At 47.6% G+C, this 105,356-nt stretch overlaps 1 long non-coding RNA gene across 1 annotated transcript; it reads right to left on the reverse strand.

The window, feature by feature from the left end:
- Window positions 1-3,861: 3,861 nt before the first annotated feature.
- Window positions 3,862-84,315, reverse strand: SMCO4 (single-pass membrane protein with coiled-coil domains 4). The gene is made up of 6 exons (XR_011383460.1): window positions 84,226-84,315; window positions 75,406-75,479; window positions 67,751-67,886; window positions 67,426-67,679; window positions 26,237-26,312; window positions 3,862-4,644 (listed from the first exon to the last, which is right to left on the reverse strand). It is a non-coding gene; the product is annotated as a single-pass membrane protein with coiled-coil domains 4 (long non-coding RNA).
- Between the last annotated feature and the right edge of the window lie 21,041 nt (window positions 84,316-105,356).

Genomic DNA, 105,356 nt, shown 5'->3' on the forward strand with positions numbered 1-105,356 from the left:
AGGGAAGAGGAAAGGACAATCCTCTCTTTCCTCTTCCTAACAAGCCAAGGCAGGTGTTGCCATCTTCAATTTACAGCTAAGTCTTGCCACAGGTTTCCTTATCACCTCATGATGGATGCAGGATGGAAGGATGCATGCATGCTGCTGTGTCTTTGCCCAAGAAGGATTAGCTGGTGGCCTTAGAACCAACTAAACTGAACTTGGGCTTTACAGGGTTAGACTCACAACCAGACAGTGGCAACCAGTGCAACTACAGAGCACTGGGGGCAGACCACAAAGAGATATGCAGACCTCTCTGTAGCTTCTACCTTCAGACCTCCCAGCTGCAGGGCTACAGGTTTTCTGAGCTCTAAACAAATGTATTCATTCCCGTAGGGATTTTGTTAACTCTGTATTCAGTCTCTGGGCAAATGCTGCACTGTGAGTGGCAGACGGGTTCTGTTATTCCCTCTCAGCCTCATACCCCTGAGGATGGAAAGGACGGGTCACCAAGATTTAGGTTAGCCAGAGAATGGGAACACACTCATACATACCTTGGTATTGTGATTTTCAAAATATATCAAATGACAACTTTGAAGCTACTGGCAATGGTTTCTATTCCTATTTCCAACCCAACTCTTCTTTTGGAATGTGCCCTCATGAAACCTAAGACTTGACAGTGAGGACTCCTAAGAGTCCTGGATCCTGTTGCAGGAACCTCAGCAGGACTTTCTGTGAAACTCCTAAGAAATCATTCAGCTTTGCCTTGAAGTCATTAAATAACCAGCAGTAATTTGGAAGTTGGTGTCTCAAAATATTACCAAGAACACCTACATGAGAATCCTGTCTGCCCTGAGAATTGTTAAAATTCCACCCAGCAAGTCCACAGTAAATTGGCATCTCGTCCCTGCCAGGAGGTGGCTCACATCAAAGTTGTGTTAACTTTAAAAGTCCATTTACAGCCTAACTTCACCAAGCCTGCCTAGTAATTGCCTTCTGAAAATCTAGTTCAATTTCACTGGGCCTCCTGACGGACAACAAAGAGGAAAACACTGGTGAAAATAAGACCCCAAAGCACCTAACAGATCTATTACACAGTGTGTGGTGGTGTCACTCTGGCAAGCAAAGCCTTGGGGAGCAGGCCTTCATTGTGTTCTGTGATGCTCTGAACACAGACAAGCAAGGAAAGGAATGGCCATTGATGAGACATCTGCAATGCACTAAGGTAGGCACAGCATTATGCCCTTTCCATATTTCAATTTCTCCTAGATGATAAAATTAACCTTGTGAGATGTGGGGCGACTGCATCTCCTGTTACGGGACCTCACTGAGGTCATCCTGCTAGAACCAGGCTGAGTTAGGACTCATATACCTCTTTGCTTCCCATAGCTCATGCTCTTCTCACACCATACTCAACTCTCCCCAGCAACAACACCAAAATGTTTGATGCAAGAAGTCCATGGAACAGATGTTTCTCCTCAATGGTTACTGGGCAAGGCTCCTCTTCCACCAAGAAATAGATCAGTGATTGAGCAGTGTGTTAGATGCCCCATGGGGGGAGCAGCAAGCAAAATGCCCAGCCTGCTCGTCTCAATGAAGCATCTACAGTTGTTCAACACGCTTGGGCCATAAAGCTCTCTTGAGGCCAGGAAAGTGTTGTTTTTGAAAATATTACTTATTGAAAAGCAACAGATTTTAGTGATGAAGAGCACAGACTACGGAGCCTGACTGAGGTTAAGCCCCATCTCCTGTTCTGCCCCACAATAACCCACTGCATGGGTGCGGGGAAGGGGGGGCTGTGCAGATGGACATCAGTGGGCACAACAGGCACACTGTGTGTTCCATTTTGCGGTAAGTTTGAAATTTCCTGTAACAAAACATTTACAGCAAACAAGTCTTGAGCTTCTCAACTTATCTGTGTGTGGCATGGACAGGTCTCCTGGCCTGTCTCAGCTTCCTCATTTGTAAACCTGACTCCTCACTGACACTGAGCTGCTACTGTTACTCACAGAGTGATCATGTCTGGCCCTAGACTCCGCTCTATGAACACATGATTTCAATTTAATCCTCCCAAGCAACCCATGAGGCAAGATAGCATTATTTTCACATGAAGCTGTGGACGCAAAGATATCCTGCAGCAAAAATCTGCATAAAAACCCAGGTTTACTCCAAAGTTGTTCGACTAGATTGCTTGCCTCCCTCAAGGGGACTTCAGCAGGTTTTATAGACAAGGAAACTGAGGCTCACTGGGGCTAAATAATCTACATGCCAGGCAATTACACAGCAGGCAGACCAGGTACTATCAGAGTGGACAAGACAAGCTTTCCTCACAGCAACCACCCTAGGAAGAGGGGGCCCCAGCAGGCACTGTGAGGAGTGAGGATGGCCACAGATCTCCTCCCCCTGCCACACCTTCATTATGGGCTAAGCTAGGCCAAAATGTAATATTTCAGGCTCTTGCCTTTTACTTAGATAGGAATGCTAAGCACAGGCTCAGACACAGCATGCAGCACGGTAAAGTTTAGAGTTTATTTAGACAGTGGGAGGAATACACAGAACATAAGGTAACAGGAAACCCCATACTAGTCGTTTCCAAGGATCCAGAGGAAAGGAGCAGGAGCAAGTCACAGGACCACAGGACCAAGCAGGCAAGAGGACATGCAGGCAGGAGAGCCGCAAGAGGACAGGGTGGGCCAGCGTTCCCCAGGCCTCTCATTCACTTCCAAAAGGGGAGTGGTTACATAGTCTGACAGGTTGGTGGATACAGGTCATGTGGCCTCCAGCTCATGGGCCTAATCTATCTCCCTGCCCAGACCCATATCACCCTGACCAAGCAGATCTTGAGCCTTTCCCAGATTACTGAGGCTCAGAACCAAGTAAAGAAGAAGAACTAGAAACCCAAAAGGAATTTTATGCTAGCTGCCTTTGCATTTGGTATCTTAGTGAATCTCTTCCAAGGGCTACCAGCACTTGAGCAAGCATTAGGGAGGCACAGTATCTCCCTCTGGGACTGATGTAGGCAGGCATACAGGTTAAGACTGATTAGGTTTGTGAGCTGGAAGGCCACGCCTTCACCACACCTGTGTGTGACCTCATGCCCCTACCTGGCCACACCTGAGCACCCACCGGCCAATCAGGTTAATTAACCACTCCCTTTTGGAAGTGGATTAAAAGCCTGAGACTTGGTGTGCCCGTTATTAATAAGCACATGATGATATCGTATGGCACCCCAAATTCTGGTTTCAGGACCAGCACTCACAGAGCAGGAGCCCTCAACAGAGCTGGGTCAAACCCTGCCTTGTCCCAAGAGGCCCGCGTCTCCAGGAACAGCCTGTGCCACCGAGAAGAGAAAAGCGCTTCTCTCCAATCTCTTGTAATCAGCAATGACTGGCGAACAGACACCCTCAGAGCAGTTACTACAACTCTACTTCCAAAAAGAAAGCAGGAACCAGGACCGCAAGAACAAGGCAGTTAGAGTAAAATGAACCAACCCTTTTAGCTTGGCCAATTGGAATGGAAAACTCAGCTGGAATGCCACCAATTTGCATCCTTTCAGCTAAGAACAAAACCAAGCCTGACCTTTAGCTCCAGGCCCACTGGGCACTGCTGTTTGCAAACAGTATTTAAGTAGGAAAGGCTAACTGGAGTAAACAGCACTCCTGCCCCCATTCTAATTAGAACTCTCATTTTTGCTAAAACAACTCACTTAAAGCACCCTCTCTGCCCTCTTCAGATCTCCTCCAGTGAAAAAGCACCATTTTCCTGGGAGTGCTGAACAAGGGGGTGCAAGAAGTAAATGCAGAGACTCAGGGAGAGCGAAGTGGGGCACCTGGGATCCCACTAACGGCACACACCTCCTGGCAAAACAAAATCAACATCCAGTTTAAGGCTATTATCTCCTTTATTCAAAAAATAAATATTTCACTTTGAGTCAACATATTTCAAATCACATTGAGCACGAGGAGAAATACAGTCCCTTTGGAAATTGTGAACACGTGTAGGAAAGAGTCATGTTCCAGACAATGGGGGTGAGGTGAGTACTGATTCCAGCTGCTTTGTGACCCGGAGACACCTATCTCACCAGGTGGAGCTACTAACTGATTTCAGGAGAGAAAAGAAACACATACACACTCACACACGCACGCACGCATACACAGCTTTGAAGTCTGAAAGGCACATGAAGTGGACCATAAGGTATATGGCACATTCACTGATAAAAACGTTCCCTATTCCCTCCCAAGAAAAGTGGAGAACTTTAATCAAGTCAAAGACTAGAGAAGACAGGGTACTCCTGCTTACAGCCCAGCATCATGGACAGCTCCGAGGAAGAAAGCCATTTTTCGACCGCTTTCCCCTCCAGCGCCTCCTCTCCCTGCCCATGGTGTCCACAGCCGGCGGCGCACTCACTCGGCGACAGTGGGGCGTGTAGCCACGTACACGAACACCACGATCAGGAGCACGACCACAGCCAGCGTGGGCAGCACCACCGTGGTGATCTGCTGCCGGGCCTCCTGCATGGCCTGCTTCCGCTCCTTCTTGTCCTTGGACGTCTCCTTCTTGGGCTTCCCCTTGAGCTGCCGCATCTTTCCCGGGCGGTACTGGGAGAGTGGGTCCAGAGGGGGCTCCGAGGAAGGGCCACAGTCCTCTTGTCAAGGCAGGAATCTCCTGTAGGGAGAACAACTGTGATCAAGAAGGAACAAAGGAAAAAGCAAGCATCAAGGCAAACAGAGAACTCGAGGTCCCCCAGGGCTCTGAGCTGCCCTGAGTCACTTATCCATCAATGAACATTTAGTGGTAGAAGGACTGGTGAGCATGGCATACTACGGCCGGGTCACGGCATGTGGGCAAGGCCCTGGGTGCCATACAAATGTTACCATGATGTATGCATGCCATGATGTGAAGGCACTGGGCTGCACCAACCACTCAGCTTCCATCTGGAGGATGGGGAAGCGCCTGCCCTTCTCCATTCCAAGGCTCTACACCTCCATGCTTTCCTAATCTCCAATATGGAACCTGTTACGGGTATAGCAAGGCTTGTCTTCCCACAACTCATGCAGCTGTTCTAACTCCAATGTCTTAGTGTTATTAGTTGATTAAGGGTGGAGATTTGATCTAATGATGGCATCTGAGAGGCAGGGCAGGTCTCTGGATCACTGGGGCCACACCCTCACGAGAGGTTTGATTATTTGAGTTCAGTTCGGCGCAGGTTCTCCTTCTTGGCTCATGATGTGAACATGCCTCTGCACCTGCCAAAACCAGCCTCCACCAGACGCTGTGTTACAGTCGAATTAGAGTTGAATTGCTCTTGCCACCCCAAAAACGCTCCAAGAGACCTTCTCTCATGTAATTAACAAAGGGTAAAGTTTATTGATGTTCCGACATGTCGGGGCCCCCGTCCCAGTACAGGCGAGCGGCCTCGAATAGTCTTGGGTTGGGGTTTTTATACACATTGAAACAAAGAAAATCAATCATTGCATAGAGCAGACAGTGGTACAAGTTAAGCGATTTTACAATCAGTTGATTTATGAACACAGGGAGTATCAAAAAGCCTCCTATTGCCAAAAGGGAGGGCCATACAAGATTGCAGGAACTGCCTTGATGATACCTAGGAATGCAGCCGAATGGCGATAAGGGACACCTGGTGGAGTCAGGGGTCCAGGAGGCAGAGATATATGGTGACTTCTTCTATCTCACTTAGGTGAAACTGAGGTTACGCTCACATTGGGGTAATTTACTGACTAATGGCTATGCAGAGCAAATCTAACAAGGTCAGGAAAGTTCACCAGAGGAGGTTGGGGGGGAAGCGGCTTTTAACTTTTTAACCCTTCAGCTGGACTTCAGGGCCACCTGTCCTGGAAACTTCCAACAGTAAGCAGAAACTTTCTCTTTCCCGAAGAAGTGCCTCTTGGGTATTTCAGTTAAGGTAACAAAAAGCAAACGGAGGGGGCCGGTGTGGTGGTGCAGTGGGTTAAAACCACCGCCTGCAGTGCCAACATCCCATACGGGTGCCAGTTCTATCCCGGCTGCTCCTCTTCCAATCCTGCTCTCTGCTATGACCTGGGATAGCAGAAGATGGCCCAAGTCCTTGGCTCCCTGCACCCACACGGGAAACCTGGAAGAAGTTCCTGGCAGCAATCTGGGGAGTGAACCAGCAGATGGAAGACCTTTCTCTCTCTCTGTCTCTACCTCTCTGTGGCTCTTTAAACTAAATAAAATAAATCTTTAAATAAATTAAAAAAAAAGCAGACTGATAATTCCAGCCACACAAGTTCCTTTCCTGCCAAAGCTTGGGGCCAGACCACAGGTCAGGCCAGGCCAGGCTTGCCAGCTACAGTGGGCCCGGAGGCCAACTTCCGTGCCTCTTCACGGTTGCCTTGACCCGTTTCCAAAACATCCTGAGCACCTACTATGTAGGTGCACTTACTGTGTGCCGGACACAGCTCAAGGAGCCAGGGATGCTGAAGAGGGACTGGATTCTGTCCTCCTAGGGCCCCGCTATGGCCCTTGGAGGTGCTCACAGGCCAAGCAGTATTGTCAGCAGCCCGAGAATGAATGACAACTCCTGGATAACCAGAGAGCATTTTCTCTACAGAAGTCTGCTGCTTTGTTTAAAGCAAAACAGACTCTGGCCTGTTTAACTTGAGGAGTTTACTCAAATACCTTTGTCTTCTCACATACTCCCCAGAACAGCCAGAGAACCAGGCTCTGAAAGTGGGCAGTATAAGGGATGCTGGGTTGCCATATCCTGAGTCTGGCCCCTGCCACTGGTGTGAGGATGCCACAGCCTGTGTCGCTGTAGCCGGCCCTGGACCAGGGCGCCAGGGTCAGAGGTGCTGACTCTGCAAAGAGGTAGCCGCTTACACTGTCTCCAGGATGAACTCTCCACTGCTCAGCTTGTATGGAAAAATAATTCCGATTTATTGCATCTTAAGTTTTATTCATTTTTTGATTAACGTGTAAATAACTGTACATATTTATGGAGTACAGCATGGTATTTCAAGACATTTATACAGAGTGTAGTGGATCAAATCACAGTAATTAGCATTTCATCTCATCATTACTTTATGATTGGAACCTTCAGGCTCCTGTCTTCCAGTTCTTCATAAAATACATAATAGATTATAGTGAACTACAGTCACCCCACTGGGCCGTCAAACACGACTATCGCACTGTGTTCTGGTACCCATCCCCCAACCTCACTCCATCCTCCTCATCCTTCCCACCTTCCCAATCCCGAGTAATCAGTATCAGACATTCAGGGCAGGTTTGGTTTTTTTTTTGGCTTCCATATGAGAGACAGAAAATTCAATATTTTGTTTTTCTTATGTCACTTAGTACAATGTTCTCCAGTTCCCTCCATTTTGCTGCAAATGTCAGAATGCCATCCTTTTTATGGCTGAATAATATTCCACTGTGTATAAATACATTTTCTTTATCCTTTCATCCATCGATGAACACTTAGTGACTTCTCATCTTGGTCACTGGGAACAGTGCAACAATGAACATGCGATTGCAGGTATCTCTCTTGATAGCTGACTTCACTTTGGAAAGATGAATATCTAGGAGTTGGTTTTTCTACACTGCTAGCTCCCAGGTGCATTTTTAATAAACATTCTAGTGAAATACAGTATACATACCACGAAATGCATATAAGTGCACAGATCAGTGAGTGTTTTGTCCTCTGATCATACTCATAAACAGTTTTTACATGAGAAGAGTATGCTGTCACGTACATGGCATGATTCAGTGAAGCAATATTTATAATTATATGCCAAACGATCTGACATCCACACAATTTTTATATTCTCACTACATATTAACTACTGCAAGAGAAAAATGTGTGATATTTGTCTTTTGGGGTCTGGCTTATTTCACTTAGCATACTGATACCCAGTTGCACCCATTCTGTTGCAAACGTCAGGATTTCATTCATTCTTCTGGCTGAGTAAGGTTCCATCATGACTTGCCAAGAGAAGGCTCAATATGCCTATAGTCTCCCTTTGCGGCTTCTATGCTAGATAGAGCACCTTCTAAACACAGTGAAGGAGGAGGAACTGGACACAGGGTAGGATCGTCTATTCCAACATCCTGGGAGACCAGCATGGAGTGAGGGACCCTCAGGAACAGGAAGGTATTGTGTAGCAGTGCTCCCCTGGAAGGGGGCTTTCATGCCAGATACTGCACCCCCCAGCCCGTCATCCTGACGAGAACCACGACATCTGCACCCAGTGACCACATACGCTGGGTGACGGAATGTGGACTCCGAGTCAGCAAAGGTTGCGCTGATGCCTTCCTGGTTGAGAGGCAGAGACACACAGCTCCCATCAGCTGGCTTATCCCCTAAATGCCTGCAATGGTCCTGGCTGGGACTAAAGCCAAGGCCGGAAATTGGACACTCAATCCAGGTCTCCCACGTGAATGGCAGGAGACATCATGGCTGTCTCTGAGGGTCTGCATCAGTAGGAGGCTGGGATCCAGAGTCTGAGGCAGGTGTCCAACCCAGGCACCCAGATGCGGACACTCACATCTTAACTGTTAGGCCACAGGCCTACCCATAGCTTCCTGATTCTGTAAGGGACACTAATCTCTAACTCCCCTCATCCCATATGGGCCCCAAAACTATTTCTGCATCATCTACAACCATGCAGAGTTGATGACTAATATTTCTTCACTTGGATAACATAAACCCATTAAAAGCAAATATTCAAGTTCAGGGCCACATCTTTTGGGCATATGTACAATACCCATTAAGAAATTAGAAATAGTGATTAAAAAAAACACTCACAGTTACTTTCTTAAGGCCCAACAGGAATAGAAGCCCCTGGCTTTACCAATTCTCCCTTTTAAATTCCAAAGACTCTTCAAACAGACCAGGGTTCAAACCCAGGACAAGCCACCACTTACTGGCTGGATGGCTTCTTTGGCAAGTCACTCAACTCCACCAGGTCTGAGTCATCACCTGAACAATGAGAACAACTTCGGTCCTTAGAATGAGTGTGAGGGTCTGAGACAAATCGGGTGAGGGAGGAGGGGGCTCTGGCCAGCGAGGCGTCCCTCGTGCACGTGGGGGGAGGGGGACTCTGCCTGGGTGCAGCCTTGGACAGAGCTTGCGGTGCTCTCCAAGCTGCAGCCACCACCCAGGAGGGGGAATCCCGGCACCCTGGTGAGGATGAACCAAATCTGCATTACACAGGGCTCAGCATGATACAGGCACTGAATCCAGACCCCTCTGGAACTCACCAGTGAGACAGACCTTAGCATGCCCTCTGGAGACAGGAGGAGACCAACGAGCAGACAGGGAGCTGCCTTGCCAATGGTCACTCAGTCTGTGGACAGTACCCAGTGGCTTCTAGGAGAGCAACGGAGAGCATCTCTTGTCCACAGCTACAACCATAGTCCACCCACTCCCTGATGTGGCCACATCAAATTGTTTAAAAAGAACAACCCATTAGCAGCACTCTGACTCATGGCCATTTCCGCGTGAAGCTAATGGCCTGTCAGTCCCTTTGGCTGTCTCTCACGGAGCCCCAGGGGGCTGGCAGGGACCCCAACCACGACGGCTAACAGTGCTGGGCTGACTTTAGCTGCTGTCTGCCTCCTCTCACGTACATGCAGTTGACATTCAAAGGCACCAGCCTCCACAATGACCAGCTCTTGACATTTCTAAGGTGCACTGAGAAGTTCCCAGAGGCCTGGCAAAAAGCCGAGCTGCTGGAGACGCTGCAGGATTTATAGGACAGATACGCTGGTCTGAATTCAGGGTTCTGCTCACTCTGCAGTGGGGACAGTAGAGAAAGCATCTCTGAGATGACAGCTGAGATGAGGGCCTCTGTGAGCGAAAGGGACTGCCAGGACAGACCCTGGATGAGCACCAGGCCTGAGCCAGGAAGGACCTGGCTTACTGCAGGGGACTGACACAGGAAACCGGGAGGGTGGCAGACAGTGGGGTTTTGTCCCAACTGCAGTGCAGGATGCTGCAGGGCCCAAAGTGGAGAGGTGCAGTGCCTAGAACTGTCCCTGCTGGTCTGTGGGGAGTGAGGCCTGAAGGAGTGGAAACCGGGGGAGGCTCTACAGCAGGACTGGGGCGCACAGGAGGATGACCGGAGTATGCCACAGATGGGGCACAGCCATGGGAAAAGGGGACCTCTGGAGTTCAGCTGCTGGGTGTTCTCCTGTCTCGTGAGAACAGAGAGGATGGGGGCGAGTGGACTGGAGAAAGATCGTCCAGCGTTCTGTTTCACACCCATCTGTGTGTGAAGATGCGCTGAATGAATGGGTCAGCTCAGCCTAGGCTGAAGATCTATATTTGGAAGTCCTGTGCTGTGGGACTAGGTGAGGTCACTACAGCAAGGCAGAGAGAGAGCAAAGGGCCCCACACCGAGCCCTGAGACACCTGAGAACCTCAGGGCCGGTGGAGAAAGAGCAAGCAAAGGACAGCTGTAGGTGTGGCACCACGGGACCAAGAGTCAAGGAGGTCACACTGCCAGCAAGACAAAAGAAGATAGATAAAAGCACTCGCTGTGTCTGGCAAAGTGGGGACTGTGCATACTTCAGCGGTGTGGGAGGGAGAGTCCAGACGAGGGCTCATCTGAGAGGAGCACGCCACGTGTACGTGAGCACGCGGCTTCCTTCACCGAGGTTTCCCATGGAAAAGCACCAGCTGCACAAGCTCCAGCACTCTGCACGTCCTGAGACGCGGCCCACAGGCCAGCATAGGAGACTGGACGGCTCCAAGCCCCGTGGGAGAGTGTGTCTGGCCAAAAGGGCTTTTCTTTCCTTCTTTATGTAACAGCAGACACCATAGGACATCTGAGGGGTCTAACAGAGCGGGGTCAGCCTATCCAACACCGGGGAAGGACAGGGAATCTGCAGAGGTGAGGAGAGCACAGGTGGACAGATTTGCCTGTGGGACGGGCAAAGGCGCAATCTCACCTTCGACAGCACAGAGGGAGGTGAACGCAGGTACAGGAGGCAGTGGGTCTGGACTCCAGCTGGGGAGTGCATAGGCAGGCTGCAGGGAACCCGGCAAGTAGACTTCGGAGAGAAAACCATCCTGATGGTCTACGTCCTATGCCCTCACTGTCCATGAGCGGGCTAGGACCACCTCATCCCATGATCTGGCCTCAGTCACAGGGCCAGGTGCCCTCCTGAGCCAGGCTGTCTCAGGCAGACACCACAGGGCCTTTGAAATGTGCAGCTTGCTTCAAAAAGCAGCTGGACAACTAGCCTCCACTTGAAGAGAAACATGAAGGGACATGCAAGTGGACAGTGAAGCAGGTGTAGGGGCCAGGAAGCCATTCAATGCCAGGAAGCCGGGCAGAAGAGAGGAGACAGGAGTGGAGTGGAGCTCCCCTAGAAGAGAAACTACACCCCGCTCTTACCTTTCTCTCCCAATCCTGAGAAGACCCAGCTCTATAAAAAGGCTCCTGTCCCAAAGTTACTCTGACCCACTTTTGTATCCGGTAAGTACTTCTTTCAACTTGAATGGACTCAGACGCCGAAAAGGGACTAACAGGACTACTCCAGTTTTGCAATGAGGAATCCAAAGCTGCTGCTGTCACAAAACCAGGGAGTAGCCGAGTCAAAGGTCAAGCCCACCTCTGACTCCAAGGATGTGTCACTGCCATGGGGTTGAGGGGAGTGGGGTGTTGGCCCCACCTATCTCTCTGCCCTCCACCCACTTGGGGACCATGCCATCCCTCACCAGGCCTCTTAACTGAAGCACACACGGCTCTGCCTGGCTTCCCAGATGGTTTGGGCAGGATGGACACTGAGGCCTCCAGCTGAGTTCCAGCTCTACAACTTCCACTGCTAACCAGCCACCACAGACTCCAGCTCCAATGCCAGCCAGGAAACAGGAACCTCACAATGCTCAGGTTCCACCTGATTCAGTGAAACCATCTGCTAGGGCCCTGCCCCCACCACTGCGGGCCCATGGCAACCCATCAGCACCAGAACATTCCAACTGGTCCCCACTTTGGGCAGGAGCCCTGGGGGGGAGGGTGGGTAGAATTTTCTAACTCACCCATCCATGGGGGTGCGAGCATCTGAAATGTGGCCATGATCTTAAAATAAGCTATGCCATGCAGTTAAGGACACACATATTTTAAACACTTGGTACTCAAAGAAAGAATATGTAAACTATCCTACTAAAAGTTGTTTTAAAAAAAAGTTGGGGCTAGCATTGTAGTGTAGCGGGTAAAGCCACCTCCTGCAGTGCCGGCATCCCATATGGGCCCTGGCTCGAGTCCCATCTACTCCACTTCCGATCCAGCTCTCTGCTATGGCCTGGGAAAGCAGTTGATGGCCCAGGTCCTTGAGCCCCTGTACCCTCCCGAAAGGGGTCCTGGCTCCTGGCTTCAGATAGGCGCAGAACCGGCCATTGCGGCCAGTTGGGAAGTAAACCAGCGGAGCGAGGACCTCCCTCTCTCTCTGTGTGTGTGTGAGTAACTCTTTTAAATAAATCAATCTTAAAAAAAAAGTTGTTTATATTGATTACATGGATTTTTAATATACTGGGTTAGACAAAACATATTACTAAAACTAATTTCATTTGTTTTCTTTTCACTGTTTTAAAGTGGTTACTAGCACTTGTACCAGATAGCACCACATTCTGCCGCTGGGAAGCTGTCACATCACAGGCTCAACCCACAATGCTGAGGACTCTCTAAGCCTTCACAACCCAGCCCCCTTTGCTCTTCCCAGTCTCATCATATCCCACGTGATCCACTGCTCCCGACGCACCCGAGCCTTTGCAGATGCAGCATCTGTCTTTCCTAGAAAGCCCTTTCCCGAGCACCATCATCCTGTCACAGCCTTCCTCATTCTTAGAGAACCTTCACATGTGGCCTGCAGCAGCCCCTCCAGCAGAGGCAATGGGTCCCTTCCTTGATGCTGTCTTGGGACTTAGTTTACGCCTTTACTGCAACCCAACTGGCTGGCAGGGCCTCTGCCCCCCGCCCCCCCCACACACACACACTGCTGAGGGACAAGTGCTTCCTGTAGGGTTGGCATGACACCTTCCACATGACCAGTGCTCGACAAACATCTGCTGGAAAACAAGCAACTACGGAGCTGGACTAGCTAGCTACCATTCCAGCACTGCTTACTTCATTCTCAGCACAGCGGAATCAGATTCATAATTTTTACCAACATTGTACATGATGAAACTGAGATTCAGGAAAGTATGCTGATTTGACCAAGATCGAGCATAACAGGGGAAACAGCAGAGTCTCATCTCAGTGGAACACTCATAACAGTATTCATTAAATACTTACTCACTGAGAAACTGAATGTGGATTTGAACACGGATCTGATTCAAAGGCTACCCATCCTCTATGGGGGAGGCCTGCCAACCACCCTACAACCAAGAACAGCAGCTACCACTTCCTGAATGCTCACCACCTGGAGGCTACTGCACAAAGCTCTCCACAAACAGGCAAGCCTCAGAGCAGACTTCACCCACATTGTGCAGAGGGGTCTCAGGCTCGGAGCAGGCCCAAAGTGCACTGGCAAGGCTGAGTGCTCAGCTGTTGAGGCACCACTCAGGATACCCGCTTCACATCTCAGAGTGCTGGTTCAAGTCCTGGCTCCCCTTCCAGTCCAGCTTCCTGCTAACATTCACCCTGGGATGGTTCAAGTACTTGCGTCCCTACCACACAAATGGGAGATGAGACTGGGTTCTGAGCTCACAGTTCCAGCCTGGCCCAGCCCTGGCTGTAGCAACTGGGGAATGAAGCAGCGGATGGAAGACCTCTTCCTCCGTCTCTCTGTAATACAGTAAAAATAAACAACAAAAATTTTTAAAGCCACACAAACTATTGTTTAAAAAATAAAATAAAAACAAACACTAGGAGTACAGCTGGGGTAAGTGAGCTCTGTCTGGGTCAGAAGCTGTGACTCTCCCATTCCACATAACTGCTGCCTCCCAAGTGACCAGGGCTTGTGGACCCAGGGACACCGTTCCTGCCCATGGGCTCCAGAAGAGGGAGCCTAGGCCCTCCTCCCTGGCTCGTCTCACTTGGCAGCAAAGTCTGTTTCTTACAGGCAGGCCTGCCCTGATTCCTGGAACGCACAGCTACACTCACACCCAGGCTGGGCAGTTGTCCCAGGTTAAAAGATGTGTTGTATCCCGCTTCAGTTGTCATGGGCCAGGCTGCTCCCAGGGTCCCCAGGAGAAGTGCCCCTCTCTTTGCCCATCCCAACACTGCTCAGGACCAACAGTATGGAGAGAGCCAAGGAGGTTCTAGGTCATTGAGGGGTGCCCACCAAAACAGCCTGACCTGGCCTGAAGTCCCTATTAAGTCGCTATGTGCTGTGTTAATTATATCCCATCACACAGTACTGCTCTCTCCTTTTCTAAAGCTCCCAAACTCTCCTGGTCTTCAGAGAAGACAGTTTAAGGTGCCACCTAAGAAAATGGCTGCACGTTCCTGCTAACTTACAATCAGGAACACAAATGAACGACCACCACCTGAGAAGGCTGGACACAGGGCGATCACTAGCATCTCTTCCTGCGGCTGTGTCTCGGCAGTAATGTGAAGCACTGTCAGGCCCAGACTGCTCCACACTTTAAGCGATGAGCCCGGGAAAGCTGCCCTGGGTTCAGGGAGACATAAATTCTGCACTTGAGGGCAGCAGCTCTGCAGTTCGTCAAGTGTGCTTGCTTCATTTTATGTCCCTGGTATTTAGCCATAATGGGCCTGGGATCACTTCTCTCCAGTCTGCGGCAGAGAGTGGGGGCAGGCTGCCAGGAGAATTGCACAAGACGGGACTCCTGACACCTGCTAAGCACCTGATGATAACATAAGCGCCTTCCCCAGGAACATACACATGAACAAACAGTGACAGCTAAACAGGTGCCGACTCCACCACCCCTGGCTGCTGTCAAGCCAGAGGCCAGGATGCTCCAGACCTGATGGCCTGTGTGTACATATGTGTGCACGTGTATGTTGGAGTGGGATGGGTGGGGAGACATCCCATCTGGAGAGATATAAGTGCATGCACATAGTGCAAAGGGAAGGAGGAAGTGAGTAATTTGGTGGCAGCAGTACTGGCTACTCCTAGATAAAACTCCAAGAACACAAAAGAACCCTGTGGGTGTGCTGCTAGTAATAGACACGTACAACCAGGGTCTCAATCAAGTAAATGAGTAACATTTGTTTGGCACAGCAGGGTATGCAAAGTGCTCTCCTGTGCATATTCATTTCACCCTCACAGTAAGTCCACATGGACATGTCATTGTCCTTACTTAACAACAAGAAAAGGGAGTCCATGGAGGAGATGTCAGGGTTTCAGTCCCATCTGGCTATGCTAGGGTCCTGACCCTGGGGAAATAAATAATGTAGCCTCTCAGACTGCCAATTACTCTACGGTGAGGCAGGGATAAAAATCCCTATCATTCAAATATTTTCTCAGCATGTACTACACAGCAGGGGACATGAGGGTACAGCTTGAACAAAGCAAGGCAAAAACACTGCTTTCACATAATGAAGCTGTCTTCATTCACGGGGAACCTGGGGAAGACACACAGCTTCCAAATGAACAGACTGTGTCAGATGATGCCATGTTTTGCATAGAAAATAAAGGTGGGACATAAAGAAGACCAAGTGTCTGCTAATAATAATAGATAGAATTAAAAAAGGAGAGAATGATCCAACATGGGACGCCAGCCATACGGCAGACTCATAGAACAACAAATGCCCTAAATAGCACTCTGGCCTCAGAATCAGCCCTTAAGGCTTTGGATCTGGCTAAAAAGCCCATGAGAACATTTCAGGCATAGAAAGCCAAGACACTGTGGCAAAAAAATGACCTACATGAAAAATCTCTGTGAATGAGATCCCAGTGGAAATGACGAGCCATCAAAGGAGGAGGTACCTTTCTCTGAAGAGAGAACTTCCACTTTAATTATGGCCTAGTCTAAATAATGTCAGTTTGTGAACTCAAGAGGCTTCCATAGCCTTGGCAGCTCATGACAAGAGCCTCAGGTGATCACTGATGTCATAAATAAAAGTGTCAATTGTTAAATCAACAACAGGAGTCACTGTGCACTTGCTCCCCATATAGGACCTCTGTCCTTAATGTGTTGTACTATAAGAATTAATGGTGGCTGGTGCCATGGCTCACTAGGCTAATCCTCCACCTGCAGCCCAGCACCCCAGATTCTAGTCCTCATTAGGGCGCCGGTTCTATCCTGGTTGCTCCTCTTCCAGTCCAGCTCTCTGCTGTGGCCGGGGAAGGCAGTGGAGGATGGCCCAAGTGTTTGGGCCCTGCACCCACATGGGAGACCAGGAGGAAGCACTTGGCTCCTGGCTTCAAATCAGTGCAGTGCGCCGGCCGTAGCAGCCATTTGGGGGATGAACCAATGGAAGGAAGACCTTTCTGTCTCTCTCTCTCACTGTCTAACTCTGCCTGTCAAAAAAAAAAAAAAAAAAAAAAGAATTAATGGTAAAACTAGTCTTCAAATAGTACTTTATGTTTTGTGTGTCTGTGTGGGTGCAAACTGTTAAAATCTTAGTATAGAGTAGATCTTCTGTATATAAAGATAATTACAAATGAATCTTAATGAAGAATGGGATGGAAGAGGGAGTAGGAAGTAGGAGGGTGGGTTTGGGGGGAAGAACCACTATAATTCAAAAGTTGTACTTATGAAATTTTTACTTATTAAATAAGAGCTTTCTATAAAAAATAAATAACTTAAATGGCAAAAAAAGGAAGGAAGGAAGGAAGGAAGGAAGGAAGGAAGGAAGGAAGGAAGGAAAGAAGGAAGGAAGGAAGGAAGGAAGGAAGGAAGGAAGGAAGGAGGGAAGGAAGGAAGGAAGGAAGGAAGGAAGGAGGGAGGGAGGGAGGGAGGGAGGGAGGGAAGGAAGGAAGGAAGGAAGGAAGGAAGGAAGGAAGGAAGGAAGGAAGGAGGGGGAGGGAGAGAGAGAGAGAGAGAGAGAGAGAGGTGAAGAGGCTGCAAATTCAGAGTAACTGATGGGGAAGCCTGAGGAGAAAGTGACACTGGACCAGAGACTCAGAAGAAGTGGGAAGAGCTTCCAGGCATAGCAGGGCACGTGCAAAGGGCCTCAGGCAGAGCATCCTCGGCAAATCTGAGCAGCAGCATGGGGGCCAACAAGGCTGGGTAGGGCAGAAGGGAGCGCTGACAGGTCAGAGGGTGAGACAGCGGCCATGGAAGGTTGTTTTTGTTTCACAACACCGCTGTGTAGGCGGACAACTGACTGCAAGGAACCAGGGCTAAGGCAAGGAAATCGGCAAAGGCACTGATGAATCATTCAGCTGAGACGTGGCAGCTGGGTCTAGGATGGGGACAGAGGCAGTGAAGAGTCAGACACTAACGCACAGGGAAGGTAGTCACACAACTTTCCCGGCAGATCAGAAACGGAGTGTGAAGAAACAAAGCAGACGACAGACCCTCTGGCCCAAGCAACCGGAAGCCCAGAGTCACCATTTAGGGAGGTGGCGAAGATGTGAGGGGAGGGTATGGGAAGAATAAGGGTTTGTGTCACCCTGAAGTCCTGCTGGACAGGGCTAGCAAAGGCACCAGAGGCAGATGGACATACAAGTCTGTAGTTCAGGGAGGGCTGGGCTAAACACAGCCCTGGCCTGCAGCACTGGCATCCTATATGGGCACCAGTTAAATTCTGGCTGCTCCACTTCTGATCCAGCTCCCTGCTAATGAGCCTAGAAAAGCAGCGGAGGATGGCCCAAGTCCTTGGGCCCCTGAACCCATGTGGGAGACCCAGAAGAAGCTCCTGGCTCCTGGCTTCAGATCAGCTCAGCTCTGGCTGTTGCAGCCATTTGGGGAGTGACCAGCAGATGCAAGCTCGCTCTCTTGTCTCTATTTCTCTCTGTAACCCTGCCTTTCAGATAAATAAATCTTGAAAAACAAAAAAAAGAACCTGCACAAGAGGGGAGAAGTTCCAGGGAGCACAGTTGGCTGGGCTGCCTTTGGGGCAGTCAGCACTGTGCCTAGGAGAAACCAAGCAGAGTCTAGAAGACAAATGGGAGGCTGCGGGGATTCGGGAATGGGATTAGAGAGGGATCCACGAGCTCCTGAAGATTCTCCCCCATGCCCGTCTTCCCTACCCTGATGAATGGGCTGCTCTGAGAACAAAATGGAAGAATGTATGTGAAAGTGCTCAGAAAACCTACAGGCTCTTCTCAGTGCTGTCACTCATTCCTTAAATGGTAATTCTTTACCCACACTGGTGGATGCCCACAGCTTCATCTGCCGTTTGCTTTAAGACAGCAGGTTCTCAACGTGAGCATCACTCATTTATCCTCCTTTAATGACAGCTGTACTGTGTGACAGCTCAAGACGAAGGCGGGGTGGGGAAACACACAAGGTCTACAAGCCAATCAATTCCATGCGTTGCTCTTTCCTAAGGTGGCACTTCTCTAACTTTTCCATCTCAGATGTGAAGAGGTGAATGATCACCTCTCTCTCAGGCCAGGGCTGGGGCACAGCCAGCATAAAAATAAAATTCCATTTGTCTCCTCTGTCACCTTAAAATGTCAAGCGGTCAGATACAGCCCAAGCCTTGCTGTTTACTCAGGATGTACACGCACTGCTGGAAATCCTTCCGTGGCTCGCACTACTGACAATATCCCCACGCCCACCACCTCGTCCCGCGGATGAGGAGCCAGTCCTGAGCTTCCGGAGCTCACCCAGGACCACAGAGGAAGGAAGCCGTGTGACGGAGCCCAGCCCAGGCAGTCTCCTTCCACAGCCCGCTCCTAACCACAAAGCCACATCTGCTTCTCCTCCCACAAGCCTCTATATGTGTTAATATTCTGGACATCTCATTTCCTTCACGTCCTTGGGTAAAATGTGACCCTGAGGAAGATGCCCCGCACTCACCCATGGCTCTGTGCACTGCGGCACACCCCGGAGCTGGAGACACCACCCCCCCAGAACTGCCAGCCTGCCTGCACGCTGCCATGGGCCAGTGTATGCCAACAGCCCCTCCATTCCCGCACACATAACATGGCCCTCCTATTCATCCACGCACGGACTTCATTAACAACCAAACTACTCCAAGCCCCGGCTGTTTACAGTGGCTTTACAATGAAAAATTCATCTCCTAGCTAAATTATAGTAAGTTAATTACAGAGCCTGGCTGAGAGAGGGGAAAAAAAATAAAAGTATCACACAGGAACAATGACAGCACACAGCAAAGACAACGTCCACTCATCTTGGGAGCCAGTCTTCAAAAGGGGCGGGTAGGCTCACTGATTCAACAAATCCTTGCTGAGCACCGAAGTGCTGGGGACTAGCTAGTCATGCCCCAATTCGCTCTCACCAGTTCATTCATTCAGAGCACCTGCCACAAGCTCCACATCCAGGAACCGCTGTGTGTATACAGACTGACCCATCCGCGCCTGCCTGACTCACCAAACGTAAAGCAACCTCGCTGTGCTTGGTACTATCCCAGGAGGAGAGGGCAGAATAGTGAACAAAACAAGGTTCCTGGCTATCTCATTCTGAGGGACACAGATGGCAGACAAACATGTAAAATGTCAAGGGGCCCAGTGCTATGAAGACAGGGCAGTGTGACAGAGGAGGAGACGGGCTGTCAGAGAGGGCATTCCATGGGATGGCCTCTTTGCTTAGAGTGTGCAGGCCTGAAGTAAGGGTGGGAGCAGGCTAAAAGGAGAACCAGCGGAAGAGGGTATCACGGAGGGCAAAGGAGATGAGGCAGGAGAAGCCGGAAAGGTTGCACACAACAGCAAGGTGCCGGGCACCTGCAGAGGGTGCTGTTGTCCCATGAGCAAGAGAAAGAGCAGAGGGGCCAGTGGATCAGCATGAAGGGGACCCTGCAAAGCCCCTGGCGACACTCCCAAACTCCAGCACTGGTGCTGCCTCGCAGGCATGATTCCTGCCCAAACTCAAGCATTCTGCCAAAGACAGGCAGGCAGCTAAGGTGCCATCTCATTTTTATAGTACGTGCGTCAGTGCTCTCTGGAGCATCCTCAGAGTCCATTCTGCAGCAGGGGAAGGTGAAAAAAAAACCCATCAGAAAAATGCACTTCGGCTAAGAAAGCTGCCCTCATCACTAACAACAACGGCAGACATTTGATCTTTAATTTAAATGCCTCTTTTTTGCTGGCCGAATCTGAAGCTGATTCACCACAGTGAACAGTCAGTGAGCAAGTGCTGGGTGAAGTGCCCAGAGACCAGGGCTATTGATCTTGCCACCGGCCATCAGCAGGCTCTCCAGAGTCCTCCGGGTCAGCTGTGGCCTTGGTCCATTCTGACCACCACAGGGCATGTTGACAAGGGCACCCCCAGGCACCTGGGGCAGGGTGGCTCCTGAAGTCATCTTCAGCTCCATTGTCCCCTCATCACAAGCCTGTTTACAGCTTTCCCGGGGCTGACTACTCCCTTTCTGAACTGACCCTCCCCGCCCCCAGTGCTTCACAGACACTACACACACACCAGGCACTCCCCCACTACTGCTGAGCCTCACCTCTCACCAGATGCCTTCCTCCTCCAGCCTCCTGAGTCCTCAGTCTCCAGACAGAACGATGTCACAGAAACCAAGGTCTGGCCTTAGTGCTCTAACTAAACATGTGAGTCCCCACAGCCACCACTACACAGCACCAGGACAGCCTGGCCTTCAGGGCCCTCCGGTGCTGAGCCCAGCCCCCTCTCCTTGCATCTCATCATTTGTCGTCACAGTCCAACATACGAAGTGGGAGAACAAGTGCACCTCAGCCCACCCCCAGGTCTTGTCATGGCCTGCTCTGTGTGTCTCTGAACGTCACAAGCCTGTTCCTCTCACTGATGTTGCCCAGGCCAGAAGTTTAGGTGTCTCCTGGATCCCTGCCCTGTCCATCATCATTCCCTACGTCACTGGTTCCCCAAGTCACACCACTCCCTTACACCTCTCAGACATGCCCCTTCTTCCCCATCTCCACACCACAGGCCTGGGGCCCCATCTTTGACTTCTGCTATAGCCTCCTCACCTGTGTTTCCCTCCTAACCAAGCCCTAAGTAACACAGACGTTTTCAACCCTTCCCATAATCCCTGCCCGTGGAGGCAGGTAAAGGATGCACAGTTTGTCCATCTCACACCTTTTTCCCCTTGCCAGCCCATAACAATGTGGTACCCACAGTCAAGAGTGACCTGAGAAACAAATGTGCAAGACCCATACATCTTCATTAGCAAAGAGTATGGATAACTTACACACTAAACCTCACACCTGCTTCAAAGTCTAGTTATCAGAAACTCTTAAGCCAAAAGACATTCCCAGCATACATATGCATCACTCTGTGCTCCAGGGTGAACATCCAACCAAATCACATTAAACTAGTCACAAGAAAGGCAAGCTACCAGTAATTGAAAATTAAACATGCAAGCTCCCAGCAACCGCAAACTGTTGCAAATTCAAGACCAGGCTGAGGCTGCACTGTCAGGAGTACTGTTTCCAAGACCTGCAGGAACTCCAATTGCTTGAACACCCAAGCACAGTGGGTGCCAGGAGCACCCCACAGCTGAACAGGGGAGGCAGCCAGCCTCCTGGTAGAATAGAGTCATCCTGGGACCCCAGCAGGGTGCTCACAGAACACTAATCACGCTCCAGTAACTATTCATACCCTAACCGTGGAAGGCTGTGGAATTTTAAGTCTCCCATCCGTGAGAACTGATAAAAGGACTGACAGAGGGATCTGAATCAGATCGCTGCCCCTCAGAAGTCTCTAGAGCACAGACCATGCCTGCAGAATCGCAATTTGAAAAGACAAATGTGCTCCAGTAACTCCCTAGCATAAAATCCTGCAGTGACATTCCACTGCCTTTATTATAAAGACCGAACCCCTTGCCTGACCTGGTCACCAAGGCAGGCCCCGCAGGATCTGGCTCCTGCCCATCCTTTGGTGCCCAAGCCCCATCTCCGCCAAGCCCTCCAGGAAGCAGTTCCCTGGGCACACCCTGCCCCTGCTGGCCTCTCAGGCCCTATCTATATGCTATCTGCAGTGTACCTTTGCATTTCTCTCCCAAGCCCTCCTGCACTGCAAACCCTTTTTAGGACCCATTTCAAAGGAGCCCATCTCCATGCTCCCATGACACCTGGTGATACACTTGGCCACAGCGCTCATAACACTTACCAAGAGCACCTTGTCTGGTATTTCCACTGCAATCTTTAACTCACAATGGGGATCCACCAAACTGACACCTCAAAATATCTCAAGTTAAAGCTCATAGAATAGTTGTCTTCATTTGAGACCACAGAACACCAAAAACCCAGCTGGAATTTCAGTGTTTCCATTAATCACTTTGAACAGCGCACCCATGTGGGAGACCAAGAAGAAGCTGCTGGCTGCTGGCTTCGGACTGGCTCAGCTTCAGCCATTGCTGCCCTTTGGGGAATGAACCAGCGGATGGAAGACCTCTCTCTCTCTGCCTCTATTTTCTCTGTAACTGTCTTTCAAATAAACCAAATAAATCTTTAAAAAAAAGAAAGAAAGAAAATGTAAGGCTAAGCAAAGGGAAACAAACAGGCCTTGGGATAGGAGAAATGTGTTTACATACAAAGGAACATTCTATGAATGCACTAACACTTAGCCAGCTTTCTTTCTTCTCTGTGGAATGGTGGTCTTCTCAGGCCTAGTAAAGTTTCCTTTCTGCTTTCCTGAGCTAAAAGAGTGTGGTGCTATTTCTCTGTCCAAGGAGTGGGAGCTTCTTGGGGAGTGACAGAGTCCTACAATTTTAGTTGATTACAGATCTGTGACTAACTCACTAGGGTCCCAGATGAAACAATGGCCTGCCTCCACCTTCTGGGAGCCACATTCTAGAGGTTGATATTCTGTGGTTTGGAAAAGCAGATCCCTCCTGTTTCCATTTCCCAGAACACAATTTCCATTTCAAATACACCTTTGAGAGCCTGAGAGTTGTTTCACTGGATTTGGAACACTCAAGTCATTGCAATCTTCCCAGGGAGTCAAGAACAAAGGGGACAGCATCTCACAAGTTACAAAAAGGTGAGGCTGGCACTGTGGCGTAACAGGTAATGCTGCCGCCTGCAGTGCCGGCATCTCATATGGGAGCCAGTTCAAGTCCCAGCTGCTCCACTTCCAATCCAGCTCTCTGCTATGGCCTGGGAAAGCAGCAGAAGATGGCTCAAGTCCTTGGGCCGCTGCACCTGCGTGAGAGACCTGGAAGAAGCTCTTGGCTCCCAGCTTTGGACTGGCCCAACTCAGGCCATTACAGTCACTTGAGGAGTGAACCAGCGGATGGAAGACCTGTCTGTCTCTCTCTCTGTCTCTGTCTCTCTCTCTACCTCTCTCTTTCTCTCTCTGCCTCTCCTTCTCTCTGTGTAACTCTGACTTTCAAATAAATAAATAAACCTTTAAAAAAAAAAAATAGGTGCTGAGACCAATGCCACTGAATCTCTAAGCCAGGCCAGGAACCAAAACCATGCAACCCTGCCAGGCTTATGGGCTTCACCTAAGTGCAAGAGGAGGTGTCAAACAGGTTTTCAACAAGGTAGTGAAATGATACAGAAAGCATTTTTAAAGACCATTCTGAGACCAAAGCAATGAGTAGAATGGAAGAAAGTCAGGAGCATGACAAGAAGATAAACAGCCTTGGCTGTAACCTGGACAAACAAAATGCTGGCTGGGACTTGGAGGTAGATGTTAAAGGGCAATGGAAGAATTTAAGGACCTGGTGACGTGGAAGAAGAGAAAGGTGAACATTCACAGATGATTCCCCAGTTTCTGGCTAGGAAACACTGAGTTAACAACTGCGCACCTCAATGAGATGGAGGGAGGAGATCTGGAAAGGTGCTAAGGTAGAAAGAGACCTATAGTTAAGATTTGGACACATTAAGCCCGAAGTGCCCGTGCGATACCCAAGTTTGCTAACCACTATCAAAGGCGCAGAAAGCACCACAGAGCATGGAGTAGTATGGAACGATGGACACCTGGGGCTGGCTCACAGGGGGACTCCTCCCCATCCTCCTCTCATGTGCCTGCATGTCACACCACTGAGGAGCTTGTGGAACCAAACTCAGCCACGACATACACAGGCTGCTGCTAATACGAGCCTCAGTGATGCAAATACCAGCTTTGGGTCAAACAAAACAACCACCTTAACAGTAAAGGGTACTGGCATCATGCCACAGTTGGAAGTAAAACGTGAAGCTTGATGCTTTCTTCAACTGCAAGTGTCTCATGGGTTTGCTGACTTCTTGGTATCTGGTCCTGGACCCTGACACATACGTCACTGGGAGCACCACCCTGTTAGAGGATTTCGTATTAGAACCTCCCACAGAAAACCTCTTCCTTCATTTAAAGTGGTATCAGACGCAGAGTAAAGTCAACCAAAACCCCAGAGAGCCGCCTGCCTATTTGAGAAAAGCAACGGCTCACAGACATCACACCCTGCTCCAAGTTAGCATGCCCCCTTCTGGACTAGAACTTGGTTTCTTACCACGATGGGACTACTTTCCAATTTCTCCATCAAAGGACAAATCAAAATGTCACTTGACAGTCTGCTTTCTAATTAAAAGTTGAGTCATTAAAAAAAAATCACATTTATCTAAACAATGCCAAATGGCACCAAAGCAAGATGCTCTGCCACCTTCACTGGCTAGAAGCATGTGTGATTATTTAAAGAAGGAAGGGAAGCCCATTAGCTACAGCTAGATTAAGCTGATCAAGCCCCTGTGACCGTCTTCTGGCCTTCTCATAGAGTGAGACAATGCAGCATTACTGTAAATTCGCTCAATTTCCTGCATTTCAATAAGCCCTAAAAACAAAACTTTCCGGACTGACTGGGGATCAGGAAGGGATGGGAGATGGCTGCTCTTTCATGAAAGCTGCCTTGGGTGATGGGAACGTCAGGGCCAAACCGTGGTTCTCAACAGAGGGTCAAAACTCTCCCATGAAAGGAACTCAAAGGAAAGGCACAGAGCTACTGGGTTTCACGACACCAACAGTTTGTCATGGCTTCCAAAGGGAAGGACCAAGACAGGAAAGACACGTCTCACCGGCGCATGTCCTTGAGCAAGATACCCAGCTTCTCCGAGTTTGCTTCCTGCCTTTGAAAATGAGAAGTCACTCACTATTTGTCCCTGCCTGCTGCCTAGGATGGATGGCAGTGAAGGATCTGGTGACACGCATAAAGCAGCACTCTGTACAAGGAAAAGATGCTACAAGTGAGACAACTGCTGGTTACAGCAAGGTAGGGAGGGCTGGGACCAGGACAACTGATAAAATCAGTTAGGAACTTCTTTGGGTCATTTACTGGAGGCAGAAAACAGCTGAGGAAGAGAACCTGACTCCACCCATTTAAAGCAAAAATGTTTGGTGCACGGAGGTATGCTGAGATGCAACAGTCCATTGCCTGAAACAGCCTGGAGAGCCACATGGATAGAGGCAGGGGTCTGTCACTCAGCACCCAGGAACCATGGTAAGACCCACACCCCATCTTGTGCAACTGCCCTTGTCATGGGGGGTGGGGGGGATAGGCTGAGGAGCCATGCTCCCAAGGCACTGGCTTCCTATTCTGCCTGTCACCTCCCTTCCTTTCCAGCTTCTGTATTACTGCTCTTAACAAGGGCCTAAACCATCCAGGAAAAGCTATTAGCTCCATTTCACCAATAGCTAAAAGAAAACAAAGGGCAACTAGAGAAGATTAGAAATTCCTAATTTCCGAATGCATGCTCACAGAAGAAAATCTATCTGGGAAGGATTTCTAGTCTGGGCCCTACAAGGCTGCAGGGGTGGAGGCACAGAGGGAATCCACAGGGGAGCTGACAGTCCAGGAGGGGAGGCCTATTCATCATTCATTCAACAAATGTCCATGGAGCATCTCCTCTCCTGCATCTCAGACATAATACAGATACTCACAGGAGGAGCTCCCCAGGGAAAACACTCAGCGGAGCAACAGAACCAAGTGTGGGGTGCTACGATGGGGGGAATGGGGTCACCAAGAAGGGACCCCTCACCAGGCAAGGGAGAAGAACCATGCTGCAGTCAGAGGGGCACCAACAAAGTCACTGTCATTCTAAGAAGAAAAAGTTATGAGCATTCAGTAACAGAAGAAATCAGCCCCAGCCGGAATGATTCCCAAAAAGCCTTCCTTTCCAGGGAGGCAGCATTTAATAAAGGTCTTGAGCATGAATAGCAACTTGGCCAGGCAGAGAGCACCGGTAAAATATTACAGACTCAACCAGGCAAATGTGAGGAAAGACAGGGACAATAATTCCTCCCCAACATGTATTTCCCTTATAAAAGAATTTTTACCTTTTCTTCAGCTCCAAGAACCGCTGCTTGGCGAGTTTCAGCAAGCCAATTTCTGGGAAAGGTGCTTGAGTTATTCCTGTTGAGAGAGAAGAAGTGGTATCAGGGGTGCCTGAGGGGGCTACCTCCGCACAGACCCCTTTTGCAGAGCATCCCCACTGAGGAGGCGGTGGTGCCCTCCCCAGCTGACTGGCTGGGGGACAAACACCTGCCACCACGGTCCCGGCCCTGCCTCCACACAAGACACACAGGATGGGTGTGCAAGCCCGAAGTTAGAGGCGCCTTCTGCTCTGGTTCCTGGTAGGCTGGCCAAGCTTTGCTCCTGCATTCCTGAGATTCCTACAGCAAGACTGTGCTAACCTAAGCTGCCATTTGTATTCCCTACAAGCAAAAATCACTGACATAAAAATGAGAGATCCAGGGTTCGACTAGAAAAAGCAGCAAAAGTGGAGGGTGAAAGAACGGAGGCTCCTGAAATAAATCCTTGAGGAAAATAAAAGATGGCAGAAAGCAGCCTAGGTCTCTCTGCACTGCTGTCTCATAATGTCTGAGAGGAGAGCACAGAGTTCCTGTCTGGAACTCCAGACTGGAGACCAAACCAGCTGATGCATAAAATCCCAGCTGCACTCAGTATTAAGATGAAGTTCCACTGAACACCCTCTTGACTTGCATCCTCTTAAAAGCTGCCTCTGTGATCTACTTTACCAGAAACCAGGAAGAAAGAGGAGCAAGCTAGGCAGCAGTACCAATGTAAAGATAGGTGGCAGGCCAATTAATAGCTGCTTTACATAACAGTGATCTGCCATCAAGGAGACCCAACAGGCCAGTCCACTGCTAATGGCTTTGGTTTTCAATATAGAAAGCCAGGGCTTCAGATGGACACAGAAGTCAGCTTTTGGACAGCCCTGGCAACTCTGCCAGCCAAGAGCTGGGTCACTGGGAACATAACTGCCCTAAGGGTTGAAGGACTCCTGTGTCAGAGCCACAGATCCTTGTTGGCTCTAAGCTGGAAAAAGCCCTTCACTCAGCCCAGCTTCCAATGTAACCACTACTGTTGAGGGGATGGCCAAGTAGGGTCAGTAACACAGCAGGCGGAACTGTAAGTTTCCTTTTAGAGATGCCACCTATCTTCATTCAGGCCAGCTCTCCTCCCAAGCAAGCTAGGTAATGGAAGTCAACAGGGTGCCTTCCCTAAGGAGGTTCAACCTCCTTTATGATGTCTCTTCCAGTACCACATGTGAAGAGACAGTTCTGGATCTCATCAATACCTGGCCAGGCCTTAGCCCACCTGGTTGTTATCAAGCTCCTCCTGTCAGTTTCTATTTGCCTCTCAATGGGAAAACTTCCTCATGCTTTAGACAGTTCCTTCTTAAATCCTCTAATAATGACTCTGTCCTTTGTTTTAGACCCTGGGAGTTTAATCTGCTTGTTACATTCGTTTTCTCCCTACTTGAAACAGTGACATGGACATGCACATGAAACCTCGGATGGAAGCAGTCTCTCCAAGTTGGCACCGCATCCCCCACTTGCTGCTGGAACACTGTCTTGACTACCACTCCACCCCTATTCAGCTTGAAGATACCTAGGTGGCCATCATCCCAACCCCCTAACAGAAGTTAGGGTCCATTCTTCTGTGGGAGGGAATATGGTGAATCCAGCGGGTTAGTGGGCAGTCAGGGTAGTCCCAGTGGAGGAGGTTTAGGGTGCAAAATGCTTGCTTTACCTGGAAGTTGTCTTTAGCAAGGTCAAAGTGCCTGCCTGCCCACTCCTTGGAAGCTTCCAATCTTATCATGAGAATAGCACAGGAGTGGGGATTCCTTCTGAAATCCCAGTTTACTGTAAAGCAAATTAGATATTCTACCTTTCTGATGGCTCTTTTTATCATGAGCAAGCCAGACAGGATAAAAGACCACAAATCAGGTCTTTGGATGGGTTGTAACTGAAATGTCGAATTTTTTCTTCCCCAAAATTGTGCTTAAAAATCCCAGTACCACCGTCTCCCTTTGAGTTTTGCCTCTCTCAGAGCCCCCTTCCATGCCACTCAGGCTGGAGGTCTTTGACTCTAATAAATCTTGCTCTTAAATCTTAAAAAAAAGATGGAGTCCAAGACCCAGGCAGAGTGGACTCCTAACATGAGCTTTATCCATTACAAAGCAAGATAAATAAGGTTTTAATGGAAAATATCAAGACGAGAGACTCTGGAAAGTGGCTATCGCAAGCAAGGAATGGCTGAGTAATAGTGCAATGCATGTTGTTACCACAACAAGAACTGCAATATTTCAAGGCCAACTCTTAGTTTGTTGTTCAATCTTTTATCTTCCTTCTTCTTCTTGATTTCTTTGGAATGGTCTTCAACAGCACATATTTCATTTAACCCTGGTTTGGGTGGGTCAACTGCACTAGCCATCTGCATTAGCTTCTCTTCTGGTCTTGCCTGGTTTACCTATGTGGCTCATATGGGCTTGGATGGCTTCAAATGACTTCACTCAGAAGCTCTTGGATTGATGGCTGCCACCAGCTGTTTGTGCTACCTTTATGCTCTAGTTCAGCAAATAAAAACATTTCTCTTTTGAGAGCACCAAAAATTTATGCCCAACCTCTATCCCCTTGTCACATTTTTCTACTAGTTCTTGAGTTGAACAATCATGAACTTGCCTGCTGTGGATCTTCAAGAACCTAACTGCTTCTAGTCCATTCCACCAGGGAGCAATGATTTTGGTCAAGTTCAGAGATTAAGGTCCACAGAAGGGAGAAGGGGGCCATGAGTGCCAAGTTGAAGAGGTCAGACTCTAGTTAAGCAATAGATGAGTCAAAATGACTATTGTCTAGTCCCTGTTCTCTGAGAGACTACTACCATTCAAATACTATAGAAAGTTAAAACTGGGCTCATTCAGCCTCTGGTAGGAGCTTTAACAGGCACATTCTGGAAAGCACCTTAACACATTTTCACTAAGTGGCTTAAAACTGTACACACCCCTTGATGCCATAATTCCACCTCAAGAATTATACAGTGGGGAATGAATCCAAAATAGAATAAAACTTTATGCTCAAGAAATCCATGGTAGTGATATACAGGGAAAAAACAATTGGAAAGAAATGAAGGCAACAAAAGGCAATGATTAAATTATGACAGATTTATAAATGATGCTTTATATAGCCATTAAAATTATTACAGGAATTTTTAATAAAAACAACAATTGCAATAACACTAACCCTTACATGGGCCAGGCACTATTTTAAAGCTTTTAGGTGCTTTATAAAAATATACTCATTCTCTTTAAATCTTACACCACTAGGGAGGTAGGCACTGTAACTCTCATTTTATAGATCAAAAAACAGAGGCACCGGGCCGGCGCCGCGGCTCACTAGGCTAATCCTCCGCCTAGCGGCGCCGGCACACCGGGTTCTAGTCCCGGTCGGGGCGCCGGATTCTGTCCCGGTTGCCCCTCTTCCAGGCCAGCTCTCTGCTGTGGCCAGGGAGTGCAGTGGAGGATGGCCCAGGTGCTTGGGCCCTGCACCCCATGGGAGACCAGGAGAAGCACCTGGCTCCTGGCTCCTGCCATTGGATCAGCGCGGTGTGCCGGCCGCAGCGCGCCGGCCGCGGCGGCCACTGGAGGGTGAACCAACGGCAAAGGAAGACCTTTCTCTCTGTCTCTCTCTCTCACTGTCCACTCTGCCTGTCAAAAAAAACAAACAAACAAACAAACAAACAAACAAAAAAACAGAGGCACCAAGAGTTGAGATATTTGGCCAAGGTCATCCTGCTAGTATGAGCCCACACTCTGGCCCCAAAGTCCATGCTCTTTAACCCTGTGATAGTGTTAAGGTAGTAAGGTAGATATTAGCCTATGTGTGTAAAAGAGATTAAAGAAAAAGGGAAGAAAATGAGACATGTTAAAGAAAATATAACCTTGTTAGACGGGTTCCAGCCCTCTCCTTGGGGGTAGCTCACGGGACTTCCCTGCCCTACACCAGGGGGACTATTCAGTCTCATAGCACTGTGCTGACAAGGTCCAGGGCGTATTTTCAGAAATGCTACATCCAGGCCGGCGCCGCGGCTCACTAGGCTAATCCTCCGCCTAGCGGCGCCGGCACACCGGGTTCTAGTCCCGGTCGGGGCGCCGGATTCTGTCCCGGTTGCCCCTCTTCCAGGCCAGCCCTCTGCTGTGGCCCGGGAGTGCAGTGGAGGATGGCCCAGGTGCTTGGGCCCTGCACCCCATGGGAGACCAGGAAAAGCACCTGGCTCCTGGCTCCTGCCATCGGATCGGTGCGGTGCGCCGGCCGCAGCGCGCCGGCCGCTGCGGCCATTGGAGGGTGAACCAACGGCAAAGGAAGACCTTTCTCTCTGTCTCTCTCTCTCACTGTCCACTCTGCCTGTCAAAAAAAAAAAAAAAAAAAAAAAAAAACAAAAAAAAAAAACAAAAAACAAAAACAAAAACAGAAATGCTACATCCAGAAATCCCCCATCCACAATTTCCCCAGAGAAGGAGGTAGGGAGAAGAAACGAGCGACCCACACTCGTGTTGATAAAACTCCAGTGAGAATGCAGACTATGCTCTCAGCCTTTTCCTGAGATGCCCACCTGGCCTATCAGGTGTAGCCTCTTCATTAAACTTTGCTATCTCACTTACCACTATTCTGCCTCATGTCTGAATTCTTTCTTGCATGAAAACAAGAACCCCTGAGCAGCCCATCTCCAGTAACAGTAGGACGAATAATGGCCCAAATATACCAGGTCTTACCCATGAATCTGTATAAAGGGTCTTTGCAGAGGTCCTTAAGAATATTTAGAGAGATATCCTTGATTACCCAGGTGGGGCCTAAATGCTATCTTGAGTGTCCTGTAAGGAGGAGGTAATTGCACACATGCACATGTGCAGATACACACACCTATGAGAAAGCCATGTGCAGAGACAGATACTGGAAAGTTGGGGCTGCCAGCCCAGGAATCCCTGCAGCCACTAGAAGCTGGGAGGGCAAGGAAGGGATTCTCTCAGAGCCTCCAAAGGGGCACAGCCCTGCCCATATCTTGACTTTGGACATCTAAACATCCAGAGCCATGAAAGAACAAATTTTGTTGCATTAAGCCACCAACTTTGTGGAAATTTGTTACAGCAACCTCCAGAAATGAATATAAGCCCCATGCTGTGCTGCTCTCAATATAGAGAAAATATTCATGTTAAACAGAAAAAGTCAAAATTTATACACAATGACCTTAATTATGCATATAAAAATGTGCAAAGACAACAAACCATTTGCAATCATTATCTCTGAATTGTAGAACTATGGGTAATTTTCAGCATTATGCCTTCTGGCATTTTTCCAAATTTCTATAATTATGTGAATTAAAAGAAAGTTATTTTTTAAAATTAGCAATTCATGATAGTTCTGCAACTCTACCGCAATCACAAAGATGAGAAATCAGAAAATCCAAAACTCCCTGATAATTTTCTTGATGCAATATCAGAGCAACACCTGAAAAATCAGCAACCGGAATTCACACCATTCTCTGGAGGACTTCACTGAACCCCTGGTCTCTCAAAAACCTACTAGTTTCCAGACTCTGGGAGGAACATGAGAAGTTCCCTACCTCTCTCTCCCTGTGTAGGAGTAGGGGAGACTTATATGTATTCCCAGAGCTCATCCAGCCCAGACTGTGGCCACACACCAAAAACAAGATGCATCCACTAGTAAACATGCAAACGTTTGATTTCTCTATAGGTGACTTCACAAGTTGAAACATCCAATTAAACACCAACCTAATCTTACAAAAGTCCTGATTCCAAGACTTTTTTGTTGCAAAACTCTCATCATCTGGCCAGTCCCAAGACCAAAGGCCAATTTTACTGTATCAACATCGTGTCCTTTGATTAAACATATTCTCATAAATAGTGTATTAACATTTCCCCCAGTGTGTGTGCAGTTCTGGACCAAAATAGAAACCAGGATGTGTTTTTTCTGTTTTGCATTTTGCTCTGCATGAGAAGGAAGGGAGGAATCACTGGGTCCCTCCACAACGGGGCCAGATCCGAGTAGAGGAGCAGGAAATGACACTCTTTGGTTTTATACACCTACTCAGTGATGCATAGAGTTAGGGCACATAGGTAATGAGTGCACTTGAAAGGCTGTTCTACAGTCATAGGTTTTCCTTCTTTTTGTTTTAAGGTTTATTTATTTGAAAGACAGAATGACAGAGAAAGAGATCGATCTTCCATCCACTGGTTCGCTCTCCAAATGGCTACAACAGCCAGGTCTGGGCCAGGCCAAAGCCTAGAACTCCATCCAGGTCTCCAACATGGTTGGCAGGGGCCCAAGTACCTGGACCATCTTCTGCTGCCTTCCCATGTACACCAGCGGGAAGCTGGATCAGAAGTAGAGCAGCCAGGACTCAAAACGAAATGCTGGAATTGCAAGCAGTGGCTTAGCCCACTGCAGCATAACACAGGCCCTGTCCCAAGTTTTCCTAAGGACATTTATGCCTTCTTCATTTGGCCACATAACACATACAAGCCAGGCACTAAGAGGAGGTTGTCTTCAACAATACACTCACTGATGATACAACAGAGAAAATGGCCAGCATTCCTATGCTCTTCATTTGTCATCTGGATCGCAGAGAGCTCTCAGGGCACAGTATTGATAGGAAGGCCTAAATGGAGCTGTAAGGCTTTAAAAATGGGCAAAACAAAAAGCAAATGGTTTAGAACTGTAAGCCTTCTAACATATCACTTGTCATTTCAGTGATTACTTGATGAATGCTTGTATCTCTCACTTAACCATCCACTTCAGATAAAGAGTATAATATCTCCCCAAGTCTGTTTTCTTTCTCATTTGCCACTGAATTCCCACATCTAGCAGCATCTAACATTAAGAGGAGCTCATCAAGTATCTAAGGTATAATGCAAGAAGGAACACAGGTAGTCAATTTCCTCATCTGTAAAAACAGAAAAGCCAGGCTCCCTTATTATTTCCCAAGGAAAATTCCAAAGAACCTATTCCTTATAAGAAAAGGAGGTCAGCTTGGGAAATGTCACACTTGTAGCCTCCTCTCCCCCCCCACCCCGAGATTCAACACACACACTAAAATCTGGGAAGCCCTGCGATGAAGAACCTATTTGAGTGTTAGCAAACCTGCTTAACCACAGATGTCATTCCATGCTTAACACTGATATCAAGGAGAACCAATATCCCAAGGAAATCCTAGGAATATTAACTTACATTATTCATTTGTTCAAAACACCATTTATCAAGTCCTTGCAATGACGGTGATGATGATGAGTACAGCTACTCTTAACCAGTGATTACCTATGCCAGGCCTGGTACTTGTTGCTCCCACCACCAAGGTAAAAGTGTGAAACCTGGCTCACAGTCTACAGTCCATGGGAAGAGAGCATCACACACATGGCGTTACTGTGAACTGAAGCCACACACTCACACCAATATACACACACTGTACACACAAGTATACATGTACAAATACATTCCTACACACATGTACAATGTGTTTATATGCATACACGCACAGGTGAAGATGAGTCTTCCTGGAAGAAAAGGAATGGAGCCAAGATACAGGAAGCAAGAGAGATTAGCATGTGCAAACAAATGAGTCCTATCCAGTGGTTTTCTTTTTCTCTTTTCTTATTTTTTTTGATAGAGGAAGAAACAGATCTTCCATTCACTGGTTCATTCCCCAAATGGCTACAACTGCAGGGCTGGGCCAGGCTGATGCCAGAAACCAGAAACACCATCCTGCTCTCCCACATGGGTGGCAAGGACCCAAACACTTGGACCATCTTCCTCTGCTTTCCCACACACATTAGTAGGGAGCTAGATCAGAAGTGGAGCAGCTGGAACTTGCATCAGTGCTCATACAGGATGCTGGCATTGCAGGTGGTGGTTTAACCCACTGTACAACACCAGCCCCTCCAGTGGTTTTCAACGTGTGCCCCAAGACCTTTTCTGGGGATCTTGTGAGGTCCAAGGTATCTTCAACCATGCTGACATCTGCAATGACTATGCAAAAGCCGTGGCGAGTCAGAGTGCTGGTGCCCCAGCACAGAATAAGGCCACGGTTCCTGTGTTCTCATTGTTTTCAATGCCACACAACCACTTTTTTTCTTTTTTTTTTTTTAAAGCCAATTTCACCCAAGAACATCCCTGATGAAGCAGAGAAATGATAAATTTTAGTTAACTATCAGCTCTTGCACATTTAATTTTTGGATATCCTGTGCGACACAATGGAAGCACTCTCAAAGCACTTGTGCTGTAAGCTGTGAGGAAGCAAAGCCCCCTCGTGACTGAGCTGGGCGTGACTGAGCTGTGAGCTGGATGAGCCACTGCTTTTCACAAAACACCATCTGAAAGAATGACTGACAGAAAAAATATAGCTATTTAGATTTGGGTATTTGTAAGTATTTCCTCAAAAATACAGGTTTGTTATTTCAAGGAAAAGGGATGGTAACTATTGCTAAAGATAAAACTTGAAGTTCAAGCAAAAATTAAAATCCTGGAAAATCTGTATCCACCATTGGGAGCTTCAGAGCAAACACTAGAAGACTTTTTGGGTGAGAATGGTAATGACACTAACAATATGGTTTTTATTTTTAAACGGCAATAGTAAATGTAGTATGCTAATATCTGACAGATGATGAGTGCATGGCATTACAAAATGATCTATTAAAAATCCTTTCAAAGTGCAAGACAGACCAATGGACTTTAATGTGAAGAATGAAAAGTTCACTGAGACAGTTTCAGATTCCATGCTGCCAAACCTTTAAAAACTACTGCTGGCCAAGTTCTAATGTAGTTTCAGAGACCATCCACAATTAGCTAAAAAAGTGATTAAACATGTCTGCCTTTTTCAAGAATTCTGTGTAAGGCTGGGCTTTCTTCCTATCGTCAAACCCACACAACATACTGCAACAGAGTGAATGATAAAGCTTTCAGGGGAATCTAGCTGTCTTCCATTAAGGCAGCATTAAGGAGCTCCAGAAAGTAAAACAATGTCACTCCTCTTACTAAACACTGGTGTTTTGTAACTAGTTGCTTTTCATTAAAAATGCTATCTATGTTATGCAACGGGTTGATTAGTTATATTTAAATGAATTTAAAAATATTTTTCAATCTTTTCTATTTCAATTTCTAAGGCAGAAAATAATGCTGGATACAACCCACATAAAGGAGAGCTCTTCAGGGAAATCATATTCATTTCTCTTTTTTTAAAAGATCTATTTACCTGACAGGCAGCGTTTCAGAAAGATCATCTGCTGGTTCACTCCCCAAACGGCTGCAACGGCCAGCGCTGGGCCAGGCCAAAGCCAGGAGGTGCTTCCCATTATCCCACTTGGGCACAGGGCCCCAAGCACTTGGGCCATCCTCCACTGCTGCCCCAGGCACATTAGCAGGGAGCTGGACTGGAAGTAGAGCAGCAGAGACCCGAACTAGCACCCAAGGGGATGCCGGCACCGCAGCAGTGGCTTTAATCCACTACACTACAGCGCTGGCCCCAATCATACTCACTTTTAAGCCTTAAGTAAAGGGGTCTTTAAAGACTGAGGTGTAGTATAATGTGGGGAGGGGAGGTGAAGAGGCAGGAGGGAGAGAACAGCCACGGTCTCCCACACTGTGACAAGGTGCTCAGGGAGTCAGTGAAGGGTGCTGAGTACTGAAATGACAGATCTGCCTTTTAAAAAAAGCAAGGACATCATAGAAGAGCTCTCTGCTTCATGAACCTGTGATTCTAAAAACAAGTAAGTACGAGGGAAAGTCAGATGGCAGGGCACTGGAGGGTCCATTATCACAACCTAAGAGAGAAAATACAAATTTCTATAAAAGAGCAGAAACAGAAAAATATTAAAATTTAATGATGGAAGAAAGGAGCAAAGCAAGATAGACCTGCAACCAAATGGAATGCCACAAAATGAAGGAAATCATCAGTAACAACATACAGGACTTCACACATCCATAAATGCAGAAATCAGGATCCATTTCAGACAAATCTGGAAAATAAAAATAAAAGCGCCACCAAAAAGCAATCAACTGCTGTGGTAAAGAGGGAACATGAGTGCAATCCAGAGAAGACAAACGGAAGTACTTAGAAATAAAAGCAGCAGGGAGGAGAGGGCCTCGGTCCCTGGCTTCAGAGCGTGGCTTCTATCCGATCAGGACGTACTCTGCCACCGGAGGTAGGACTAGAGGGAGCAGGAAACACCCACAGGGTCTGGACAAGCAAATCTCCTGAGCAAGGGTTTCACTTCAAAAAAGTCTGATCTTGCAAGCACGAACAGAGACCATACAGAACAGATTGAGAACGACTATTAAAACGGACTCTCAAGAAGCTTACAAACAATATTTTCTAAGGAAAAAAAAAAAAGTCATGAACAAGGCAGTGGTAACTAACCAGAGAAAGACATCCTAGAGAGAATTCCAAACAGAGCTCAGTAGCTTTCTCCCTGGGCCTCCATCTCCTCTTCTGCAAAACCCAAGGTCCACTTCTTGCTGCACAGCCTGTGGCAGGACTGCTACTGTTACCATGGACACCAACGCACAGGGCAGGTGCTCAATAACGGAAAGCCATGGTTATTATCACTGTAGTTATTTCTTCAAGGCCAAAGTGGAATGTAGAGTTGTCACTGTCCTGGCCTAGGCCAGAAAGCTCCCCAAGGTCAAAGATCAAGGTCTTAACAATCACGTGAACACAGAAAGGACTCTGAACAGCTTTGGCCTAGGGTTACATACTACAGATGCTCAAGGTGGCTTCCTTTGTGCTGAGGAGCACGCACCACAAAGGCACACTGAGGAGACCCAAGGAAAAGGAGATTAAGCAGTCATCTTCCTGGACAGGCAACCCTGCTACGCCAGGTCCTTACACACAGTTCACCTCCTCAATTGATACCACCAGCTGAACAGAGGCTCCTCCACCGTGACCACCCCTGTTTTATGGACCAGAAAGCTGTCTCATGGCTGAACCGCAGTCAGAGCCTCACCTCTTGATGTGGGGTCCAAACTCTTTCCCTAGGTCACCTCGCCCACCCCACAGGGAACGGAGCCCAACAGAGGGAGGCCAGCAGTTCCTCAGCCAGTGAGGGCAGGACAGTGGGAATCTGCTGGATTAAAAACACAAACTGCCCCCACTGGCCCTTTTTGTTTTTAGGCAAAACACTCACTCAGAAGGTTTTGATCTACTCATAAAAATAAACGCTTTCTACAGAGCTCAGATGATTAGAAGTGAATAAATAATTTTTGACAGGTATAGTCAAGTCCATCAAAATTCAAACTCCTCGTATTCTTCACCTCCCATAGCTACCTGATCACCAAGAATTCATTGCCTGGCATGCCAGATGCTGCCCCAGGGCCTAAGGGATGAAAGTCAGCCTATGTGCCCCTGCCCTCGGACAGACATTAAGTGAACAAGGAACTTTTTTTTTTTTAAGATTTATTTATTTGAGAGGCAAAATTACAGAAAGAAAGAGGGAGACACACAGAGAGAGAGAGAGAGAGAGGTCTTCCATCTGTAGGTTCACTCCCCAACTGGCTACAATGGCCAGACCTGGGCCGATCTGATGCCAGGAGCCAGAAGCTTCTAAGTCTCCCACATGGGTACAGGAGCCCAAGCATTTGGGCCATCTTCTGCTGCTTTCCCAGGCTATCACCAGGGAGCTGGATGGAAGTGGAGCAGCCAGGACTCAAACCAGTGCCCATACGGGATGACAGTGCTGTAGGCAGAAGCTTAGCCTATTATGCCACAGCACCAGCCCTGGAACTAATAGCAAGTGTTGTGAGCCTGCAGTACAGGCTACTATGGAAGCAGATCATGAAGGGACTCAACTACTCTGAGGTCATAGGAGTATAAGCAAAGGCCCTGAGGTCTTTAAAACCCTGGAGCATCTAGGATCTGAAAGGCCAGTGGCCCAGGAAAGTATTCAGCACAGAAAGAACTAAGAGGTGGGCAGGAACCAGATTACACAGGACCTTGTGTCTACAAAGGTTTCTCACTCTCCCAAGAGCAGGGGATCTTGGGTAATGCCATAGCAGAGGAACATCATCTGATTAATATGTATGAAAGGTTATCATGGCTATGGGGTGGAGGTCTAGAAGGGATAAGAACAGTTCAGAGACCTGTCAAACAGAAAATTTCCAAGTTTAACCACGACCCACAAGTCAGAAACATTGCTTTGCAACCCAGTGTACTATACATTCACACACACACACACAGCCTGTGAGAGGCAGACCACCAACCTGTGCTCAGCATTCCCTGCAAATCTGGCTCAGCTTTTCAATTTCTGTGTCTCAGTGATAATAATAACAATGGCATCTAATGTGTAAGTTGTGGGGGATAAATAAGTTGACATGTAGAAAGCCTTTAGCAATGTTAGCCTTTCCCGGTAGAACTATTAATATACAAAAATACAAATCTCACACAATAAAACTCAACCTTATTACATGCAATGCACTCTAATGTTTTCCATTCTACTTCTTTTTCTTTTTTGTGACTGCTAGGAAAAACTCCCTAAATTAATTTTCAGAACATAAGATAACATGGGTCACACTCCACAGTTGGGGGTGATGGCCTGCACTTGGCTGATGGCCATGGAGGAGAGCAGTAAAGGGCAGCGGTCAACAGGCCTGAACAACTGCATACAAGGAGAAAGGTGGGGTGGGGGTGGGGGCTGTGTCAAAGACCTCCTCTATCCTTTGGGTTGGCGATACTTATTGCCACGGGGGAGGTGTAGGTTTTAGTCTGTGGGAGGAGAGGAAGGTGGAACTCTTCAGGAAAGACTTGGTGTGGGGAGAAAGATTTGGTGGAGGTGACAAATGGAACCTTCACTCCAACACTCTGCCAAGTAGGGCACTGGACAGAGGCTAATGAAGAATCCATTCATCCAGATGTGCACAAGATGGACAGTCTTTGTGAACTGAGCACAGCACAGGGGGCTAATGGAAGATGCAGGGTTTTGGGGTTCCTGCCAAATGTCATTCCTTTTCTGACCAACACAAAGCACTAATCACATTTAATTAGAGTCTAGTTGCCCATCTGCTTGCTCCACCAACCAAGCTGTTTCAGGGCAGGGACCACCCTGCCTCTCATCAATCTTTCCATCCCCCAGGCCTCCCCAGTACACTGCCCCGCATGCTGCTTGTAGTAGGTGCTCTGCTGAATGATCCCAGGAGTGCTCTGAAGGTTTAGTTCTTGCCACTGCTTCCCCTGCTGCCTTTTCTCATCAACTCTGTGCCTTTTTCAAGAAGCCTCCCTGTTTCCAGTCCCCTGGAAGCCACCCACCCTTGCATGTGTCACCTTTTATTTTATATGTACATGATTTGTTTCCCCAGTAGACAGGAATAACGTGACACATCTTATCTACTCCACTGTCACCATGCACAGAGGAAGACCCCAGTTTGATTTTTATACTGAAGAATTGATTTTGGCCTTAAACATCAAATTCAGATTCCTATTTTCTAGGCTCACCCCCTTTATCTGCAACCATTACTGAGGCTATAATTTTTAAAACTGTGGTTATTTATTTATTTATTTGAAGCAGAGAGACAGAGAGCCCATGCACTGGTTCACTTCTCCAAATATCCCTAACAGTTCTCAGCTAGAACTCAAGCCATGAACTCAATCCAGGTCTCCCCTGTGGGCAGTGGCGATCCAACCACTTAAGCGATCAGCATTACTTCTTGGAGTCTGTGTTAGCAGGAAGCTGGAGTCAGGAGTAGGAGGCAAGGATCAAACCCATATACTCTGATGTGGGACACAGGCATCTTTACCACTGGGCCAAATGGCCACTCCGTTTTTAACAACAGCTACATTTGTTGTCAGACCTACCACATCCCAGACATAGCGAAGGACTTTGAAAACATCATCACCTACAATCCTCAAACCACAGGGTTGAGATAAATCACATTTTACAGATGGCAAGACTGAGTCTCAAGCAGATGAAACAATTTGGTAAGTGGCAACATGAGTACTAAAACTCAAAGCTACTTAACTCCAAAAACCAAAGAAACATGCAATTACTCTGAAATTTTAGCAGCATGATCATTGGCACAGAGACATGAAGAACAGCCTATCTGACCTGGAGGCTACACTCTGCTCCCCAGAACATAATGAAGAACCAACTCAGAAGGAATTTTTTTGGCTTGGAAAGGCCACAATTTATCAAGAGTCATTCATTCATTTCCTACAAATATGTAAGTCAGGTCAAGCAACTCTGCAATTAAAAAAAAATGGAATGCACTAACGGCATCATTTATTTCAGAAAGAATGTGTAATTTACAGTAAGCAAGCCAATGGTGTTGACAATCAAGTCTTTAGTGTCCGGGAGTTAGTAAAAGAATCAGGAAACCTGCAGCGGCCTCTGTATCTCCTGTGCTGCAGCCCCTCGAGCTTCAACGTGCTCATTTCACACGATCATCTCAGCACCTGTGAGGTGGCTGTGGGCACTGCACTGCACACCTGAGGAAAACCCAAGTACGGGACATTCCAGGAGTCACGGAAGGGCATGGTGTCTCTGACCAAGAACTCCGGTTATAAGTGACCAATCAACCAAACACACGGACCCACCAAGGCCAAAGAGGAACTCTGTGAGAAGGAAGAACAGTTGGCACAGGGACTCCCATATAAACACACAAACCCTCCCCTCCCCTCCAGGCAGGAAACCAGGGCCACTGAGGCTCCAGACTCCCACTTCCCCAGCTCCACCACCCTAGAGGAAAGGGCTCTCAAGGCCTCAGGCTCAAACATTCAAACTTGAAATAATGTCCACTCCACCTCATACCTCCTGGGTAGGAGGATGACAGGAGCTACAAGACAGACAGTGGCTCTCTCCAAAGATTTCCCTGCAGCAAGTCCTCCTCTCCCTCCACAGTCCGAGCCTCTTTTTGTATCTTCGATCAGGTTGAGGGCCCCAAAAGCAGTGAGCCATCCTCCACTGACCCTTTTTGATTTCCACATGGAGCAGTCGCGTGCACTCACTTTGGCACGGAGTATCCACGCACTGGCATCTCTGTAGAAACAAAGGCAGGAAGAGGCCCCACTCTAAAATCCCATTTATTACATGGCTATATTGACTGCCTAAGTCTCCTGAGAAACCCAAGTCCTCGTAAAAAATTCTTACTTTTGCTTAATGGCAGTGGGGACCTGAGATAATAGGGGCCCAAGAACCACATGTGGCAAACCAAAGAGTGGATGGGCAGAAGCAGCACCCAGAATAAGAGGGAAGAGGGACCAGGTAGATTAAATCGTGGACACCCAGGACACACCACTGCTAATCCCTGCTCTTCAGCCCCCCCAGTCATGATACTGCTTCTTTCGACAACACGCTGACATCACCTAGGCCTAAATAGTGAAGGAGCAGAAGTAAGCAACCACCAGGACATAATTAGACCGAAGTGGCAGTCAGGAGGCTCAGGGCAAACACAATTAGAGGGGACCGAGGGCAACATACCCATTCACATCCCAGTGTGTGCTAAAACTAGAGCTACTCCGCAGTAACTGGTTCTTTGGCAATGAGAGTAGAGGAGCCTTTCCCACCCCGCGAGGTCTAGCGTATCCTCCCTTGAAGCCTCTCAGAGGTCCCGGGTGTCTTGATCCTCTACTCACTCAGCCAGAATTCACCCGGGACCGGGCGAAGGAAGAAAGGCAGAATCGGAAAGCAAGTCTACAGAGGTGACTGGGGATCACAGTCGCTCAATTTCCTGCAAATACTGGAGGGCTAATAAAAGATGTGGTGGCATCTCAACATGTGCCCACGACGGAGGCACAAAGTCAGTACCAGAATGAGACAAGGCCACCACACAGAAGGCAGAGTTCAGCAAAGGAGTGGGCAGGAACATCACCCCAGGGCTGCCTTAAGATCACCATAATCCGACTGCTCTGTCCTTCTTTAACCTAGCCAAACACTTACAGAGCCCTCCTCACTATCTGCCAGGCACTAATCCAAGTGCTTTACGAATATTGTTTATATTGGTAGAAGTAAGCCCTCATTAGCTTTACTGGCTGCTAATGGTTATGGCAAACTGGAGATAACAGGATCGCACCCTTTTCCCAAAGGTCTAAGCTAAGACTGGATGGCTGACATCAACCCCTGCTTCTCTAGCTCCAGCATTTTGCCTGTCTCCATAAGTTTACTCAATTCTCTCCCTCATGCACCAGAGATAAAGGTTAACACTTACTAAGCTCTTACAGCATGCCACACACTTTATATCTAGCATCCCACTTGATTCTCAGAGACTCGAAAAAGAGAATGCCTCCTTTTGGAAAAAAAAAAAAAAAAAAAGGTTTATTTGTCTGAAAGAGCGACAGAAAGAGGGGGCTCTTGAATCTGCAGATCAGATTCACTTCCTAAATGGCCACAACAGCCAGGGCTAGGCCAGGCTGAAGCCAGAAGCCAAAACTCCATCCAGGTTTCCCATAAGAGTGACAGTGCCCAAGCACAGAGCCACCATTTGCTGCCTTCCCAGGTGGACTGGCAGGGAGCTGGATCAGAAGCAGAGGAGCCGAGGCTTAAACCAGCTCTCCAATAAGGAATGCCAGGACTGTAAGCAGTGGCTTATCTGGCTGCACCACAATGCCAATCTCAATGCCTACTTTTAAACCCTACTTGCAGCAGAGGAAGACAGGCTGAGAGGGGAGGCTAACCTGCCCACAGCACTCAGTGACAAGCCAAGACTCCACTCCCGTGTTAAAACTGCATTAAAATGACTCGCCCAAGAGCAGCTCCTTATGGCATCACCAGAAAAGCCACCTTTGGCAAGAACACCTATGGCTGTCCCTTTAGGTATTTCTTTAGTTCAGGTGAAATTCATGTAACATGTGTAAGCCGTGGACAATTTAGAGCATTTAGACATTCACTATGTCATTCAACCACCTCTGTCAGCTCCCACTCATCACCGTAAAAGAAAACCAGGACCCTAAGCAGCCAATCTCCACTCTCTCTGCCTCCCCACCTCCGGCCCATGTCAAGCATCCATTTGCCTTCTGTCCCCATGAACTGACCGATTCTAGACATTTCATGTAAGTTGTACAGAATCATACAATATGTGGTCTTTTGTCTTTGATTTCTCTCATTCACAATGTGATGTTTTCAAGGTTTACCCAGCTTGTTGCACAGATGTGTATTTCATTCCTTTTTATGGCCAAATAATACTACAATGTATGGATATACCACAATGTATTGACCCATGCAGCCAATGATAAGTTAGCTGGTTGCTTCTTAATCCGGTTATTATGAATAATACTACCATGAAAATTCATGTGCAAGAATTTGCATTCCTGCTTTCAACTTTTTTGAATGTATCCCTATGAGGCAGGTGCTGGCTCCCGTAATTGTTTATAAATTTGCTGAGGAATCATAACCCCTTTAAAATATTTTCAAAATTTGATATTTTATAAAGAAAAGCCAAAAGGAAACAAAAAGCAAAACACAAAATCATAGTAAAATCAAATCAAAATAGTTCAAAAATCTATTTTTCTAGTCTTCCTCCATTAAGTTCAAAACTGGATAAAAGGAATCCAAAAAGCACGCTTCTACCTTTGAAAAGGGCCAGAACATCATGAAGAGAATATTAAGAGAATATCTCTACCAAGTAATTAACAAGGGTTGCTGTATCCCCAGGTTATCTATAACAAAGCCGCACCTACTGCAGGGCTCCACTAGGAACCACGTGGCAGCCAAAGAAAACAGGCATGAGGACAAACTTTGGCCACTAAAGGGCACAGTTTCTGGGATCAGGGAAGACCAGACACCCTACGCTGACCCTTACCTTTGGTAAGACCATTTTTGGATTCTCACATCTTTGGATATAAGTTAGAGATCCTAAAAGTCCCTAGTGTCAAAAAATGTCAATAGTGTTTTAAAAACCATGTTATATCTGAACTATCAGCACTGTTTTAAAAATAGCTTGCTAGAAACCTAGTTGGAGACAAGGAGAAGATGAACAAGCCTGAGAACCAACCCAGCGTGTATACTTGCCTTAGCTCCACATCTGATCTCCCAGCAGTTTTCCTGAGTCTCCCAGTCCCTGATAGTCATAGCTCAGAGGACAGCGACAAGATGGGGTACACAGACTGCACCAAAAGAGGATGTGTCAGCACCTTTATGTTAAGTGAAGAAATGTGTTTTATAAAAATATAGTAAACTAACAACAAATGACAAGACCAACTCTTCTGATACATGCAAGACATTGACACAACAGGGATGGCTGGCAAACCAGGTAACAGGCAGGTGAGTTGGCAGCATTCTCTGGGCAGGTGTTCAATTAGGCAGGAACTGGGTTGAAAATAACTCAATTAATTCATTGTGCACACTTGTCTGAAATAACCAGAAGATAAGCTGACATTAGTGGCAAAGCAGAGATTAACTCTAGTTTTTGCAAAAGTGGGGGCTAACAAAAATGCATGTGCAAAACATAAAATTATACTGTGACTGGCTCTGGTTAGCACTAAAGCTCAAATGACACCTGAAGGCTAGGAAGGAAACAAAGCCAGAAGGTGGCTATGGATCCAAACGGCCTTTCCTCTCTCTGCAGTGGCTCTCCAGTCAGCCTCCGTTTCTTGGGCTGGGGAGCATGAGGAAGACAAACCCAGACAAGATTTAGAAACCAAAAGCAAAGTGATGGGATGACCCTTGGTTGCAATATCCCCAAGGAGTGTGAGGCTCAGCCAGGCTGAGACTTAACTCCAACCCAACAGGTCTGAACATACTAAAAGTAATATATATATATAAAAATATAAAATAAGCGTGATATATTATTTATAATATTATATTTATATATATTTTATATGTATGCAGAGCTAGGGAAAGGTAGAGACACTAAGAATATAGAATCAAGGAAAGAGAAGCAAAGGTTATCAGGTCAATACCCAGCCAAAAATGGAACCTCACAATCTGGCAGCCAGCACTGCATAGCTCAGGCCTGAAAATAAAGCAAAACTTCAGCACATAAATCAGAACTTTCAAACTAGCAGGCACCTAAAGCTTCTGGGCAACTCCCTTATTTCACAGTAAACAACACTGAGGTTCACAGGGCTCGATAATATATCCTGTGCAACTGTTAGACACTGCAAAGTCAGGACTAGAATCCTGATCTCCTGGAAGGCTTCCCACTAATAGTATCGATGGCAAAAAGAATCCTAACCCTCATATGCTCAACAGTTGACCAACAGCTACTGCACTGGGGGCTTACAGGTGCTACCCCGTTTAACCTCTCAACAACCTATAAGGTAGCAGGTACTCTTATTAACCCATTTTACAGATGGGGCACAGACAGGTTAAGGTACTACCCCAAAGTCACAAAGCTTACTGGAAACACAAGCAGCACAGGAACCTAAATTCAGCGAAACTCTGTGCTCTCAATCATTGTACTGATTCATCCCTATCCTGTGTTGCTTCCAAACAAGAAAGAATGCATAAACCAGAAACTTTCCATTATTAGATAATAACCCAAGATACAAAAATCCATCAGTGATGGGCATTATAGTACATGGGTTAAGCCACCACTTGGGATGCCTGCATCCCACATCAGAGTGCCTGAATTTGCGTCCCACTCCACTTCTAACCCAGCTTCCTGTTAATGTGCTCACTGGGAGGCAGCAGATGATGGCACAAGTACTTGGACTGCTGACACCCACGTGGGAGACCTGGAATGAATTCCTGGCTCTTGGCTTCAGCTTTTCCCAACTCAGCTGTTGCAGACATCTGGAGAGTGAACCAGCAGAAGGAAGCTCTCTCTGCTTCTATCATTCTTTCAAATAAATAACAATGCAAGCATTGGTGGTATAGTGGTGAGTATAGCTGCCTTCCAAATAAAATCTTTATAAATAAAAAGAAGTAAATTATTTTAACTTGAGGAAGAAGATCCAAGCCTCTCCAGCCTGGACAACAAAACTGAACAGACTCATACTTGAAAATGAGAGGCTACTGCCAAAACAGAGCCCCTCTGGCATTCTGTCCAGTGTCTTGTACCTCCAATGTTTCACGTGCTTATTTTCATGCAGTTAATTCTGATTGCAGAGTGGTACTTGCCAAGCCCAGTGGGGGATTTCAGAAACTAGTGTAGTATCTACACTGAGCTCCCACTAAAACCATAACTGTGCTATCCACAAAACCACCAATTTAAGCATAGATGGGAGCCAGACTGTTTCAGGAAATGGTTGCTTATCAATGGGAGAAAAAAGAGAGAGAGAGAAAGAAAACACCTGACTTGCCTAAGAATTACCGCTCAGATTCTCAGATTCCACGGTGATAGCCCTATTTCACTGTCTACAGAAGATGCTCTGTTTTCTCTGAATTACGAAACCAGGGCATCTCTTTGCACACACATACCACCTGCTCAGATGCAACATCCACATCCTCTCACCACCACAACCAAACCACAGGCTAGAGCTATGAGTTCAGTTCAAGATCAGCAACCCTCACAGAACTAGAGTTCTAAGAAGGGGCCTCCTGCAGTAGGCCCAGCTCCAGCTGGTTCCCTGGGATCCAACAGGAGTCATTTAATGTCTCTCAATGTTACTCATAAAGCCAAAAGCAGTAAATAACGCTTACCGACTGATTATCAGATGCCAGGCACTGTGCCAAAGGCACTTAATTGAAATTAGCTTATCCTTACAATACCTCTGAGGTAGGTGCCATTATTATATCCAGCTTAAAATGGAGAAAGTGAGGTTTAAAAGAGTTGCCCTGGGCAGGCGTGTGGCGTAGCAGGTAAAGCCGCCACCTACAATGCCTATATCCCACATGAGCACCAGCTCGTGTCCCAGCTACTCTACTTCCAATCCAGCTCCATGTTGGGGCCTGGGAAAAGCAGTGGAAAATGCCCCTAAAGTTTGCGCTCCTGCCACCCACATGGGAAACCTGAAAGAAACTTTTGGTTTCATCCTGGCCCAGTCCTGGCATTGTGGCCATCTGGGAAGTGAACCAACGGGTAGAAGTTCTCTCTCTGACTCTGTCTCTCCCTCTCTCTAACTTTCAAATATAGAAATGACTCTTAAAAAAATAAGTTGCCAAAAGTCACAATCAACGTACCATGTACCCAGAATTGAAACCCAGGTTTCTGAGACTTCAGAGCCTGAACTCTTAATGAACAGAACAGACCTGAAGTTGCAAAGGAGTGAAAACCTTCCCTCTGCCCTCTGAAGATTCAGTAGTTCAGTCTATGAAATAAATTCACAATAGACTAACAGCAGAAAATATGTATTACTTGTACACGGTCAGCTCATGAGAGGAAAGCAAATCTCACATTCCCCATGAGGTCTAGAAGCTCATTCAGCCCCTTCAGGGGGTAACCTAGAGAAGAGCAAATGATTCTTGGGGAAGATGAGTGGATGAAAATGAATAGGTGACAGTCTGTGATAAGGTCTGCCTGGGCATGGTGTGCACCTGCAGTCTCCTCTCCCTCGACATGTGGGTTCAGCTTCCCTGGCTGGTGAGATTCCCAGTGAGGGATTTGTGATGGCTGAGCTCCTTAGGAGACTCTGTCTTCTGACAGATGAGGGCAGTTCAGAGAAAGGTCCTCCCCACAAGGTGCTGTTGCCTGCGTGTCCTCAGTTTGAAGACAAAAGTGACATATTTGGGGGTGGCCTCCTTCAGGGTCTCTCTGCTTTCCTCCTTCATAAAGCAAAGGCAAGACCACCTCTCTCTTTTCCTGGCAGGGAAGGATTCTGCAAACACTCCTTACTCTTGTTCTGCCAGTCCACAGGGTGAACTACAGTAAGTCCTCCCAAGCACTGGGCTGAGGACAGAGAAAGCAGATCACTTTCCTAAGGACCTCACAGCCAGAACCGATTTAGACAACAACCTGTTTGGGACACTCTGACCATGACCCCATGCTCCCATCATGACCTGGGAGACAGACAGACACACACACACACAGCCTTACCACATGTGTTGCGCTATTTTTTATTCTATTTCATTAAAAAAAGTAGTCAATCCACGAAGCTGAAACTTTGTGGATTGTGAATGACAGCTTGAAAAGCCCCTACTCTAGAATGTGCCGTTTTAGTGCTAATTTTAAAAAAAGAATCAAAAAGAAGTTAGGAAGTTCTTCCTTAGATCTAATTTACGTCTCTTGAGCTGTCAAGCTAACTAACTTTGTGTGCCTGGGTACGTTCTCAGGGCAGATGTGCCATGTATCAGATTAGTCAAGGGCCTGGGATGTGGATTCAGCAGACCAGCTCAGATGCTGACGCTCCTGAGCATGTCTTCACCTACAAAGTAAACAGGAGAGGATACCACTCACCCCTCTGGCTTGTAACAGAGCATCTACCTGGTACCTGGTTCCATGTTTCTCAACAGAGGGGCTCAGGCTCAGGGGGAGGAGGTGATGGGGGACATTTGGAATCCCAGCGCCCCCTGGTGGCTGAGCCCATTCTGCATTATAAATGGCAGCAGTTGTTCTGCCTTCTTCCCACCGTGTTGATTCCAAATCTTTCATCTAAGCATCAGTGGTGCTGCACATAGAGGTACAATACATGGGATGCCTAGGGTGTGAGACAGCAAAGACCACATCCCTGCTATTCCAGAGCTTGTTCTGAAGCTGGGCAGGTGCGAGATGAACAGGTACCTGCACCACGTGGCATTAACAGAAGCCTGGGAGCCTGCAGAGACAGTAATTCCAGGTGGGAAGTCCAATCCTTAATCCCATATGTAATTCTACTTGTATAAAAAAGCCACACCTTACAAATTTCCAGATTACAATGCATTAAGATTTGAAACCGACCACGACCACCACACCAAGATTCAACCCCTGAAGGAAAGAATCCTTAGGTGCGGACGACAGCACATCCCCAGGTCCATCTCCCCTGCGAGACTGCCCATGGCCACGCAGCAAATGCCATGCACACAAAAGGAGAATTCCAGAAAGGGAAAACTGTGGGCCGCTTCCCTGGCTCCTCTGCAATGTCCACTTTTCTTGTCTAGATGCAAGCTCATAAAAACTAAAGAGGAAAGGACAGAAACAGAGAGGGAGGGAGGGAGAAAAGGTCTCTCTTTAGGTGGTCAAATATATAAGACTGAATCCACTACAAGTCCCAGCTGCTCCACTTAGATCTCCTGAGAGGGGACAAGCCAGGGGCCTTTAAAGTCACCTCAATTACGTAATCGAAGGCCTGTGTGCTCAAACTGCTGATGTGTCCCACAGGCACACTGAAAATACCTCTGCTTTTAAAATCCTGTTCGGGCCTTTCTTCCTGTTTTACAACCCTGGCCTGGGCATCTCTGAGTGGCCACGTGGTTAACATGGACTTCCTTGCAGCTCTGGTTCCCTGCCAAAGACGCACACACTAGCAACCCCAGGCATAAACTAAAATGAATGGAGAAAGAACAAAGATACCAGCTGAGAGAGCTCTTGGCATCCCACCCTCTCCCTTTTGTTCTAGGCAGTCACTAATGCCCTGGGGGTCATCCAGGCCTTAGACTCCACAGCTGTCAACTGCACTCACCCCAAGTCACACTGGTTGAGAAACAAAGCCCAAAGCTAACAACCCATGGACAGAGCTCTGGGTGGTCTTATACACTGTATCATTTATATCTCATCACAACCTCTTCCAGATATTACTTTTATCATCCTCAGTTGACTGAACAGACTCAGAGAGGTTAAGCAGGCAGCCCAGGCTCACAATGACAGAATGGCTGGGAGAGAAGCTAGGACAACCCAGGCCCTCAGCTCCTTGGAGCGAGGACCCCTAAGTGCACAGCAAGCCCAACAGCATTTGAAGAGGCAGTGTTTTGAGTGTACAGGCTGATCTTCACCAGACGCCTCCACACAGGTTTGTTAGGAAACTTCCAGGGGAGGCTGCGGCAGAGAAGGAAGTGTGCTACCTACACGTGTGAGTCGACAACTGCCTCTGAGAATTCCCATTGTAACATGGGGACGTGCTGGCTCTCTGTGAGCACTGGACGAGAGTACTCATGGGCACAATGCCCGCAGACACGGACATGCCACCAAACCCAAAGGACCTTCAACAGCAGCATTCCTGTCAGGGCTGTGCAAGTAGCTTAGGGAAAAAACTGTACAGAAAGACGGCACAGGGGCTTCAAGTCCCAGCTGCTCCACTTCCGATCCAGCTCCTGCTAATGCGCCTGGGAAAGCAGCAACAAGATGACCTGGCTTTCGGCCATCTGGGGAGTGAACCAGCAGATGGAAGATCTCTGTCTCTCCCCCTCTCTCTGTAACTTTCAAATAAATAAAATAATTCTTAAAAAAAAAAAAAAGGACAAAGCACACATTCCACTACAAACTTGGGTTTACTCCTTAAAAATGTAGAGAAGCATAGACCATTTACAGAGGCCAACAGCTGGTGCACAGAAGAGGTGGTTCGCATAGCGCCGTCACCACCGACAGCACCAGCTGGAGCTCAGCACCACAGTGTGCTCCCCCATGGTCTTGGGCAAACACCACTAAGAGAAAAACAGTGAATTGGAGAAAACCCAAAAGAGTTAAAGTAGAGAGTACTGTAGAGCGGTCTGAGCAGACTGCAACAGCCAACTCCAGTTCCACACGGGAAGCCCTCAGAGCCTGCGCCCAGCACCCACAGCCGACTCCACTGAGAGGACGGTCAAGATCGGCCAGAGTGTGCCACCACACTCCCCATTCCCAGCTGGGGTGCCGCAGTGCAAAGGGATCAATGGTTTTCAGAACAGTTAAGAAAGCAGGTGGACAAACGCCATTCCCTGGCTTGTGAGGAGTCCTGGAGCCTCTGCACGCCAGCTCCCCACAGGATCAGAGCACGGGGGTGTCTCATTACCTGCAGAGACCACACTTTATAAATACACCCTGCCTGGGCTGAGAAGGTCTGCTGACAGAGGGACCTGATCCGGAAATTCAGTGTCCGTGCAGCCCAGCCTTCCTCAGTTCAAAATAGATATCCGTGACCTACTTAGTCTTCGCGTGCCACTCTCAAAAGCAACTAACAAGCGGATGGCGGCCAGGGCCGCTGACTTCAGCGGAACCCACTCAGACCCCAGCCTTCCTGTCAGGTGTAACAGCTACAGTGATGACTCAGAAAGGTGCCAAGGGGAGCCACACTGCAAGCCCAGCCCAAAGCAGCCGATTCAACTCCCTGCTGACAGGCAGAGTCACAGGAGCAGCACTTGCACTTCATCCCCAGCAAGGCGAGGGGGTGGGCAACACTCCTCGCAGCAGTGACTCTGCAAGCCACCCTCATCATCATTCGTTTCCAGAGGGGTGAAACAGGAGGTTCCTGGAAAGTGAACCCTGCACCCCAGCCCCTCTGTCTGCATGTTCTCCAGAGTGTCCTGCACAGTGCAGGTCTACCAAGCATTGAGCACCATGAGAAGGTGAGCCCCTCCCCAGCCCAGCCCACTCATGCTTGGCTACTCAACATTAGACAGCAGGACAGACACTGACACGGAATACACAGACCAGATAGTCAAGACCAGGGAAAGCTCTGCACACTTTCACCCACCACAGAGCCACAAAGTGACCTAAACCACAACTCATTTCACTAGGGACAGGCGACACTCAAGGAAGCTGGCAGGGACAAATGTTGGCAAAACCCCAGCACACTCCGTGCCATGCAGTACAACAGCAGACGAGGAAGCAAGTTGATGGCGAAAACCAAACAACGCAGGGCGGACTTGCCCATCTTCACATCCACATCCATCCTCCTCAGATCTCTGGGGCTGGTCCCAGACACTCTCCCCCCACCGTTATACACTCTAAATTCCCAGCACAGGAACTTACCCAAGAGCGCTTTTTCACCCACATCAGGACATTCAGTCACTGCCACCACCCCGGGAGGCAGGCGGGACAGGCATTTTTATCAGCCACTTAGAAATGAGGAAATTGAGACAAGTGGTTATAAGTAAGGACAAAAGCACAGACCTCCTAACTCCAAGTTCTGTGCTTGTGGTCACCCAAAATCATCCCGCAGGGTGCACCCAGAACTGACACAGCCATGAATCTGAGCTTTAGGGGCAGCACCTTCTGGAGTCAAACAGCGGCCCCCACCCTTCAACCTCAGCAAAGAACAGCAGCACACAACCATCAACCTCCACGTCTGCGGACAGGTGGCCTCTGTCAGCCACATGTCCCTGAGCCAGGCTCATCACCACCTCCCTGACAAACATGCGAAACCCAATCCTTAGAATTACAAAGGAAAGGGCTTTTTACAGCTAAGTGATGGGCAGGAACAGGATGAACGCCCATGGACTCCAACAGCCACAGCCAGAGAGCCCAGGAGCTCAAGGCCTTTCTGAGTGTCAGTTGACCCTGCCTTCAAATCCTGGCTCTGGAGCTTAGCAGCTCTGTGACCGTAAGCAAGTAACTTTGTTCTAAGTTTCAGCTTTTTTCATTTATAGAAAAAGAAGTTAAAAAAAGAATCTCACAGTACATGAACTTAATGCCACAGAACTGAATACTTAAAAATGGTTAAAAAGTTAAATTTTATGTTATGTGTATTTTGCCATTACAAAAATAGGTTAACATTTGCATTTTTTTACAAAAAAAAATGATCTTACAGGCTCACAGTGAGGATTAAGTAAGAATCCTAATGGCACGGTTTTACATTGGCACATATATCCTAATAGACATTTGTTATTAATAGTAACTTAATAGTTTTATTGTACAGAACCGGCACTGTGGTGTAGCAGGTAAAGCTGTTGCCTGCAGTGCCAGGCATTCCATATGGGCACCAGTTTGAGACCTGACTGTTCCACTTCCGATCCAGTTCTCTGCTATGGCCTGGGAAAGTAGCAGAGGATGGTCCGAGTCCTTGGGCCCCTGCACCCTCATGGGAGACCTAGAGGTGGCTCCTGGCTTCAGATTGGCCCAGCTCCACCCATTGCAGCCATTTGAGTGTGAACCAGCGGATGGAACTCTCTCTCTCTGCTTCTCTGTAACTCCGCCTTTCAAATAAATAAATTTTTTTAAAACAGTTGTATTGCAAATACATACTCAATGTAGAAAATCTCACAAAGATAAAATCTCCTATAATATCAAAATCCAGAAATAACACCACTGAAATAAAATTTTTGTGGTATTTTTCCTATACATAGATATTTCCTAACAAATTTGGGATACGATGTACATAAAATTTTGTTGTCATGAGCCATTACTTTTTTGCCTTACTTGTAATTTCAAAAACAATTCTTATAACAATATCCAGAAATAGGCCGGCGCCGCGGCTCACTAGGCTAATCCTCCGCCTAGCGGCGCCGGCACACCGGGTTCTAGTCCCGGTTGGGGCGCCGGATTCTGTCCCGGTTGCCCCTCTTCCAGGCCAGCCCTCTGCTGTGGCCAGGGAGTGCAGTGGAGGATGGCCCAGGTGCTTGGGCCCTGCACCCCATGGGAGACCAGGAAAAGCACCTGGCTCCTGGCTCCTGCCATCGAATCAGCGCGGTGCGCCGGCCGCAGCGCGCCGGCCGCGGCGGCCATTGGAGGGTGAACCAACGGCAAAGGAAGACCTTTCTCTCTGTCTCTCTCTCTCACTGTCCACTCTGCCTGTCAAAAAAAAAAAAAAAAAAATAACAATATCCAGAAATAAAGGGCCTTTGTTCAATGCAAAGATAAAAAGTGGAGTGCAACTTGAGAACAAGGGGCTCATGAGGAACAACTGGAGACACCTGCCTCCAGGGCCAGACCGGTGGCCCAGCCAAATCCTCCACACCTGCTCCCCTCGCAGAGTCAGAACTCTGCGGTCTGGCCAGACGGCAGGAAGAGCATTCATCAGGAACCCTGGTTGTGATGCCAGGAGCAGCTCTGGGGGTGCCAGGAATAGCCCGTGTTCGAGGAGCTCCCACTGTGACAGGGAAGACAATCGCAGGCGGATCACCCCAGGTGCCCTGAGCAAGGGGTTATCCAGAGTGGGGGAACGGGTCGGGTAGAGAAGGGGCACATTCGTTCCCATCATTTCATCCAACCCCACAGGTTAAAGATGAGACAACTGAGGCCCAGGAAAGCAAGTGATTCCCTAAGGCAGCAGCCAAGAGACCAGAATATAACATTCTAGTTCCAGTCTGGGCACCAGAAGACCCAGAGCTCAATCACAGCATTTTGCTAGCATGGAACCTAACGAAGTTGTCAGGACCCACATCCAGTACGGTCCTATTCATCAACAAGAGTTTATCTAACTTGGTGCCAGGGGCACAGACACAAGAAACCAAAGCCACCCTCTGGGCACAGGGCAAGGAAGCTGCTTTATGGGAACACTTGGCCCTTGTCTGGTGAGTAAGATGTCTGCACCCACTGTAACCCAGCTCCACAGATCCTGGGGGCAGGGTGGGGCAGGGAGGGCGCTACCTGCGTCCAGGCTTCCTGTGGGGTGCTGGCAGGGAAAGGCTGTGCAGCTCAAAGCCAGCTCCTCCAAGCTCTTCTGAAATGCTGGGAGGAAGCAGCCCCAAGTAACCCTGGAGGACTCACACTCCTAGCTAGGGACTGTCTTCACAACTATCCCCTGGCACAGTGCGTTTGTTTGGGAGGGGGAAGGGAATGGGTGAGAGGCTTCCCCCAGGCGGTTCCTGAGCATCTGGTCCTGGCACTGCGGAATTCTATTTCCATCTCCACCGACACCTAATGGGACTTCTAAAGATGCTCCCTAGGGCGTCACAGCCGCTGGGAGGTGGAGGGGCCCCCAGACAACCTCCCTGCATGGGTGCTGCTGGCACTGCCTTAGTAGGTGGAGGCAAGGAAGGCCTGAAACCAGGCCCTTTCCTCTGGGAGGCGCAAAGAGGAAATTAAAACGGCAGCCAGATAAGGAGACTTCCCTTCAAGTCCAAAGTTATGATCCCCCAGCAACCACGCAGGCCAACCGGGCTGGGCACACGGAGTCCAAGCTCCTGCCTGGAGTGCCTCTTCCATTTTAATGACCGACGCTCAGATTCAGGCTGAAGTGCTTTTATGACAAACAACAGCAAAGTGTGAAAACAGTAGGTCACTTAGGAAGTTGGCAGCAGAGAAGGCACCAGGCCCGTGTGCCGTGACCACCTGGGAGCTTGACCACTCCCTACCCGTTTTCAAGGCCAAATGTGGCCTGCAACCAGGGGGAGCTGACTTTTCATGGCATAGTGACTTTGTGCGTAAAAGGATCCTGGAAGCTGAACACACTGAGCTTGCATGCTGACCTCAGCATTTTCTCAATCTGCCACGAGCAGTGGCCGCCTGAAGCAGGCCAGCGGCTGGAGGGCAGAGCCGGCCGTCAGCAGGGTGTGTGGCTCTGCAGCTCCCAGCAAGGCAGCCCGTGTCTCATGACAATCCAGCCAGCCCCTGGCCTGTGAGGACCCCCTCCTCTTCCTGTATGTGGGTGGGGCAGGGAGGGCGAGTGAAAATGCATCTAGGACAGAGAACAGACAGGAAAGGGTGGTGGGTCCAGGCAGCCAGGAGCGAAGAACCGGCTGCTGTGAAACATCTATGTGCGCACACACATGTGGCAATGGCCAGGGCAACGTGGAAAAGTTCTCCGAGGAGCTACTCCACATGCCCTGCTTCATTCCTGCTCTCGGCCACAAGAGTGGCTCCTATGGCACCACAGCAAAAGGTCAAAGTCCTTAACAGAGACCAGCATGGTCTTCCTCATCTCTTGAACTTCTCAGACCTCACAGTCTCAGGATCTCCCCACCCCACCACCCTCCATCGCCCCTGCCACACACACACACACACACACACACACACACACACTGACCTTGAACTTCAGGGTCCCCACACCATCCAGCAGTGCATATGCCCATCTCAGGGTTTCTGCCCTTGCTGCCCTTCGCCTGGAATGTGCTTCCTCCATAGACCAGCTCCTCCCGACACATTCCAACCACCACCTGCTCAGCCAGGCCACTTTTCACCCCTTTTTTCCCCCTCCCCTCTGGCCCACACTCCCCTCTTAGCAGTCACTACCATCTCACACAGGGCCCATAAACTCATGTCCACCTGGAACCACAACGTGACCTTGGAAACAGGGTACCTGGGATGATTAACTTCATGAGTCAACCTGACCAGGCCCCAGGGTATCCAGGTATTAGGCCAATCACTATTCTGCAAGGGCGGGGGGTGGGGGGGTGGGGGAGTGGGGTGGTGTCTGTGTATGAGATTAACACTTGAATTGGTAGACTGAGTAAAGCAGATCCCTCTCCCCAGTGTGGTGGGCCTCTTCAAATCAAATGGGCGCCCGGAACAGAACGAGCTGAGCAGAGGAACTCCTCCTGCCTGCCGATCTGACTGAATCAACGGCTGTGCTAGGGTCTCAAGCCGCCAGCTTTCAGAACGGAACTTACCCCAGCTTGCTGACCCGCAGTCTGCAGATTAGCACATGACAGCCTCCACAATCATGTGAGCTAGGACCTTATAACAAACCTCTTGTCACTCACAGCTCTATTGCTTCTGTTTTTCTGCAGAACTGTGGCACAACAATGTGTATACAATGCATACAGTAATACACTGTACACCTAAAAAATGGTTAAGATGATAAATTTTGCTCTGTGATTTTTTTTTATAATTAAAAAAGAGATGAAGTTATACTGGGATAGAGTGAGCCCTGAATCAATGACTGGCAGCCTTTAAGAAAATCAAGGAGATGCAGACAGGAGGAGGCCACATGGGTGCAGAGGCAGGGACTGGAGCTGTGTTGCCACAAACCAATGACACCAAGGGTTGCCAGCTGCCCCCAGAAGCTGAGAAAGATGCACAGAAACTATGGCAGAATAAATTGTTGTGTAAGCCTTCCAGTTTGTGGCACGTCCTTACAGCACCCCTGGGAAACTGAGGCACACACATCACTGATTAGTGCCGTCACCAGAAAATAAGCCCCAGGAGAACAAGGTTTGGGCTTCTTTTGTTCAGTATCAAATCCCCAACCCCAAGACAGCATGTGGCCCCTGGGAGACAATAAGTATTTGCCCAGAGAGTTCTGAGTAAATGAAGCTAAGCTTGGAAGGCAGACACGGAAGCTGCACTCATCCTACAGAGAACACAACCACGGAGCTAATGTTCTAACTTCACTCACAGCCAGAAGAGCTGGGATCAGAACAGAATTGGGCCCTTGCTTGTTCACTTGATGAATAACCCTGAGCTCCTCCCCAGTACTGGGCACGCTGTGCCCAGGAGAGCTGTCACACGCAGTAATGACAAATCACACGTGGGGTGGCAGCAGGACAAAAGGGCAGGCTCCTGTCTCAGCCCTCCCATCAAAGAGGCCAGTGACCTCGAACAAGGTCTCTAGCTGTGTGCGAAGCCGACTCTGTCTGCTCTGTAGGGGTCAGCAAGGCTCATTTGTGCTGCTACTGAGACTTTTTCTGAGACCTGTGGAGCCTGCAACCTGCTGACTTACCTTCAGGGCAGCACCTCTGGCACCTACCACACACTACTTTTGAAATCTCTCTATTATCCCACCTTTATGGTTCATTTTCACACCCATTATCCAAACTCATGCCACAGGCTCTGCATCTGGCACGGTCAGGCCATGCCCTCCACCCAGGTCCTGCTCCTGCCTGGATCTTTGCTGTGTGGCTCTCCCCTCCCAGCCCACAAAGCACAAGCTCGGCTCCCAAGAGTAAGAATTCTTTTCCCTCTGTGCAGCCCAGCACTCTAGGCTGCTCTGCAGGTCCTGGGCGCAGCCTTCTCCATATTCAACCCGCAGGCAGCAGACATCTGGTTCAGGCGAAGCGTGAGCAAATAAATTAAGGGCTTCAAATGAATTTGCTGTCACACACAAACACATGAGCACGCGCATGTGCACACACACACACACACACACACACGTGTGGCCAGTTTCCACTGGGTGCCTTACAGGTGACCAGGGGAGTGAAACCAGCACAGACATCACCCCCAGGTTGGCACTTTCAGGAGGATACGAACATAAGCTGTGCAGCCACTCAGGCCCCAGGCCGAACCTGAACAACTTGAGCAATTGTTTACCTCAGTGCATGTCAGTGACCTTGGTGGGGCCCAGGGGCCTAACACTATGTGGTTCCCTTCCCTGCATGTGGAGGCAGGCAGTGCACAGTGGTGTGGGGGAAGTGGGGAGATGATCTCCCAGAGGCCAGGGGGCATTTCCTCTCTGGCTGCCAGCTGTGTGACACCTTGCAGGGCCTTACTCAGCCACCTCCGCATAAACGAAAAAAGCTGTATCACCTCTTGGTCCCCAGCACTCAGGGGAGCTCACCACAATGTAAAAGGCCTGGGTGTCCGGGAACTTGCTGAGCAGGAGGTGGGTCACGGCAGGAGAAGCGCAGAACAGCCAAGCTCCTCCCTGGCCCATTGGAGGCCCCCTGCAACCTCCCACCCTCACCGCTCCTTGTTTCCAGAACGCTACCCCCTAGGCGGCTCCTAGGATCCCGGACTCCTCTCTGTAACATTATCATTCAAGTCCACATTTAAAGTCAGCAAAGGTAGTACGTGGCCACTCATTTCAAAGCCACTTATTAGAGGAGTACAATTAGTAGTTACCTCAGAAGAACTAAGTACTTATTAGGTAATATACGAAGGCTTTATCAATATTATTATTTTAATCCACACAACGACCAGGTGAGGTGGGTCCTAATATTATTTCTTTTTTATTTATTTTTTATTTTTGACAGGCAGAGTGGACAGTGAGAGAGAGACAGAGAGAAAGGTCTTCCTTTTACCATTGGTTCACTCTCCAATGGCCGCTGCGACTGGTACACCGCGCTGATTCGAAGCTAGGAGCCAGGTGCTTCTCCTAGTCTCCATGCGGGTGCAGGGCCCAAGCACTTGGGCCATCCTCCACTGCACTCCCAGGCCACAGCAGAGAGCTGGACTGGAAGAGGGGCAACCGGGACAGAATCCGGAGCCCCAACCGGGACTAGAACCCGGTGTGCCGGTGCCACAAGGCGGAGGATTAGCCTATTGAGCTGCGGCGCCGGGCCGGTCCTAATATTATTTCAGGGAGATAAAATAACTCTGCTCAAGTCCCACAGCTGTCAGGAGCAGAGTGGGAGCTGAGTCCAGGCACGGCCCCCCTCCCTGGAGTCTCTGTACCTCCCACCACCATAGGCCACAACCTGGCCCCCTGTAAGCGGCACGTATGGCACTGCAGCAGCTCACTCAGTTGTCCAGGAGCTGTGCCCAGCGATAGATCCACGTGCCACCTCCACAGCCCACTCGTCAGGCCCTCCTACACCTTCTGAGAAGCCACTGCTTTCCCACAAAGCACTCGCTAAGGAGCACACTGTCCCTATATTCCCACAGCAGGCCAGAGACAGCGGCATGAGCACCACCCAGCAGGGAGGGCACACTGCCGCACTCCTGGAGGCTCTTCCAGAGGGTAGTGTCTGTCTGCTCCGCTGGCACACACCCCTTCAGTGTTCTCCCAACTCCAATTCCTGCCTGCACAGGGCAGGATCCTAACGTACACGTGCCCTCTCAGGACTCAGAGGTGGCTCTCATGGAAACGAAAGCCCTCTACTAGCCTGCCCAGCCTCAGGGCAAAGCACAAAAAATGTGCAAACAGGAGCCCATGCGGCCAGGTGCCACACTGCCACGACCCCACGGTCCTCTCGGGCTCGGCTCCCCTACCGTCCACGGTTACCACGGACCTATCACTCCAAATATCTGAGATCTGACCCCTGAGACCCAGCGGCTCACCGATGAGTCTCACAACCTCACCAGTAGTCAGTGAAACACCTATGAACCACAATCCGCTTCTTTCAACTAGAAGGACAGCCCGTGGGAAGTAGGCGCTTCATCCACTACTGATAGGTTAAATTAGTACAGTAACATTTCAAATCAGCACCACCTCTGACATTCAATTCCAGTCCTAGAGAAACACATGCCCAGCAATACGGATGGATGGCAACAGAATACATTAGACAAAACTAGTGAGTTTATACTCACATGTCCATCAATAGGGAACTGATCTGTAAATTATCATATATCTGTATTAAATATTTTGTAGACAAAAGACCCGAGAAAAGCTACTTGCACACACTATGTGAAAAAAGCGAACAGTGGGAACAACATGTGGGATACAGATTCAAACTTTTACAAGAAAACAGACCATATGTATTTGTGTCTATACAGTTCAGGATGTGGGACTGACCGCTAAAACCCGCCGCCTCTGAAGACCAGGCAGAGAGGTGATACCTGGGGGAGGGGTGCCAGGGAAAGGGTGGCCCAACATGTCCACCAGGTACCTCCACACTATCTGAACAGGGGACAGGTGCAGGAGCAGAGTGTATTCACATATTACCTACATAATTTAGAAAACAAGCAGCCAAACATGGTAAAAGCACCACCACCACCGCCAAATCAGGATTTTTATGCTGATGTGAACAGGTTTCTTTTTTTTTTTTTTTTTTTTTTTTAGGATTTCACTTATTTATTTGAAAAGCAGAAAAGAAATACAGAGAGACAGAGAATCTTCTTTTTTTAAGATTTTGCCTATTTATTTGAAAAGCAGAAAAGAAAGAGAATCTTCCATTCACTGGATCACTTCCTAAATGGCTACAACAGCTCAGGCTGGGCCAGGCCAAAGCCAGGAGCCCAGAGCTTCTTCAGGGTCTCCCACATAGGTGCAGGGGCCCAAGCACTTGAGCCATCTTCTGCTGCATTCCCAGGCACATTAACAGGGAGCTGAATCAGAAGTGGAGCAGCTGGAACTTGAACCAGCACCTATATAGGATGCCAGCACTGCAGGCAGCGGCTTAACCGTCTAAGACACAGGGCCAATACATGAACAAGTTTCGGCACCCCACTCCTCAGTCTCCCTTAGGACTGCCAGATCAAGTTCAAGCCCAATTTCTAAGCCACTACTAACAGACTGGATCACGGTCAACAGACAAGAAGGGGGTGGCCTGGCACTGTGGCTCACTTGGTTAATCCTCCGCCTGCAGCGCCGCGCATCCCATATGGGCACCGGGTTCTAGTCCCGGTTGCTCCTCTTCCAGTCCAGCTCTCTGCTGTGGCCTGGGAAGGCAGTGGAGGATGGCCCAAGTGCTTGGGCGCCTGCACGCGCATGGGAGACCAGGAGGAAGCACCTAGCTCCTGGCTTTGGATCGGTGTAGCTCCAGTCGTAGCGGCCATTTGGGGGGTGAACCAACGGAAGGAAGACCTTTCTGTCTCTCTGTCAAAAAAAAAAAAAAAAAAAAAAACAGACAAGAAGGGGAATGTAGGATGTGGGGAAAACTTTGGTGAAAGCTCTGTCCTCCACAGAGCCTGCCTCTCAAAGCTCACCAGTTCTTGAGCCTTCCTCCACTGCACCCCCACAGAATGAGACAAAAGCCAAAGCCAGGATTAAGAGAGAATTCCCCTTCCCACAGGGCACAGGGGAGGCTTCCCACTGTCACCAACGGAGCTGTTCAGGTCTGGCTAAACTCCACCTGCCTGTGCGCCAGGCTCCTGCGACAGCGAGAGAGCCAAGGCTGGCAGTCCAAAGCCCACTCATTCGAGTCCCTGCACTTCGGCAAGGAGCCCAGGAATCTCTTCGCACTCACTACTGAAAATCCAAACTGAACCAGTACATACAAATCAGATGGTTCTGCCAACAAAACAGCAACAACGTGGAAAAAAAAGAGATAAATCAAGGGTATCTTGGCTAAATATATATTTATTCTTTCAGCCTGCCAGAGCAGTGGCACAGCTGTACATTTAAACATTTGATAAATATCTTTTTTGCTTCCCAGTAATGATTAAAACAAGCACACACCCCATGAAGCAAAAAGAATAAGCAACAAGGGGCTCTGCTGCTGACATAACATTCGGGAGGAAGGCTGGAGAGCTAAGACACAGGCCAGGGTGCCCTTCTCCCAGACACTTTAACAGCCTGCAGTCAGGAGAATATGGAGAGCTTTGCCCTCAGATCAGAGAAGAGAGGCCACTTGTTCAGGGAACAGAGTCAACATCAAGCAGAGAGTGGGGGTGAGCTGTGGTGTCAGCACAGTGACTCCCGGCAGAGGGAGTGTGCAACTGACCACGCTGGGGAGCAGGCACGTACAGCAAAGGTGAGCTGGCTGCCTCCACACAATGAGCACACAGCCTAAGCCAACTCCTAGCCAACACCTCTCCAGCCTGACCCCAGCAAGAACAAACTATCTAAAGGGCAGGGATATTATGCAATCTGGAAAACACAGAAGCCCTGAAGCCAGGATATAACCACATGTGGCACTAAGCAGGGGAGAGGGCACAGAACCAGCGTACAGTGGGTGAGAACACCAACCAACATCCCCCGGGGCTCTCACCCACCTGAGTGCATGCTGGCCGCCCACAGGGACTGCAGCCTTCAGAGCAGGGCTGGGGGTTGGCCATTATGTTCTGCACTGTGAAGTCACCCACCATCACTCCACTTCCCACTCAAACCCTGCAAGGTTGGGACCACAGGTCAACCCTCCTAGGGCAGACCAACCCTTGGCAAGAGCCAGCACTGAGGCTCAAACCCCTGAGGGGTCCCTGGCACCACCAGGGAAGAATGGGGTGCGGACTACGCCCAAGAGAGGCTTCCTTCTTCCATGGTTTTTTCCCTCCAGCACATTTCACTTGAAGTCTGAATGTTCAAAGCAGCATTTCCCTGAAGGGAACCTGAAGAGCTCCCCTCCCATCCTCTGAGATGCTCCTGGGAAGAGAGGAGTGCAAAGGCCAGGGGCTGGGCACGGAGGTGCATACCCCTAAAGGCTGCACTTGACACCTTTCTCCACCGGCAGACAGAAGAGGCAAGAGACTGGTTTTAGTCTCCACAGACATGATACTTCCAAGACACACTCTGAGGGCAGGAGGATCAGAACTGCAGCCAGAAGGGAGGAGGAGGCAAGGCAAGGCTCAGATGCACTCCCTCCCTCTCTCAACCCAATACCCAGAGGGACTGAGCTCTGTTGGTTCCAATGCCTTGCCTTTTCTCCATCACCACTGCCTTTTCTCCACTTGAACACCACTGTGTTCAAGTCTGAGGTTCGCGGCCTCCTCACCTCTCTAGTCAGTTACTTCAGTGGTCTCACTTCTCTCCTAACTTCTCCTTGCTCCACTTCACACTCCACACAGCCCATGCAGCTTTCTAGAATACAGACCTGACGCTCTCACTGATGGGACACAGTCCTCATCCATGGCAAGTGTGCAAGGCTCTGCCTGCCTCCGCAGCCCCCAGACCACTAAGCACCTATGGGCGACGTGAACATCTGTGTACTGGGAGTGCCATGACCATCCTCCCAGAACTGCAGTAAGGATTAATCTCACGCTGTAAGGAACCTAGATCTCCAAGCACCGCCGCACCTCTCACCCACAGCTTGCTTTCCGCACCCCTCGCCTTAGCAGCTCTTCACAACAAGCAATGAGAATCAACTCCAGAGAAAAGGTGGCACTTGTGAGATTTAGAAATTAAAGGTCACAGGGTCAGCGCTGTGGCGCAGCAGGCTGCAGCACGCACATCCCATATAGGCACAGGTTCCAGTCCCAGCTGCTCCACTGCCAATCCAGTTCTCTGCTATGACCTGGGAAAGCAGTGGAAGATGGCCCAAGTGCTTGGGCTCCTGCACCTGCGTGGGACACCTGGAAAAAGCTCCTGGCTCCTGACTCCGGATAGGCCCAGTTCCAGCCATTGTGGCCATTTGGGGAGTAAACCAGCAGATAGAAGGTTTGTTCTCTCTCTCTCTCTGCCTCTCTGTAACTCTGCCTTTCAAATAAATACATAAATCTTAAAAAAAAATAAATCAAGGGTCATAAATATAAATGCTATCAAAATGTGAAAGCAGCCAAAATTAACTAAGTTATCAAAATAATGTCAGAGAAGAAAAAGAAAGAGAAGGAAAACATTGCTCTTGGGAGGAAAAGCTTCTAAAATATAAATCTCTATGATGTCTTGGACTTCATTTGTCCCAAAGCTTTAGGAGGACAACATTTCAAAAGCTCACAGAGGAGACACTTCTATCTTTTGAAAAACTCTTTAATTAATATCCTCCGAGAAAGAAGACACACTTTCACAGACTGACTGAATCTTAATACAACTCTCCGAGAAATGCTGGCATCAGTCACAACAAACACCCTCTTGGAATTTAATTTCCTTTCAGCACACAACTTAACTACGGAAACTCATTTATGATGCCACCACAACCAGTCACACTCTGCCTGGAGCACAAAAAAACTTCAAAGTCCCACAAGAAAGCCTTATAGCGCCAGATGAAAACTGGCCCCTGATTTAGTCAAATCACACACCAACAGACTTCCCTCACACCCAACTCGCCCCTGTGAGCCAGGTTCAACTCCTCCACCCCCATCCCACCCTGCCCTGCGCCCCCCAGTGGCTCCTTCCACCTAGAAACCCCCCAAGATTGTCTTTTCCTACCCAATGAAATGAAAGAGGAAAGAAGGCCACAAAGGCAAAGGGAAGATTGCGACAGCCATCTTCAATGTCCTGTTAAAGACCTGTCCTTTTTGGTTGCTGATTTTGTTCAATTTCTTTCTTTTAGACAACAGGATCACAGGCCCTGGGTGTGCGTGGTGAGGGTGGGGATGTGAAGGCAAAAGCTAGAAGAATTATTGATGAATACAAAATCGTACTTTAAAAGCCTTTTCCCCTGAGGACAATTCCTATTGGAAGACTTAATCCTATTATCCAGAGTGGCTATGAGCATGCAGAGGGCTCGCCACAACTCACAGGTACATCTCATTTAAAGTAAGGCGGATTGTGTCATCCTGATTTTACAGGGGTGCAAACCGAATCAGAGAAGTCAAGTGCTGGGCGCAGAATTTACACTCAGACCCTCCAGTCCCCCTAGACTCCTGAGCACACCCCTTCACCCAACTCCATGATGATTCAAGTCCTTGTGCTAAAACGTCCTGGGTTGCAAGCAGGAATTGTGGTGCAGCAGGTTAAGCCGCAGCATTTGTATCACAGTGCTGCCTCCACCTTCTGAACCAGTTTCCTGCTAATGCACCTGGGAGGCAGCAAATGATGGCCCAAGTACTGGGGTTCCCGCCACCCAGGTAGAAAACCCAGAGGGAGTTCCTGACTCCTAGCTTCAACCCTGCCTAGCCCTGGCTCTTGTGGGCATTTGGGGAGTGAATCCGTAGATGGAAGATCTCACTCCCTCTCTATCTCTGCCTTTCGAATAAATAATCTTTTTTAAAGACCTACACACTGCTTTTCACATGTTATCTCATTTAACTGTCCTAACCGTGTAGGACAGCTAAGAATTGCTTTTCTATTACAAAAGGTTCTTTGGAGCCAAGGATCATCAGTAACTGTGCAAGACAGCTGTCACACTTAACACAGCTGTGACCTCTCTCAGCTTTGTTCTCTGACCTGAAAAAGTGGTGCTCACTCCCAAGGCACAGTTCCCAAAAAATGGAGCCTACTATTAGTACAGTGACTTTTATTAATCCAACAGCCCTCAGCAAAAGGAAAATTTATACACTTACACACTGCAGACATTTTAAAGACTCAACCTAATTAGTCAAGCCTTTACTGATTGGAGAAGATACCATTTTACTGCGATCTCAAACTCAGAGATAACCAAGAACTGCAGCTTCCAAGGAACTGACCAAAAAAGGATTACTGAAGCGATGTGGTCACACCAAATACGGATTCCGAAAGCTACTAAGGGAAGGGAACAGAAAGACGGGCACTCAGCTGTGATAACACAAAAAAAACCCTGCTCACCTCCCAGCATATGGTTTGCGCACTAACACGCTGTTCGGCCCCGGCTGTGTCATTTCAGCTCTGTCCGTGGCCCTCAGCAATGCGAACGGTCTCTGCAAGTTCCAGCAGAGAGGTTGCCCAGGGGGTCGAGGAGACAGGGCTGGGGTGGAGAAGACACACTTCTTTGTTCTGAGCTAGTTGTAATGTGCAGCATGTGACACACTGCTTGCCTGTTTAGTCACCACAACTGCTACAAAAGAAACCCAGAAATTCCCAGGCAATAGGAACCAAGCTAGAACAGAAAAGACGACAGAAGTGTGTGTGCAAGGGTCCCAGCATCGGTCAAACAGAAGGAAACCTACAGCGCAATGGCAATGAGAAATCCTGGGAGTGATCATGTAAGGCCCTACAAGGCCAATCCAACTGATCACCAATCCCAGGCTTGAAGGGTTAAAGAAAGGAAAATTCATCTATAGGCAACTAACATTTCCTCAACCCAGCAACCTCACAGTAAAAACAGCTGAACAGCAGGGTACCTTCATATTCTCAATTCACTGCCAATTATTATTATTTTGTTTTGCAATCTTTCTTGCTCCTCATCCCTTTTCATTTCAATCACCCTAATTTCCTTAGAAGACCAAGCTGAGGTTTGTGTGGCCAGCCTGTTCTCACAAGGAAAAAGAGCTCGCCAACTCAATCAGGTTTTCTGGCTCTCTCTGCACCCATTTCACAGATAATTGAGATCCAGAGAGGGCAAGTGACTCACCCAAGGACATACTCCTGGTTACTGTATTTGGGACCAGAACAAGGGCTCGCGAGGCCCAGACTGGATCTCCAACTGCACCACTGCTGCAGATGACAATGACACTGGCAAACCAGGATTTTGAACGCGAAGTTTATTTGAGAAGGAAAGCCAATATGAATCATGCCCATCGTCAGGGCCGCCACACAGGTTGTTCCAACAAAGCATCTAGTATCTCCAGAAGCACCTGTTTTTGAAATAACCCAAATCAGCCAGAGCATCAGGGGCCGTGTTCTCTGCCCAGGAAGCTGCAGGCAGATATGCTTGCGGCTGGGCCAACCAGGAAATCTCGGGCATTAATAAGAGTAAGGGAGCCCGGCCCTCGACGGCGCCGGCACGGGAACGGAGGGGCTGCGTGCAGCAGATCAGAGTTGAATCTTCACACAGGCAGGCTGTCTCGCAGCCCAATCCTAGGCACCCTGGAACACGCCCTAAACGTTTCACCCCTTCAGCTCCCCACTCCCACGTCAACTTCCGCAGGACAAAAGCACCGCGGTCTGAGAGGTAAACCGGGCCAACGCGGAGGGGCGGTACTGACCCCGGCAGCAGGAGCAGCGACCCGTCCACCGGGTCTTTCAGGGGGCCCCATCGCTGAGCCTGGCCCGTCTCCCCGATCTGCCCCGGACAGAGGCGGGGAAGAGGGAAAGCCCAGCGCTAAACTCCGCCACCGCCGCCTCACCTCTGTCCCCGCGACCCCCAGAGCTCGCCCCGTTCTGGGGCCTCCCCGTTCCTGCTCACGGCAGGACCCCCGCCGGACACTTGCCCACTCCCCGGAGCGCACCGCTTCCTCCCAACCCCGGAGAGAGGACCCGCGCCTCCCGCCTTCCCGCACCGCGCGCGCCCGCCGGCCCCCAGCCCGCTCCGCACCGGCACTTCCCGCCCGGCCCACGCGGGCTCGCGGTCCACCCCAACTTTTCCGGCTGCGGCCCCGGCGCCCGCAGCGGCAGCGACGCCTGGTTCGCAGCCACGACAGGCGCGCGAGCCCGCGTCCGCTCAGCCCCCGCCCGCCCCGCGGCACGAGTTGCGCTCGGGACCCGCGCGGCGCCCGGGCCTCGGTCGGCAGCCCGCCGCCGAGGCGGAGGCGGAGCCGGCGTGGCGGGAACCGCGCTGTCCCGGCACCACTACCCCGCCGGTGCCCGGTGCCCCGCCGCGCCGCTCTCGCCCACCTGCCGCGGACGCCCGCGCCGCTCACCTCAGCGCCGCCGCCACCACTGCCGGGAATACGTGGCAGTGGCCGCCGCCGCTCGCGCTCCCCGCCTCGCCTCGCCTCTCCTCTCAGCGCCCGCGCGGGCGGCTCCGGCGCGCTGGACCGCAGCGCCGGGCGCCCTCTGCCGCCGGGAAGCCGAATCCTCCCGCCCTAACCCTAACTCGCTGCCCGCCCCCGCCCGGGCCGCGACTCCTGCCCCCGGCTCCCCTCCTCCACAGCTCAGCCTCGCCCCGCCCCGGCCCGGCCCAGCTCCCGCTTCCGCGCCGGAGCCGCCGCGGCGGGAGTGCGGACCCGCGTGGTGCCGCGGCCTGCCGCTGCCTCCGGGGAGCCGTCCTTGACCAACCCCGCGGCTCCCACGCGCCCTGTGTAGAAGTCACCCCCTGCTAATAGACTTGGAGCGGAATCAGAAGGGAGGGTGGCTTAGAGGGGCAAAGCCCACGCCGAGCGTGTTCACCACTTTCTCTTAGGGCTAGGTTAGCGCCCTACGTGCAATACGGGGCGCTCAATAAATACTTGCGGCTGGAGCGAGCGAGCAGATCAATACGAAGAGATTTCTCTACTCAAGTAGCCTTTTATACCACAAGCGGGCAGAGATCCTGACCTGGATTTTTTTTTTTTCTTTAAATTACACGTGCGCAGCTTAGCATGAATAGACGGATTCGCAGTTCCCCACTTCGGCCCCAAACCCGCACAAGGCTCCCAGCAAAGTGGTATCCAGGGCTTTTAAGAAAATAAACGAGATCTACCTAAAAGCTGGGCAATTTGGAAGGCTCATCTCCCTGGGCCACAGTTAACGCATCTATAAATTAAGCATAATAAAAGCTACTTCATAGGGTTGTTGTGAAGATTAACGGAGATCACGCGCTGAAAAGGGCTTCCCACGGGCCCCTGATGTGCATGCTAGTATGCAAATGGTAGTTCTCCTTAGTATTCTTACTGATCTAGCAGGCAATAAAAACCATATGCAAAACGTAAAATGATGGCTACCTTTCCGCCTGCGTGTGTGTGTGTGTGTGTGTGTGGTATTGCCACCTGCCTAGCACCGCCAGCCATGGAGCAGGACTGGTCCTATCCCTCCTCTCCTCCACCCACAACGAATGGATCAGATCTTGGGTTGTTTTTTGTTTGTTTGTTTGTTTGTTTGTTTTTTTAAGAGCTGTAGAACCGGCTTTCCCGCAGGTTTTCCACCTGGGTATCTGTGCTCAATCTCTTAATTAGCAAGTGTTTATTTTATTGATGTCAACGCGGTGCACAGGGTCAGGGGTCCCTGCAGTCTCCTGCCTCTTCTGGAGTTCTTCCTGCGCCCAAACACATCAGGCTGAGGTTTCACATTTACCAGAAGTCTCCTTCCCGCTGCCCACATAAAGGAGCAGAGAGGAGGCACTGGAGGGGCCAGGGCTGGGCAGCCGCTACCCACAACACCGGGAGGGAAGCAGTTTCCGTTCTGTGAAGGAAATACCTGGAACACATAGGCGTTTCATAAGACAGCTCCTGACTGGTTTATTTGGCAAATACTTAAGGCGCATCTGTTTAGTGCTGTAGGTGCTGGAAGGCTGGGGAAGGCGGAAGCTGGATGAGACAGGCTCACACATCGGTGGAGTCCACACCGGGCCAGAGGAACTGGGAAGACTTGGGGTGCAGCTAAACGTAAAATTAACAAGCCTCAAGGTCCATATTGGGGCAGCAGTATTGCAGTGCATATTGCTTTAATTCATTATCCTTGTAAATGCCATTTTCCTCTAAATATTATGTGCATAACTTCCCAAGGCCACTGCTAACAACTAATGAATAATTGTATGAGGCAAGCAGAGCCACTGATGTAAGGAGTCATCTCTCAAAAAGGTGACCCAAAAGCTCCCTTATACTGGTAATAACATGGATATTGTGACTTTATGAAAGCATGAGAACATTTAAGTTGGAGTTGCGTATCTTGCCATGAAAATGTAAGAGAGGAAGTTTACACTTTAGTTCAATAATGGTTTCTAATGAATTGGCCCTATTAAGATGCCCCTGTGTAGCCCTCCCACATTGCTTGGTCTTGTGACTTCTGTAGCCACTGGGATATGAGCAAATAGGACACATCAGGAACACCTGATGAGCTTGTGCCCTGATCCTTGCTGTCTGGGAACACTGCCCTGAGACTACAGTAAAGAAACCTGGTCCAACCTCCTTGCTGATGAAAGGTTCAAGGAGACACAGGCTCACCCTTCCAGCCACGGAACTGCCAGCTGACTTCAGCCTCATGAGCTGGCAAACTCAGCCTAGAAGCTTCCAAAAGCTGTACCTACTACTAACTCTATGGAACAGCGACGACAGCCGTCACAGGAGTTGATTGTCTTTATCTCTCCCACTTTATTGTAAACTCCTCCACGGCAAAATTATTGACAAGTGTTGTCAAAGCTCACGAAACATCAAGGAGGGAAGTTAGAGATCATCTAATATGCCATGTCATTTTGTAGATAAGAAAAACTGCATCTAAGAGAGATGACAGGAGTTTCACAAATTTCCAGGAACCTGGAGCTGCCTCAGAGCAACTCTAAGTCCTTTGCAAATTGTTGAACTGTTCTGTTTGTTTCCTTTGTGATGCTTGTTGTGATTTAAAATAGTCTTCTCATGCTCAAAATGTACCTACAACTTTCCTTTGCATTTAGAATCAAATCCAAACTGTTAATGTGGCCTCGCGGCCCCATGAGGTCAGATGCAACTTGCTCTCCAGAGGCACTGGTTCTGCTCCGACGCCATCACTCAGCACGCTGCTTTCCTTCTGTTCCCAAAACAGCAAACCCTTCTCCACGCCAGGCCCTTAGCATATGCTGTTCCCTCTACTGACATGCTCTGCCCTGAGCTCTTCATTTTGCTAAATCCCACTTACCAGGACTCATTAAAGTACTGTGGTTATAAGCAATGAAAAAGCAGACCAGGAGATAATGGAAACAGAAAAATCGGTCAGCAGACAGGTAGCTGTCTCTTTAGCCAAGTTTTAGAAAAATCAAGAATGAGAACTGAGGCAGGCATTTAGCCTAGTGGTTGGCATTGGTTAGCTCATTTTGGAGTTCCTGGGGTTGGCACTGAACCCCAGCTTCCTGCTAATGCACACCCTGTGAGGCAGCAGTAATGGCTCCAGTGATGGGGTTTGTGCCATCTACGTGGGACAGCTGGATTGTGTTACCAGTTCCAGGCTTCAGCCTGGCCTGGGGCTGGGCCATTGCGGACATTTGAGGAATGAACTAATGGAAGGGAGCTCTGTCTCTGTCTTTGTTTCTATTTCTCTACTGCTCCCATCTCAATAAATAAAGGATGTTCAATCTTGAGACAGAAAGAGAATCAGCCCAGGAACCCAAGGAGAACAAAGCAACAGAGACCTTGCCCAAGCTCAGCCACTGGAGCAACTCACTGCTGTCTGTCTTTGCATACTTCACTCAGGATTCCAAACCCTGGGTGTTGGCATTGTTGCTTAGTGGGTTGAGTCGCCTCCTGCAATACCAGAATTCCATCTTGGATGTTGGTTCCAGTCTTAGCTACTCTGCTTCCAATCCAGCTTCCTGCTAATGAGTCTAGGAAGGTAGCAGAAGGTGGCCCAAATGGCTGTTGCAGCCATTTGGGGCATGATCCTGTGAATGCAAAATTAGTCTCTCTCTCTCTCTCTCTCTCTCTGTGTGTGTGTGTGTCTGTGTGTGTCTGTGATGCTCTGCCTTTCAAATACATAAATCTTTAAAAAAAAAAAAAAAAAGATTCCAAGCCCTGGAAGCAAATCAGACAAAAAGACTGTGGGGAGTATCGGTTGTGGGATATTCACTCTGCTGGATCCCTGTGTGATGCTGTGGACAAGATGTGGACTCACATTCAGGCCAAATGAGGATTTACTAAGTTGTGTGTCAGAGAGGAGCCATGTTGTGTTGTGTTGGGCTGTGCTAGTTTATTTATTCGTTTTGTTTTTTGAAAGGAAGAGAGAGAGAGCGCGCGCACAAGTGAGCTTCCAATGTGCTGGCTCACAATCCAAATGCCCACAACAGCTGGAACCAGGCCAGGATGAAGCCAGAAGCCAGGAACTCAATCTGGATCTCCCACATGGGTGGCAGGGATCCAACAACTTGAGCCATCACCTGCTACCTCCAAGGTCTACTCTAGCAGGAAGCTGGAATCCGGAGCAGAACCAAAACTTGAATCTTGGTGCACTGATATGAGATGTAGGCACACCAACTGGCCAAATGTCAGCCCCATGGTCCATGCTATTCATAAGGGCTAAATTATCTAAACAGTAAAGTGTAAGAGCGGGAGGCCTAGAATGGTGAACTCCATGTGCTTCAGAATGTTTGCAGAAGTGGGAACCCTCAAAACTGAAATTGGGTTGTGGTCTGGCTGCAGTGTTGCACTCAGCAGTGTATATTCATAAACCCACACCCTCAGCCTTCATTCACATCTGTGCACAGGTCCCACACACACCTGTTGATGGTTGCAAGTCCCAGGAGAGGTTTTCACGCCATCAGAGACAAAATTAGAGTAATAGGAGCAAAATAAAGCTAAATGTGCATGACTTTTGTGTCAATTTATATGAAATTTTAACAGCTTTGGTATTCTAGTTTCCTGTGGTCTATTTTGGTCACTTCTCCCAACCCCCAACACACACACAAAGTTTTTGTAATGTTACTGCTCCATGAAACATGAAAGTCTTAGAAATTACCATAGTACAACCTCAGAGACTTGGGCAAGCCTTCCAAGGGCTTTAGGTCCAACAGTCAATCAACTGTTGCTGTTGCTATTTTGATCATGTAGACTCAGCCCATTTCCTGTTCTGCCTCCTGCATACTTGGCAGTCGGTATTAATGTCACTGCTTAAAACACAGGGCTAAGTAGAAGTTCCATTTCCCTGTCTGCATCTGCGGCTGTGGGCCAGGAGGGAGCTGGGCCTTGGCTCTTGTCCTGTTGGGAATAAAGACCTGGCCTTTAGATCTGCTCAAAGATTGTGAGTCTAGGTGTGCATCTGTACATATGTATGCATGTATGTACACTCGTATGTATGTGCTGGTGGTGCAGGGATTCCTTCTGAGTTGACCAACACCATCTCAACACTATCCCAACACAGGGAGACTACTTAACCCTAGGAAGAGATATTGTTAATAATCCCTGTTTTATAAAGAGACAAACTGAGACTTAGAACACTTGGGTAATTCTCTCAAGCCTGGCTGAATACAAGTTCAAACACTACGTTAACCTTTCGGTAATGCTCTGGGGCCCAGCTGGTACTAGTTGAAGTTCAATCTGATATGAATTCCCAGAAGCCAACATTACAGAAGGAACCTTCTAGAGGAGGGAAGAGGATTAAGTGTATCTTCCCTAATCAGTGAGAGGAAGTCCAGCTTCTTGTATTAGAGAAGTAGCTTGGCCTTAGGTCCTGTCCATTCATATTCCCACCAGAAGCTAGACAACCCACTTCACACACTCAGCTGCAATTTAAATTTCTCATAAGAAAACTACTATATGATAATCCAGAATTATATGAAAATGACTTTTTCCCACTGGTAGCAATATATATGTATTTTTAATAATGACTTTAAACAAAATTATACTTAATTCAATAGTAAAGCTGGGCTTGCCCATTTTCACAAAGCTATAAAATCCCTTATAAGGCAAAGCTGAGTTTTTTAGGATTTATATTTATTTACTTGAGGGGCAGAGAGAAAAAAGGATATATAGATAGATAGATGATATAGATATAGATATAGATATAGATGATATAGCTAGATATAGTTACAGAGAGAGAGAGAGATCACATCCACTAGTTCACTCCCCAAAATCCCAGAGTCAAAAGCCAGTAACTCAATCCAGGTCCTGCATTGAGAGACTTGAGCCATCATCACCACCTCCCATGGACTGAATTAGCAAGAAGCTAAAATCAGGAGCCAGAGTCAAGTATGGAGCCCAGGCACTCCTACATGGGGGCACAGGCTTCTTAACACTAGGCTAAACACCTACCTCCAGGAAAATGTTAGCATCTCTGCTTTCACTTGAACCCAAGCACTGGAACACTGATGAGAATTTCAGCAAAGATCTGCATGCTCAGTGCCTCTGGTTCTCTGAAATCTCAGTCTTCATCCAGAGGATGGGAAGGAATCTCCACTCCACCCCTGCTGCCAGTTTTTGAAGCATGCTCTCAAGCCAAGAACACCAGTAGAATCTTTAGACTTAATTTCTTCACAACTTTTTCCCTGCTGGCAAATGCTAAGTTTCTATTTCAGGAGAAATAAGAGCGTCATTAACTCCTCTGTGTTCATGCTTGTCTAACTCCTTTCTGGATGCCAGGGTTTTCTTTCTTGGGAAAGTAAGATCGCACTAAAACCACAACTCCCAAGAGTCTTATTAAGAGCAGAAGTGTCAGCGTGTTTAGAATGGAGCAGGGGAACGCCACCTTTATTCCATAGGTTGTCAATAGTCTACTATAATTTTTAAATGCCAAACTGAAAAATAACACTTCTTAATTACCTTAATTTCAGACCCATAACCTGCAAGATCTTCATCAGTGACTCATAGAGCAGCTGTCCCTTTGGGTCTGGCACATTTTTAACATCAAAATGTGTTTCCTATCATCTATGTCCTTGTCCCCAGCTGAGCTTCACCATCATCAGAAAGCAATGATGAGATTTCTAGTCTGAGCTTAACTCTTGCATCCCTGCACATGTATTGAGTGAGTCCCTGGTACATACAATGTGTTGAGTTTTGTGGACACAGGTAATCTCCCTCTGCAGGGAAGCTCACAGACCAAGGGAGAGAAAAATAAACAAAGAATTACAAATTGTCTTAAGTGTGCTAAGGAGAGAACAAGGTTCTATGAATAAGTTTCATAAAGGGAACAGGGACAGGTGTTTGGCTTAGTGGTTAAGATCCTGGTAGACACCCACATCTCTTATTGGAGTACCTGGGTTCAATTCCCACCTACAGCTCATGACTCAAACTTCTTGCTTTTGGAGACCCTGGGAGGCAGCAGATGGTGGCTTAAGTATCTGAGTCCCTGCCACCTACGTGGGAGATTTGAGTTGAGTGTCCAACTCATGGCATTGCCCCAGGCCCAGACCCAGCTGTTGCAAGCAAGCATTTGGAGAGCAAACCAGAGGATAAGAGTGTCCTCTCTCTTCCTCCCTCTCTCAAAAAGGGGGGAACCAGTTTAACATTAAGAGGTCAATGAAGGCCTTCTGGGAAGTGATGTGATGTGAAAATGAGGCCAAAGAGATAAATAAATGGTTGGCTCCATGAGGCACCTATCAGGCACATACATGTTCCCCCTCACTCTAGGTCTCTTGAACAATGATCAGGCCATGAAGTGATGTTCTCAGTGCATGATGCTTTCAGAGTGGTGTGCTAGAGCCCTGTCTGCCCACAGGTACAGATGCAGGGCAGAAATTAACCAGGTTTTTCCATAAATTTTCCTTCGCCACTTAATCCATGTTCTGCTCTCTGAACCCTTAACTCCCCTCAGCTTCAGTGCTCAGGCTAGACCCCAAGCAATAGCATTTAGGGTTGCAATCCAGGTGAATAGTTTACTGGCTTCTGTGTAGGCAATCTCTACATTTAAACTCCTGGAGAACAGGTGGCTCTGCCTTTTTCTCCTTTTATGATGCTTTCAGGGCCTTGGGACCTTGACTCACAGCCACTGTTCAATAAACACTTGTTTAATGGGGTTGAATTGGATCTGAACGTTGAGTAGCAGCATGTCCAACATCTGATGTGAAGTAAGAGCCAAGTTAGACAAAGTATGTACACTTTAGAAGGGCAGAGATGAAAGGAAAATGGCATGAAGAGCGTTGATGTGAAGCTCTTCAAGGCATTCAGTTTGTATGGCTTTGCTTGACTTTGTTAATACTACACACTCTTCCTTAGCAACTTAACTGTAAGATGTAAAACTGATTGAACAACAGTTTCTTTTGGAGGTGAAAGGGGAAGGACTGCTTTCAACATATGCTTATATTGAGAGTCATCTCCTGATATCAGAAACGTTAAAATGTTTTCCAAAAAGTGTGTCTTATAATAAAACCAAAAAAAGCAGCATTTTTAGCATCACTTTTCATGGGATTTAAGCTTTGTTCTCTCCTCTGCCTGCCTCTCATGTATACAACATTTGCTTCATTTATTTTGGTAATAACACCCCATTCCTTTTGTGAAGTTAGCCTTTCCTAGTGGATGCAGTATGCTGAGGTATTTCATCAAGGTAACCTGCTTTCTCCTAGTGAAGGGATGGGCACATGACCCAAGTGACAAATGAATGATCAGTGTCCAAAGCCCAACCACAGGTGCAGGGTGCTCATTCCAGCCCTGGAATGCAGTAAGGTGGTTCTGAACCATTTGCTAAAACAGCATGGTTCCAGAGCCAGTTTCTATTGTTACAGCCAAAGAATCCTGAGTGGGACAGTGCTCTTGACTGTTGGTATATCTAGAACTGGAGCTCTTCACCAGGGGGCCAGATGCTTGCAGAAGCTCCATGGATGGAAGTTAGGGGAGACAGGTATGATATAAATTTTATCTCTGTAGATAAAGGCACTTTCTGCTGAGATGATCTACAGACAGGTTTCATCAGAGCCTGAATAGACCTTAGGCTGAAACTGAGTTAGAAACCCACTGATCCCAGTGCAAGGTCTGTGGATGAACTTGAATGGGAAAAAAAAATCACATCTTTGTTTTCACTAACTTCCATCCATGTTCCCTCAATTATGAATGTAGGCAACAAAATGCAGTATTATTAACAATTCCAATGACTTCACTACCAACAGAAATCATATATTTTTATATCACATTACAGTGTTGCAGATACCTCAAGATATAATTTACACTTCTTGTTACTTTGATACTAGAATGTTATTAGACCCAAAGCCAGATCATATCATTCAGTGTGTTAATAAGGAAGCAAATGTGTTATTTGATCACCAAAAACTTGTACTTTTTATTTTATAATTTGTAACTGTATCTCAGTTTAATTGATGTTCTTTGTAATTCTGTATGTTTTGTTTTACTCAAAATATTTTTTTTTTTTTGAGGGATGCGTTAAGCTGCTGCTTGGGATGCCCACATCCCATGTCAAGGTGCCTGGGTTGAGTCCCAGCTACTCCATGTTTCCAATCCAGATTCCTGCTAATGTGCCTGAGAGGCAACAAATGATGGCCCAAGTACATGGCCCCTGTCACCTACATGGAAGACCTGGATGAAGTTCCTGGATCCTGGCTTAGTCAAGACCCAGCCCTGGCTGCTGCAGGCGTATGGGGAGTGAACTGGTAGGCAGAAGATTGATCTCTCTCTCCTTCTCTATCATTCTACATTTCAAATAAATAAATAAATATCTTAAAAAAGATAAATGGATACAGTCAAGAAATGTTAAAAAAAAAAAAAAAAGACATTATTCTGAAAAGAAGTCCAAGACTTCATCAAGGCATCCATCATGCAGGAAGGTTAAAGGCCCCTTAGGGAAAGCTCAGTAGGACTGAGCCTCCTAGCCTTGCTTACATTGATTCTATAATGCCAGGATCTAGCCAGTGGTTCCCCTCCTTTAAACAACCTAACACTTTAGCTCCCAGCATTGAATTCTTCCAAAGTAGCAGGCATTGCCTAAAGTCCAGAAAAGCACACTAATGTATATGCACCATAGAACAGAAACAAGCACACACACAGAGAGACAGCCTGAGAGAGAAAAATCAAGAATAGATAAACCCATAGAGAAGAAAGCAGATCAGTGCTTGTCAGGGGCTGGAAGGAGGCAGAAACAGGCAGTGGTTGCTGAATGGGGGCATTGCTCATTTCATAGATATAAGGATTTCCTTCTAAGGTGGCAAAAATGTTTGGAACTGGGTAGAGGTGACACTGACACAGCTTAAAATACCACTAATCTGTACACTGTCCAAGGGTTAATTTTATGTTGTGTAAGTTCTATTTAAACACACACACACACACACACAACACTCAGGGGCGAGGCCAGGACTGTGGTATAGTGGGTAAAGCCGCCACTTACAACACCGCCTACAATCCCGGCATCCCACATGGGCACCAGTTTGTGTACTGACTGCTCCACTTCTGATCCAGCTCCCTGCTAATGGCCTGGGAAAAGCAGCGGAAGATGTCTCTAGTGTTTGGGTCCCTGCCACCCACGTGGGAGACCCAGATGAAGTTCCTGGATCAGCCCTGGCCATAGAAGCCACTTGGGGAGTGAACCAGTGCATGGAAGACCTCTGTCTCTTTATCTCTCCCTCTCTCTTTAACTCTAACTTTCAAATAAATAAATAAATAATCTTAACAAAAATAAAGAAGAAACTCCATAACAAATTCACCTGGGAATTATTCAGGGTCCTACTTAGGGAACTAAGTAAAAAATATCCCAGAGTTGAGTGGTATTTTGTTTCCCTCTTTCCTTCTTAAACCACCCCTCCCCTCAAGTCGCTCTTGTACACTGCAATTTTAGATCACTTATGAAATTGCTAATGTGTACTTTAGCCTACACATTAAAGTCTGGTTTGCACTTATGCATATTAAAACACATCACTAAATACTCATCTGACAAGCTATATTTTAAACCTCAAACTAGGTTTCATTGTGCCTGGATGCATTTTTAATAAGCCTACTAAATTTCAGTCGGACTGAAGAATGGCTGGCAATGATAACCGGATGGGGGAGGGGGAGGCTCTCCCTTTCTTTCCCCCACAGCTTGCTTTCACTTGGGGGACGCAGGGGTTGGCAGCTCCTGTGGCACATGGCTCTTGGGCACTTTCAGGAAAAGATTTCCAACCTGATCTCAATGCTGCAAGTGAGGTTTGAGAGATCACAGGCTTCCCCTCCCAGAACCTGCTTTGTACCGGGACCTCAGCAAATTCCATGAGCGTCCGTCATTCCCTCTCAGCCTGGGCCTTCGGGTGCCTTTTCCTGCAGATGCTATACAGGTGCCTCAGCTCAGGGAAGGGGAACAGCCATCTTTCGAGGGCCTGGGTAACACCAAGCTTTCACATCAACTATCTCATTTAACTCTGCAAACAACACCGCAGCACTTCTGGGGGTAAGGAAACTGGGCCCAGGGTAATACAAAGTCACACACTCATCGGTTTCCAGCACAGTTCCAGGCTGCCTTTCTTACCAACATTTTTTTTTTTTGCCACTTCTGTACTCTGCTTCCGCCAACAGGCCCCTCCTCACTGTCTCCTGACTGTGTCCATCAGACTCCTCCCCTGGAGCCTTGCCCCTCCGTGTTCCACATCCTATCATCTTCAAGGCTTGGCTCAAGTTCCCCCTCTCCCACAAAGCATTCTCATATCCCCATGCCTCGTCCTCTTCTGACTCCCAATTATTGTACCACTACTCACTGAACATGTGCAGGCACTGCCTGGCATGGAGCATGTGTCCAGCCTCCTCCATTAAGCAGTAAACTCCCTGAGGGTGGACTGTGTCCTACTCCTCATTAATTTACTGCAATGCCCAGCAGGATTGAGAGATGGAAACTGTTTGATTCTCTCAGTCATCAAGAGATGGACATTCTCAGCCCAAAACACATATCCTCTTTCCCAGTTTCTGCGTGTCTCTTTTCCTTGGAGAAGTCTGAAGGGGCTCCCCATCACTCCAGCCTGCCCTGAACAGGTGAGCCTGCACTCACAAAGGGCATTCCTGCTACTACACCATTCTCCTAGATTCAGCCCGCTTCCTGTCCTTTGCAGCTAGAAGATGAAACAGCTCTTTTCCCCTTTACATGTCTAATGACATTGCTTTGCTCAGACAGGGACTTTGGGGAAAGTCATGGCAAGTGAAGTGTGGCTGCTGATTCAGAGAAAGAGCAGGCTGTGCCCTGTCCCCAGGTGTCTGCTACCTGCTGAGGTGGTGCTTTGTAGGTGGCGTTGACAGGAAGAAGAACCTCAGTGGCATTAAGCACCCACACGAGAGGACAGGTAGGACAGGGGACATGGGTGAGAGGCACAGTTGCTGGCATCTTGTATAAGACTCTGAGGTCCCCAATCATGTCCCTGGATCTGATACTGTTTTTTTCTTCTTTCCTTTTGTGTTCAAAATTGCTATGATTTTGGCTTTTTCTCTGTTTTAGACTAGGTGGTTCACTAATATGTAGCAGTAAAAATCTTTGTTTTCTTCTCTGATTTTCTACTCTACAACTTCCATAGCTATTTATTTATTTATTTGGAGAAGTATGTGTCAGGGAGGAAAACAGGGATCAGTCAGTGAAATTTCTGGCCTTGGTTTTCCAAAATCCTATGTTCTTTGAAGACCCAAGTGGGCTTATGAAGGAGATTAAAGGAGAGACAATTCTTTGAAGAGCTTGAGGGTTTGGAGAGAATGGAGGCTCCCCCTAAGAACAGAGAGTCCTCCAGGCCCAGACAGAGAAGGGGGAGGCAGTAAGAATCCAGAGAGGAATGATAAGGAGCTCACGTACTTAAATGCTGGAAAGAATCAGGAAGATGCCATAAATGAGTAAAGTTGATGGGAGTGGATGGGATTGCATACACCTGAGGTTATATGCATCAACTGCATTATTTTTTTTTAATTTGTTTTCATTATATTTGAGAGTCAGAGAGAGACAGAGAGAGACAGAGACAGACAGGGTGAGATCTTCCTTCCACTAGGTCCATCCCCAAATGCTCACAACAGCCAGCCCTGGGCCAGGCCAAACCCAGGAACCTGGAACTTCACCAAGGTCTTCCATATAGGTGAAAGGGACCCAAGTATTTGGGCCACCACTGCCACCTCCCAGGATGCACATTTGCAGGAAGCTGGACCAGAAGCAGAGAAGCCGGGGCTCAAATCTGGCCCTTGGAGTTGGGGTGCACCTGTCTCAAATGGCACTCAAACACCCACCCCTCAAGTATGCTAATTTAGTTAAGAAATGTAAACGCTACTGGTCAAATAAACCCATCCCTAGGCTTAGTTCCCTCCATTGACATCTTGGAGTCCAGCTAGTTATGATGACCTGTGGAATTTTGTATCTCAAGCAAGAAATAAAAGCTACAGAGAACCACTAGTTCCAAAATGGCTCTGTAGACAGTGAGACAGTTATCAGGTGACCAGGCACAGTTGTGTGGCTGGGGAGCTTAAGCATTATGTGTCCTGGAAGACACTTCTTCTAAAGAACAAGAGTCACTTCCTGCAGCTGGTGGGAAGAAGCAGGGAAAATCAGAAGAATTCTAAAGGATGGGTAGGATGTTAGTGACAAATGTGTGGTTGGGAGGGTGCTCCGAAGGAGCAGACAGCAGGGATTCAAAACGCAAACTTAAGAAAGCACCCTTTGCTCTGTACAGAGTGAGCCATGCCATTTGACTGTATGTCAGAGACATGAAAAGAGCTAAGCTTGCAGAGATAGCTGGAATCAGTTAATATTTGTGTTATTTGCATCACACACCAGTTTTTGAGCCTTTGTTTCCCCACTTGCAATGTTACTAAATCACTTACCCTCTCTAGGAATCTGTAGCATCACATGTGAAGTGATCGTGAAGACTAAATGAGATACCCCATGTAAGAGCCTGACCCAGAGAGAGCCATCAATATGCAATGAGCAAGTTGGTTCCCTAAACTGGAATTAGGTCCCAGATGACAAAGGGCCCAACAAGAGTGCTGATGTGCCATGGATCAGGGCTCCTTCCACTCCCCCTCACACCAGAACTGTAGTGTGGAGGTAGGTAGAGGAAGAGACATCGTAGCTCTGAAGGAGGGAATTGGACCATTCCTTGCTCTCCTGCCTTTCCCTCACACGCATGCTTGGGGAGCTGGGCATTTTTTTTTTTTTAAGATTTTTTTATTTATTTGAAAGTCAGAGTTACACAGAGAGAGAAAGAAAGGCAGAGATAGAGAGGTCTTCCATCCATTGGTTCACTCCCCAATTGGCTGCAATGGCCAGAGCTGTGCCGACCCGAAGCCAGGAGCAGAGAGCTGGATCGGAAGTGGAACAGCCAGGACTCAAACCGGCACCCATATGGGATGCTGGCACTGCAGGCGGTAGCTTTACCCACTCCGCCACAGCACCAGCCTCCAGGAGCTGGGCATTCTAAACCAGGTGAGCACACATGGCTATGCCTCTGTTTCACAATGTCTCAGGCCAATAAATATCAGAGGAAATATCTCACATGGAAACTGCTAGAAATACTGCACTTTTGTAAATCTGTATAGGCATATGCTGTCATCATGGCCTGTCATAACAACAAGCACATTTGGGGCCAGCGCTGCAGCATAGGGGGTAAAGCCGCCATGTGGGGTTCCTGCTAGAAGAGGCTGTCTATGAGCAGGCAGCCCCTCATCAGGCAGCAGATCTGCTAGCACCTTGGACTGCAACTTCCCAGCCTCTAGAAGTGTGAGAAACAAATTTCTGTTGTGTATAAGCCACGCAGGCCATCATATTTTGTTAGAGCAGCTGGATCAGACTAAGAAAGTCCTATTCTACATACTATTTTTATTATCTTCATTTTATAGATGAGAAAACTAAAGCACAGATTGTTCAGTGATTTACCAGTTAGACCATAGACCATAAAACAGACCTGGATGCAAACAACACAGGAACACAGGCAGAGCAATTAATTTTATCCAAACAAAGGTAAGGAATGCATCAGGTGTAATTACATATCTTGGTCAAGAAGAATCAGTGGAATTTCACCTGGCAAAGATGAGAGAGAGAGAAATGGAGAGCCCAGGGACTAGCAGGAGCAAACATCCAGAGATGTGGCCTAACCAGGGACCTGGAAGGAGTCTTGGTGAAAACAACAAGCCCATGCAGGTGAAAATAAAGGATCAGGGCACAGGTGTGCCCTAAAGCTCATTTAAGTTCTTCTTTTTGAAAAAGAACATTTCATTATTTAAAAGGCATAGTGGCAGGCAGAGTGGGAGAGATGGAGATCCTTTACTTTACTCCATCCAGGTGTGTGGCAGCAGCCCACATACTTGGTCCATCTTCTGATGCCTTCCCACGTGCATTAGCAGGGAGCAGAATCAGAAGCAAAGCACTCAGCACTCAAACGAGCACTAGGATGTGGGATGCCGGTGTCAGAGGTGGCAGCTGAATCCGCTGCACCACTCCACCAGTCCCTCCTGTAAGTTCTTAGTCCTGCGATTTACCTAAAAACTGTATCACCAATTCTTCTTTTAAGGACATCGTGCAATGCTTGTTTCCACATTAGCAATCATGCTGCCATTCAAGGAGGTGTCTATCTCTCTATCCCATCACCCCAAACAGTTGTCCTTTAGGCAGTTCACATGATGTGTGGCTCCTTTCTATGTACATAGGTTACATCCCTGGTTCCCCTGAACGAACCTGTAGACAGGAACTCAGTGTGCAGCATCCTGCTTGTTCCCACTGCACCGCCTTGGTCGTGCCTGCAGTCTCTGCTTTCTCCAATCCATGACTGTCTTCCTGATGGCATGACTCTAGTCATTCAGATTTCCCAAGCCTGGCTCCTCCTCAACAACCATTATGCCCAGCACAACATCTGTCCCTGTTAGCACAGTACCTACTATGCTTCTCCATCTTTTACCATCTGACCTTAAGCTCCTCGCCTGCCACTCCATCCCCTCCATCCTCTGCCTGTTTATCCTAAGCTGCAGCTCACAGCAAGCTGCTCCTTACCCAGAGAGTACTCACCTGCTGCCTGAATTGTCAGCCTGTCTGACAGCTCCAGACAGCCCGTCATTCCTTCCTCCCACAGCTCCCTGCTCTAACTGTGTGCTGTACCCACATCACCCAGCTTTGTCTGATACACCAAGATCTTTTTCTCCAAGGTTCACCTGGGCCTGCTTTTCTTACAAATGTTCAGTCACCAAAAGCACAGAAACCTGGTGACCATTTAAAAACCGGGCCTGTACAGGTATAAATGCTGACACAGGTAGGTGATCATTACCTACAAGAAATGTACAGGATTTTGTCAGCAATTATTCCATAATGTTGTTAAGGTTAATTTCTCAACTCATTCACCAAATACATATTGAGTGTTTTCCCTCATACACTAGTCACCACGGTAGAGTAATAAGCAAAACAGCGGGGAGGAAGCCACTATTATGGAAAATAGGAAATCCATGCAGAATTTTTTCAAAAACATTTTCCATGATCATTTGGAAGATGCTTTGTAAAATATTCCAGGTGGAAAAATGGACAAAACATGAGAAAAGGAATAAATGCAACCAGGAAAGGCTCTGATAAGGTCTCACCAGCAAAAACTCGTCATCGGGAAAGGTCATCGTTGGAAGGAGCTGCTTAGATCGAGTAGTGAAGAATGGCCCCTGCAAGGGTGGGACACTCGAGCTGACCCCTGGTGAATGTGCAGGAGCCAGCTGTGAGGAGGGCAGGGACAAGAGTCTTCTAGGCCAAAGGAACAGGAAGTGCAAGGACCCAGAGACGGGAAAGGATTCTGTGAGTATTTGGAACAAAAGGAACAAAGTGTGGCTACTGTGTAAGTTAGAAATGAGGAGAGACAGGGCCATCATAAAGATTAAGTGAAAGGAAACATGTAAAGTACCTGAGGAGATTGGTCAAAAATGCAGTAGTCCTTCCTCCCCCGCCCCTTCTTCTTCTTCTTCTTCCTCCTCTTCATCATGATCATCATCATCATCACAGTTTTGAGTGATTGGAGACAGATCTTGCAGGTCACTGCAGCCCATGATAAGAAATTTGGGTTTTCATACGAAAACAATTGAAAGTAATTGATAGACGTTTACTGGGTAAGTGACATGATCTAATTTATTGTTTTAAAGATACCCTGGCTGCACCAGACAAGAGGATTACAGCAGGGCACAGAAGAATCAAGGAATGATTTAGTGGGACTTTATAATAATCTAGATTAGAATTTAGCAGCACAAATGTTTAAACACTCTTCTATTATTTTGATCTTAAAGTACTTCATAACAATGAAATCCTTTGTGCTTCTTAAACTACTACACACTTTTAAAAAATACTTATTTATTTGAAAGGCAAACTTACAGAGAGAGAGAGAGAGAGGGAGAGAGAGAGAGAATGAGAGAAAAAGAATCTTCCACCCCCTGATTCACACCCCCAGCTGGCCACAAGAGTCAGGGCTGAGCCAAGTCAAAGCCAGTAGCAACTCTATCCAGGTTTCCTCATGGGTGGCAGTGGCCCGAGTGCTTGGACCATTTTCTGTTGTTTTCCAAGGCACATTATCAGGGAGCCTGAGCTCTAAGTACACTAGCCATGTGTCATTCTGGGGGTTACTTTACCTCTCTACACTTCTGTGTCCTTTCCTGTGAAGGGCAGCTGTCGAGAGAAGTATATAATCCACTACTTAGAGCAATGCCTGAAACCAAGAAAATATGATACATTTGAAACCTCAAATAGGATACAATTTTTGTCCTGAGCAGCACTGGCATCAAGACCAAAGTGTTGGTTTGGGTTAATAAGAAACAAGATTAATAATGAGATGACACAAAGCCTGGATGATCTGGCATCCTGTGAACTGCGGAGGCTTAATCTCAACCCAGCAGAGAGGTGTCTGGTATTCAAAAAAGCAACTCACATTGGCAGCCCCTGCCGCAACTCCAGGACCTTGGATGGGTCCCTGCTGTAGGGCATTGGTTTGGGAATGATTCAGAGCATGCTGTGACTGGACCATCTTCAAGAAGCCAGTTACTCTGCATTTGGCTGGAGGGAGGCGTGGGTGGCTACCGCTGCCAATTTCAGTTGGGCATCAGCCACGTGTTGGCAGCAAGCTCTGGGAAAATATGACCTCTTATTTCACTATATTCTGCACAACCCATCTGCAGAGCTGTTTTTTGGCCTCCACCACAAAGCTGGTTCCGAGCAATGAAGCAGTGGCTGCTGTGTGAGATTGATCCATTAACCTGGGTTCTACCCAGGTGGTTTAGTGGCAGGCAGGATACCGCTGCCCACCTGACCTCTCACCACTAACCCAGTTGGAATATGGTGCCTTCCCAGCACTTTCCCTTGTTGGCATGATAATACGATGGATCTAACATGCTGAAAACAAGACTCAAGAGCCAACCTATCACCCTTCCCCTCACTCCAATCCCTCACCTCTCCCAAACTATCAAAATATGTCACACTTTAGAACACTCAACCAGAGAAGCCCAGCAGAAAGTCAAGGTGATGTGCCAAGCTGCTTGGCCCTTGACACATCAAATTCCTCAATTGCACTCAAATGGTATCTGACACATTTCTATAGCATGACATTTTTACATAAAACTGAATATGATTATGGAATTAACCTCTCATTTCTAATCCTGCCTCACACCTAGCTCAGTGATAGGATCTGTTACTCTTTCAATTGCTGTTACTTCTTTTTATTTACATAAAATATTCATTTTAATTGACATCTTATCATATATTTTATCTTTATTATAGGGAAGCAGAATATCATGGTGATTAATGCCTACCTGATGAAGTCTGGTTGCTTGGGTTGCAATCGTAGCCTTTATACTTAGCAACTGGAAAACTGGAATAAGTGATACAACCTCTGGGTCCCTCAGTTGCCTTATTTGTAAGAAGAGTATAAATGGGGTCTTTATGAAGTGCAAATGAGATCCTGCGAAATGCTTAGAGGTCTACCAGGAAGGTAGGAAGCAGTCAAGAAATGTTTGCTAACAATGTGCTGTCCCCAAAGCCTCTGATCAGTTCCTCATTGCCTTGTTTCATTCTTCAGCTCTACTTATTGCAAATATAGCAGGTATGTATTTCATTCATTTATCAGACATTTTAATGAAAAGTTAAGTACTAGTCAAGGTTTTTCAGAGAAACAGGACCAATCTGATGTGGAACTACATGTAGATTTTTTTTTCCTTTTGGTAAGAATTGGTTCACACAATTCTGGATGCTGAGAAATCTCTTGAGTTACCACCTGCAAGCTGGACAACCAGAGAAGTCAAGGATCTAACTCGGTCCTGATCCAAGAACCAGAAGTATCAGTGTCCAGGGCTGGAGAATATGAATGTCCCAGCTTCAGCAGAGAGCAAATTCTTAGATTTTCCATCTCTTTGTTCTGTTCAGGCCCTCAAACATATTGGAACATGCACAACCACATGGATAAAGATAATCTTCTTTAGTTAGTCCACTGATTAAATCATCATTCTCTTCCAGAAATACCCCCAGAGACACACCCAGAAACAGTGCTAGAACAGCTATCTGGGCATCCCATAGCCTGGTCACCTTGACATCTAAAATTAACCACCACAGTAAGAATAAAAATAATATTCAGCAGTGGCACTTAATATGTATTTAGTATTTTCATGTGCCAAGCTCTACATCTAGTTACTTATATAAATTAACTCACTTAATCTTCATAAGTAATGGATTGCAAATTCTGGAAATAAAGTAATGTTGGTGCAAGACTCAAGTTTTCATTAGCCTGAAATAACAATGTTGGAAAGCATTTTTCTTTCTCTCTCTCTTTTTATTTTTTAAAGATTTATTTATTTGGAAGGCAGAGTTATAGAGAGGTAGGGGCAGAGGCAGAGAGAGAGAGATCTTCCATCTACTGGTTCACTCCCCAAATGCTCTCAACAACTGCTGGGCTTATCCGAAGCCAGGAGCCAGGAGCTTCTTCCAGGTCTCTGATGTGACTGCAGGGGCCCAAGGACTTGGGCCATCTTCCACTGCTTTCCTAGGCCATAGCAGAGAGCTGGATTGGAAGTGGAGCAGCCAGGACTTGAACCGGCACCCATCTGGGATGCCAGCACTGCAGGCGGTGGCTTTACCCGCAATGCCATAGCACCAGCCCCAGCATTTTTCTTAAAGATATTTATGTTTAAAGGAATTTATCCTTTCTAGTTTTTGGCATTAAATATTCTTTTGTTTGTAGTGATAGTAGATGATAGTTTTTTGGGGGGACATCCTAGCTTGGAAAAATCAAAGATGTGTAACTCTGTTAGTCACTAGAATTTGTTTGCCCATTAAATCCAAAAGTCTAAAATATTTCCCTAATCATAACTCTGTAGTGTGGATAAAATTATTTCCATTTTGGGCAGGAGGGAGGGTAGGGTGGAAAATATCACTGTGTTTCTGAATCTGTATATATGAAATACATGAAACTTGTATACCTTAAATAAAAATTTCTTCAAATAGGAAAAAATTATTCCCATTTTACAGATGAGAGGTTAAGGCCCAGAGAGATTACATGATTTGCCCAGCTAATAAAAGGCAGGTCTGGGTGGGACCTCAGAGTCCTACTTCTTAAGTCTTTAATGGCATGTATTGAGTACCTACTGCATGTAGAACACACATCTCACTTCCACTGCCCTGCAAGGAGGTGGGATTCTCCATTTCCCAAATAATGAGCCTCGAGGAGATTAAATACTGTACTTGCCGTGTCTGAAAATAAGATAACAAGACAGCAGTACAGAACTCTGATTCAAACTTCTGTTCTCTGCACATACTATGCAGCTGACAGAGTTAAGTCAATCAAGAAACTCACGAACATAGCCACGAGACAATTTATTATGATGTCCTGATAAGCACTGTACTTAGGGGTATCTAAGGAAAAAAAAGTTAATTCTGGGCCCTTTGCAGACATTTCCAAAAACACTGTAATATCTGCTATATGTCTTTTTAAAATCCATTATGTCCCATCATCCTATGAAGACTAAAATTGAGCTATAAATACACCATTTATGGTAACTTTGAAATAAATACTGTGTCACTGAAATATTTGCAGAATTGAAAACTTGGAACTTAATAGGTTAATAAATCCCGAGTCCTTTTCTGAACGTTTGACAGGAACATTTTTCCCATTAATAGCACATTTCGTGTATTATAATGTGATGTCCTGATTAGCTCACTTAGTGACGATTTTCTGAGATCATCTAGGCTAACACATTTTGTATTTGAGGTTGAAAAAGATTTTTAATTTAAAAAAGGAAGAAGTTTAAATCCTGTAGCTTCTATTGTAGCCAAAAGCAACAAACCATTTCTTTTTGTGTTTTCAACTGGGCTGATTTGGACCTTTGGCAAGGGCCTAAAAGGAAGTTGATTCTATGGAGGGAAGTTGGCCTAACAGTTAAGACACCAGTAGGATCCTTGATGGGAGTACCTGGGTTCAGCGCTCACTGTGGCTCCTGATTCCAGCTTCTTGATCACTCAGATCCCAGGAGGCAGCGGTGATGGCTCAAGTCATTGGGTTCCTGTTACCATAGGGGAAATTGAGATTGCTTCCCTGCCCATGATAGGCATTTGGGAAGAACTTCAGGGATAGGAGTGCTCTCTGTCTAAATAATTTCTTAAAATGAATTTGATTCTGCACCCCTTCCCCGGCCTCAGCTTTGTGTTCAGATTTTTGTCTAATAATTTGTAAATAATGATGTAGGAGAAAATATAAAGCAAATGGCAAATGAAGATTAAATTACACAGGGGGCAGGGAGCATAAAGGCCAAATTTCACTGTAAGCCCCCAAACAGGTAGCAAGTGAAATGTTTCAGGCCAGCTCCTTCTCTCCAAATTGCACTGTGGAGGCTGAGTCAGACACGCAGAGCCCAGGGAACTCTTGCTGACGTCAGTGCCCATTTGGAGAACAGGCTATTAAAGCCGCGGTCAGGCAGGCAGCCTGCGCAGCAAGTTGTGCCCTTGGATTTTGCCTTTGAGGGTTAATACATCACTGTGTTTTCCAAAGTGTAGGCAGCCAGCTGGCGTCCAACATATCAGGAATTGTCAAGTCCCAACCTTTGGGGGGGGGGGCTATGTTTTCTGTCCTGTCCTTACAGGGCACAGGCTTCTGCAATTTATAGTGTCCTTGAACTTTGTACATTCAAGGTAAATGATCCCCTAATCCAAGACTTACAGCCTGGCCTTTCGTCATCCTGTAGACCTATTTTTTTCTCTTGATCCATCTCCTAGGGTCCAGTCACTCTTTTTAACTGATGTTTGTCAGTCAATTTTGTACGAGCAAGATACAGATATGTGGGAAAGCCACCACAGACATGCATGATCCAGGTGTTAGTCAATCAAATCAATAGCACTAGTGAATGTGCAATACCAAATGGGGATTAACAGTGAGTGAAAAAGGAAGCTGTTCTAGAGTGAGGAGCCAGGAATGAGGATGGTGAGGAAGAGGTTTCTAAGCAAAGGCTGGGCTGTGGGAGGGACTGAGAGAAGGCTTCACAGAGAGATGAGAATTGGGAGTGGACAGGACCATACCAGGTGGGGCCATGAGGGCCTATTTGAGCATTTGATCATTATCCAGAACCACAGCATCTTTGGAGGGTCCAAAGCACAGATGTGCCTTAATTTTTTTATTTTTTTATTTTTTTTGACAGGCAGTGTTAGTGAGAAAGAAAAACAGAAAGAAAGGTCTTCCTTTTTCGTTGGTTCACTCCCCAAATGGCCGCCACGGCCGGCGCTGCACCGATCCGAAAGCCAGGAGCCAGGTGCTTCCCTCTGGTCTCCCATGTGGATGCAGGGCCCAAGGAGCCTTCCCAGGCCACAGCAGATAGCTGGACTGGAAGAGGAGCAACCAGGACTAGAACCTGGGGTGCTGGCACCGCAGGCGAAGGGTTAGCCAAGTGAGCTGTGGCACCGGCCTCAGATGTGCCTTTGAGAAAGATGACCTAATAGTGGTAATGGCCTGACAGAGAACAGCAGGGGTGGGGAAGGAAGTCAGATCACACGTAGGAAGACCAATCAGGAGGATATCTGACTGACCACACCACATGCTAGTGAAGATGTGGAACCACAGCAATTCCCATTGCTGATGGGAATGCAAAATGGTACAGGCACTTTGGAAGTTCAGCAAGCAAAATCAAATACCTGGCCTGGAAGAGGGGCAACCAGGACAGAATCCGGCGCCCCGACCGGGACTAGAACCCGGTGTGCCAGCGCCGCAAGGTGGAGGATTAGCCTAGTGAGCCACGGCACCAGCCACAGTGGTAAAATTTTTTAAATATTTATTTAGTTTGTTCTTAGCCCTAAAAAAAAAAAGTTCACATTTCAGGTTATAAACTTACCTCAGTAGTGTAAATGAAATGGTTTTGAAAACAACAGGAGACCACAGCCAGGAAGTTCACTGATACTTGACTGGCCATGTCACCATTTGTTTGAAGGTAGTTTGGCAATGGCCACATTAAGATACCACTTTTTGCCTTTTAATTTACAGGCACATGTAAAATGCAGTAAGAACACTGGGGCCGGGTTCCCTCCCGGGACCCTCTGTGGCAATTCAGTCTTGGCCACAGGACCTTTGCAGAGCCTTTGAGACCCCTAAGTAAGAACGACTGTCCGAGCATGGGACTCAGACAGGCCAGAGCCGGAAACACAAACTGGATGGCCATCAGTTAGTCATAGACATTCAAGGTGGGCATAAGATCATCAAAGCCTGAGGTGTTTATACCTTGAAGGAGAAAGGGTTTGAGGTGCCTTTAGGAATTTCGTCACATTGTTTAGGAGAAGAGGATATTTAGAAAGCCTGAGGTGTGGGCATTTGGCTTAAGAGTTCTGATCTCATGCATTCCATACTGGAGTGCTTAAGTCTGAGTTCCAGCTCTGCTCTGGATTGCAGCTTCCCGCTAAAGCTCACTCTGGGAGGCAGCAGGTAAAGGCTCAGGACTTGGTTCCCCCGAACCCAGCGATTGTGCACATCTGGAGAGTGAACCAATGGATGGGATATTCTCTCTCTCTCTTTCTCTCTCTCTCTCTTTCCTTTTCTGCCTCTCAAGTAAATACATGAATACAATTTTTCTAAAAAAAAAAAAAAAAAAGCAAAAGTGCTTAAGATGGATTTGCTATGAAATCATTCTCTCCTTTGTATGGGCTCCATCCAAAGCCATTTATTTTTATTTATTTTATTATTTTATTTATTTGAAAGACAGAGTTCCAGAGAGAGGTGGAGACAGAGAGAGAGAGAGATCTTCCATCCACTGGTTCACTCCTCAGATGGCCACAATGGCCGGAGCTGTGCTGATCGGAAGCCAGGAGCCAGGGGCTTCTTCCAGGCCTCCCATGTGGGTGCAGGGGCCCAAGGACTTGGGCCATCCTCCACTGCTTTCCCAGGCCATAGCAGAGGCTGGATCAGAAGAGGAGCAGCTGGGATTCCAACCGGCACCCATATTGGATGCCAGTGCTTCAGGTCAGGGCTTTAACTTGCTGCGCCACAGCACTGGCCCCCCAAAACCATTTATTTATAATTTTGTATTTTCGTAAAGACAGCCCTAAAGACCATGAAGGACATAGTTGTGCTCAGGCATTCTTAGAGGTAGGAGGAAATTTAGGAAAGTACACATCAAAGAGAAGCAACAAAATAGCATGCTTCATGTAAGAGGGACAGTTTCATAATGTTAAAGGCAGTGAATGACAAAGCAAGATGATGTTCAGAGGAGCAAGCATTTAGTCTAGTGGTGAAGACCCACATCCACAGTGGAGTACCTGGGTCTCATTTCTTCTTCCAGCACCTGACTCCAGTTTCCTGCTAATGCAGACCCTGGGAGAGAGCAGTGATGGCTCAAGTAACTGTGTTCCTACCACACAAACATGGAAGACTTGGACAGTCTCTGGCTCCAGGTTCTGGCCCTGGCCATTTCAGGTATTTGGAGAATGAACCAACAGTTGGGTTCTCTCTCTCTTCCTACATGTGCTTGTGTGTGTGTATTTGTGTGTGTGTCTACCTCTCAAATAAATAAATAATCATTTAAAAGATTTATTTTGTTTATCTGGAAGGCAGAGTTATGGAGAGAGAGAGAGAGAGAGAGAGAGAGAAAGAGAGAGAGAGATCATCCTTCTGCTTGTTCACTCCCCAAATGACCACAAGGCCAGAGCTAGGCCAGGCCTAGCCCAGGAGCCGGGAGATTCTTCCAGGTCTTCCACGTGCATTAAGGGATCCAAGCACTTGGGCCATCTTCCACTGCTTTCCCAGGAGCATTAGCAGGGAGTTCCTGGAAGTGGAGCAGCCAGGTCTTGAACTGGCTCCCATATGGAATGCTGGCACTGGGGGCAGCAGCTCAACCTTCTACTGACTCCAATAAATAAAAATTTTAAAAGATGTTCAAAATGTAGATCTGACAGGACTTAACACTATCTATTGGGAGGGAGGAGTGATGTGAGAGTGAGTTGAGGGTTGGTCTTGGAAGTGCCAGTTTGGGAGACAGGGGCGGGACTAATGCTGCAGCAGGAAGAGGCAGGATTGGTCCAGTTCTCCTTCTCAGGAACTCTCAGATCCACTGGGCCTCTGTCTCTCTTCTTCAAGTGAAACAAAGCTTTCTCTAGTCTTGTTACTTTCCCCTGAGCAACCACCACCCTCAGAAGCCTAGGTGTGGCGCCTCTTCCTGGTGTCATCCAGGCAGCTCAGAGGCATGTGCTCCAACCCCCTGCGCCCCATTCTTGAGACACCATCTCAGACAGCTGCTGCCTCCTCTCACAGGCTGCTCTTCATGGTCACCTAAGCATCCAATTTCTATGTCCCACTTCTCAGCCACATCTCTCCCATTCTACATGTGTGACACTGGATTTTTTTTTTAAGCCAAATGCTGAGCATTGTGTTTGTAGTACATTTTAGATGTGTGGCCTCCGTCCATCTCTATAGCTTTTAAAATGTTTCCCAGCCCCAATTATTAGCACATTGTTTCGTCAGAGTTAGCTGTACTGAGTGAAGGCGTGGTCTCCCACACAGCAGCCACAAGCAGGAAGGCTGGTGATGAATATCCCGTATGGTGGCTGGCAACGAGGGAGAGGCACGCACATGTTGTAGAGCATGTGCTTTGCTTGCAGGGAGTTGTAGTACAGCCAGGTGAGTGAGCATTTATACGCTGAATATGCTCCTTTTTTTTTTTTTTTTTTTTTGGACAGGCAGAGTGGACAGTGAGAGACAGAGAGAAAGGTCTTCCTTTGCCGTTGGTTCACCCCTCAGTGGCTGCCGTAGCCAGCGCACTGCCGCCAGCGCACCGTGCCAATCCGAAGGCAGGAGCCAGGTACTTATCCTGGCCTCCCATGGGGTGCAGGGCCCAAGGACTTGGGCCATCCTCCACTGCACTCCCTGGCCACAGCAGAGAGCTGGCCTGGAAGAGGGGCAACCGGGACAGAATCCGGCACCCCGCCCGGGACTAGAACCCGGTGTGCCGGCGCTGCAAGGCAGAGGATTAGCCTAGTGAGCCGTGGCATCGGCTGAATATGCTCCTTTTTAAAAAAATCTATTTATTCATTTGAAAGGCAAAGATAGAGAGAGAGAGAAAGGGAGGGGGGGAGAGAGAGAGAGAGAGGGCTTCCATCCACTGGTTAACTCCACAAATGGCTGCAATGGCCCGGTCTAGGCCAGGCCAAAGCCTGGAGCCAGGAGCTTTATCCAGGTCTCCCATGTAGGTGTCAGGGGCTCAAAGACTTGGGCCTCTTTCCCTGCTTTTCCAAGCTCATTATCAGGGAACTGGATTGGAAGTGGAGCAGCTGGGACTCAAACCAGTGCCCATATGGGGTGCTGATGCTGCAAACGGCGGCCTAACCTTCTATACCACAATGCTGGCCCCTGTATACATTCTTTAACTCACTCTCTAAATTGGAGCCACACGTTCCACCATGGGTAAACCTAAGAATATGGCACTGAGCCAAAACAAAAGCCAAGTTACAAAATGCATGCAGTATTATATTATTTATGTAAAGTTCTAAAACATGTTAAACAATACCATGAATTGTTCATAAATTCATACAGATGTGGTATAAAAATAAGCAAATACATTATAAATATCAGATTTAGGAGAGTGAGTGCCTCTGAGACAGAGGGAATACAATTGCACTGGAAAGGCATGCCCCGGAGGCTTCAACCGTATCTACAGAGGTCATAATTACTTTTAAGAGTCTGTGAAGCAAATAAAGCAAAGCCGCTAATATTTCACAAGAATGGATATCCATGAATTTATTTTATTATTCTCTATATTTTCTAGGTTCCTAAAACAATTTTTTAAAATTTCAGGTTTGCAATCTAGTGGGAGACTAATAAGTGATACAATAGAGGTATTGATAAAATATTACAGGAGTGTTGGAGAAGAAAAATAATTCTAGCAGAAGAATTCATGTTGCTAAGTAAAACATTCGGAGCAATATGGTCAAGGTATATGTCTGGTTGTGTCAGTTCAATAAACATTCATTGAGCCCCATGTGCTGGTTGGTAAAGCCCCAGTCATGAACATGGCAGAGTCTGTTCTGTCAAATCACACACATGAAGGGGAACAGACAATGAGGCCTGTTCCAGACAGTGCTGTGTTGGGATTAAGTAAAAGGTTCTGGGATGCCCATGTTTGCTGGGGTAATTGGGAAAATCTCCACAGAGGAGGAAGTAGTGAACCTAGACCTTAAGAAGTAAGTGTTGCCGGCTTCGCGACTCACTAGGCTAATCCTCTGCCTTGTGGCGCCGGCACACCGGGTTCTAGTCCCGGGTGGGGTGCCGGATTCTGTCCCGGTTGCCCCTCTTCCAAGCCAGCTCTCTGCTGTGGCCAGGGAGTGCAGTGCAGTGGAGGATGGCCCAAGTGCTTGGGCCCTGCACCCCATGGGAGACCAGGAGAAGTACCTGGCTCCTGCCATCGGATCAGCACGGTGCGCCGGCTGCAGTGCGCCGGCCGCGGCGGCCATTGGAGGGTGAACCAACGGCAAAGGAAGACCTTTCTCTCTGTCTCTCTCTCTCACTGTCCACTCTGCCTGTTAAAAAAAAAAAAAAAAAAAAAAGTAAGTGTAGGGGGCCTTTGCTGGAGCAGCGGGTTAACACCCTGGCCTGAAGCGCTGGCATCCCATATGGGTGACAGTTCAAGCCCCACCTGCTCCTCTTCCCATCCAGCTCTCTGCTAAGAGCTGGGAAAGCAGTAGAAGATGGCCCAAGTCCTTGGGCCCCTGCACCCGTGTGGGAGACCCGGAGGAAGCTCCTGGCTTCTGATCCGCGCAGCTCCAGCCATTGCGGCCAGTTGGGGAGTGAACCATCAGATGAAAGACCTCTCTCTCTGCCTCTCCTCTCTCTCTGTAACTCTAACTTTCAAATAAATAAATAAATCTTAAAAAAAAAAAGAAAGTAAATAAATGTGGGGTAAGGGGCAAAACAGAGGACAGTGCGGCATAAAGGTGGAATTGTGAAAGCTCGAAGTGGCTAAAAACGAGAGCAACTGATTCGTGAACTAGCTCTGCATGGCGTGCCAAATGCTGCCTCTTTCCAAAAAGTACTTCATAAATGCATATTTTTTCTTTTCTAGGATTATACAGTATGTGCTTTTAACTCAGCATATTTTTAAAATTCATCCATTTTTGTTGCCTAGGTCAGTGGTTTGTGCCTTGATATTGATATTGATATTGATATTGATTATTAGCCCACTGTGTGGATTTATATTTTTATTTCTCATGGGGGAAGTAGCTATGAGAGAATTTGCTGCAGCACATGGTAATTGTGCAAGAAACTGATGATCAGTCCTCCAAAGTAGTTGTACCATTTTATATTTCCATAAACAGTATATGTGAATTCCAGTTATTCCATATCTTTGCCAACATTTGTGTAATCAGTCTTTAATTCTAGGTCTTATGTGGGTGCACAATGGTGTTTCATTCCTCAACTCTATTATCTGATGACTCGTGATGCTGAGCATCTTTTTTTTTTTTAAAGATCTATTTATTTGAAAGGCAGAATTACAGAGAGGCAGAGGCAGAGAGAGAGAGAGAAAGAGAGATCTTCCATCTGCTGGTTCACTTCTCAGATGGCTGCAACTGTTGGAGCTGTGCCAATCTGAAGCCAGGAGCCAGGGGCTTCTTCCAGGCCTTCCATGTGGGTACAGGGGCCCAAGGACTTGGGCCTTCCTCCACTGCTTTCCCAGGCCATAGCAGAGAGCTGGAGGAGAAGTGGAACGGCCAGGATTTGAACCACTGCCCATATGGGACACTGGCTTCACAGGCAGTGGCTTAACCCGCTATGCCACAATGCTGTCCTCTGAGCATCTTTTCTTATGCTATTTGTATATATTCCTTCCAAAAAATATTGATTCAATCTTTTGGCTGCAACAGTTCTTTATGCATTTTGGGAGACTGAGAAGCCAGGAAAAGTATTAACTGAGATAAGGCATAGTGGAGAAAGAGCATCTTTAAAAGAGTAAAGAGGAAGGCTGGAGCCAAGCGTTCAGTTTTGAACCCCTTATGTTTGGAGAACATACAAAACATTTTGGTTGAGATGCAGGAGGAAAAGCCAGGCATGATTTCTGGAGCCCATGAGAGAGCAGCCCAAGAACAGATTGAGTTTCAAGGTATGGAGGCCTTGCTCACAGCATCAAATGTCACCAACAGGTCAAGGAAAATAAAGACAAAAAAAACTCAGATTTCTGCAGTGGTTTTTAAGCTGTGAACAACACCTGTTAGAAATAATTTTAGTGGGGCTTGACCAGTATATTAAAAAAAAAAAGAAAGAAAGTGTATTGCAAGTACTAAGATTAAGTGTCATTGATTGGGACATTTTTTTCTGTCATGTATGAGCACTATGCATTGGGTCACAGTGTAAAATAGCTCTTTCACTTTGGATTATGGGAAAAGACAAGGCTGGAGGGAGACAGGAAGCCACAGATCAGTCCCCAGTGTTGACGCAATAAATGTAGTGTCTGAGAATACAGAATCAGTCCGGTCTGGCTTTCAGCTCTGGCTTCTTCCTCTTTGTTAGATGTGTGATCTTGGCTAAGCTTTGGAAACACTCTCTAATTCTCACCTTTATTAAGTACATATTGGAAAAGATGATAATATTTACCTCAGAGGTCTGTTGGCAAGGCTACTTTTCTGCACACGTGGAATCCAGTGCCACCCTCTCAAAACAGACTCAACCTGAGTGAGAGTCTCAGTTGAGCCAATGGAGTCTGGACTTGATTCCAGCTCCTGGCTGCTCTGCTGGGCTGCCTGATACAATACAAGCTGCACATGCTTCTGCCTTATGAGGACCAAATGGAATTATGCTTGACAAGCACTCAGCACAATGACCAGAGTTGGGCAAGTGCTCCACAGCCGCCAACTGTCATCATTACTGTTGTTACTCTTGTTGGAACAGAAACCAAATACTATTAGATTAAGGAAATTGATGTAATGCATGAGAAAGACCCTTTAAAACTTTGGTTTGGTGGAAATGACCCAAATGTCCATTAAACGATAAATAAAATATCTTATATCCATATAATGGGATATTATTCACTCATGAAAAAAGTGGATAAGTGATCCATGCTACAAAGCAGATGAACCTACGTAAGAAGCTCATTAAAAGGGTCACACAAGTCGGTGCCATGGCTCACTAGGCTAATCCTCCGCCTTGCGGCACCGGCCCACCGGGTTCTAGTCCCGGTTGGGGCGCCGGATTCTGTCCCAGTTGCTCCTCTTCCAGGCCAGCTCTCTGCTGTGGCCAGGGAGTACAGTGGAGGATGGCCCAAGTCCTTGGGCCCTGAACCCCATGGGAGACCAGGAGAAGTACCTGGCTCCTCCCATCGGATCAGCGCGATGCACCGGCTGCAGCGCGCCGGCTGCGGCGGCCATTGAGGGGTGAACCAACGGCAAAGGAAGACCTTTCTCTCTGTCTCTCTCTCTCACTGTCCACTCTGCCTGTCAAAAAAAAAAAAAAAAAAAAAGGTCACACACACACACAGAATATGAACTATCCAGAGAAGTTAGTCAACAGAGGCAACAAGCAGACCAGTGATTTCGAGGGGCTGGAGAGAAGGAAGGAAGGAAGAGGGACTGCTGGTGGCTATGGGTTCCCTTAGGAACTGATGAAAATGTTCTGGAATGAGCTAGAGATGTTGGTTTTGCACGTTCAACATTGTGAATGTAGTAAATGCCACAACACTGTTCACTTTAAAATGGCTTAAGTGGTAGATTTTTATGGATATTTTACTACTAAAATTTTATAAGGCCCTGCTCAACATAAGGATGCTTCTCACAGCTCTTTTGTCATCTTCCCAAGCTGTCTCCCAAAAATGAAAGTTTTCTTGGAAGCCCAATGAGAAGGGCGAGTTCAACAGGGGTTGTGGAGCTGATGGGAGGTTTTCCCAAGATTGGGCAGGGATGAATGTGCTTGGAGCAGGAAGGGAGCCAGGAGAGAGGAAGGTGAATGAGCAAAGGGAACAATTTCTTCTGTGCAGAAAGCTTCCAGGGTCTCCCCATCCCCACCCCTGAACACAACTCTGAGTTCTGAAGCCTTCTTGAGGACCACGCTTCCTACTGAAAGGTGCTCAGGGCCAACCCAGGGTGACCTCGTTGGACCCTGAAACTATGAGGTGGGCACAGGTGGAACCCTCCTCCCTCCTAGAGGCACAGTGGGTTCTGTTGCTGTTTCTACCAGACCAGGAATAGCTGCCCAGATGATTAATAAATAGCCTCCTATCACTGCTTCTTTGGCAAGTGTTTGGCTTGGCCACTGGAGTTTGGGAGCTAAATAATTCTTTATTATAAACTGATTTCTAAGTACATGGTATTATTGGTATTAATAATTAGTCAATTTACTACTGTGAGTGCTATTGAGTGAAGCAACAATGTGTGTAATCTGAGATGATTTTTAAAACTCTGTGCATGGTGTTACAGGTATTTGAAGTCCTTCCAATATGCTGACTTTCTCAATTATTGCAGCTTAGAACAATTGGAAAGCTGCTCTGCATTCCCAGAAAGGGGCCATGTAAGCATCCTTCTCTTGGCTCCTCTCCTCCCCCAAACATGCTCAGCTCTCACTGTCCTAACTAATTTGGCCTTAGAATGAAAGCTAGTCTTCAAAAATTCTATAAATAAAATCATTAAAAGCAGGATATATTACAATGATCATGCCAGTAATGAATAAGTCTCATTCTAATCCACTTGAAAACATTTTGACAATATTACTAGTCAATGCTTTCTAAAAAACCTTATGCCATTCATGCAACACGTAATTTTTAAAATGTTTATTTATTTATTTTCATTTACTTGAAAGGTAGAGTGACAGAGAAACAGAGAGATTCTTCCAGCTGCTGGTTCACTCTCCAAATGCCTGTAACAACCAGGACTGCGCCAGGCTGAAGCCAGGAGCCTGGACCTCCATCTGGGTCTCCCACATGAGTGACAGAGGCCAAGCACTTGGTTCATCATCTGCTGCCTCTTGGGATGCATTAGCAACAAGCTGGATGCAAAGCAGAGGAGCCGGGACTTGAATCAGCCTTCTAATTTGGGTTGCTGTGTCCCAAGCTGCTGCATCACAATGCCTGCCCCCAACAATTTTTAAGGGCTGTGTAACAGTTGAAGAAGCTATGGATGTAAATAAAATATGAACATTGATCAAAGAACCATCAATATAGTAGAGGAAACAGACATAGAAACAAATATTTGCTTGCAAATTTAATACATATGAGGAAAAGCAATCAACTCAGCCTGGGATTGAGGCTTTTGATGAAGATATACGGGAGAGCTACCTAAAAATACTGCCTTCTGTGGCTAGTGTATACATTAGTTATATACGTAGACCCAACCCAATGAGAGATATGACTCAGCTACGTCAATGTACCTCAGACCCTCTCTGTTTAAACCACCACTGATTTTTTTTATTAGTATGACTGTTATTGCATTATTATTGATGCTTTTATTGACACATACCAGTATCTTTCCATCAACCTAAGGAAACACATAAGTGAAGAGCTTAGCAGCTTCTGTTGTCCTAGCAATTGTCTCAGGCTTGATGTTTGGAAGTTGGAGTTTTTGACCATCAGCGAGAGGGGATGAAGAGGGGTCCAGTCACTCTGGACTTTAGCTGTGGCCTGAGGCAGGTAGTCTGCAGGACTTCAGACGCCATGTGGAACGTGACATCTGTGCTTGGCTCAGTAACTGCCTCTGTCCCCACCCCATCTCTGTAGTACAGCCCAGGGCACTATCAAGGTCTTGGTGTCTAGGATGTTGTTGAGATGATGAGTATGCCTGATTTCCACCTGTCCCAGGCCTCTAGGTAGATGCCGTTGTGGCTTGGCGTTCCTCACACTTTCCTCCTTCTGACTGTGAAAAGTCTCTTCAATACCATCCCAGTGGAACAGAGAAGAAGCAAATGGTAAGTGAATTCTAGGTACATCTCAACTCATGTGACTTGTTCATTCATTTACTCATGCATTGATACTGAATGAGTGCCTACTGCATCACAGACACTGTGACGCTGGGAACAAAACACACTGTATGGGTTGTCTGACCTATGGAATGTATGGTTTGTAAGGGAGAAAGTCAGGAAACAACCACGCTGATCTGATGCAGAGGCAGGAGGATGGGGTAAGGACGGGGAGAAGTGTAAGTAGGAGGTGGCAGGCACTTTAGGATGCTGGAATAAATTGCCTTCAGGAATTTAAGGCCAGTTGTCACCAGGTTAGGGACAAGAACTATACCTGAAAGAATGGAATGACAATAAAAACAGTGGTTTAGCTGTGGACAAGAATTCTATAAGAATTCTCAAGAAGAAGCCCGAGTCTGCAGAGGGATATGATCTAGCATGTGTTGGTCATGGAATTGAAGAATATCCAGCTGCTAGGGCTAAGTTGTGTCCTCTAACATTCATATGTTGAAGTCCCTCAGAACTTGGAGACAAGGTCTTTAAAGTGGTGGTTAAGTTACAATGAGGCCAATATGACAGCCTTAATCCAGTCTGACTGGGGTGCTTACAAAAAGAGGGATGAGGGAACACAGACACCCAGGAGTATCCGTTCACAGAGCTGCCCTGTGGGTATCTGCAAGCCAAGGAGAGAGGCCTCAGAAGAAACAAACTCTGCTGACCCCATGGTCTTGGTCTTCCAGTGTAGCACGGTAAGAACAGAACTTCCTGTTGTTGAAGACTTTCAGTGTGTTAATAATACTGTGTCGTGACAGGTGACATCCCTAGCAAACTAATACACTAGCCCAGGATCACTCCTATCAATCGCTCAGTAATACAAAGAACTCTCACATAGAGTAACAATCAAAGTGTATGTGGGCAAGGGGGTTGATATCTAGACTTTAAATGATCACCCCATCCCCAAAAATATTTGGGAAGAATCTCCTCTGTGTTGAAGTTTGAAAACCACTCCTGTCAGCAGGAAGACCAACTTACTCATTTTCCAGAGTGGAATCCAGGGAAGAGAAGCAGTGTGTTGAACACGCCCTCCACACCAAGCCTAACCCAGAGCTTGCTGCTCTTTCCATGTCACCAGCAGTGGCCTGGGGAGTGTGCCATTGCAAACCAGCTCAACACTGACAGCAGATGCTGTCCAGCGGGCTGGTTAGGTCTTCAGCACCAGGAGCTACTACAGCCTGTCTTGTTGGTCCTGAGACTGAGGGTGTGTGGATGTGGTGGGTGATAGAGGTATACAGAAAGTAGAACAAGAAGCTCCTTATCTCTTTTTTAAAAGATTGATTTCTCTATGTGGAAGGCGGAGTTACTGAAAGCCATAGAGCCTGAGGCAGAAGCAGAGGCAGAAAAAAAGAGAGGTCTTCCATCCATTGGTTCACTCCCCAAATGGCCGCAACGGCCAGAGCTGGGCCAATCCTAAACCAGGAGCTTCTTCTGGGTCTCCCACATGGGTGGGTGCAGGGGCCCAAGTGCTTGGACCATTTTCTTCAGGCCCTCGCAGAGAGCTGGATCAGAAGTGGAGCAGTCAGGACTTGAACCAGCACACATATGGGATGCCAGCACTGCAGGCAGCAGCTTTACCTGCTACGCCACAGCACGGGCCCAGCTCTTTATCTCTTAACCAAGCCTAGGCTATGCCCTTTGCTAACACAACCCAATCCCATGGACTCTTAACAATGCCGTAATGAGGTTGCATGATAATCTTTATAACTTTCTTGCTGTAGGTGAAGCATATTTCTTATTTTCTCTGCCTGACAAAGAAAAATAACTGGCCACTATTGTTTACAATAACACTTCATATAATTAAAGCTATTGACTGATAACATTTCGATGTTTCTCCTTGAGCAACCAACTTTCTTTAGCCCTTTAGCAAAGCCCATTTCTTGGCCTGTTAATCCATGCCATTGTTTTTATGGTTTTCCAAATGTTTCCCACATTAGGGAGACCCAAATTATGCATATAAAACTTATTGCCTAGGGGCTGGCGCCGTGGTTTACTTAGTTAATCCTCCACCTGCGGTGCCAGCATCCCATATGGGCACCGGGTTCTAGTCCTGGTTGCTCCTCTTCCAGTCCGGCTCTCTGCTGTGGCCCGGGAGTGCAGTGGAGGATGGCCCAAGTGCTTGGGCCTTGCACCTGCATGGGAGACCAGGAGGAAGCACCTGGCTCCTGACTTCAGATTGGCGCAGTGCCAGCCGTGGCAGCCATTTGGGGGGGTGAACCAACGGAAGGAAGACCTTTCTCTCTGTCTCTCTTTCACTGTCTGTAACTCTACCTGTCAAATAAATAAATAAAAATCTTAAAAAAAAAAAAAACTTACTGCCTGATTATTGAATAAGTGTATGAAACAACAAAAGAATAATTTGCCTTCTGCGCCTGCCTTCCATCTAGGCTATGAATTTTTTGTGGTTTAAAAAAAAATCTCTGGCCGGCGTTGCGGCTCACTAGGCTAATCCTCTGCCTTGTGGCGCCGGCACACCGGGTTCTAGTCCCGGTCGGGGCGCCGGATTCTGTCCCAGTTGCCCCTCTTCCAGGCCAGCTCTCTGCTGTGGCCAGGGAGTGCAGTGGAGAATGGCCCAAGTCCTTGGGCCCTGCACCCCATGGGAGACCAGGAGAAATACCTGGTTCCTGCCATTGGATCAGCGCGGTGCGCCGGCAGCAGCGCGCCGGCCATGGCGGCCATTGGAGGGTGAACCAACGGCAAAGGAAGACCTTTCTCTGTCTCTCTCTCTCACTGTCCACTCTGCCTGTCAAAAAAAAAAAAAATCTCTAAGAATGAAAAGAGACCTCATGCATTTACTCACAGAAAATCACCGTGGCAAATGTTGACTTCTGAGAGATCCATCAAGCCTGTTGGGCCATCGTTACCAGCTGGCATTGACCTGGTCTCTCACGGCCTTATCTGGGATCTTTAGGTAGTGTTTTCATTTGTATTTTCTGATTACTTTGTCTTCTACCTCAGTCTTGTGCTTATCACCTTTCATTATAAAGCATTTTTTTCCCTTAAATAATGAGTTGTTGTTGTCATGGAAAGCTTCAGTCCTGTTATTTCCTTAGTTGTACCAGGGCTCACAGACATGGAGTGATGAATCTTTTAGGACATGCATAGACCCCAGGCACATTAAAGAAGCTATGTAATAGAACGGCAGATGTCCTAAACAGTATCTGGCCTCAGAATCAGCCCTTAAGGCATTCAGATCCGGCTAAAAAGCCCATGAGAGTTTCTCAGGCATGGAAAGCCAAGACACTCTGAAAAAAAAATGACCTAAATGAAAGATCTCTGTGAGTGAGATCCCAGCGGAAAGAACGGGTCATCAAAGGAGGAGGTACCTTTCTCTGAAGGGAGGAGAGAACTTCCATTTTGACTATGGCTGTGTCTAAATAAGATCGGAGTTTGTGAACTCAAGAGGCTTCCATAGCCTTGGCAGCTCATGACAAGAGCCTCGGGTAATTACTGACGTCATAAATAAGAGTGTCAATTGTTAAATCAACAACGGGAGTCACTGTGCACCTACTCCCCATGTAGGATCCCTGTCCTTAATGTGTTGTACCATTAATACTATTGTACCATTAATACTATTGTATTAATGGTAAAATTACTACTCAAACATAGTATATACTTTGTGTGTCTGTGTGGGTGCAGTCTGTTGAAATCTTTACTTAGTATGTACTAAGTTGATCTTCTGTAAATAAAGATAATTGAAAATGGCCGGCGCCGTGGCTCACTTGGCTAATCCTCCGCCTGCGGCGCCAGCACGCCGGATTCTGTCCCAGTTGCTCCTCTTCCAGTCCAGCTCTCTGCTGTGGCGTGGGAGTGCAGTGGAGGATGGCCCAGGTCCTTGGGCCTTGCACCCGCATGGGAGACCAGGAGGAAGCACCTGGCTCCTGACGTCGGAGTGGCAGCCATTTGTGGGGTGAACCAACGGAAGGAAGGCCTTTCTCTCTGTCTCTCTCTCTCTCTCTCACTGTTTAACTCTGCCTGTCCACTCTGCCTGTCAAAAATAAATAAATAAATAGAAAGATAATTGAAAATTAATCTTGATAAAGAATGGGATGGGAGAGGGAGTGGGAGATGGGATAGTTGCTGGTGGAAGGGAGGTTATGGGGGGAAAAGCCACTATAATCCAAAAGTTGTACTTTGGAAATTTATATTTATTAAATAAAATTTGAAAAAAAAGTAGTTAAAATAAAAAAAAGTAATGTAAGTAACAAAAGACTCAATGAGATCAAGTGGGACTTAACACTTAATAACTTACCAAAACATAGCTGGATCTTGTCCCTCTCCTGCTCAAATACATGTGTATGGTAGTATATATGTGTAATATATATACACACACATCCTTGTGTAGCTTAGTGTGGATCTTGGCACAGATACATATTGAATGCGTGGTAGCAATTAATGAGTAGGAGGAAAAAGAATACACCATTTTGCAGGCAGCTGGAGCATACTTTCAAGGACATGTCTGTGGATTAGGGGATAACTCCAGCAGTCCTGAGCATGTGGGACTTGAAGGGTGCATCCCTTTAAATCTCTGGCCCTTAGGATTAGGACCAGTGGTGGTAGCTCACACAGTTCAATGGTCCACCAAGCATCTGTTCAGTCCAGCTGCTCAGCTGCAT

The sequence above is a fragment of the Oryctolagus cuniculus genome, chromosome 1, assembly GCF_964237555.1.
Source record: "Oryctolagus cuniculus chromosome 1, mOryCun1.1, whole genome shotgun sequence".
Taxonomy (NCBI): domain Eukaryota; kingdom Metazoa; phylum Chordata; class Mammalia; order Lagomorpha; family Leporidae; genus Oryctolagus; species Oryctolagus cuniculus.